Source organism: Pteronotus mesoamericanus, unplaced genomic scaffold (assembly GCF_021234165.1).
Source record: "Pteronotus mesoamericanus isolate MK-2021 breed Mesoamerican mustached bat unplaced genomic scaffold, CSHL_Meso_final contig_116, whole genome shotgun sequence".
Taxonomy (NCBI): domain Eukaryota; kingdom Metazoa; phylum Chordata; class Mammalia; order Chiroptera; family Mormoopidae; genus Pteronotus; species Pteronotus mesoamericanus.
This window is the reverse complement of record NW_026555027.1, coordinates 1,857,508-1,996,687: the sequence shown is the minus strand read 5'-3', so window position 1 is coordinate 1,996,687 and position 139,180 is coordinate 1,857,508. Positions and strand designations below refer to the sequence as shown.

Genomic DNA, 139,180 nt, shown 5'->3' with positions numbered 1-139,180 from the left:
GACAGTGAATGGGAGAACAGGAGAGGCGGCGGGGAACCAGGAGGAGCAGCCGCCGGTGGGGCAGGCCAGCCAGGAGCGCCTGGTGCCTCCGAAGGCAGGAGGCCTCTGCTCAGTAACGAGGGACAGGTCAAGGGGAGGCAGACCCGGAAATCAGCCGCCCCCCGATTGGCATGGCGGGGGGGTGGGCGTGGCTGGGAACCCCGGGAGGTGTTTCCAGGGAGCTGGTGGCAACAGCAGCCGCCTGCAGCGGCTTAAACCCATCACAGGCGGGCGCTGGGCCCCCACGTGGCGCAGGCGGCTTAGGAGAGCTCACTTCTATGGCGGCTCACGTGGCCCTGTGGAAAAACCGTTTGTAGTGGCAGGAACTATCATCGGCCCTGGCCAGTGTGGCTCAATGGGTGAGGCGTTGCCCCTTAACCAAAGGGCTGTGGGTTTGATCCCTGGTCCCGGCGCATCCGAGCTGGGAGACAACTGATGGGTGTTTCTCTCTCTCTCCCCCTTCCTCTCTCTCTAAAAGCAATGGCAAAAATGTCCTTGGGTGAGGATAAAAAAAAATTTTAAAGAACTGTTATCCGTGCCCCTAGTCTAGTAAAGTTCTATGAAAGATGTGGGATTTGAAGACTGTTTAAGACATGAAGCTGGTTTTTCAGACGATGAGAAATAAAAAACACTCTTAGACGCAGGGGGCGCCATAGACAGCATGAGGGAGGCATCGCCCACCCAGCACACAACACACAATGCAACACGCAGAAGACCGCACATGACACATGGGAGACCACACATGCACATGCCTCCAAAACGTGCTCCCACGCCACCCCCGAGCCTCTCCTTCACAGTCCTGATGCCGTTTCCGCACGCAGCTCTGAGCACCTGGTCTCCAAGGTCACTAGACGAGGAAGCCAGACTCCTCTCTGTGGCCACAGGTGTGAAGGCTCACGGGGAGCCAAGCGGGGACAGCGTTTTGCGTGTGGTCAGTCGGCCCAGACTGTGATGCCCGGCTTCCCGCTGGACCTCTGCTGCACCCACTGAAGTCGTGGGCAGGGAGGCATTGGCGAGGGCAGAGGAAGGTCGGCACGTCGGCTTCCCGCTCCAGGGAGCTCCAGCCTTACAGGGAGACCGGGGCGCCAGCCCGCGCTCCGCGCGCCCTGTTGGAGACGTCTCCCTCACACGCGTGCGGCGCTTCGCCCCCACAGCGAACCCGCCTGGATGTGTTACCATTACCTAAAGCCCACGCTTTATTCAGAGCCCCTTAGGTTTTACCTGCTGCCTGCTTTAGTCCCAGGGCCCCACGCGGCCCCTCACACTGCCTGCCATTGTGGGGCACCTCGTTCTCCGGGGGCATTTAAAAATCTGTCAAGAACACGATTCAAATTCCCTTTGGTTGTGATGCCTGTAACGGAAACCACTGAAGAGCAATTTAAGTCTTGCTTTTCTAAAGTCTAATCATGGGGAGAGGTGAATGCAGATGAAAGGAGAAACCATAAGGCTCCCATCTTGAGAAAATAGTCCAGGGTCCTTTATGGGCTGTAACAGCGTACAACTGCAAGTAATAATCTGAACCGCTGTTATTGTTCTGGAAGCAAGTAATTAAGCGAGGAAAGGCCTGCCAGCCTTTCTGTTTGTTTTGTTTTGCCTCTCATCTCCTAGCAAAGGGACTTCTCTGACTCACTGTCCTTGGCAACCTCCCGCTCAGAGCACTGGCCCAGCCCCGAGCCCAGCTCCCGAGCTCGGCTGGCCTGGCGGGACCGTGTGCATCGGTGCTGGGCGCGGGCAAGCCCACAGCAGGGCCCTGCCGCCGCCCGCGGGAGCGATGCAGGCGACGCTTGTGACCCTCACGCACGCCTGTGAGGCCCGTTCACACTGGCTCCGCTTGCACGTCCCTTAGGCCCCAGGAGGGTGTGCAGAGAGAGGAAGGGCAGCTACCAGGGCTCCCATTGGAGGCTCTCGGTCCCCATTCCGGTGATGGTGTTTTGCGTGTGCCTGTGACGGTCCCAGGGACGCTCCGAGTCAACGGCAAACGTAGGCTAGGTTCCGCAGGGGGGAGGGGGTCCCGGGAGCCGACGATGCCTCCTGGGGCTTCTGCCAGGGGCCATCCAGTGGCTTTCAAGGAGACTCCTGGGCAAGGCCCGGGATGCTGGTCACAAACTGCCTCCGCCCTCACCCACACACGAAACCTCGCTACGCCTCCTCTGTCGTGGGCGGGCCCCGTGCGAGGATCCTGCTGACAGAGAGAGTGAATTTTGCCTGCTTGTTCGACAGTGTGATCTACTCCGCAGTTCTAGGAGGGGGAATATGAAAGAAGGAGCAAAGGATCGGTGATGTGCATCTCTGGCTTAGCTAAGGTCGGGATTCGTTTGGGTAGCGGAAATACTTAGGGAGTGTCCCCACAGCACAGGCGTGCACTGGGGACTAGGGATGCCACGGTCGACAGCAAGGCCAGGGCGTGGCCGCCTCGGACTCACGCGGAACCCTGCCCGTGCGGGGCCAGAGCCCAATAAGCACGTTAGGGGGGCAATCAACCCCCCGTCGAGGTCAGTGCTTATAAACACAGTGTGTCCGCTCTTCAGCTGGTTCTTAGCCTACACGCGTCTGACCACTTTAGTCCATTTCTATTATTAATCCCAAAGTGACGATCCAACTGACCTGTAAAAGGTGAAGGGACTGAGAAGCACACATCGGTCGTCACGGAACAGTCGCGACGATGTGCGGCGGACAGTGGTCAGCAGCATTGGAGTAACTGCGTACGGTGCCGGGGGGGTACTGGACTTACCGTGGAGGTTATCTGAGTGTCTAGCTACTATGCCGTGTCCCTGGAACTAATGTGATATTCAGTGTCCGCTGTTATTTTATTGCAGAAGAGATTCTGGTTTCATCAACCCGCAGGCACACACAAGGTGAATGTCGCCCTTCCGGCTGCCTCTTGCCGGTTCCCGCTCCCGCCACCCCGCGCAGCCTCGTCTCCTCCCCGCCTCCGTGCCCGCGCCATGCCCGCCCCCAGCCGCGGGGTGCCTCGCAGCCAGGGGGGCCTCGCGCGTGGTCCGTCTATCCGCCTGCTCCTGTCTCCCTCATGAGCCCCAGACGGCCCAGCGACATATAGCGGGTGCGACTTGAGCAGCCACAAAAAGCACTTTAAAGTGTGTCCCGTGAAAGTGTGTCCCGAGTTGCCTGCTTGAGGCAAGTTTTGCCTAAATTCCAACCCATGGGAACATGGACTTTCACATCCTCTTTTTCTAGTTGAGGAAATAGACCAGATGAGAACAAATAGCGTAGTTGCAACGGTCCCAGTCGAATGGGACACTGGTCACGTCGGAATCACCGGGGACTCAGCCTTCCTGCGTCTCACGGGAAGCACGGGGGCTGCCACGGAGGAGCCGCGGCCCCTCTGTCCACAGACGCTGCGCAGTGCTTGGCTGCAGAACAGACGCCTGCAGGGAGGGGCGCGTGGAAACTCGGCGGCCCGTCCCAGGACAGAGCAGTGCCGGAGTGGGGTGCGAAGGGGAAAGGAAAGTCACCCCTTACCCCAGTAACAAAACATGGGGGGACCCCAATGAGCTTAGCTCTCAACAGCATAAGCTTTGAAACACGAGACAACAAGGATATCGCTCCTCTTTCCCGTCTCACCTGGCGCCGTGCCTGCCTCTCGCCGACCTGCAGCGGGCTCGCGGGGCGGAGCCGCGGGAACGAGCGCCCCGGAGCTCCCCGGGCCCCTCAGAGGGCTCCCCAAGGCCCTGCAGCTTCAGCCTTCCAGCGTCTCTTTGGGTGTCATACCCATGGGCTACAGGGCCACTGGCACCGCCTCCTGGGCCCAGGCCGAACGGGACAGGCGGCGCACAGCCGAGGGCGTGTGGCACCTGGGCCTGAGACCAGGGGGCCGCTCGATTCTGGGCCCTTCCCAACGCCCCCCTACACTCTCCCTGATGTTCCTTTTAATCCTTGCGGTCCCTCTAACAAGGGACAAGGTAGAGGGAGGGCTGAAGGCACAGTACCCTTGGCGGAGAACGTGTTTCTTTCAATCTGTACGGAGGTTTGATCAGGTGATATTAGACTCCTAACGAGAGTAGGCTTATAGCCCCAGGCATCTGGAAAGAGGGGCCCAGGGGCTGACCAGGGAATTAAGGGGAAGGCCCAGCACGGGGACCCTGTGGATGGGAAGACGCCGCCCCAGCCTCAGGGCTGCACCCGTCACCAGTCTCGTGAGCAGCCGGTTTTGCTGCCAGCGTCGGGAAACCGCCGTGAGGCCCTCGCCTCTGAGCACAGGGCCCGCGCCATCCTCGAGGCTGGGCCAGAGCGGAGGCCCCCGGGAGAGGAGGCCCGGGCGCTGCGCTAAGGACGGAGTCCCTCCCGGCCCACCGCCCCTCCCGGGGTCCAGGCGGGCGTCCGGCTGCGTGCCCACAGCAGGGCGGCCGGCCCGTCCTCAGCCCGCCTCCGAAATGCCGCCCCACCCCGTCGTCTCCGCGAAACGGGTGTATCCGCAGAGCCTGGAATTAGAAGGAGTCGGCAAACGGAGGCAGGACGCGCTGTCCCCTCTCGACCCTGCTGCTCCAAGTCAGCCTCTGCCCGGCGCCCGAACGGCTGTCCTCAAGTGCAGACCCGGAGGCCTGGCTGCCGACCCACCTGGGCGCGGCGTCCGTCTCCTTCCGGGGACTCGGGGGGCGGGTTCCCGTCGGAGGTCGGGGGGCGGGGGGAGGCCGGCGTGGAGCCGAGGACTCTGAAATGTTCTAGTTTTTCACCTCATATCTTAAAATTCTACTGTTTGTGTATTGTTTACAGTGTAAGTGATATGTATGTATGGTATATATAGGAATATCATTATCAATAACAAATACATCTATTGGGGAGGGTTTTTTAAATTTTTATTTATTGATTTATTTTAGAGAAAGAAAGGGAGAAATGTTGGTTTGTTGTTCCACTTATTGATGCGCTCATTGGTTGATTCTTGTACATGCCCTGACCGAGGATTAGAACCCACAACCTTGGTGTATCAGGACGATGCTCTAACCAACTGAACTACCTGGCCAGGGCTTTTTAAAACGTTTTGATTGACGAGGTGAAGATCAGAAGAGTTTGGAGATCAAACCCCTTAGCTTGGGAGCAAGGGCCCGACCAACACCCCCCCGCCCCCCGCCCCACGTTCCTGCGCCTGGGCTCACGAGGCCCAAGTACTCTGGCGTCTGAGGCTGGGCTCAAGTGACCTCTGTCTGCAGCCTCGCCTGTCCTCACCTGTCCTCGCCCCAGCGTCTTCGCTGCCAAACAGCACCCCTGCTGCCTGCCCTGCGCCTGGCGCTCGCCAGTCACGCTGTCGCAGGATGAAGGAGTGGCCCGGCTGCTCCTCCGCAGAGCGTGTGCTGGGCTCCTTGGGGCAGCGACATGCACTTCCTTCTGGATTTCCTGCTCCTTGAGCCATGTCCTGGCACCACGTAAGTGTTCCCTAAATGTTTACTTCTCATTTTCTTTTGAGAGGAGAGGATGTGAAAGTCACAAAGTGCGAAAGATAGTAACACCTGCTGTAGGGGGCTAACTGCTATGGCAAAGCTCAAAACATCAGTGACTTAGAATCCCGAAGTCTACCCCCCTTACCTTACAGTCTAATGTCGTTAAGGGGCGTGGGGAGGGACATGCTCTGCTCCTCACTGTCATTTTGGGGGTCAAGCTTTTGTCTAGGGCCCTGGGGTCCGGCACAGGACTTCCTGCCCGCTTTTCATTGGCCAGAGCTCAGCCGCATGGCACCCGCCACCTCACTGCAAGGCGCCTGGGAGCGCAGTGCGGCACCGGGCGGGGGAGGAGCGGCGGCCTGGGGGGCCCCAGAGGCTCTGACACCCCCTAGTGATGGGAGTCACCAGGCTGTGAGGCACCACGAACGGTTTTGTGCAACCAGCTAAAGCTCAGGCAAGGGCCTACCTGAAATTTTCGGGCAAGACACTGGAAGTTGTGTACGATTGTTAAATCTTTGAGCCTCTAAATCCCCAAACATGTTTTAAAGCCAGAGCTACTACCGAGAATCAGTTCCAGTGTTATTTTGGTGTTGCAGCTGAAGAAATCTCAATAGTAATTAATACCAGCAACTAGCTCCGTGAAAGTGAAGACATCCATGACTTCCAAACAAATCTGCACAGATTCCCTCTCAGTCTAGAGTTACACCCAGCATTTGGATAATGTTCCTGCTTGGCTCCAGAGGGAGTGTTCCAGGCCAAAGTAGCTCTGTTTATGAGAGGATATTACTGGGATGGGGACATCGTGTTAGGGGAGGGCAGCATGCGGACCGTGGGCCCCAAACAGACGGGAGCCATCCTGAGTAACGGTGTTTTCAACTCTACAGCCTTAACACAAAAGACAAGACGTCAGCTGTGGAATAATGTAGTGCTCGTCTCTGAATGTTTGCAGCAATTGCAAATCAAAAGTGATTTAGAACTTTAATTCAGAAGTGAGTTTAATGTGAAATTAGAAGCAGTTTTTATTTGAAAAGGGGAAAGGCTTTGAGGGAGAAGACTCCAGGGAAGAGACTGGGAACAAGAGGACCAGAGACCGAGGAGATGCTCCCGCGAGGAGCAGATGGTCCGAAAGCCCGGCCCGCGCTGCGGCCATGGCGGAGGCGGCCGGGGAGAGCAGAGCCTGGGTGCCCACGCGGCGCCCGGGGAGTGAGACTCCAGGACCTAGGGAGCCAGGCCAGGATGCCTCTCGCAAACGCAGCCCCCAAAGTGTGTCCCTGCTAAAGTCCTTGAAGACTCAGAGGAGGAGGAGAAGAAAGGAGTCCCAGGGAAGGAAGCGGCGCAGACCAGCTGTATCCTACAACGTGGGCTGTGTGCTTGTGCTCAAAGAGGGTGCCCGGCGTGGGCTCTCCCTGCGAGCGGGAAGCCGGCTGCATCTGCCCGCGGCACGATGGGCTCCGTTGGAACCACTACCCACCTTGCCTGTCCCAGGTGATGCTCCGACTGCCCTTGGCACAGCCGGGCGTCGGCCCTCTCGGTCCATGGAGTCCGGGGCAGCGGGTCCGGGAGACCTGTGCCATTCTGTTTGGCACTGTTGGGAAAGAATGTCTTTTTCTCTGGGGGTTGCTCAGTGTGCAGAAGAGAAACCTGAAGCTAGTGGTGACCGTTCAGTCTCCAGGAGGGGTGACCTCGTCTGAGGAGGAAGCCAACGCAGAATGAAGTCCAGAGAAACAGAAGTGGACAGACATTCCTAACAACCTGGGTGAAGTCACACCTGATGTCCTTTCTTGATTTGATTTTTTAAAATAGGTGAACCAAGTGTTGTTTGTTTGTTTTACTCAAGAGAGACTGCATTAGATTTCTGTAACAAGCAGTTAGAAGAGCGTTAGTACATTAATATTTGATCAACTCTTTTTTTTTCCATTCATTCAATAAACACTGGTGGGGTCCTTGCTGTGTGCTCAGCACCGTGCTGGACACCGAGGACATAAAGCCAGTGAGGGCTCCCTCCCGGGTTCGCCCCGGTGGGAGAGACGCGTGAAGCCGTAACCGCAGTGCCATGTGGCCGTCACTGTGACGGCATTTGTACGGGGCATTAAGCCACACCTAACGCTGCCTGAGAGTGGAAGGTGTATGATAAACTTCACAGAGGAGGGGATGGCTGAGTGGGGGAGTATTTCTTGCGTGGGAAACAGAAAAGGAAAACTACCTATGCCGTGAAGCTAGGGAGGGCAGAATTTGGAAAGTCCAAAAGTGGACAGAGGTTGGCAGCCTGTGGCTGTGGGAGAGAGGGGTCATTGGGACCTGCCTCCTCTGTCTCTTCCCCACACCCAGACAGGGACCCAGCAGGGGGCAGGGGTGAAAGTGGGGTGTCCGCAGTCCACAGTCAACAAGCCCCCCAACAGAAATTCCCAGGGACGCTGAAGGAGGGAGACGTCCAGCAGAGCGGTTACCGGGGCCGTCTGCCCCGCCCTGGACCCTGCGTGAGGCTTTCGGGCTCCGGCCTTGGGGCCCCCGATGTCCGGAAGCAGGGCCACCTGCGGTCCAGCCAGGGACCTGGGCTGTTGGGAATCCACTCACAAATCCCTTGAGGGGCTTTCAGCCCCAGTCCCCGCAGGAAATCAATGTCCTTTCCCCTTCCTTGCCCTCGTGTGCCCCCGAACGGTGTCAGCCCCTGCAAGAACGGGGCTCCGGGCTGGCAGGCCAATCCCAGCCCCTCCCTTCCCTTCAAGGTCATTGCCGCTGACAGCAGCGCTCCCAGTCCTGGATGACGGGGCTACTGGGACGCGCAGTCCTAGAAACCCCCAGTGGAATCGGGGACAAGCTAAAATTGTCTTGTAATTAACAAACCATCCACCGTGCCTTTGCGAGCGGGACAGCCGCCACCACATTCTGGAAGTGTTTAGCACTGTGCAGCCTGTCGTTCAGGGGCAACTCTGGCTCCACGCGTTTCTCAAAGCCTCTCATTACAACGTGAACAACGAATCGATCCTTTAAGAACATCTTGTGCCAGCTTCAAAATATACACAAAACACTAGGAAGTGTCTTATTCAGTCTTCCAAGTGGACTTCATCTCTTCGCCGTGTTCCCATGACCATGTACACATTCAGCAGGGCCCTTCTCCGTTTGGCTTCGCCTTCAGCACGGGAGCCACTGCGGGCTGGGTCCAGGTCTTGTTCCGCTTTGCTCCTTCTGCTGGGCCTCGGCCCAGGGCCCGCACCAAGCCCCGCTGGCTGCTGCCTCCGCCTCCGTGTGCGGCAGCCCGGTCCTCAGGGGCCGGCCCTGGGCTCTGCAGGTGGAGTCACGCCCTTCAGAACACCCTCCTCTGGGCTGCACCCCCGGGGCCCGCAAAGTGCCGGCCGCCTAGTGAACACCAGCCAGCAGCTGCCGGATGACGGGGCCAACAGCGTTACGATCGCTGTGAGAGCCGCGGTCTCGCCTCCTGTCCCAGTTTTCTGGGCCAAGGTTATTTTTAACCCCCTCCCCCGGGTTTCTCGCTGCCTTGCCACCTGCTGGCTGCCTCTTGCCCCCTCCGTGTGGCCTGTCTGCCAGGCCCCCTTCCTCCTCGCAGACACGGGTTTAACTCCCCAGACTGACCCTTCCACGCCGCACCCCCACTCCCTGCAGGCCCAGTCCCTCGCCCTGGACTCTCCTGCTCAGCGGTTTCAGCCCCTGTTGTCCGCCGCAGCCACGGGGCTCTGTGACCCAGACGAACACAGAGCCCCGTGGGCTGGTGGGTCTCCCTCTTCCATCAGCGGCTGACTTGGGGGAAATGTGATCATTTTTGCAAAATGGAAACCAGGTGCCCTACTTCATACTGTGTCTCTCAGTCCGGTCACACCGTGGAAGGGACTCCAGGTCCAGGACACACCGGGCGCTGCGGGGCGTCCGGCCCGAGGTGGGGGCTGGGGTTGCTCCCTGCGGGGTGGGGCGTTCCCACCTCCTCTCGGCCGCGCAGCGGCGCTTCCAGGGCCCCGCGGTACAGGAGGCGGTAAAGGCAATTCCTACAACTCGCTCCAGGAAGGAGCTGAGGAACCGAGATCCTGGCAGTGAATTGGCGGGGATCTGGTCTTTTCATTGTCTGTATCAACCAAGTAAAATGGACTCCAGTCCTTGCCTTTCCAGGAAGCCAGGAAAGTACAGACAGACCGATGGACAGATCCATGGGACGGGGGGGGCACGTTTGCCTGGTTAGAAAGCAAGGTTCACCGTTGACTAACGTTCCGCTGGCGCTCACGCTGAGTTAGCAGGTAGCCCTTGGGCAGCTGCATCCCATAGGAGCTGCTCGGCCCTGGAATCCCAGGAAGGCAGGAGCTGAGGGTGGGGAGGGAGCGTGCGTGTTTGGGGCGGACAGGTCCCCAGCACCAGGAACTGGATGTTTGGGGGGCGAGTGCACAGAAGTCACCCACATCCCTCCCCCTCCGACGGGAGGTGCCAGGTCTCCCCCCACCCCAGCAGCCCCCTCCCTCCCTCGTTGGTGGGTCAGCCTGGCTGTCAGCAGACGGGGTCGTGGGGAGTTGGATGATGAGCAGAGTTTGGGGGTTGGCTGCTGCCCATTGGAAGGCACCCAGAAAAGGGCACCCCAGGGCCGAGCACCTGCCTCTGTTCGAGTGGCCCCGAAGATGAGTCGACAGCGGGGGGTTCGGGCCCCTCTCCCACGCGCAGCACCTTCCTAACCAGCGGTGACAAATGTGCACGTTCTCTTTCAGGCGCGTTCCCATGAACTGGCCGACGCGGGAGCCGCGCGCACGCTGGCCCCGCCGGGACAAGAATGGCCCCCGCTTCCGGGCACAGCCTCCTCCTCCTGATCAGCATGCTGGGCGTCCTTGCGCTGGACCGCTGGGCCCGAGGCCAGCGGAACAGCACGCTGATCTTCACCAGGGAGAACAGCATTCGCAAGTGCAGCTGCCCCGCGGACATCCGGGACTGCGACTACAGCCTGGCCAGCCTCCTGTGCCGCTGCAGGACCGCCCTGCCCGCGGCCGAGGAGCCCGCCAGCTCCGGTGGCCCCCTGACCGTCTGGTTCACCGACTCCTCGGCACTGGGCCTCCTGCTGAACTTCACGCTGGTCCGGGACCTGAAGCTGTCCCTGTGCGGCGTGAACACCCTCCCCGCGGAATACCTGGCTGTCTGTGGCCTGGAGAGACTGCGCGTCAGTGCAGAGGCCAAGCGCCCCGCGCCGGGGCGGAGCTTGCTTATCCACCACGAGGTGCGGGAGCAGCCCGCGGCGCACTCGTGCGCGTATGTCTCCTTCTTAGACATGGCCCTTTTCAACAGGGAGTCGTCCCTGAAGTCCTACAGCATCGAGAACGTTGCCAGCATCTCCAGCAACTTTCCCCGCTTTTCCGACTTTAAAGCTTTCCCCATTCTAAGCAACAAAAGCTACGTTGTCACCTTCATTTACTAACCCTGTCACTGAGTCCGACCCCCGGGGCTCTGGCCCTCTCGGATAATTTGAAGACGGGCCCTGGGACTGAGTTCACGGGTGCCCACAGCACCCCCTCGCCGAGACCCCTCCCAGCAGAGCCGCACAGACACGTGACCAGCCAGCCCTCTCTGCCCCGCTCCCTGCCCAACCGTGGGAGCTGTTTTGAAAAACAAAATAAAAGGAAACCCAAGCCCAGCGTGGCTCCGTCCAGATCCCTGCCCCGGGGGCGAGCGAGAGGCCAGGTCCTGGCTACCCCTGGGGGTCTGCGGGTCAGGCGAGGCCAGAAGTGGACAAGCAGCGCTGCCGGGGGCTCCTAGAGGAGCCGGGCGCAGGGCGACCCCCGGCAAAGGCGCCCCCATCAGACGCTGCCTCCGGGGTGCTCTGCCGCGTCCTGTGGCAGGCCTGGAACTTTCTCCGAAGCAAGGAGTGGTAGGTTTCCGAGGTTCCAGGACTGGGAGCCGCACAAAACCACAAGGCTCCCTTAGATGCCTATTTTCCAAATACCTTGTTAGGAGCAGACGCATCGAGAAAAGGGAGTTTGGCGAGCATGTTGGGGGAGGGGGGCGCTGGGCAGGGTGGGAACTTAGGACCAAATGAGGGTACCAGGGGTCAAGGAAGGGGTCAGAGTGGAAACTGGGGGACACAAAACCAATTTTTTTTTTGTTTTGCCTGGGCCCTGGGGAAGTTCTCCTCGTCGAGCCCTTCTCTGTCGTTTCCTTCTCTTTCTTTGCCTCCTTCTGTCTTTGGCCGCATAGTCAGCTCCCGCTTCTCAGATCGCCTTCCGTCCCTCCCCTCCTGCCCCAGAGCCAGAATTAGGTGAGCGCCAGCAGGGCCACGGTTGGCCACTAGGGGCGAGCCTGGGAGTCTGGCCGTCTCCGCCGACTCCGCTGCGGCAGCTGAAATGCTCGCCTGACCCATAGCTGCCCCCAGGGACTGGGAGGGCTCAGTCCGCTTGGAAGTTTAAGAGTGGGAAGGCGGGACGTGTCCCGTGGCACGGTTAGCACAAAATGGTTTTGTGAGTGTGGCCACAAGGAAGCAAGGCAACATTTAAAAACATATTTTTTATTTTAGAGAGAGAGGAAGGGAGAGAGAAAGAGACAGTGAGGCATATTGATGTGAGATGTGGGAGAGAAACATCGCTCGGTTGCCTCTTGCGCACCCCCTACCGGGGACCAAACCTGCCATCCACCCTGTGTCCTGACTGGGAATCGAACCTGCAACCTTTTGGTTCACAGAACGATGCCCCACCACTGAGCCCCACTGGCTTGGGGACCAGGCAATATTTTTTAAATTAAATGGACTCCTCATTGTACAAAGAGACGCTTTCCTGACAGAGGCCCAGTTTACCATGAGAACATAAGGAATCCACGGCCATCGTGGTAGGAAAGCCCAGGCTCGGTGAGCAAAGACGTTAAACAATGTTGCATTCATGGTGCCATCGCTGAAGTAATAGTTTTATGATGAGAAAGGAGGACGTCTCGGGGTTGCTGCCTTCAGGTCACATTCCTCTTGGTGTAACTGAAATGAGCTGAAATGTCCACATTCGCTTCAACGGCGGGGGTTTGGCCCTCCAGGCTACTTAGCACGAGTCCATACATCAGTGTTTAAACGAGGCCACAACGAAGACCAAAGTATGAATTTTAATAGAAAAACATAATGACCTCATTACCGACATTATACTGAGAGGATTAAAGTCCCAGAAAAAAGACAGAGACCGTAACAGCAAAGAAAGTCAAGAGAGACGTCACTGAAAAGATTAATAATAAACACATGTACTGTCATTAGTGACTGAAAGTGTGAAAAATTAAACTTTAATGGGTTTTTCTTAAGAAAGTATAAAATAAAATGATGTTAGAAATTCTGAACATTTTCACGTGCATATCTTCCTTTTGGTGGCTTTTAATAGTTTCGAAGTCCTTTCACATAGGTTTTAAGCGATTCCTGTACGAAATAATTGAGGGTCACTGGGACTTAAGTCCACAGAAAAGGGGAGTTAATTAGTTCGGAATCGAGCTTGGGGTTGCCAGCTCTCTGGGCTGAAAATGCGGTTCAGGCTGCCCCGACAAAGGATGAAAGAAGAACGAGAAAATCCCCAACACGTGTGTGGGGGGAGGGGGTAGCATTTGGTGCTCGGCCGCGGGTCTGGGGAGACACCAGGGAGTGTGGGGGTGGTGGCAAAAGGGAAGGGCCGCAGACGCGCAGCTCCGGATGAGCGTCTCCGCAGGAGAACACAGTGGGGCCACATCCCATCCTGCAAGGGAATCTGCAATTCCAGGTTTTTCCGTGAAATCTCACAATTTGCAAATGTGGGCAGGCTATTCTGCCCGTGTTTGTTTCTTGCTCTCAGTAACAGTGTGGGTGAAACCACGGCCGTCAGAGCTCCCCAGGAGGCCTGGGGCGAGCCGTGTTCGCTCTGATTAGTGCTGTGTTGGTGAACGTCTAACCACCAGCTCTCCAAAGGAAACAGGCGCGCGCACGTTTCTGTAACTTTACTGATAGAAAGGATGGCTGGCACACCATTTGCAAGTGATAATAAAATATTTGATCCTCTTCATTATACCCTGTGCCTACACCATCGATGCTCAAGAATGCTTCAGCTGATATTTGCCAAACTCTTGTGTCCAGAGCCACCCCAGGGGGAGACCGAGGACCCCGTGCAGTTCCAGCGCTCGCGCTCGCTGGCGTGTTCGCTTACGTGAGGAGTCAGAGGAAACCAAACAGCGAAGACGAGTGTGGGAGCGTCACTTGTTAGTCGGTGATGTGAGCAACTTGGTTGCTGAGCCACACCCTAGTTTTCCCATCTGACTCCTCCCGGGTCCCCGGCCCTTCGCTGAGCCTCTCTCGCTCTGGCTCTGCAGCAGAATGAAGCCGTACAGCAGTGATCCGAGTGGCTATTTCCTCAGTTCACCCAAGACGCAACCTGCCTGGAAGTGTGGAAGGTAATTGGGATGCATGAAAGCGCACGCCTTCCACACCGCAGCCCCCGAAAGGCTGCGGGCCCGGCCTGGGATGCGGCGGCCCAGCCCGCGCTTGGGTGACCGACTGCTCACGGTCAGACCGGCTCTGCCCGCCCAGCCTGCGGGGAGGGCGTCCCTGCCCTTCTGGCGCCTCCTGCGGCCTGGGGCGGGCCGGCCGCAGGGCCCACTTCCAGGTGTGGCCTGCGCATCAGGAGGAGCCGCGTGCGAACTAGACGTGGATTCTCGTCCTTCCCTAATCCATTGGTCTAGGGAATTCTTCAAGGGCCGTAGCTGCGGCTCGAGGGGCAGGTAGAGGAATAGGGACAGCAAGAGGAAGCGTGAGGAAGCCCGGAGAGGCGGCGCTTGCTGGCATCGAACCCCGTCTGTACTGCTCCCACTCGCTTACGGAGGCCTGTTTTGCACGCCCCGCTTTATGTTTTAGTGGATCAGATAACTTCCATTCTTTTGCGGCAGCTGAGGTCCCGCGGGCACTTGGGGTCTGTCCCGTGGCTGGGCAGTCAGTCTCTTTCAGGGCTTAGCGTGCGCCAGGGGCAGTTGCACAGAGGGAAACGTATTTGCCACTTGATTGAATTCAATCTTCTACTTAATTGAATTCAGCTTCAGATTGCTACCTGATCCCTACTGGTCACAGACCAAAGATCATTCTTCTGAGAGTCTTTAAAGCTCTAGGAACACCTGGAGGTGACACCAAACACCCGACAGTGAAAAGGGAGCCCAGGGTGAAACAAGGAGGCACTTGAACACACAGGGTCCATTTAGAAGAGACCCCAAAAGGGCCGTCACGGTCAGGAAGGAGGGAGATGCCGTGAGCCTGGTGTTTGGGGGCAGCGGTGTTCTGGTAAATAACCAGCTCTCTGGGAAAAAGAGACCTGATCGGAGGTGTTCGCCCTTTCCCAAGACGCCAGTGCTCCTGCCGGGGTCAACCGCAGGTTACAATGTGACATCGCTGACCTGGGGGGTGAGAAGCAGCGTGTCAGGAGCCCCAGGAAGCCCGAGGGAGGCAGCCTCCGCACACCAAGGAGGGGGCAGTGTTTCAGGCTGGGTCGGAGTCAAAGCAGAGCAGCGTAGAAGTGCCCTCTGGGTTTGCGGCAGGTAAGTCACGGCGACCTTGAGAAGAAGAGGGTCAATAACGTGGCGAGGACGGAAGCGAGGCCTCAGGAGCGGCTTCAGGAAGGAACGGGAGACGGGGACTCGCCGGCCGTGAGTGGAGACGAGTGCGCGGAGAAGCTCGGCTGTGAAGGGGACGGAGGGCTCCGTGGCTGGGAGACACGCCAGCCGGGGGCCCGGACGGAAGCGCGGCGCGCGCGCCCCGAGGCCAACGGCGCCGCGGGAAGAGCTGGCGAAGCAGGAGGGCGCGGCCGCGAGAGGAAGGCCCTCGGGGGAGCAGAGCACTGAGCACAAGGGGACGGATCCATCCTTGACCGGAAGGCTGCCGTTTCCATTTCAGGAATGGAGGCCGGGAGGAGACGTTCCGAGGCAGACAGGCTGGTAGGTGTGGTTCCCTCGATAGTTAATAAGGGTTATTAGCTGGTAGAGCAGCAACGGTTTTGAGAAGAGGTGACTGTGGCGAGCAGGACCGAGAAAATGGGGTTGGTCCGTCAAGACAGCATAAAGGGTACAGAGCACAGCGGAGTCACTCACGTCACCCAGGAGGGCTGCCACTCAGCCGTGACACTTCGGTTCAAGAGGAAAATTACCTCAGTCAGAGCAGACACAGCTGGCAAGGAGGCATATCTGCCCACATGGCCGGACAGACACGTCTGGCAAGGAGACGCGCTTAAGGTATCTGCACACGTGGGCAGAGCAGCCGTGTCCGCGCAGCGGGACCTCCCACAGACAGGCTCCTGGGGGAAAGTGCCCACTTGGCATCGGGGGGCCAGGACATTTATTAAGAAGACCCAGCGGGTGGAGCACACCACTTTCCAGGTACAACCAGGCTCCAGGCCGCCGCTGGGACAGCCGAGCTCCGCGCCACGCCGATCTCCCTGGGCCTCGGCCGCCGGAGGCGCTGCCCTGCTGGACGAGGACTTCGCCTGCCCTGCTGCCCCCCCGGCCCCGGAGACCCTTCCGCGCAGGATGCGGACGACTCCCTTGCCCACCGTGCTGACTCCCGGACCTGCAGACCGAGACCCTGGGACTCGGCTTCGCTATCCCCCATCGATTGCTGTGTATGTGTTACATTTCTCTTAGATTGTTGGAGTGTGAGTAGGATATTAATGTACGTTGATGTTCTGCTTTGAGTGAACCTGCATTCAGTGAAGGCCGAGTGCATAGCGTAGCGGCTGTGAGTGACTCCCGTCCGTTCCCCGGTGCCGGGCCGCTCCGCAGGCAGCGAGCCGAGCGGTGGCCCTGCTGACTCACAGGGAAGACTCACGAACACACACTTTTGACAGTGACATAATAACCCATAGCAGGGAAAATCCGCTTACCAAGGAGACATTAAAAATAGGGGGTAGATAAATTTGTTGAAAGTTACTAACAGAGACATTCGGAGCTCTTCATTGTAGTCATCTTGAAGGAAAATGTTTTGCCTCAATCCCAGAAATCTTGACACATTTACTAATGATAAAAGCATTTAAGTGACCAATGGCAGAGAGGAAAAAATGAATCAGATTGAAATGCCTATCATTTTATACCTGTGGTTCATAAGATGTAGCATCCAATTGATTTTGACATAATAGTAACGGCTGTTTATTTGTGTATTCACTTGTTTCTTTTGTCTCCAGCCCCTGACTACAGATTTAGGAGAAAGAACCCACCTGTTCATGATGGTATTTCTGTTACCTTGAACATACCAGATGTTCAATAAATTTTGTTGAATGAATGGGTAACAGAACTGCCTCGTCTAAACATCAGGTGTATTTCAAAATTATGGAATAAGCTCAATATTTCCATGCAAGGAAACAAAACATTGTTTACTTTTATTATTACACTCTAATTCCAAAAGAAGAGAAAAAAAAATCCCTTTCTTTTTGAAGAAACTGTCATTTCAGAAAAGGAAGGAATGGTTATTACAGTCAAATTGCCAATACATTCATAAAAGGTAAATGGCTCTCCACTGGGAGTACTAATGTAACAAAAAAATAGACTTTTAAGAGCCTGAATCTTTTAAATCTGGATTCCATTACTAACAACAGAAAAGATAATCTCACTGAATTAGGTACAGTGGTTCAATTTCAAGAGTTTGAAAGAATTTAGAAACTTTCTAACATGTGTAATGAGATCATTCACATGCTGTGAATGAAGGTATTAGCTCTCATTACTTGAAATGACTACATACTTTCAAAAAAAAAAAAGAGCTTTCCTCGTTTCTATCCAATGCTTTAAATGCTGGTGAGCATATCTGTATGGATATATTTTAAAAAGAAAAACAAATAAAGAAAAGCTCCTCTCTCAACAAAAGCCATAGCTGAAGAGATATTAACTAGTAATCTTAAAAGTACAATTTACAGAGATAAAATTAACACTATTACAAAATTAAAATAACTCTTGGTTATTCTGATAGAATTCTTTGGTCCTGGTGTTCTTCGGTTCCAACTAGTGTAAACAAACTGAACTACTTTGAACAATAAAGCATTATCAACAACAGCACAACGAAGAAGAAAGGGACTCTAAGGAACCTGCCCCCCCGACCCCCGCCCAGCCGAGGGCCGCGGCCCTGCTTGGAGGAAGCTTGTGAGTAAGACCCGGGCAGGTGAGAGGATCCCATACACTAGCTGTTCTCTCCTCTCCTGCTCCATCCTTCTCTCCTGCCGCACAGACTGGTTTTCTGAGCTCCAGAATTGACATGGTAATTTGTGGCTTTCCTTCTGCTTCTGAGTTCATTGCAATTCCGGCCCCCAGCGGGACTCCTTGTGTCTGTTCCGAGGGGAAAGGCTTGGGAGGCGTGATTGGCCCACCTCGGGTCAGGTGCGCCCGCCTTGCCAGGTCTGCGCAGCGCGCTAGGCCTCCAGCCGCCCCTCACTCCAGGAGGCCCTTCCCCAAGGGGAGGGGAGGGGACCTATGACCCTGAGAAAAACTAATCTACCGCGTAATTTATAATGAATGTATCGTGATCTTGTTTTGGAAATAAAGCGATGTGAGCTGTAGAAAAATGTTAACTTATATCAACATAGAATAAAACATCTATCACTAATTAAACAAATATACTGTGCAGCATCCTTCAGTCAACAAATATTTATTGCCTAGTGTGGGCCAGGCCCTATCGGAAGTACTGGGAAAACTGCAGTGAACAAAACATAAAATCTTTTCCCCCGTGAAGCTTATATTTTACCGTAAGTTAATCAGAACCCCCTTCAGTTAGGCAAGGTTTAAAATTTTTAACTAAACTAAATTTATTCAGTTTTTTTCTCAGATTGGAATTGAGTTACAGTTTTAGAAAGAAAAGGAAAATTCCTAGGTCAGGGATTCCTAGACTATCAGCTTCTGCCTGCCAAATAAAAATTTTAGCTCAAATAAAAAACTGGGGAAGACTTATAGCTTTCACTGCTTTTTAATTTGCTAAGTAAGGGTGTAAAAACAAACACACTAACATCAATATTTTATAGAAGGAAAGAGATTTTATTATCTTAACATGGAAAGAGAAAGACAACCTCAGAATAAAGGACCAGTTTTTCCCCAAGTAAGGGCATCTGGCTGCTCTACCCGGACAGTCTGTCCTTACACTTCTCACTTGGCAGCTGACTCGGGAGAAGTTGTCACAGGTGGAGAGACCTGAATTGGTAACCACAGACCCAGACTGCAGAGTTGAACACCGAATCTGCAGGCAAACACAGCTCAGTTGTCTATTTTGTGTGAATTTATGGGTCAGTTGTTCCATGTAAAGTCCCAATTTTGTGAGGGGGAAAAAAACCCCACAGAATTATTGCTTGGAAAGATGACTTTTAAAAAGTAATTGAACTTACTGATTCAAACAAAATGGTTGATGTGACAGTTCTATGAAGCAGCCTCTGTCTTCCCAGGACACTAACGAGACTCCAATATTAAACGGCGGTGACACACTACCTTCAATGAACAAATCAGTCAGTTCAATACTTAAAGCAAAGGGCATTCTATAAAATAATTAAATTCCGATAATACACTGCTGACAGGCAATTAAAGCAGCTATTCAGTTTCAGGAATTTAATTTCCACAAGGTCTATAACCTCTAGAAGGACCTGACTTGCTTGGGCAGCAAGATAACTTTCAAGCGTTTAACTTTACCCTTCAACTATTGAGTAGGTAGGCTGTCAAAGTTATAAATACATTTGTTGTCTTTTAATATCGTGGCTCACTGTAAAATGCAACTGTTCTCTGCTGTATCCATATTTCACAGAGGAAGATCTTTTTGAAGTTTTAGGCCAAGATAGTAACGTACCCTGCCCTGGACCCTATCTTTGTTACCTCTACCGAGATCATGTTACTGCTCCTCTGTCTCTTGGCTCAGGTGCCTGGAGGCTGACCAGGCACAATTTGAATCTTTCGTGGTGGGAACTGGAGTTCAATTTCACCGAGGAAACATTGTTGGCATCTGAACTTAAATCAGTGCTGAACAGCCAGAACATAAGGACTCAGAGCCATTTGAACAGAATGGAAGCCAGGTGTTGCTAACTTGCCCTGCGAGTCGGAAGAGAATGTCAGAGGACGCTCAGGCTAGAGCAGCAATTTTTCAACCCTTTTCATCTCAGGGTGCACATAAACTAATTACGGAAATCCTGCGGCACACGAAAGATATATATACCTTTTGCCATTCTGACAAAAAAAAAGTATCATTTTGATTCACTCACACCAGATGGCTATTGTTATGTTGGCTGTTATCATTTTTTATTTGACAATATAAGGGAAGAGAGGTCAGTGCCCCTGACTGAATAGTCAGGTGTTGCACTCTAAAAAAATTCTTGCCTTGGCTGGTGTGGCTCAGTGGACTTAGCATCGGCCTACAAACTGAAGGGTCGCTCGTTCAATTCCCAGTCAGGGCATGTGCCTAGATTGCAGGCCAGGTCTCTGGTTGGGGAAATGCAAGAGGCAACCCCTTGATGTTTCTCTCCCTCTTTTTCTCTCTCCTTTCCCATTTCTCTAAACAAAACATACATAAAAAAATTATATATAAAATCTTAAAGAATAAATAACTCTTGTGGCACACCGGATTGAAAATCGCCGGCCCAGATTGCCTTGCCAATTTCCAAAGGTGAGTTCCGTTGGGTAGATCTCAAATCCAATCAAAGAAAACCAGTGAAAGGAGGCAGGTGTGTATGACATAGAAATCCTTATGGGCTTCGGACCCTCTGCTTCACTTGGAACTTACATCTGAAGTGAAGTTTTGACAGGACGGCATAGGCCAATGGGCACTCTCATGTTTGCTGGCAGCGGCACAAACTGGCACCGTTTCCATAAAGAGCAGCGGAGAATTAGCGAAGTTACAAATACACCCACTTGGATCCAGCAGTTCCAATTCTAGTTCACCCTGCACGTGGCCATTTTTTGAAGCTTTCATTGCAGCATTGATTACGATACTAACACTGTACATAAACTTTCTATCAATTGTTATGGGACGGTTACATAACTTACTGTACATTCCCACAATGGATCGCTAGTTAGCTGGTAAGAGAATGCTTTTTGTCTGCAGATATGAACCGATTTGCCATCTATGTCAGACAAAACGTGCACTGTGTATACATTGTGTACAAAAGGCAACTCAGAAATGTATACACCGTGTAATAAAGGCAACTCAGAAGTGTATACACTGTGTAAAAAAGGCAACTCAAAAACGTACACACTTGCTTTTGGGTTCATAGAGCATGTCTGGAGGACCATGGGGCACTCTTAACATTGCAATGAATGGGGCGACTTCCAGAGCCGGATGGGCTTTTTCCACTGTACGGATACCCTCTGAGAAGGAAAAGACCCCGCGTTTGGTGACACAACAGGGAAGCCTGCGAGGTCAGCCTCAGGGGCCAGTCCCTGCTCCGGCCTCGCCAGTTAGGACCGTCGCCTCTGTGACGCAAGTCCGAGTGGTGACAAAACCACCCCCACCGCAAGTCCATTTCCCTTCCGTTTGCTTCCGAAAGTGGCCGGTTCAGAACTGCGGGCAAACCTGACAGTCTTTCGAAAAGAGTAACACTTTTTGCTTTCCTCGTAATGGAAAGAAGGGGGCTACACTATCAGGCCAGGGAGCATCTGTCACAAATGAAATTCAATGGTTTCGAACGCGCTATGTCGCAACAGTTGGTGAGAACATATTAGCTAGTGATGATCACCATTTCACACCGGCTGCACAGTCCCTGGAACAGCGTACCACGCGCCCTTCCCGCGCCGGGCTCCGCCTGCGGCTCTTCCCTGGCCCCGCCCCTTTCCCCAGTGGCCCCAGCGCTCGGCCGCAGGATTCTTCGCAGGACTGCTACGCGTAGGAGCGGAGACGCACTGCAGCATCGTGCACACAGCTCACTCTTAACTCTGGTCTCTATGATCCTCTTTGTGACCCGTGGAATAGCACCCGAGTCCCAGAGTTCTATGCCAACAGTCCGCCAATCCGACAGAGGGCAGTGCAGGAAGCCGACGTTCTCGCGAGAGGCGCGGAGTTCGCTCGGAGCAGTGCGAGCGCGAGCGCATGCGCGCTTGGTGTTGCGCGGTACCGCGAGGGAGACAGCTCTAGGCTGGGGTTTGGGCGCGCGCGCGTGCGCCGTGGCGAGCTCGGCAGTGCCGGGGTCGCCGTGCGGGAGCGGGTGTGGGACAGCCGTGCGGGCCGCGAGAATGTTCCGAAAGGCCCGGCGAGTGAACGTGCGCAAGCGGAATGACTCGGAGGAAGAGGAACGAGAGCGCGATGAGGAGCAGGAGCCGCCGCCGTTGCTGCCGCCGCCGGGCACTGGCGAAGAGCCGGGCCCCGGCGGCGGCGGCGGCGGCGACAGGGCCCCCGGGGGGGAGGGGCTGCTGGGCCCGGGGCTGCCGCCGCCGTCGGCGCTGACCCCTGGCCCCGGCGCCGAGGCTGGGGGCTGCTTCCCGGGCGGCGCGGAGCCCGGCAACGGGCTGAAGCCGCGCAAGAGGCCGCGCGAGAACAAAGAGGTGCCCCGGGCCAGCCTGCTGAGCTTCCAGGACGAGGAAGAAGGTAACTGCCGCGCGTGGGGCCCCGCACCGCGGCGCCCCCGCCCTGCCCCCGCGGCCCCGCACCCAGGACGGAGCCCGCTCCCTCCGGCCCTCTGCACACCCTCCCCGCCTCTGGCCCTACGCTCTGGCCGGGAACGCGTTCCCGCGCCGCATCTAGCCTACGCTCGGCGACGCCGCCTCCTCCCCGGCCGCCCGTGCGGTTTCCCCTCCGGGGGCCGGAGCTCGATCAGCCGCGCGGAGGTTTTCCGGGGGAAACCCGGGGTCCCTGGCCTGCGTCTTCCCGGCCGTGTGTTTCAGGGGCAACTGGCGCGCCATCCCCTGGCTGCGCGGGGCTCGTTCCCCGAGCACTGGGCGGTCACCGCGCCTCGGGGGTGCTCCGTCCCGGCAGCCTGGACCCGGAGGCCGGGGCTGCGAACAGCGGGCGTTCTGGGTCTGGGACCAGAAGCCCGGAGTGGATGTTTTGGTTCCGAGTGACCTTGGGCCAGACGGTTGCAATATCCGAGCCTGTGTTTCCCCAAGGCTGCAGTGCGTTTTGATGCCTGATCATAAAGGAGCCTTAAATAGTAATACCTTGTGTGTTTATGTGATCCTTTAAGTCTGTGTTGTAAAATAAGAAGTTCAGATTTTTGGCAACCTCACTTGCATCCTGATGTGAGGTGCTTGCGTGTTTTCCAGTGAGGCAGCACGTTTCTCTCTGGCCTTTCTGTTATTGTTTTGTTTTGTTTAAAAGGAGGGCAGATTTTTGTTTTTTCCAGGGCTGTTTGGTAATGTTTGTGTTTGACTTTAAAGTTTTCAAATCAGAGCCGATGGACACGTCCTCAGAAGTACTTTTGAAGAGTATTTTGCCCTCAGTTTAGTCTGGGAAGAACGGAGTGTCAGTTGGCCAGGGACTCGGAGTCCCTTGGACCTGACAGCCCTGGTAGCCGTTGCTTCTGATTCTGGGTGTTTTGTTTCAGACCCCGTAGTAGTTTGTGATTAAGTGCTTCCTCGGTGATTTTTGTTCCTCCTGAAATGGATATCTGAGGAAGACAGCAGGACACTGGGAAATTTTGGGCAGTTTACATGTTTTCTGCTTTTTTAAAAGTCGCAATTTCACATTATTCTAGATTAGTTTATGAAGCTGACTCCAGTTTTTGAGAGCCTGTGACATTTGAAATAACTTCAAATTATGTAATCATTTGGGGGTGTACGAGTACATACTTGAAAGAATTTGAAAAACATGTAAGGTCATGTAAAACTAGAAGGGGAGAGGGTATCTGGAAATGGTTGCTACAGACTTCCTTTAATTTCTCTTTTAAGAAAATGAAGAAGTTTTCAAAGTGAAGAAATCAAGTTATAGCAAAAAGATAGTGAAATTACTAAAGAAAGAATATAAAGAAGATCTTGAAAAGTCGAAGATTAAGACGGAACTCAACTCATCAGCCGACAGTAAGTACCAGATGAATGGGATTCTTTCGAAATGTCAAACTGAAGGCTCTTTCTCATGCGGATAGAATGGATTTGCTGTCTGTACGGGGAACTCCTTCGGCTGATCCTGTCCTGGTCAAGGGTCCGCACGGAGTGGCCCTCCTGCTCTGTTATGTCTCACTCCGTTGCATTGTACATGCATTTTTTTAAAAAGACAAAACCGTGGTCCCCGGAACGTTTCTACTGCACCAGCTGACCCCTCTCCCGGTTCTCCAGCAGCGCTCAGACTGCTGTTGAACAGAGAAAGTTTCCCGCTTAACCCTGAGACACACGCTTACTCTCCTTTGAGGGAGTACCTTGCAAATGTCCATGTTTGTATTTTACAGAGGCAGGTTTTCTATTTCTCGGTGGTATTTCTGCAGTGGGTTTGATTCTTAGAGGACTTTCAAGAACGCCCTGAGGCTCACGTTGCTGCCACTCCGCAGCTCTCTGCGTTCGCGCCCGTGACTCCGCACTGTGAGGCCCGGCCTGCCCTGCTCAGGCGTCTCAGGCTCACTCTCAGCCGCAGTTAAACATTTAAGCAGTTGTTTGTCTTTAGGAAAGTGGATCCATTCAAGGGTGTTATCACAGACTGGAGTGACCGAGACTGTTTTGCAGAAGAGCAAGCACTCCTCACAGGCCAGCACAGATGATTTATGGAGGGAGCGGAGGTTTGGGGTGAAAGGCATGCTGTTGACAGATCATGAAGGATGTTGAGTGCCCAGTACGGGACTTAGCGTTGCTGTGTCTGCTGGTTTGCTAAGATGGGGATGTGACAGATGCCTTTGGAACCTCCTCCTGGCATGAGCGTGCAGCGTGGGCGGGCACCAGTGGAGACCGGCGGCCCGGAGCACTTGAGATGCAAGGGTCAGTGAGCTTTGATCCGGGACGGGGACCCGGACATCCCAGCTGAGCAGGACTGAGGCTCTTCCTGTCTCTCTGGGAAACTGGGGATGAGCTAAAAATGTTTGCTGTGGGTGTAGGAGGAGAAATGGAAAGAAGGGACTATCTGAGAAATGTTCCAGTGGAAGAACTGGCAGGCTTGGTGGGTGCTTTCGCTATTGGGTTTAAAGGAAAGAGTCAAATTTGAGCTGCTGTGCCAGGGTGACCGAGAGGGCGACCGCGGATTTCATACAGAAATAGGGGCGGCAGTGGGAGGAGGGGTATTTTGAGGAGCCAGTTGTCTTGGAGTCGAGGGAACGGCTTCACTTTTTGTCACTCTCCTGAGAATCAGTGGTGATGAAATGACACCGGAAAAGTCAGGGAAAGGGAGACCTGAGAAACGGCTCACGAAGCCCTCGTCTGTGGCAGCCTCTGTCTCTCCGCTGGCACGGAACGCTCACCAATGACTGGGTGCGCGGCCTCCCCGAGGGCAGGTGCTGCTGTGCCCAACCCTGCCCTCGCGTCCCCGAAGGCACCCCTGAAGCAGCGGCGCGCCGGGCCCTTCCGACAGCCGGCTCGCCCCGGGCGCCTGCCGCGCCGGCCCTCCTCGGGCGGCAGAGGCGCAGCCCCTTTGGAACAAAGGCCGTAGCGACCTGGAAACCTCTGTGGTGGTCCTAAAATGATGAAGTCACTTTTTTTCTTAAGATTTTATTTATTTATTTTCAGGGGGAGGGGAAAAGGGGAGAAATAGAGAGGGAAGCACCGATGTGTCGCGAGAGAAGAGAGAAGTCAGAAGTCCGCTGCCTCTTGGTTGCCTCTTGTTAGCACCCCAGGGGACCGAACCTGCAAACCAGGCTTGTGCCCTGGCTGGGAAGCGGCACTTCGCCTGGTGGGACGACGCTCCACGGGCTGAGCCACGCCGGTCGGGTGTGAGTCCACTGTTAAGCTGAATTTCAGCGCCATGGCCAGTGAACAGCTGGAGATGTAGGGCCAGGTGCAGTGCTTACCGAGGTGACGAAGGGATTTACTGAAGAGACACAAAAGGCTGAGGGAGGAGGTGGCAGGTTTCGAGGTGATGGGGGTCGGTTGTAGGAAGTGGCACCAGAAAGGAAAGGTCAAAAGAAGGGAGGGCCGGGGAAGGGCTGCTGGCAGGGTCCCCGTGGTGGCCTTGGGCAGGGGAGGGTCTGCCGGCTGCAGTCTGTGCCTGCGGGGGCCGGGGTGGGGGGAGCATCGCGCAGCAGCCCCGTGTAGAGCGGCTGTGGCTGCCGCCGGCCGCTGGCGGGTAAACTGGGTTGGGAAGGCAGGACACGGAGGCCGTCTGCCAGGGGTGGGCGCACGGGTGAGCGAGGAAGTGACGGGGGCGGCCACAGGACCCCCCGCTGCTTCAGGGAGTTCGGGGGAGGGCCCAGAGGACAACAGTGGCAGAGACTGGTGCGGGGGGCCTGTACCTGCGTGCGGGCTGAGGGCAGGCGGGGCACAGTAGTGAGAGCGCCTGCGGGCAGGTTCCCTGGGGGAGCGCTGGGGGTGGGGGGCGTGAGAAGGGCCCAGGGAGGGCTGTTGAGCTTCTCTCGTTATAAAGCTGTCTGAGCGTAGCACCCGCGCGCGGGGAGGAACTCGGCTCTCAGCTGTGGTCTGGGCCACCGGGCGCGGAACCTGCGAACTCAGGGAGAGGGCGAGTCTTCCGCAGCCTGTGGAGGGCGCCCTCTGCGCACGTCTGATCTGGAAGGCCTTTCCTAGGTCTCGCTTGTCTGTTAAAAGCTGTTGATGGGTGTAGGGTGAGAGCAGAAGGAAATGCGTATGTTTTGACTCGTAACCATATATAAGTGCATCTAATAAAATGAGTTTGAAAGTCTTGTAGCCTCAGAAAGCACCTCAGAAGCAGGTCTATGGCTAATGAGGTAGGATGGTAGCTGGGAAAACAGAGCCTAAAATAGAATGATCTAACAGATCAAAACTTGGGAACTTGGAGCCGTGGCTGGTGTGGCTCAGTGGATTGAGTACCAGCCTGTGGACCGAAAGGTCGCCGGTTCGATTCCCAGTCAGGGCACAGGCCTGGGCTGCAGGCCAGACCCCCGTTTGGGGTCTATGCAGGAGGCAGTCGGTTGCTGTTTCTCTCACATATCGATGCTTCTCTCCTTCCCTTCTCCCTCTCTAAAAATATATAAATAAAATACATTTAAGAAACCAAAAAGCTTGGAAACAGTGTGTAGCTGGAGAGGAACGGCTTAGTAAAATTAAGGTACATTTACGAGAAGGGATGGTACACGGCTATTAAAATAACAATATGAGGAATTAAATTCTAACTCTTCTCAGTGAAGCCAAGGGCGGGGAGGAAGTCTTATCCCTGGACTCTTGTCTGGGGGGGACTACGCTTCGAGAAGGACACGGAATGTTTGAAGCAGTTTCAGGGAGGGGAACGTGCTAGGGAAACAACAAAGGGTGTTTTTCACATTTAGAATAAACATTTGTTTTACTCTCTCATTGTGTCCATTGTGCCTGTTGTGTGCAAGGCCAAGGCCCAATGCTTCAAGGTGGAAACATTTTGATTTTCTTGATTTTTGCCTGGGACAGAGGATGTGATAAAGCTGTTTAGTTACAAGTAAAGCGAACAACTCTAGGCTTTGAGAACCCAAGGGCAGGAGAGCAGTCTGGAAACCTGCCCGAGGGGCGGCCTGAGGCCCAGAAGCGACCGCGGGAGGGTTGTCGCCCTGCACTTGGCGCAGGCGGCGCCTCCCCGCCCCTCCTCGACCTGCGCGGTGGGCCTTAGCGCCGCCTGGCCGCCGCTTGTCTCCATCCCGGGCCTGGGTCCCCGGAAGAGAACCAGCTTGTCTCTGCGCCACTCGCGAAGTCACTCCGACACATCCAGTCGTGGCAGTGCGGCCGGGGCCGCGCGGTGTACATGTCACTGTTGCGTCTGAGCCCTGCAGGTGACGGTGAGAAAGGGTTACGAACCGAGATGGTACCCCCAGCACCATTCGCCACAGTTCAGGGCTCTGTCTGGTCCCTGGACTCCGTTCTTGATAAAAAGCTTCCTGGAATGGGTTTAGAGCTTAATGAAATACGGACATAAAATGAAATAATTCTTCAAAGAGGGACAGACAGTTACCTAGGGAGTTTAGGGGAAGAAACAGTTCATTTCAATAAACTGGTAGCACTTGATAAAAGTCACCGATGGTGGGATGGCGCAGGGCCGCCCGTGCGCCCCTCTGTCCCCTGAATTGTCTTTATCTCCTCGTTACGTCTATTGGTGGCATTTCGTTTTCATACATTAACGGTTGGAGATTTTTATCAACAATTAAAATAGGTCAAGCTTTAATGAATCGAGCCCATAATCAAATAAGAAGTCCCATCTTAATTTATGGATTTCGTTTTATAATCCTTTCAATTTTTTCAAAACTAGATGAGCCCCCTTTGGACAAAACAGGACACGCCAAGGACACGGGCCCAGAGGACGGGGGGGCCCTCGGTGAGCGCGGCGAGGACGAGATGGACGTGGAGAGCGAGAAGGAGGAGGCCAAGGCCAAGGCCGGCGGCGCCTTCGCGGACGCCCTGTCGTCTCTGAACGTCCTCCGGCCAGGTGTGCGCCCGCGCCGACCGTGGGCCGTGGGCCCCGGCCGCGGGGAGGACGCGGGGGGCTCGGCGGTGGCCCCGGACGCCCCTGGCGTGGGGTGTTGCCTCTGGCGAAAGGGCAGGAAGGGGGAGACGCAGAAGCGCCCGCGGCACAGGTGCCTCCACACAGGCCGCGTGCGTCGGAGCAGATGTGGGGCCTCAGGCTCCCGGCAAACGGCCCTGCGGCGGCTTGGTCTGTTCTGTAGGTCGGGTGAAGGGCTCTTTTAAAACCGCTGCTAAAAGCAAAGCTAACTGCTCTTAGTTTCCTCTCCACACTTCCTTCATTTTTTACATTTCTGTACGAAATAGTTTGCAGATCTCATCACTGGTTAATGAGCTTTTGAATAATTAATCATTTTGTAGCCAAATTTAAATTATGAAAAGGTATCATTTAACTCATTAACATTTATAAAATTTTAAAATGCTCACTCTGGCCTGGTAAAGTTGTGAAAAATTATGTATGTAGATTAGGAGCATTCTAACTGGTACAGTCCTTAAGCTATTTGGCAGTGATTTCAAATGTTCTTGACCCTATAATTTTGTATGTAGAAATTTATCCCAAGGAAATAATGTTTTCTTACATTATTTGCATCGAGTAAAACTTTGACACAACGTCTGGCTGGAGAGGAACAGCTTAGTAAATTAAGGCACATTTACATGAAAGCATAGTGCATAGCTATTAAAATAACAAGTAGCAAGGCATTTTTACTGTAGATAAAAAGTCAGTTATGTAGTAGATAATGCTTTATGTGTCAAGTTGTTACGCCATTAAAAGTATATTTATGCAAAACAGCAACATGGAGAAAAGCTTGTTACGCTTTAACATGAAGAAAAATGAGGTACAGAATTATGTAGCCAATATGCTGACAGGTGAACTAAAAGCTTCGCAAGAGAAATGGAATGTACATCTAATGGTGTGTGTTGGGGTCATGGGGTGTGGGCACCTTTTTAACTTTTATCTGTTTTCCAATTTAGTAATATGATTTTATTATTTTTGTTTTACTTAAAGGTGAAAAAGTACAGTTAAATAAAACTGCCTTTGGTGGAGTCCCCCCCTCCCCGCACACTCTTTCCCATTGTGTTACTATGGGTTCGTTTAGGTTTCCTTGTGGCTTTCAGTTTCCTTTAAACTGATTAGAGAGAGAGCGGTTGGTGGCGGGCCCCACAGCCAGCAGAACGCGCCACTGTGACAGGGCTCTCCTGGTGAGGGTTTCGCCCTGTGTGGTTTCGAGGAAGCAGAGCCCGCACACCCTGACGCGGCTCTGGTCCTTGCCGTTGGCCCCAGGGGAAATCCCGGACGCAGCCTTCATACATGCCGCCAGGAAGAAGCGCCAGATGGCCCGGGAGCTGGGGGACTTCACTCCTCACGAGAGCGAGCCCGGCAAAGGCCGCCTTGTTCGAGAGGATGAGAACGATGCCAGCGATGACGAAGATGATGATGAGAAACGCCGGATAGTGTTCTCCGTGAAGGAGAAGTCACAGAGACAAAAAATTGCCGAGGAAATAGGTAACTTGATTGAATAGGATAGTAAGTCTGTTCATTACATTGCTATTAAAACCCATAGATACTAAATGTGATTTGATAGTAAAAATAGTCAAAGAGTAGGACCTATGTCGTTTTAACGACGTTTAATGTTAGAGGACGGTTTCCCGCTCGGGTGCAGGTGTCTCGCTGGAATCTTTTGAAACCTCGAGCGTGGTTAACTGAGCCTTTCCTCAGCGGGGCCGGTAGAGGCCTGAACACCTCACACGCAGACATTGGGATCGTGGGCTCGGCACCCGTATGAGGCTCTAGGCTTTGTCCTGCGGTTGTTGAGTTGATGTCACGCACACAGAGATGAGGAAACCCGCCCCAGGTTTTAATGGCTACGTTAGTGCCGCCTTTTGCTTCCGGGGAGGCTGCACATCCATAAGACAGGCGAAGCCAGGGACGCGGAAGCGAAGCAGAGTGGAGCTCCTGGCAGGTGGTCTCACAAGGCTCAGGCGGTTTTTGTGACAGCGCAGGGCAGCGTCTGGTTCCCCCGCCCGCTCCCCGCCCCCACAGTGGTCCTCACTTGTCTCCGCTGCTCGTGGCTACAGGTATCGAGGGGAGTGACGACGACGCTTTAGTGACCGGAGAGCAAGACGAAGAGCTCAGCCGTTGGGAGCAGGAGCAGATAAGGAAAGGAATCAATATCCCGCAGGTGAGTGCCAGAGAGCTGGACCTCAGGAGTTACAGAGCGTATTTCAGACTGAATGTGAAGCCTTTTTCTGCCTATTTCGTTAAAGCAAAAGCTAAAGTGTATTGCATAGTGAATTGAATCTTTGTCATTGGCTCAAGTCCCATAGTTAAGAAAATCACATAAAGTTAGGTATCCAATAAGCTTTTCGAAGAAACTCTATTTTATTCTTTACAGTCAAGTGATGGAAGCATTTCTGGTTTCTTAGATCAGTATATCTCAGAGTAGTTCTTTAACCAGCAGCATCAAGTATCATCTGGGAGCTTGTGAGAGATGCACACTCAATGCACACTCTCACCGCCCTGGGCCTAGACAGTGAGAAGCTCCGGGGGCAGGGTCCAGCCCGGGTTCTATAAGCCCAGGGTGGGTAGGAGGCCGGCCAAAGCCTGAGAAACACTGTATCAGAGAAGTGTTTCTTCCCTGTGTGGCATATGTTTTCTGACTTTAGGAGTTACTTTGTAGCAGTTGGTGTCTATTACTGAGGTGAAAGATACCTTCCTAAATAGTTACATTTGTTTTATGGAAGGAGGTAGTACCAGGAAGTGTTGCATAAAATGTAACCCTTTTGTTACTAGTGTGTATATAGAATGGTCTCAGATGCTCACTCTGCCTGTTTCTCCTCTGACCATGGCATGTAATGTATCTTTCATTGGTGAAATGGTAGCCTTGAATTATTTTTAATGCCCCTTCCAACTCTTAACTTCCTCTGAAAATTATTGGCAATGAAACCTATAATCTCATAAGAGAACAAGAACATTCATCTACCTCTGCTTTTATTTGATTTTGAAGAATTCTAAGTATTTATTTTCATTGCATACTGTTTAGAAAATGGGTTTGATTTTTGCTGTTAGGTTTTTTAACTTTAAAGGTGTAACACTATTCTTGGCGTGGTTTTAGCTACCACCGTTCACATGCAGCCCCCTTCTTTTCTAGGTCCAGGCGAGCCAGCCCGCCGAGGTGAACGTGTACTACCAGAACGCCTACTCGGCCATGCCCTACGGCGCCTCCTACGGCATCCCTTACAGCTACGCCGCCTACGGCTCGGCTGAGGGCAAGGCTCAGAAAACAGATAACTCAGCCCCTTTCAAAACTCCCAGTAACGAGATGACTCCCGTTACTATTGATCTGGTCAAGAAACAGCTTAAAGACAGGTAGGGCAGACTGGCTTCTTAGAGACCTGTCCTCGCGTTGTGTCCCCGGTGCCCTGTGGCCGCAGACTCTGGGTGTCGGCAGAGGTGCCCCGCCGCCCCCGAGCTGAGCAGCAGACCCTCCTCCTCCGCTCTGCGCCCTCCTTGGATGGCTTCTGTGGAAGCCTCACGAGGTCTTAAAAATGCCGGTCTGTGACCTTGTTGAAGGCAGCTCCGAGCTGGCACCTCTCGGACTCTGAAAAAGCGCGGCCAAGCTGCGGCGGGGTGGGGGGGGGGGGCGGCAGTGCAGGTGCGGGCAGCCGCCGGCCGACTTCCTCTGGAGGGCGCACACTGCTCCCTCCCTCCCTTCCTTGTTTTTTTTTGAGAGAAAAGCAGTCCAGATGGAAAGATGGCACTGTGCGTACTTTAACCGTGGGGCTGGATGCAGTGTAACGTTGCGAGAGTCCTGACGGCAGAGACCCTGGGGAGTAAATGTGTTCCCTTCGGCCGCTTGTGTTGCCCAGGTTGGACGCCATGAAGGAAGTGCACAAAGCAAACCAGCAGCAGCGTGAGAAGCACCTGCAGAGCCGCGTGGACTCTACCAGGGCGATTGAAAGGCTGGAAGGGTCTGCGGGGGGCACTGGCGAACGGTATAAGTTTCTGCAAGAAATGCGAGGGTATGTCCAAGACTTGCTTGAGTGTTTCAGTGAAAAGGTAAGAATGCACAGATACTACTCCCTTTGATAAGGCAGAACTGGGGAGGCCTAGCTGGCCTTGTGTAGATGTTTCTGTATTCCTCCGAGAATGTCCGCTGCATTTGACCTTAGAGGTGATAAAAAGTTACGCTTCGTTTTTTCCCTTGTTAGTGGCTCTGTGGTCTTGGGGCGCGTGCGCTGCCCTTACTGACGGTGAGGACAGACAGCCCGGCCCTCACGCGGCGGCGGGTGGCCAGCAGGCCCGCCCGGGCTGGCAGGCTGCAGGGGCGCCCCTGGCAGAGTTTTCTGGCTCATGGCTCATGTCCAAATGTGTCTTTAAACTGTACAAGTAATTCCAAATGTGCATGAAGTTGCACAGTTGTATGAGTTTTTAGTTTCTTCCCTAGATGAAATTGGTCCCCATGGCCACTAATAGCTGCCATCCAAGTAAGCCTGCACCCCATCCGTGCCAGAGACCATCCATTGGCCGTCACTTCTTTTAAGGTCTCATTTTTCCCCTGTTCTCTCTCTTTAGTATGAGCGTCAGATTTTTAGCATGAAGTTTAATGTTTTTAGTGTGAATTACATTGCCATGTTAGCTGCATAGAGAAACCCCTTTTCTCTCAAACAACCTCTGAATTGGTTTTTCTTCTTTAAGATAAGGGTTATTGTTGATGAGCCTTTGTGGCTTTTGCAGCCTTATCTTTAAAAAATGCAAAACTGCTGGTGCTTTGGGCGTCCTAACTGTTCAGGTGGTACAGGGTCAGAGGTCATGTTTTCCCTCACTCTCGGCTCTGTGGGTTCGCACAGAACCTGTCAGCACCTGACATGTGTACAGGAGGATGTGCCTTGTTATCATCTCTGTTGATAACTTCAATGCTCTGAAGCCCAAGTGGCGCAAGAGCCCGCCAGCCTGGGTCTTCCTCAGGGGCGGGAGCAGGTCCCGCCTGGGGCAGCTCGCAGCAGGTCCTCTGTCGGGTGGGTCGCGTTCTCCTCCCGACCGCCTAACCTCTGGAGCAGCAGCTACAGCTGCGCTCTGATGTATCGTTGGAGGCAGATCCGTGGCTCAGGGTGGCCAGGCCCAGGGGCCGGAGAGAGACCCGGGCCGCCCTCCGTGCAAGGGCTGGGCGACAGGGTCAGCTGGCGGTTGTGCCTGCCCGCGAATGCTGCTGCCCCTGGGCCGTGGCGGGCCAAGCAGGAGCCGCCTCACCTCGTGGGGCCGGAGAAGGGGCCTGGGTCTCCAACCGCACGTGCGGGTGGGGCTCGTCCCCCGGCCTTGGGCCTTGGCTCTGCAGCCTCCCCACTAAGCTGTCCCCTTGCCCCTGCTGCCGACTGCGCTGTCGCAGAACGTCGGCAGTGGCAGGGCCATCTAGAGGGCCGTCCTTGTGCTCAAGAGGCGGCTGAGCCGTCTGCGGCTTCTGCGGCCTTTAACTGGAGCCCGCTCTGGGCTGTGTCCGGTGTGCCGGCTCCGGGCTCCGGGCTGAGACAGCACAGCAACGGCGCTGGAATTGAAAGAGGGAGACAAATCCCTCTTTCAAGAATGGGTATTTTATTTCCTTTTAGCATTTTCATATACATCCCATTTTAAGAGACTCGTTGAGTGAACAATGTCATAAATTGTCATCTTGGAAATGAGAACAATTGGACAGATTTGAGTATTCATTTTATTTCTATAAAAATAATATTTCAGGGTAAGATCATAAAAAAGTAAACATTTCTTTGGTTTTTCTTCTTTTATTATAGAAGCTTATGTGGTTTTGAACTAGGTTTGGGATTGTTTGCGGACCACCCTGGCCTCCCTCGCTTTGCTTTCCCAAAGCCATCTTCTTGCTTGTGGTGTTCGCCTTGTTACTTGGTCTTGAAATAATAACAGTAATAACAGTTTTGAGGTCGGAGAGGGTAAAGAAATTGTTCATGATGCATATACTCTTGAGGTGAATTGACATTGTTAAGAAACATGAGTGAGGGCTAAAAAGGTGTTTTAGGGCCCTTATTCTCAGAATTTTCTCTGGATTTTATTAAAGGCATTCCAATTTCCTAAGCAGGAAAATCACGTTATCAAAATTCTAACCAAATTGAAGGAGTGAACCCTGTTCGCTGGGAGCGGCCTGGGGGGTCGGGGGGCGTCCACAGCCTCCAGGCCGGAGGCGTCCCCTGCGCCTGTCCTTTGCTCAAGGGCGGGGCGGCGGCCAGGCCAGGGTGGCTCTGCAGAGCCTGCTAAACTGCCGCCTGTCGTGCATTTTAAAGACAGTCCCTGGGCTCAGCTGTCAGAGGTGTTCAGTGCAGACGGGCAGACGCGGGGACAGTGCTGCCCACAGTGCAGCCTCTTACAAATAAAATAACTTCATTACCCGGACCTTCCTGTGGACACTGCTGCCCTTGCAGTGGAACCCTGCGAGCGGCCCAGCTGCTCCGGCTGCAGGCACCGTGGCGCTCTGCCCGCCGCTTGCAGGGTCCGTCGGCAGCCTGCTCAGGACGCTGCCGGGGCCCTGGGGCCGGCGCTCCCGGGCTCAGAGCGATGGGTTCTCTGTTGGCACTGAGCCCGGGAAGCAGGCTTCCCGGTTTCCTCAGGTGTGTGCCGCGGCGGCTAGTGCCTGCGACAGTGTCCTCGCGTTGCCTTGTGACGTAAGGTTATCAATAGCGCTTCCTGCTTTTTCTCTTTAGGTTAGGCCCCGCTCTATAAGCTTTCGTGTTCCACGTGAACCCCGTGAATGCTGAGTCATGGGTAGTGACGTGGAAAACTGACCGACTTCGTAAAATGACAATTGATGTGAGGAGTTTTATTTTACTACAAAGTAGGGAAACACGTAAATGATGAGAAGAGCTTCCTGAGTTTGATTTCAGACAAGTTAGCTGTAGCTAGAGACTGTGTTTGCTTCAGTGACGTGAACGGATGCAGTTCACACTTAAAACGTGTGAGGCTGCGGCGCGGGAGGTGGCCGCAGGGCGCGGGGCCGCCGAGTGTCTGCCCCTGGGCGGCCGGCGGCCGCCGTCCTGCCGACTCCCAGAGCCACCGCGCTGGCTGGGTGTCCCCGGTGCTGACGGTCTGCTTGAAGCTACAACAGTCGCCCGGCAGGTCATGCTGCCGGAAAATAAAAAACGGACTTTAAACGGACTGCCACGTACTTTATTCTAAAAAAAGCAGTACAACTTTTGAAATTTCTTTGCTGATACTGATGTGTTAAGTTTCCTAACTAAACTTTTGCTCCAGTAACTAGGCACCAGACATGATAGCTCCCTTCGTGGATCAAAAGACGTGATGTTTCTGAAACATCAGGAAACTGACTTGCCATTTGTGTCCCATTGGGAGTTTATGGTCATTCTGTCCGTAGAGGGTGCTGTCTCAGAATCCGGAAGTAGTGCGGACCCCTCGAATACGGGGGCAGCCGAGGAGTTTGGTGTTACGGAGTGTGTTGTATTTTCACAGGTGCCACTGATTAACGAACTTGAATCAGCAATACATCAGCTGTACAAACAGCGAGCCTCCCGCCTTGTCCAAAGACGACAAGATGATATTAAAGATGAATCTTCGGAGTTTTCAAGCCATTCAAGTCAGTCCATCTTGAAGGTTTTTATTATTCATTAAACAACCTTGTTTACTTAGTGCAGCCTAATTGAAAGTTAGAGATCTCAGAGCATCTTTTTTTTAAAATAATAATTCCCTTGCTCTTGTGTTAAGTAGATCTAAAACTTATAACGGCATGTACCTGAGTTGTATTTAAGAAAATAGAGCTTCTCAAAGGAGCTCAAAACTATGTACTAATATGCTCTCAGTCCTATTCTTCTTTGGGCTTTTTTTTATTCTTTAGAGTTAGAAAAGTCGTCGTAGTATTTTACCTTAAGGCCACTGTCCGTTTGGCTCTGACTGATTTTTGCCCCGTTTTCACCCTGTTGATAACACCGACGCAAGGGCTGCGGTCGCTCGCGGGGACGGGGGAGTTCGGGGGCAGAGCGGTTTCACCGCGTGTCACAGATGGGATGTGAGCCTCACCTTTTGGATAAAGCAAAATTGTTTGTATTTTGCAGTTTGTCTTACAAACGATATTAGGTTTTCTAGTAAGTCAGTTCATGCCTACATTTCTTGAAATACCAGTGTAAAAATTTAGAAATTGAATTTATACTCCTTTCATGATGGTGCACGCTATAGAAAACGAAAAGTAATTGGAAACCTTTTAGTAAACAGTTTAGCTGAGATTGTTTCCCCAGATGTTTTAAACCTTTCCATCCTGTTTTTTCTGCTCCCTCCCATGCCGTGGGGTGCCTGTGGCTCTGTGCTGAGTGCCGGCAAGGCGCGGTGGCCCTCGGGGGCGCGCTTCAGAGTCGCCCCCGGCAGGAAGCCCCCCGGCAGGAAGCCCCCGGGGCAGGCTTCCTGGGCCTTTCCCCGAGAGTCTGGCTAGGTCTCGGGTGGTGGCAAGTCACTTGCGTATTAGACAGCCACCCCAGGTCGTCCAAGTGCAAGGGCCTGGTGTTACGCGTTCTGAAAACCGCGCTATGTCAGAGGGTCCCCCCGAGAGCACCCCCTTGTGCCTGGCGGTCAAAGTGGCACGGAGAGCCGTGCCGTACTCGGGGGAGCCGTGCTGCGGCCGGGCCCCTCGGTGCTGCCACCCGAGTTTACGTGGGAGGGTCGCTGTGTGTGCACCGGGTGGCGAATGCGTCCCTCCAGGGTCGCGCTTGATCCAGACAGAACCAGGTCTCTGGGGCAGAGAGGTACCGTCACAGCGGTGAAGGGAGGGGATCTCCTTCTCGGTCGGACGGTTAGCGTGAGCTGTGCCCTTCATCAGATGCCTCTTCCTGCCTGCAGTCTGTTGTTCATAATTTGGAGTTACGTACTTGCATGGAATTAGAAGTAAGGGTTGAAGGGGATGCATGCTAATTAGGTTGATCTTTTCACAAAGAAACAAAAAAGCCAGGAATTCGCCTCTAGATTTGTAAACACTAATCGCAGATGCTGCGTTCAGTTCTCACAGGAATGAAGGCGCTATCCTCTCTGCAATCTCCCTCAGTATCAATTTTTAAAAATCCATGAACATGGCAACGTTTTAAGTATTTATTATAGTAATGCATGTTCTTTAAAATATTTCTCTAACCCAGGGTACCTCTTAAAGAGGCAGGAGTTGTTTCTGTAGTTTGAGACTTTTTAACGAATTCACCATGACGTGCCATAAACGCACACTTGAGGTAAAGCCGGGCATCTTATGTACGAATCTTTCTTGGTGATTTGTGAGTGCTTGAACATCCTTCCTAATATTTGAGCTGTTTTGATATATGAGTGAAAAACTCAGTAAGAAAGTCGCCTTTAAAAACAATAGGGTCCAGGGGAGGTAGACCTTGCAGTGCAGAGAGCTGCTCTTCGTTCCTTCCTGCCACCGCTGGTGGTGACACACCCAGGGGAAACGTTTGCCAAAGCTTTTCCTTCATTTTGTCTGAGTTTCCCCACCGCCCCTTGGGCTGTTTACTTCCGTTGCTGTCCATACGCAGCAGCAGGTCCATGTATAACTAGCCTGCAGTGAAATGGGTTTTGTCACGCCTTGTTTCACGCCGAGTCACAGAGCCAGGTGCCAGTGAGGACCTAGTGTGCTCCAGAGTGTATTCATGGTGTGGCACCACCACGGAGCAAGGAGGGACAAAGGAGGGACGGCTGGCGGACAGACGCCCCCCTCGCTCCTCCTGCCGCCCTGGGCGAGAGATGGGCGGGCTCTTCCTTGGAGGAGAGTGGCTTCGGGGAGAAGACCCTTAGACACCAACAGTCTTGGGACCCCCAACAGAAGAGGTGACTGTCGGCCCAGGGAGCTGACCGAGAGGGCTGCGCTGGACGGCCCCCCGCCCCCGGGGGCGGCCGGGCGCTCGGCCGCGTGGAGAGCGCCAGCGCAAGTGGTAGGGCCGCCAGGCGGGGGCCACGGAGACGGTGCAGGCGGCAGGTCCGACCACTAGAGGGTGCTGTCAGGAAGCGGTGTCCTAAGAACAAGAACTGCTTCTTGGAAACTAAAACTATGGTAACTGAAATGTAAATTTAAATAGGTAGTTTAGAAGCTAAAGCTAAAAAATTGCCCTAGGAAGTTAAAAAAGAGAGATGGAAAATAGGTAGAAAAGAAATAGGGAATTGTGTTTTAAAAGAGTACTCGTGTTTGAGAAAGCATGAGCCGGTCCTACTCAAGTACAGTTTTCAGGTTACATGTAGAGGCCGCCCTTGACCTAGTAAAACAGTGATAGGAATTAAGTTTCTACAAAGCAGAATTAGAATAAAAGAATAAGTTACGCAGCGCTTGCAACAAAGCTGTTTTCGCATCCTACCTAGGTTTCCTTCCTGTCATTTCATATCGTTCAACGTGTGATGCTTCAGTTCTTTCTAAGAAGTAATCTATTATCTTCCCTTTGCACAGGGAGTGTAGCTTTTTAGCTTCCTTGGTGGTCACGATAGCATCAACCTCTGCTCCTCAGACATAAAGACGGGGGTTCTGTCCAGCTGCGCTGCTAGAGGGCTCGAGCTCGCTTTCTCCTGCTCCGGGGGGAGCACAGGGCGACCCTGGGAGTCGCTCGGACTGGGACGCGGTCGGGCTGCCAGCCATGGCAGCGTCCTGCTGTTGGGGTTAGCGAGCCGCCTGTCATTGTGGCTTATTCTGTGCAAACTCTTTCCCCGAGACTGTTGCAGACGGCTTGTAATTGTAGCCATTGCTGTTTTACAGACAAAGCCCTGATGGCACCAAATCTCGATTCCTTCGGGCGAGACCGGGCCCTGTATCAGGAGCACGCGAAGCGCCGGATCGCGGAGCGGGAGGCCAGGAGGTGGGTACCATGCGCGTGCAGGTGGGGCCCCCCCGCGGTGGTGTCTCTCAGGCCTGGATTGGGAACTCGCCATGTGTCATTTAGGACCCGTCGGCGACAAGCCAGAGAGCAGACCGGTAAGATGGCAGACCACCTCGAAGGCCTTTCCAGCGACGATGAAGAAACATCTACAGACATTACCAATTTCAATCTGGAAAAAGGTGAGCCGTGCATTTGGGCATGAGAGCAATGCCGTTTGGCTTCTGCGGGGGCGGTGGGGTTTCGCCTGCACCGGCGGTTCGTGGTGGCGGCCCCTGCATAAGACCTGGGCACCCCCCTCCCCCGCCCCGCTTCAAAAGCTCGCAGCCGTTCGCTGCGGCGCATCAGGAGTGCTCTCGTGGAGCGTTAACCCCTTGCCACGCGGCTTTCGGCACTTGCATCGTATGAGATACTGCTCTTCAGAACTGAAGAATTTTAAGTGACCAAAAAGCCTGTCAGGTCCCAAGGGCAGCCGTCTGGTCCCGAAAGACACAGCCGGTGGGGGCGCGTGGCCCTGAGGGAGACTCCTGATTCGGGCCCTGAGTAACATCGGCCAGGAGGACAGTTAGTGCTGGTTTGAGCTGGGCGTCTCGGAGGAGTCCCCGAAGCGCAGCCCTCGTCTCTCGCCGCGGGCTGCCGGCCTCCTGGACCCCAGCGGGAGAAGCTTGCTTCTCTTCCCCTGACTCACTGCGAGCACCCCTGAACGTGCAGGCGCTTTGAAAGAGCGGTGCAGCGCTCGCCCTGCGCCTGTCACCCGGGTTCGGTTCTTACCGGCGTCCAACCGGGGTGGCCCTCGCTCTTCGCGTGCGGGTGCGTGTTTGCCGGACCATGGGCAGGAACTTGCACACAAGTCGACACTTGCCTCTCAAAACTTGAGTGTGTTTCCTTTCTACCTGATCACAATACCATTGTTGCACCTAAGGAAAGTAACTAAAATTTTTTTTTAATTAAAAAATTTTTTAATTCATTGATTTTGGAGAGGAAGGGGGGGGAGAGAGAGAGAGAGACCCCGATCTGCTGTTCCACTTACTGATGGACTCATTGGTTGCCTCTTGTATGTGCCCTGACCAGGGATGGAACCCGCAACCTTGGCGGGTCGGGACTCGCTCTAACCAACTGAGCTACGCAGCCAGGGCCTAACTGTAATTTCTTAATGTCGTGTCTGTATTCAGTGGTCCTCAGCTGCAGCCTCCCCAAAACATTTTAATACCCTTTTTGTGGGCTTTTCCGTTTTCCAAACCAGGATCCACACAAGGTTCCTGCCCTATATTTGGTTGTTACATCTTTTTATCTAGAATTAACAAGTGTTCACGAGCACCTTATACAAGCACCCCTCTTACTTATTTAAGATACTAACTTTTTGAAGAGACTAGGCCACTTGTCTTGCAGAATGTCGTGCATGCTAGGCTTGTCTGTTTCCTCATGGTGTTCGCTTGTGCTTCCATTCTCTGTATTTCCCGTGGACTGGAATTTAGGGTTAGATTGAGGTTAACTTCTTTTGGCCAGAATACTTTATGCACGATGCTCTTCATGACTGTATAACCACAGGACAGGTGTTGGTTCCTCTGTTACCGATGGTTGGGTTGGTTTTGAGAAGACTGGTTTTTGAGAAGTGTGTCGCCACAACTGGGTCTCTGCAGGTGCAAAGGTCACCCTCTCTCGAGTCGCCGGGGCCACCAGACCCCTTTCAGTCGGGACACTGCCGGTGTTGATGGCTGACTCGTCAGTGTCGGTTACTGCGGCCAGCAGCTGAGTGCGGGGGGAGAGGTGGGGCTCGTCGCCGGGTCTGGTGCACACGTGTACCTGACACAGCCATTAGTGGACAGAGGAGCCGGCTGCAGAGCTGGCGCTTTCTGTTGCCGCCCATACGCCGCCGTGACTGAAATTTGAGCTGGGTTGCCGGAGAACAGGCGTGCTGTCACCAAACCGCAACAGAAGGTGGCACATACGGGGCCTGTTCAAAAGCAAGAGCACTGCCCTTTGGATTGAAACCTAAACTTAACTGTGTATCCTTTTAAATTGTAATTAACAGTTATTTGTTAATGAGTCTATCTTATAGTGATACTCAACCTACAAAGGAAATGCTGAAAATCCTGCACTGTGTTTTTTCTAGTACACGCTAAATTATGGTTCTCTGTGGGGTTTTGTTGTTTTTAGATCGCATTTCAAAAGAGTCCAGCAAGGTGTTTGAAGATGTTTTGGAGAGTTTCTATTCGATCGACTGTATTAAATCGCAGTTTGAAGCATGGCGTTCAAAATACTACCTGTCTTACAAGGATGCCTACATCGGCCTCTGTTTGCCAAAGCTGTTCAACCCCCTCATAAGGCTGCAGCTTCTCACCTGGACGCCTCTTGAGGTGGGTGGCTTCTGTCACCGTGGGAAAGCCACGTGACACAATGCCGGGTAGTTTTATCTCCAAGCTAGAGATGTGAGCTTAAGCACAGCCTGTTTCAGGAGTGTGGGGTGCCAGGGTTTAATGGATGCTGGTGGTGGCTGCTGTGATCCCGGGGTCTTTGTATTGGCAGAGCTCAAGGGAGCTCTCTGGTGCTTTTCAGTTTCTATAAAATGCCCTTCTCAGTCACCAGAATTATTTATGGTGACACTGGGCTGTGACCATGAGTGAACAGGAAGAACTTGGTCCTTTGATCCTGGAACGCAGAGCCATAGGAAAGGAGGACCTGAACTATTCCAAGGCTGGGCAGCTCCCGTGCCCGCTCACCTCACTGCAGCCCCTTCTTTCTGGGGTCACGGTCCTGCGCCACGGTGTCTGAACGCAGGGGTCCCCGTGTTTTGCCCACTTCTGCCTTGCCTGTGCGCACGGCGAGGCCCAGGGCTTGCCCTCCCCCGCGGCAGGGAGCAGCGGCCGCCGCTGTGTGATGTGTGGGTGGGCCGCTTCGTCTGCCGCAGGCGGGGTGCCGGGACTTTGAGACCATGCTGTGGTTCGAGTCCCTGCTGTTCTACGGCTGCGAGGAGCGCGAGCAGGAGCGCGACGACGTGGACCTGGCGCTGCTGCCCACCGTCGTGGAGAAGGTGCTGCTTCCCAAGCTGACAGGTGGGCTCCGAGCCGGCCCCCTGCGGGTGCGCGGGTGGCCTGGGTCTGCGCTCAGGGCCTTGAGCCAAAGCCTCTTTTCCCAGAGGCGTGTCCTTACAGATGGTCAAGTTGCCGCCGGGCCCCGAGGTGGCTGATGGGTAGATACGTGTCCCTTCGCCCGTGGATCACCTTGGGGTGGGCCTGGAGGGGCAGCACTTGACCTGCTGTCCAGTGGCGGAGCCCGCAAGACGGCCCGGAGCAAAACGCAGAGCTGGGGGCGCGTGCGCTTCCCTGGGAGCCGCCTCCGTGCTTTCCTCGGCTTCTCACAGAGTAGAGATCAGTGATATAGGAGCCGATTTAAAGTATTACAATAAGCTTTCGGGTTCAGTTAGAAAGTCCTGCTGCTGAGACAGTATTTCTTAGGATAGCGAGCTCTCCCCCCGCCCGCATCTGTATTCTTACCGATCAGTAGAGAGCAGAGGACTCTTCCCCTCTGCGTTGCCTAACCCGCACTTTCCCGTGGCTATTTGGACAAAGGCTTATGGTCTTGCAAGGGCCGGGCGGGGGGGATGCCTAACATCAGACTTAAGTCAGCTGCCAAATAACTGTATTTCCGCACATTTTACCTTTTTCTTAATAGTGATAGCTGAAAACATGTGGGACCCTTTTTCTACAACACAGACTTCAAGAATGGTTGGAATCACATTGAAATTAATAGATGGATATCCTTCAGTAGTGAATGCAGAAAACAAAAATACACAGGTAATTCAGTTATTACCTACGAAAGGCTTTTGGTTTTTATTCCCTGTCCTTTTGAAAGTGAGCAGGAGCTGAGTGAATGAGTGGTTAGGTTCCAAGTCACCCCGAAAATCTGACCCTCCCACTTGGGCCGTCTGTTCCTTTATAGAGCCTGAAATACAGTTTCAGATCGTAGTGTTCAGTTTTAAAGTGTCCCCATGGAAGGGCGCCTCTCAGTTTTACTGTTCTCACCCTTTCTACCACTCCGTGCTGACTCCCACTCCAACTAATTATCTCTATACAAATTGTATGTTTTAGGGGGAAAAACTGAAACTACTAGAATGGGTAATAATTGATGATTTAAGTGCTAAAACATTTAAATAGCATGTAAAATCCCTAAGTATTTTTTTTATCACTAGTTTCCAAACTTCAAATTGATGTTGTCCCTCATTGGACATTCTTACGAGCTATTCAGCCATAGAAAAGGTGCTCTTTATCACTGTTATATTTTCAGTGACATACTTTTGAGAAGAACCAGATTACATGTCTGATTTTAAATCTTTATATATAGTAGGTTGAGGAGCTGAAAGATTTCTCAGCGGCTTTAGTGCTTGGCGATTGCTGAGGGGGAAACTAAGGGAACAGCAGTTGGAGACCGCAGGGCTCTCAGCGAGGAAAGTGAGAAACGTGCTAAGAGCGCTCACTCCCAGCTGAACACTGAGTTCTGCGACTGGGCGCGCGGCCTGTCTGTGGCCCTCACACAGCCCATGTCACAGCGCTCCGTCTGTGTTTGTGTGTCCAGGTGTACCTGAAAGCGCTCTTACTGAGAATGAGAAGAACTTTGGATGATGATGTGTTCATGCCCTTGTACCCCAAAAAGTAAGTGACTCCTGAGAATGAAAGATGATTATCATCTCCCGCATCCTCTGGGAGGCTGCTGGTTTCTGGAAAAACCAATGGCAGCTTGACCCATGAATTTTACCTCTGTAGTGCGAACCAGTGGCCCGAAGGGACTAGTGGAATAAAGCAAATAATGCTCTTTGTTCTCCCTTGGTGTCTCAGAATAAATGTCCAATTTTTAAGCTTACGATCTTCTGGATTGTAGTTTAAAAATTTTTAAATTCTTTTGTTACCCATTTTACTCATAGAAATATTCTGTTCTAGGAATCACGTGGTACTTATAAAACATGTGAACATGGTGTGTTTCTCTTCTAGTGTTTTAGAAAATAAAAACTCTGGGCCTTACTTGTTCTTTCAACGGCAGTTTTGGTCGTCAGTTAAGGTATGTATCTATAGGGTATCTAACACACTTGACATTTGCTTGACTTTGTATGTTATGTTTTAGAAAGTATTTTTGTATTTCATTAACTTCATAGGCTTAGATATATGTACATATACAAAGTCTCCATTCTGCAAAATATTTTTTTCCAAGTTTACTCAGGTGTGGTGTTTCCATAGAATAAAATGAATTCTGAGTTCCAAAGTGAGGTCCAGGCCTGTCAGCAAAATGCCTTGCTAGCCCACAGTGTGTTAAAAAAGAAGAGCGCCGTACTCTTCTCAGCTTCGGGGTGAAGCGCCGCACGAGAGGGGAGTCGGGCCTCTGCGGACCTGGCCGTCCAGCTGCGCTGGCGGGCGGGCGGGGTCCAAGGCCATAGGGCGCAGTTGACCAGGGCCACAGAGACCCCGACCGGCGCGCCACCGAAGACGACCTTCCTCCCTGAGGAAGCGGCACCGGAGAGGCCGAGGAACGGTGGGGGTGGGGGGGCTCGGTGCAGCCGGACGGGGCCAGCGCTGCGGGTCCTGGCGCCCACCCTTGGCCTCTTTTTTCCAGCTCTTAGGCAATTTCCTTCAGTGGAACGGCATCTTCTCGAATAAGACCCTTCAAGAGTTGGCCATAGACGGCCTGTTAAACAGGTACATCCTCATGGCTTTCCAGAACTCCGAGTGCGGCGACGACAGCATCAGGAAAGCCCAAAACGTGAGTCGGGTGGCGCGCGTGGCCATTCCCGCGGCACAGGAGTTAAAGTGGGTTGTGTTCTTTGTTTGAAGGGAATTTTGAGACTTCGCTGAAACCCCTTGGATTACCGGGCTTAGGGTGAGGTTGACGGTCACTGTGACCGCCCAGCTAGTTCCAACCGCCACGGCCTCTTTCACATGAAAACTTGGACAGTTGTGTGTGTGTATCTCTACCCATCCATCTGCTTGTGTCAGTATTTTTGCAGCTATAAAATAAAAGTTTTAATTTCAGGATAATTTTTTAACAGTTGAATAAATTCCTTTTTTTTTTGAGCTCTACTAGGAAGTAGTTTCTTTTCTCATTTAAGAAATGATTAAAAATTTTATTTTTCCTGTATTGATTCCAGACAGATGGGGAATGAGGGAGAAAGAGGGAGAGAATTGTTGCTGTGACTGAAACGTGGATTAGCTTCCTCCTGCACGCACCCCAGCCGGGGGTCGAACCCACAACCCGGGCACGTGCCCTGACAGGGAACTGAACCTGCCACCTTTTGGTTTACAGGACGACACCCGGCCCCTGCAGCCACACCGGCTGGGGCAAGAAATGATTTTTTTAGTCCTGTTTTTTCTGCTTTATATGAGTTCCATAATTTGATATTTTTAAAAAATATTTTTTGAAACAATTGCGTAATTAAAGCATATCTGCAAGCGCAGCGCAGTTTTTCCTGAACAGCGTCAGGGTCTCTCTGAGGATACCCTCCGGCCCTCGGGTGCTTGTGTGTGTTTCCTGCGAACGTGGCCGCCCCTCTCTGTGACTCCAGCACAGCCGTCGCGCCAGGCCACTGACGCTCCTGTGGTGCTGCAGCCTCGAGCTCTGTCATGGTCACCAGTAATCCTGGTGCGAAAGCCAAGATTGGCAGCAAGCTCCCGGATGGTCCCTCGCATTTAACTGTCCTGTCTCAGTCTCTTAAAGATGAAAGACCAGTTATTTTGTAGAACGCCCTGCAGTTTGGGTTCATCTGATAGTCTCACTAGATTCAGGTTCTGCATCTTTGGCGGATTTCATTGGTGGCAGTCCCTTCCCACTGACTTCTGTGAGGCTGTGACACACCCTCTCGTTTGGGGCGGTGCCAGCCTGCTTTCTGGCTCCCCTCGCGTGGTGCTCAGGCTCGCCTGGCCCGTGCTCCGCCCCAGGCCTGCCCTCCGCAGGGCTCCCGCCTGCCACCTGCCGGGGGTCTGCACAGGCGCCGGCAGCCTCTCGTGGCCTCTCGTGGCCTCGCCGCCTCTTTGGGGGAAGCTCCCCCGCCCAGCCCCACCCCCGCCACACTCTGGCCACTCGGACTCCGCCCTCCGCCCGGGGTGCTGCTGGTGGTGCCTCGCTGCTTGGGTTCTAAATCGGCGCTGCGGGCGAAGGCGGGCCGGCGCTTTTGGGGCTCTCTGGGAGACCGAAGAGTGAAGAATTGGTTATCAGTATCATGTCCCTAGTATGTTTATAGATTGGACAAATTATTCGTCTTTTGCTTTGAGTATCTGATTCATGTGTTGAAGTAAAAATTCAGATATATAAAGGAAAATTACATAGTTAACTTAGGTTGAAAGGAATATCCCTTCCAAATGATTCGCATAAGGCCCAGGAGAGAGTCTCCTAGTTAAACACAGGATGCCTGTTATCTAGACTCAGCTTTCAGACACTGCCTCTTACTCTGTTTCAACTCTTTATTTTCCATTTTCTCCGCAGGTAATCAATTGTTTCCCCAAGCAGTGGTTCATGAATCTGAAAGGAGAAAGAACTATTTCTCAGTTAGAAAACTTCTGTCGATACCTCGTACACTTAGCAGATACGATTTATAGAAATAGCATCGGGTGCTCTGATGTGGAAAAAAGAAATGCAAGGTAACCGTTTGTGATTCCTTAATGGAATGGTGCTCCGGCCCTCACTTTGTTGTTAGACTCAGTGTCATAAAAGGGTTTTAAGTTGAGACACGTTTATATTTTAGCTTAAACTGTACTTTGACTTAGTGTTGGCAAACGTGCCAAAAATACACAATATTTTCTATTTTTGTGGTTTTGCCTAATCTTTTCCAATAGGATATTCAGGAGGGTGGTAAGAAAAGGCTGCTGGTGAGGCCCGGGCCTCAGGCAGTGAATGAGTCACGGCCTCCTGTCTCCTCCTTCGAAGAGCTGGACCATTTCAGGCTCTTGGCGGGCTGGGGGTCTTGGTCTTTGGAGACGCAGGCAGGCATAGACCCCGGAGATGGCAGGCGGGGGCCCCGGAGAGCACTGCGGGCTCCCCCCGGCGGAGGCGCTGGCAGGAGGGGCGCTGCTCCCCGTTGGAGGCTGCGGGGCGCCCCTCAGCGCTTTTGGGAAGCTGCTTATGTGTGATTTTTATCAGAGGTTACAAGGAAAGAACAAATAAATTGTGATTTCCTTTTGTAGACGCTGTCTTGGATGTTATGTACGTTTTGGATAAATCTCTAGCATAAAAAGTAAATAATAATTAGTACAATGTGAAATAATTTTTTCACACTGCATTTCATGTAGTCTTTATAATACAGTTGCATTTTCATTTAGATCACACCATTAATCTTACCCTCTTCCATGTAAAGCGACCTTATTTTTTAAAGAGGAGATTTGTTTTATGATAAAAATTAAAGGCAAAGTAGGTAGTAAAAATTTTATGGTAAAGTTCTTCGGCAGGTAACTTTGCTTTATATTTTAATTTCATTTTTGGTGTTGGTTGTTACTTATTTTCACTAAGGGAATTAATGAAATGCTGCTGCATTTTTTTTTTCTCTTTCAGGGAAAACATAAAACAGATAGTAAAGCTCCTTGCAAGTGTCCGAGCTCTGGATCATGCCCTGTCTGTTGCAAGTGACCATAATGTGAAAGAGTTTAAGTCTTTGATTGAAGGAAAATAGGTCTATGAGACTGAAAAGCTTATTTGCTTTAATACCATTCCTAATGTATAAATTTTGTATATATGTAAAGTTTCTTAAACTGTAAAATACTGATTCTTGTTTTAATACAAAGAACATTAATATTCAATACTGTGTCCTTAAATGCGATTTCTTCGGAATGAAAGGCATTCAGATTATTTCTAGGAAGCTGGTGAGTGTCTTCCTTATCGCCAGCCAGACCTGGGCTGCAGCAGCCTTGTTCTGCGTGCGGGCCCGGGCCGGCCGCCCCACCAGGTCGCTGTGGCCGCGGGCGCCGCGGGGGCCGTGTCTTGGCGCCTCTCTGTCCACGCTGCCCTGGGGTTCCTTTTGCCCTGGATGTTCCTGGCGCTTTTCGACAGAGCCGTTTGACAGCGGAGACTTGCTCAGCAGCAAACTGTCATGGGAAACTGCATCCTCCACCCCCATTGGACAGAGGGCTGACGAGTGGCCTGGCGCCCCTTCTCGGGCGGTAGTCACGGTCGCTGTGCTGCCTTAAACCTGCGGCGGAGGGGGGCGTCCCCGCTGGGCGAGCCTGCGCCGCCTCCCCCGGATCAGCGTGGCCGTCCCCTGGCGGTTTCCTGTGGACTCTGATGTGTGCAACACAGGTTTTTAGAAGAATGTGGAAGTTTAATTTTTGGAAATAATAGGCCCACAACCTAACCGAGGGGTCTGGGCTGACTGACCTCATTCATGATTTCACTCCCTGGCCAGCTTACAACACCTGCATTTGAAGTTAGTAACCTGTCCCACTTGAAAGCCCACATGTGTGCATTACATATGCAATAAGGACTACGCCTTGCTGATTCGCCACACACCCAGGCAGTTTAATATCTGTGGTCTTCTATAATGTTTGTACCACACTGTAAATATTCAGAGAACTTGTTTTAAAGTTTATGCCTTCTGAGTCTGTGATTTTCAAAAGAGGAACTTTTTGAAAATTAAGGACTATTGTTTGATAATTATATGTAATTAAGCTTTAGCCAAGCATTAAATTAATTTTCAGTTCTGTCCTTTGTTGTATTTGCTGGCGACTAATTCTGGCGACAGCATTTCAGGTGAGCCTAACCCAGTGAGACTTTGGCCTGCAGGCGGACCCTCGGCCAGCGCACAGGCTCTTAGAACCGTGCCACGCGCCCCGACTGGGCGCTCAGCTCCCTGCCTGTCGTAGGGGCACGGCACGTACCTGCATGTGTTCGTTCCAGGTGGACTGTGCATCACTCCTTTGTGGCTGCCCGAAAGAACTAAACCAAGAACACTGGTTCTCAACTTGAGTGGAATAAAACATAGAAACATGTATATAGATGGCATGCACATCATTTGTGCCTTAAATTTGTGTTTCTAAACCCATAGACTGATTACTTGTCCTCTCTGCATTCGAGGAATCTTGCAGGAAACTTGGGAACTTTTTATCCTGTATGCATGAGTCTCTCTCAGTTTCAAGACTGGGTTTGAATGTAACACTAGGACCTCCTTGGTTCCTTGTTGGGAAGTGACTTTAGTGTAGAACAAGTGGTTCTCACGTCTCAACCAGAAAATTTCTGTTTCTGAAGTAGCCATTGGACATCGTTACTTAGGAGGGGATTGTCAAAAGATAAATTCAGAGAGTGACATTTTAATAAAGCTGAAGTTTTTCTCTTGGAGCAGTCTTCTGGGCTGACCTCAAAATAGGTAAAGGAGGTTTTTGGAAAAGGAAGTTACTGAGAATACAAAGCAGTCAGACCGGCTACTGCCGTTGTGTGAAGTCAGGGTGCCCCACCCACGTCCCCGATGAACCCATGGCCCCAGCGGCCAGTGCAGGCAGCTCTGCCCGAGGGCGTGGCTCGGCCTGGGTGCCCGGCCGGGGTGTGCGGGCTAACCTGGGCACAGCCCTTGGCCAGGGGAAGACAGGAGGGGCAGGGTAAGTAGCCCAGGGTGTCTGGCCCTCTGGGTAGTGGTCCCAGATGGCGTCAGGTGTACAAGAGGTTTATGGGGGGAAGTCCTACTGGGGGAAAGGAGAGGGAGCAGGAGGGGGCTGGTCCAGCCTGAGGCGTGGGGTAGGAAGTAACCCGTCGGAGGGAGGAGGAGGGAATCCCATTGGTCTCAGATGTGGGTGCAGGCTGAAGAGAGTCTCCACGTGGCTGACGGAGCCCGCCACCCAAAGGCCCGCTCCCGAGGGGCCCAGGTGGCCAGAGCAGGCTGCCTGGCGTGCCGGCCGGCCGGCCAGCCACCGGCGGGCCCCAGCCTCCGGGGCGCAGCGCCTGGTGCAGGCCGGGCCTCGCGGCAGACCGGGGCCGCAGGACTGCGAGTGGCCACACCGCCCCCTGCTCTCGAAACGGACCTGCAGGCTGCCTCCCGGCGGCATCAGTCCCTGGGAGGAGCGCCCTGCAGCGGTCACCGTGTCCACACCTGGCATGCATTAAGCTGGGCACCAGATCAACAGGTGGACTTTCCTAATGTTTTCAGAGCCAGGTTTAGTGAAGTGTAACTTACAAACTAACGTTTAAGTTACGTATCGGTTCAATGAGTTTTGACAAACACCTAATATTCTTTTAAATGCTAATTTCCCTTGAAATCATGAAACCCTTCTAAAAATAGTCAAATGTCAGAGAGTTGTAAAATTCAGTATGGAAATATAAGTTGTGCCCTGGCTGGAGTGGCTCAGTGGATGGAGCACCAGCCTGTGAACCAAGGGGCCGCTGGTTCGATTCCCAGGGCACGTGCCTGGGTTGTGGGCCAGGTCCCCAGTGGGGGCAGTGTGAGAGGCAACTACACACTGACATTTCTCTCCCTCTCTCTAAAAGTTAAACCTTTTTTTTTTTTTTTAAATGTCAGTTGCTACACAGTAGTGGTTCTCTGTGGTTACAAGAACGCATGTCTAACTGGGATTATCCATACAGTCAAGGGGGTGTTGCCATTCACTGATGACAGCGAAGACTGTTGTGGTCTTGATTCACATAATGAAAATGAGGACACGTAGACTCTCTCCGTGTCGTGAGAACCATGAATCACGTCTGAAAGGAGAGGCCTCACATGCCAAGGAGGCCAGCAGTTTCGGAGGGCACCCCCAGGACTGGAATGGCCTATGGGGACTAGGCACACAGCTCCCGAGCGTGGCCTCGGCTGCCCAGCAAGGACAGATGGGCAGGAGGGGACGCTGCAGCTTGGCACGGGTGGGCACCGCCTGGCCCGCTCAGACCCTGGGCCCAGCGGTCTGCCTCCCAGCCCCACCGGCCCCCCCAGCCCTGACTCCAGCAGGGCTCGGAGGCTCGCTCATCCCGCACAATGACCAGGACTAGCATGGTGTTTCTCAGAATACACACTGTGGTCCAGTTAAAACGATATGCAGGAAAATACACCTTATATCCTGTACTTGAGGATTCAAAGCACATGGTACACATAAAAGATTTAACAAGCCCTTCAGAAGCCTTTTTAAGCTACTTTACAAGAGCACTTTGACCACAAAAGCTTCCCTTTTACATTTAAGCCAAGATGAAATTCCAGAGACACCTGCTGCTTAGGGACCGAGCACCTGGTTGAAGAGTGAACATCCCACAGCTCTAACAAGGGGCTGTCCCTTTCCATCCACTGACAGGTCCCTGCAGCTCTTGATACAAAAGTCAGCTCTAGCCCGTGTGACCTGAAAAAAGCTGTGCGTGATAATTGGGTCAGACTGTTAAGAGTCTCCAATTCCCCCAACATTTTCTAGCATTTTACAATAGATAAGAAAATGCAGGCTGTAAGGAAAAGGTAGGCATGGCAAACATCTGTTGAGATCCAGTCCTGTAATGTGGCATAGTGTATTTATGTCATTGTTTGGGATAATCATTAATCATTTCTAAATTAGTAAATTCTAGCTGTAGTTTCCTGGGGACATACTATTAGATTGGGTTATTTCTAACAGATAGAAATGGCAATTTCATGTTTCGACCTGATAGAATTTGCCTTTAGGAGAGAAATAATTTGATTAAACATCAACATATGTAGATCAGGGTGTTGGCTTTCAATTCTTTGAAGCTATGGGAGCTGCTATCTGGAACTCGCACCTGGGGCTGTTTCAAGGGACAGAAGCGTCGGCCCATCTTTGGAGGCCCACAGAGCTCATGTAGAAGCTTGTGTGAGCCATTGAACCTGAACTGAAAGACATTCTTCAAATGTGGCGAAAATTTGTCTAGCTATTTTCCAGTGTAATGAACAGGAAGTATAAATAGGGAACAAGGACCAAAAAAAAAAAAAAAAAAAAAAAAAAAGAATAACATCTTTTAAAAGTCAGTAGTAAAACTGGGCCTTATGTTTTCAAACCTTGGGCTTGTGCTTATTTCATGAGAGAATGACCAATTTTGAAAATTTGGAAAAGCGGTGGCCTTCTGACAACTCTAGGAATGAGTCCTGCTTACTCTCCCCCCCTTTCCGTTTAATTTGAAAACGTAAGAAAATTCCATTCTCACCCACCCCCATGTAGTTTTCTCTGCCCAGTGCAATCTCCAATGGAAATGGATTCTTCTGGGAATAAAAATAAGCGATCATAGGCCAGAGGATTATCTTAATGCGAGTCTAATCCTGAAGCTGCTGTCAGTAACCACTACCAAGAGCAGTTTTTCTCGGGAGATAGGACCAAGTGTGAGCAACGCCCTTCAGTTCTTAGAACGGAATCTGCGAGTCTCCGTGTATCCTGGCCAAGAAGTGGCCTCCTTTCTAGTGAATGACGGCCTCTTTAGAATCCTGGAACCTGGGTGGGCCCAGCTTCTCTAAAATGGACGAGGAACGATTATTAATCAAGCCACGTGACAGGGCCTGCAGGGGGAAATGATTTTGTGCACGACGCCAAATCTAAATACTGCTTCTGCTGTTACCACAAAAGCACTAAGAGGAAGAAGCAGCGAAGGCAGGAGTAAACGGTTCCCCGGAGTGTTGGTTCTTGAGGTTTTCGATTCCTGCTGCGTCTGCGGGTTTTGACTTCCTGTCCGTGCTTAGAGCTATTAACCGAGTGAGAAGTCCGCGGGGCTGCGCTACAGCCAGGGAGCAGGAGATGTTGGGAAATGGGGACAGGATGAAAGGGCTGGGTGCCCTCAGTCACTGGACGCCACAGCTGGCAGAAGCTGAGGCCGTTCAGTGACAGCGACGGGCGCTGGCCCTCGGACAGATCCGGGTTGGTGGCTGCGCAGTTATCACCCCGCGTGCCGGTGAGCACCCTTTTCAAGAGCGCTCCCGAGAGCCCCGGGACGCCGCAGAAGGCTCTCGTAGAGATGTTCCAAAGCGGGGTCTGATTTTTCTTCCGGCCACCCGCCCGGACGCTCAGAATGTTACCATGGACAGCTCTCCAGGCACCGCCCCGAGGGCCCGGCGCGCAACCGCCCCACCCCGCCCCTCGCCCACCCGGCCGCGGGGGCGCCAGGGGTGGTCCTGACCTCCCGTCCCCGGCGCACGGATCCGTCCCCGGCCCGGCAGGCTCTCCCCCAGAGTCGCGCTTTTAGCTCTGAGCAGGCCACGCGCGGGGCCAGGGAGGACGCTCCTCCGCCTGCTGCACCCCCAGCGGCGGGACCTGCCGCGGCGCCCTGGGGAAACACCGCCCGCCGCGCGCGGAGCGGCAGGCACTTAATCCGCGCCCGGCCCAAGGGGCGCTCTTGAGGGGGCGCGGCCTCTCCCTGACACCCCGCCCCTTCCCCGCGAGGGGCGGGCCTTCCGCCCCGGGCGGCGGCGCAATGCGGAAGAGAAGGGTCTCCTGGAGCGGAAGTGACGCTTCCGGTGGCAGAGGCAGCCGCGGCTGCGGGAGGAGGAGGAGCCGGAGGGAAAGGTGAGCGAGCCGGCGGGGGGCGGGCGCGGCCGCGGCCAGACCCTCGGACCGCCGAGTGCGCGGGTGGCCGCTTCCAGAGCAGTGTCCGCGGTCGCAGCCGGGCGGAGGGGTGAGGGCACCGCTGGCAGCCGGGAACGCGGGCGGGCGGGCGGGCGGTCTGTCGGAGACCGCGGGTTGCGCGGCGCCGCCGGGCGGGGGCTGTGGTGACAGCGGCTGACAGCCGCCCGCGGGACTGGACCCCGAGCGGTTCGGGCGCCGTGGATGCGCTGGGCTGCTCGGCGCCTCCGTCCGTCCGTCCCCCTGAGGGGAGCCGTCTTCCCGGGAGCCCCGGGGACCCCCGGCCGGGACGGTGTCCTGGGTCGTGACCGGGGTCGGGGCGGCGGCGGATCCTCTCCCTCCTCCCCCTGCTCCCCGGCCTTTGCCCCCGAGGACCGGCTTCGGGTTCCCGAATGGGTTCCCTTTCCACCTAGCGGCGCCCCAAAGAGGGAAGCGGATAGATGCCTCCCCGCGAGATGCGCTCAGAGGTTCCGTGTGTAAACACGCCGCGCCCGGGACGCGGAGCGATCGATGAAGCCCTGTCTCGCTCGCCGGGGAGCCGGTAGCTCCTCCTGTCGCTCTTTGGGGAAACGAGGGGGCGACGTGCCTCCGGGAACAAGCCGTTCGGCCGACGGGCACGGCTCCCCGCCCCCTCCCAGCCGCGGGGAGGCCCCGGGCGCCGTGCAGCCCGGCGGCGGGGACCGGTGGCCGCATCTGCTCTGCTCTGCTCGCTCCCGCAGGGCCGCCCCCGCGCGCCAGGATGGCGTTCAGCAAGGGGTTCCGCGTCTACCACAAGCTGGACCCCCCGCCCTTCAGCATCCTCGTGGAGACCCGGCACAAGGAGGAGTGCCTGCTGTTCGAGTCCGGGGCCGTGGCCGTGCTGTGTAAGTCCCCGCGGCCCAGCCGGGCCGTCGGAACGCGGCGCGGAGAGACCCTGCCCCCCGCCCTTGGGGTCGCGCTTTTATTTTCTTTCCATCTGCGCTTGTTTTGTCTTCAACTTGCACCTTCTTTTCTTCCCCACTGCAGGGGATTTTTGGGGGTCGGGGTGGGCTGGGCACAGGTGTTGGTGGCCGGTTTCTGCTTTAGTTAGTGGGCTCTGCTTTTGCTTCTAAAAGAAAAGTATTATTTCCAAGAAATATTGCTGCAGTTTGTATCACGTCCCATCGACCCGTCGAAGGGCCGGCGTCACGTTTTCCTGTCACGAGCAGAATTCCTCCTGGGTCAGTTGTAACGAACTGTAAGATTATTTACTTAATCTTTTAGGAGTGTCTTAGGGTGAGGGCCTCATGTTTTCATTAAGGGAATTGCAAACCCTTGTTAAAATTTCACGTGGAACATGTGATCGGTTTCATAGCCTTTAAAAATTATTTTGATAATCTGTTTTGGAGAAAAGCACTACTGCATCACACACACCCCGTAGGTGAGTGTGGTTTGGGTTATTTTTGTGGGCAAATGCATGAAATTAAAAATGGATTAGTTGGAAGATTACATTTCTTTTGTAATATAAGGTTTTGGCAGAGAAGTCCAATTTGGGGTTATTGAGAATGTGACTGTGTTCTTAACACTGTCCCAGTGCCACCGCTTGTCCTCCTGTGCTTTCGGGCGGTGGGGCCCGCGGAGCAGAGGGCTCCCTGTGTCCAGAGAGACAAGCGTTAACCGAGTGGGTTTTTCCCAGTCAGTATGGCCTTGACTTACTGAAATCACTTTATGCACTTAAACCACAACATAACGTGCTATCATAGGAATTTGCATACCATATTTTTTTTATATGACAAGCGTCATTCTTATACTGATGAATTCTTAATTAAAAATATCTGGGGAAAATGGTTTAGCATGTGAAATATTTTTCAGCTGCTTTGTGTTTCTGGTAACATTACCTGCTCTTCTAATTTGTCTGAATTCTAAATGTTTCTTTAATTGAGGTTACTGGTAATGACAGGAATCCAGATTTTCAGCTACCAGGTGTGCACTGTCTTTAGTTCTTAGGGTTTTGCTATACTGTACTCCAAGGTCAGGAACCCTAAAGATAATCACACTTCCAAATCTCCAGCAGCCTTCTTTTATGCCAAAAAATGATTTAAAAAAATCCCTAAACCATGCATTTTGGCATTAACATACAGCTTAGGGAAAAAGAACATCAAAAACACTTCCTTAACTGTTTATTAATTCTATTTCTTTTCATTAGATTTACACTAGGTAAGTAATTCTTTCAGGAGAAAAAACGTTTGATTATTGCCTTTCCCGGTAAAGCTAGCATAAAAGGATGTGTAATCTCTTGGGTGTGCTATTAGCTTTCCTGTTATAAACTTTACAGCAATACTTAAAATATTAATGTTTAAGAGCTAACAGACCTTTTAATAAATCATATGAATTACAAAGTTAAGTTGACATTCAGTCTGGAGTCAAGCCGTGCATGTATTGTGCTATAGAGTTTGTGTTTAAAGCCTTCACCTTTTTAAAGTGCCTGCTGTTTGCAGGGCCCTGTGCTCGGAAGATGTTGTTTTCTGTGTCTCCAGCAGCCCCAGCCCCAGGGATTTCGGTGCCTCGGGCACAGTTTTGATACTAAACAGAAGTATAATCCATTTTTCAATAAGATTAAGTGCAGATTTCTCAACCTGTTCCTCAGGCTTTCCATAGCTTGGCCCGGCACTGTTTGCCGGTGTTGATCCCCTTTAAGGAAACCGATGCTTCCTCAGGGCTTCCCCAGAGCAGTGTGCCCTTCCAGCCTTCGTCATGCTGTTCCTTGTGATGCCCCCTTCCCCCAGGAGCACCACGATGCCCCTCTCTGCCTCCCCAGCACCAGCTAGTCCTTCCTTCCTCCGGGAGAGCCTGCCTGCCCACTCCCAGCCCACACTTGGGTCTTACTTCCCTTTGTGTGCAGCTGCGCGTCCCGAGCCCTGTGCTTTCTATGGGTGGGTCTCGTTGGCCTCTGCATGCTCGTGTGCAGGTGCTCTTCTTGAAAGTCGATGGCGAAAGTGACCCCTCGGGCTCTAGCTGCCCAGCTTTAAAATGTCAAAGTTGAAAAAAGTAGACATCTCGGGCCATACCTGTTGTTGAGGATTGGCAGTCACTGAATTATTCTTGCTTATGTCCGTAAGATACCCAACATGAGATCTTATCTTTCGTATTATTAGCACATATCAAAAAATGGGGTGTAAGGGGAAACACAGTGAAAATAATCTCAGATCATGGATCCCTTTAGGTCCAGGCATCTGCTCAGCAGCCTCAGGACTCTGTCTTTGGATGGGCAGGGCCCTAGGCTCCAGGCGGCCTTAGCGCCCTGACTCAGTCATTGCGGTCGCCCGGGGAGGTTTGTGCGCATGCCGGCGCCTGGGCCCCAGCCCCCGCGAGACTCCCATAGAATGAGGTTGGGACGACCATTCCTGAGCAGGGTGTACACAGGCCGCTCTGGGGTAGATAACGAGGCAGCCCTAGCTGGAAGATTTTATTGAAAATAACCATGTTTCCAGAATTACAAGGCTGTCATCGTTACTATGGGGCGAGCAGTGCGTTGCCTTGGACCCACCGCCGGACTGGGCGCGGACGCCCCGCAGCACTCCCGCGTGTGCGGCCACGTCGGGGGCTGTGTGCTGGTGTCCGCCTGGGCGCCCGCTCCTGGAGCCGGGGCCGCCTGCCTCCGCTCTGGTCCCTCGTGTCAGTGCAGGTCTTGCCCGCACTCGTGTGCTATGTGGTTACTGCGCAGGCGGCACGGGGGACAGGCTCACCTGAGCTAGACGCCAGAGTTGACAGCAGTGCACTGTCCTGCATTTGAAAGTAGGTGCCTTCTTCTACAAAATTCATTTTCTGTCTTTTAAAGAATTGCTGTTTGACTGAGCTGCTGATGTAGAAGACATACATTGTCTGGGCTTGTCTATGAAAACACTAACGGAAGTAGCTCTAACCATGTCATCGGGTCCTTTCTGAAATGCCAATGAAAACTGATGGCTGTTGCTTGTGACTTCTATAAATACTACCAACAATTTGTTCTAAAATTACATTTCTTTTAGTGGAAAATAATTTTATCATTGATTTCTTTTAGTGCAATTACTTTAAAACCCTTCTGTTTTCATACTGTGTCCTTTTTTAGTGTTACTCATTTAAAAAAAAAAGAATTAGTCTGGGAAGTTGTTCTTTTAAACTGCAAACTTGATATCTCTGGAGCAGTGGCCCGGCGTCACAGTGGGTCCCCTGCACTGCGTCTGGCCCTGAGTGGCAGCAAGTTGATGGCCAGCGAGTCACGCTGGGCCTGCAGAAGGCGGCACCCATTAGCTTTCCAGAGGGTTCCGCATCCCTGTTCCCCTACAGCTGCAGACCCAAAAAGGCCATCACGGGGGAAGGAGAGGTTGCAAGTCAGACACATACGTGCATTGCATTCACCAGCTGTCTCATTTTTCACCCCCTTTCCTGCTTTTTAATTATTAAATAATGAATGAAAGAGAAAGTCAGTGCACGGGAAATGGAAGAGGATTCTGAAAACCAAACTTACGGATCACCTTTTTAAAAGACGAGGGGCATACAGTGTGTAAATTCCTCTTAAAATGAGAGCTTTTGCTCTTTTGGTATCACGTAAGGAGGGTTGCTTGCTTGTCGGCGTCAGGCGGTAAGATGATTTTCAGGTACCGTGAGTTCAGCACCCAGATGTGCCCTTGAAAGCCATATCCCTTAACTCTAGACCGGGTTGTTCATCTGAGTTTGTTTACCTATTTATTGTGAAAATATGAGCCATAAAACTGTGGGACAGGATTCCGGAGACCTTCGTCACAGAGTCAGAAGTATCCCACTTTGTCTATGAAACCACGGCACCATAGAGGAGAAGTAATAGCGAAGCGCTAGTGCCGTTTGCTGGAAGCCTCCTCTGCGGTCACAGCCTTAAGCCCGAGGCTCCTAAACTCGCTGGCCGCACGGTGTCTTTGGGGCCTCAGGAAGTCTCTCACGGCAGCCCTAGGCCACAGCTCTGTGTATTAACTAGGCCCAAACAAGAGATGTTTCTGTCCTCACAACTTTAGTATCTGTTTGAAAAATATCATGCAAATATGGTAAGTTGAACATAACTTGTCTCCTTTGTAAACAAGCACAGTTACTTACTTAATGGGATCTGTGTGCCTGTTGAGCCTGGGACCGCTTTTCATACCCTGGATTCAGAGTGCACAGCGCCCCCTCACTTCCGGTTCTGTGCTGACGTGTCCCAGCAGCCACTGAAACCCAGCCTCAGAAAGACAGGGTGTCACTCAGGGGCTGTACTGCACGCTAACGTAGAGACCCTGAGCGCATCGGTGCCTGGTCGGGGCAGCGTCCGACGTGTGCCGAGCATCTGCATGGTCCTCCCGTTTAAAATGCCCCGCGGCTCCCCCGGGACTTCGTTGTCGTGTCCTGGAGCACCTCGGCGGACCGCGCAGGAGACGTGGCCTTAGACCTGCTTTATTCCGTTCAGTTCTGTGGTCACACGTGTGGAGACTGAGGCTTGGGGAGATGGAGTAATGGCTCCAACGGCATAGCCTTGCCGCCCGCCTTTCCTCGGTGCGGTGGCTGCGTGCGCTGCTGTGAGGGCGGCAGTGGTTGGCGGCGGCTCGCGGGACGGGCGGTGGAAGAAGGGGATGCCGGTGGGAGACGGGAGGAGAGTGGACCTGAGAGCTCGTGCTGACGAGGGAGCTGGCACGCTTGCTGCGCTCGTGCCACAGACTAGTGACGTGGCAGGGGGAGCCACAGGTCGGTGTGGGGGGGGCCAAGGGAAATGCCAGCCTCTAGAGTTTTGGAGGAGAGGCGCCATAGGCGGAGGTGACGAGCAGCGTGCACAGCTGTTCCTTTTTATTTAGCGGCCAAGTGCTGCCCGTCAACTGACGGCCTTTAGATGAGGTGCAGTGTCCTGTCTCTTTTTAACAAAAGTTTTCAAGTTGACAGAAGTGCCTTTATATAGTTGGCTTTTTCTGCACAGAAATGATGTCATGCAGACTTGCTGCATGTGGCTCTATGTAAGGGTCGCAAAAATTCATCTTTGTTTTGTAACTGCATTTTGGAATGTTCATATTTAATAGACATACCTTAAATGTCAACTTAAATATCAACACTTAAGAAAGTAACTGGCCTCCCCCTCCCTTTCTGCTCCGGGTGGCGGGACCGGCCTGTGAAAGCCGGGCTGACGGGTGGCTCCTCCGTGCTTTCCGTTCTACCGTGGGCCTTGGACGACAGAAACGCCGAAGGCGAAATTTCTCTCACTGGACAGTGAGACCCCCATTATGAGACTTTTTATTACGTGACTTAAGGTCTATCCGATGTTCTAAATTGTCCTATAAAGTATAACTAGCCCAGGACTGTAACAGGGTGTTTGCTTCTGACCACGGTGGATAACAGCAACTGAATTTACCTTCCCCCCTTAAGTGACGACAAACAAAATGTAAGAAACAGTTTTCAGACGGAACAGGAGGCAGCACTGGACCCTGCTCCAGTGAGGTGGCCTTATGCTTGCCGCCTTGAGAGCTCCCAGGGCGCCATGGCCCCAGGGTGAACCCAGACGAAGCTGGGCAGCCTCCCAGCGTTGCGGAGACGTCGGGACCCTGGGGAAGCTAAGGCAGCTGGAATGCTCAAGGCTGAGCACCAGAGAGGAGACAATGCAGTGAGAACCGCAGGGAGGTGTAGCGGGCTTTCCTGGAGACCTGGGCGCCCGGTCAGTCCGCTCGGGCAGGGAAGCTGCGGGGCGGGGGGACCACCAAAAAGGAGCTGGCGGGACAGGAGCTCACAGGGAGCAGGGAATAGTTTGTGTTCCAACAGCCAGGAGGGAGCAGTCTTACAATACTTGGGGGGCTGGACTGAATACTCAGGGGGTGTAATTGCTTCCCTAATGGGGCAGAGCAGCCCCAAGTGGACGCTGCCCTGGTCCTGCCTGATGTTTTAAAAGCAAGACCCAAAGGAGTCAAACTGTTTCCAAATACCTATCCCAGAACAGAGTTTAAGAATATAAGAATAAGAAAAATATATATACATGTGAGGTCTGTCCAGAAGGTGTCCAGCCATGTACTATGAAAAATAGAGACATTTACTGAAGAAGATACAAGTAACATTACACAGAGGACAATGGTCCCTCAGTCCCCTTCATAGTATGAACCTTGGGACCTCACACAGGTCTCTCAATCGCCATCAGCTGCCCTCTTGTACTTTTCTGAATTTCATCGATGGTCTGAAATCTCTTCCCTTTCAAAGGTGATTTTAGTTTTGAGAAAACCCAGAAGTCTCAAGGTGCCAAACCTGGCCTACAGCGGGGCTAAGTCACCTGGGTGGTTTAATGTTTTGCCAGAAATTCTGCACGAGACATGATGCATGAGCCAGCACTTTGTCGTGATGAAGCTCCCAATCACCAGGTGCCCATAGCTGCTGCCTTCTGAATCATCTGAATAGTTTCCATGGAGGAATGTTTTAAGCTTAACATAAAATCTGATGCAGATTCGTTGCTGTACTCGCTCAGTCATTTTGAATATGACAGCCATGTAGGACACATGCTCATTCATGGCATCTACTGCTCTCACTGATTAGTACAACGAAGTCATCATTGTTCATACATGCGCATTCCAGTCTACCCTCCTGGGCTGCTAGGTTATATTGATGTCGTGCAAAACTGTTCTCCTTATATTAACAACAGTTGGACTTTTTCCAGACAGAACTCATGTATATCTAGCATTAAACTCTGTAACGTTCACAGTGTCTGGCACTCAATGAAAAGTTACCGTGCATGCCCTAATCCGGTAGCTCAGTTGGTTAGAGCAGGGGTCCCCAACCCCCAGGCCACGGTTTGTGGCCTGCCAGAAACAGCGTGCACAGGGGCAGGTGAGTGGCAGGTGAGCCAGGGAAGCTTCGCTTGCATTACCACGTGAGAGCTCACCCTGTCTCCTATCTCCACCCCACCCACACCTCCCCTGGGCAAATTGTCTTCCAGGAAACTGGTCCCTGTGCAAAAAGGTTGGAGACCTTGGTAGACACTGGTCGGACACTGGTAGAGTATCACCCTGATACACCAGGGTTGCGGGTTCCATCCCCAGTAAGGGCACGTACAAGAATCAACATGAATGCATAACTAAGTGGAACAAGATATCTGTGGTTCTCTCTCTCTCTCTAAAATCAATAAATGAAAAGATAAATTACCACGCATGCAAAGCAGCAGGAAAATATGGACACCGGCTGGGAAGAGGAGTTTGCTTTCCCGTCAAACTAGGAGCCCCCTTCCTTTGCCGTGGGGGCGCGGGGACAGCCCTCTACTTCAGGCTGCTACCCACCCAAGCCTGGCGGCGCGCCAGCAGGTGTGAGCTGGATCCAGGTCTGGGGAGGGCTGTCCTGCGTTGCTGAGGCTGATGACGAGACCCAGCTCATGCACGCGCTGTCTCAGTCAGACTCCAGGCACTTCCTTTGAACCACCACTTGACCTTTAAAACGGGTTTTAACTCTGACTAGAATTTAAAGTCTTTATATCAGCACAGCGTAATTTCTGCTGCCCCTCCCCTCACTCCTCTTTTTTTCTGTTTTAAATCAGAAAATAAAGTTAGCTTAAGTACTGAGATAGGATTTGTCATGACTTCACTGAGGAAAAATCAGTACATCAGATTCTTTCCTCTTCTCTGCACAAAGTGCAGAGGTAAGGAGCCCTTTGCCACGAGGGCAAAGCCTTGTGAACTGCAGAGCGAGAGGAAGACTGTGCGGACTGATGGGCACCCGGCATAGCCGCTGGCCAGCTGTGGGCCGAGCTGCCGCGAATGCCCGTTCTTCCCTGTCAGAGCCGCCGCCGACAGGAGCACCACGCGCCGGCCTCTGAGCCCTCCGGCTGCAGTGAGCACGTTGGTCCCAGCCACCCAAGGTTGCCATGCACGCAGAGAAGCAGGAAGACACGCCTTGTAATGAGGGGAAATTTAGTAGAAACAGATGCTAAAATTGATACAAAGGGACATTAAAACAGCTGTTATTAAGTCTGCTCCATATGTTCAAGAAGAAAGAATAAGCATTTTAAGGAGAGACATGAAAAAACATGAAAGACCCAAATTAAACTTGTACACATGATGGGAGCAATATCTGTAATGGAAAAAAAAAAAACACTGATAGGGATCAATAGAATAGACACTGAAGAATAAATGGTGAGTTCGGAGACGTACAATGGAAACACACAAAACCCTGAAGTGTGAGCACCCCTGGGCGGGGAACAAGTTTGTGTGGCCCCATACATACGTATCTTTGGAATCCTCGAAGGGAAGCAATGGCGCAGAGAGATATTTGAAGTAGTAACAGCTGTCAGTTTTCCAAATTTGATGAAAACTAGAAACCCACAGATCCAAGAAGCTAAATGAGGCCAAGCAGAAGAAATGTGAACTACAAATACCCAAATACATAGCCAAGTTGCTTAAAACCAGTGATACAGAAAAAGTCTTAAAAAATAGCCCAAGAAGTAAAAGACATACGTAGAGAAGAAAGAACATACAAATGAGGTAGACTTTTCTTCAGAAACAGTCCACGCCAGGGGACATAGAACAACATCCTTAAATACTGAAAGGAAGGGAAAAAAACTGTCCATGTAGGATTCTATACCTAGGCACAAACGTGCTGTAAAGACTTTTTCAGAATTCAAAAGCTACAAAAAATAAGCCAATTATAATGGTTAGCAATTAAATAGTATTGCTTTTCTTTGTATCTAGTGCCAACATTTTCGAAAATTCTATGCTGGTAAATCTGAATCAGTGAAATGTTAATTTGCATAGAGCGGAATGGACTAGTATAATTGGGGTTAGCCTTGCAACTGGAGTGCCAAAAGGAGTTAGAACTTTAAAAACTGCATGTTACACTTTTACTGGTGACAAGCAAATTTAAATTTGCCTGAGTTTTCAAATAAGAATTTGCAGCCTATCCTTTTCTATTAAAATAGATTTTGCAAGTGTAAGCCATTGTTTCTCCTCTGTAATGTTATATAATACAAGCAAGTGTCCCCCTTGGAGTGCATTTCACAGCTATAGCCAAATTTCTGGGAGTAAATTGGGCAGTTGGAGAACATTAACTGTTTTTGGTCAGTTGGACACTTTTTAATTACTCCTTCAATTCTGGTTGAAAGAATTTATGTGCCCTTTAATTCCTGGATGATTTTGAGATAATAGAGTCAGAGAAAAGAAGAAATAGAAAACAAAATAGCCCTTATTAAGTCATTGGCTTAACCATTATCTTTATATAATATTTTTATACTTATTAAAATACCTTCTTCCATTTTATTATCGTTTTCATAATAAAACTTTTCATATATAAAGTGTATTCACTTATATAAACTAGCTCTTAGCAATAAACACTTATTATGGGTTGTGTTTCATTCTCCTCACTGGTAGACCATAACCTTGCTGTAGCCTGTGGAGTGGCTCACTGAAGCGCAGTTAAACAAAGTCTGTCACCGCCCCGCAGACCACGTGCGGGGCGCAGGCAGGATGCACCTCATACCTGAGTCAGTGCTTGGAGGCCGTGCCCTAGTGCTTGTTAGCGGCCTGTCCTTGGTCAGCATCGGTCATGTCCTTGGCCTATAGTTAAACAGTTTCATCATTTTCTTGAAGAGCTGGGTAGAAAGTGTAATTATCAGATTGGTAAATGTTGCAGAGTTGTGTGGATTGATACAAAGCTGGGTAGAATAGCTATTTATTTTGGATGATGCAGTCGAAATCCAGCTTTTTTTCATACTGAGATACGGGGTTAGAACCTACCAAATGTACAACTGGATGGACTGTTACAGTGAACATAGCCACGCTCCAGCACCAGGTTGAGAGATAGGACATCACTGCTAGCTACCCAGAAGATTCCCTCGTGGCCCTTCTCAGCTGTCTCCACTGTGACCCACAAAGATAGTCACTGCCCTGACTTTTTACCTTGCAAATTAGTTCTACCTGGGTTTGAACTTGGCAGAAGTGGGGTCATTGCGTCTGTGCTCGCTGAGTCCGGCGCAGTCTCGCAGCGTCCACACGGAGGCTGCCCGTGGTGCGGCACGTGGCAGTGGCCAACCCCGGGGGGGGGGGGCTGGGGCTGGGCGGCGTGCCGTCATGGAGAGCTTCCGGTGGCTGCTCCGTGGACGTTCGCTTTGTTTCCCGCGTTTCCCACTGTGAGCGACCTACTGTGAACACCCTCGGACACGTCTGTCGGTGCTCGTAGTACACAGTCCTACTGGGTGCATTTATGAGTCTGTTCCCTGGAACTCTTTCACCTCCATTTTTCATTCGGCTAACTTCCTGTCAGTTCTTCAGGTTTCAGCTGAAAGGTCACTTCTGCAGAATTTTAAATTAGGTTGTTGCTGTCTCTGGGAACGCCGTCATAACACCTGCCATAATTTACACTTTTGCATTTGTATGATTATAGAATGCCTGTCTTCCTAACAGGAGGTATTGGGCACTGACGTCTTGTTGCTGGGCCCAGGTACATGTTGGCATTCAGCAAATACTTGTTGCATGAACGAGTGAAAGGTCGTTTTTGTTTTGACTTGTCACCAAGATTGAAATGTGTAGTTTAAGTGGAACATTAATTTGAATGCTTCATTTCTTTTGGCTGGAATTTTAATTACTTAATTATACAAAGAAAACCTTTTCCTTGTAAAATAATTCTTCCCTCTGTTTACGAGGAGACGGAAAACGGCTTTCCTCCTTGCCCTCTGAGGACGAGCGGCTTGCCCTGCCGGCTCTCGGCCGCCGCCCGGGGCCCCCCTGGGCGTGCACTGAGTGCTGCTGCATGCAAAGCAGCTGACCGCAGGCTGCAACCACAGGCAAATCGCTATTCTAGGAGGCTGCGCGCTCCTCAGCGATCTCGTTTCCACATTCTCGTTAACTTTCTCTTCCGCGTCAGCTGGAGGAAGGCGGCCAGTTCCACATCTGGAGGGTCTGAGCCACGGCAGGATGTGGACACTGGTTGGCCAGCGGGCTCTCCATTGCGTAGCTTCTTATTTAGTTTGAGTTGTAATTCGTCAGAAGCTTGAGAAATTCACATTTGAATTTCATCCTCAGAATACCGTTTAAGTTAAATGACAAATAGCTTTTAGATGATCTGACGGTCTCAGCAGGCAGTTAGGTTTGCTTCCTGCCGTTCAGATGGCGCGGGTGACGCAGGTGTGGCCGCCACCTGACAGCTACTGTTTCCTAAGCCTCCACAGTAGAGACAAGTCAGGAAAATCAGGAAGTAGGGGTGTGATTCTGTTTTCACCTGCATTTCCGTGGTCTGATCTTAGGCTTCCCTGTTGGCCCTGAGTGCTCATCTGAGAGGGGAGGGGAAGCGCCAGCAGCGCTGAGTCGCGGCCATGTCTTAGGACAGAGCTGGAACAATGAGCCGCGGCAGCCAAGATGGGTGTCTGCCGCCACGGGAGACGACAGTCAGTCTGTTGGGCTTCGGTCGAGGACAGTGGATATGTTCATACTCTGGAGTGTTCTCTATCATCTATAAATAGGCCATCTCTATAGCTTCTATTTTCATTAAACTCCTGCAGCTGAAATAGGAAACGTAGGTTAGTCTGCCTTCAGTCGTGAAGAAACATGAAGAAATGGGATGTGGTTTCCGGGGCCATGAGCACGCCAGGGCCTGTGGCACAGACCGGACCGGAGAGCGAGCTGCAGCTCCAGCCGGGTGCCCGGCAGCGGCTGGAGGGAAGCGGCACTGGAGCTGGGCGTTGAAGGGAGGGTAGCTGTGGGGAGACGGCCAGGGGGTCCTCCAGAGGGGACACGGGAGGGGGGAGCCGCGGGGAGGTGTGGGGCGGCCCGAGTGAGCTCTTCGCAAACCTGCATCTGATCTGAAGGTGTTTAGGTAAAGTTCGTGGCCTCTCTAAGTTTAGCTTCCTCACATGCCAAGTGGGAGTAGTCATTTTGCTCATGGGGTTGTTGTGAAAATGGAGTGATGGCGTGAAAAACACCAAACCCGGCGCCGGTGAGTGCCACCCTCACCCCAGAAACAACCCGGACACGCGCCTCGGCCGAAGCATCGTCGCCCACTCTAAAAACGGCGCGCTGTTTGGAGGGGAAAAGCCCTGGCTGGGAAGATGGCGCCCCGGGGACAGGTCAGCTCCTTGCCCTTCCATCAGCGGGCTCGATCTGAGAGTGTGCGCCCTGCGACCTTCCTGTGCCTGAGCCTCAGGGTGGCGCAGCGGATGGAGGCCCCCAGGCAGCCTGGCATATGTGTGCCTGTTTCACTCTGGCGACAGCCTGACAGGCAGGTCTTCCTCGGGCCGGCAAGACATGACCTAGTCATACATTTGGAGCGCAGCCAGTAAAAAGGCAACTGCTATGCCGTATTGGAAGAGAGAACATTTTGTTGCACGGTAATTTAAGTTATAAAGTAATTTTTTTGTTTTCTAAGGGAAGGTGACAATTTAATATTAAAAATATATTTCCTTTCTAACTAGTAGTACCAGCTGCTGGTATTTGAACCCAAATGTTGATCGCTGCTGAAACTGACTCATCTAGTAACGTCTAGATTACTGCATTAGCGATGGCATTTAAATACACATTACATGAAACCTGTCAAACTCTGGAATGATATTTGCCCTGGGAGGCATGTTTTCAATCATCAGAGATGTAACAAGTCTCCTAACATTTTAGGGGTAGACAATCCTTTATAAAATATAATTAACATTTATGTTGTGACGTTTTATATTCTTGTGGCTTGTCACTGAACCTTAGCAGTAACTGTTCTATAAACATACGGTGTCGTAGTAATCATAATAAAGGAACTACGGGAACGCAGAAGGAAACAGATGCCCGTAAGGAACGGCCGGGTGAAACAGCCCCACTCCGTACGCCCACACGGCGTGAGAAAGCTGAAGGCCTGCCTTCACGATGAACAGGCCGGGAAGTTGTGGAAGTATCAGCTAATGGAGAGAGGAGTTGTGTCACTTAGTCTCAGCCCATGCCACCAAACAGCAGAGCACAACCCGTTGGGACACGGGAGCAGGACAGCTGGGCAGGGGGCTTCCGGGTGGGTGGGCTGAGAGAGGTGCCGCAGGCAGGGAAAGGGATGAGCTGGAGACTCCGGAGCAGAGCCTCGGGGCAAAGGGACTGCTCTCCACGCGGAGGACTGAGGAGCGGCGGGCGAGCAGAGGGTGCTTCTGTGGGCCGTTGAGTGGCCAGGCAGTGGCCGGCCGCACGCTCTGTGCTGCTGGGCTGCGGGCAGCCGCCCGCTGCAGCCTCTTCTGTGCCCAGAGGGATGAGGGCGGTGGGGGGGCGGGGGGGCCCGGTCGGCGGGGTTGGGGGTGCGTGGGGGGTGGGGAAGGGAAGAACTTGGACGGAGGGGGCAGAGCGAGCAGGGGTCCCTGCCTTTGTGGGTGTGTAAACTCTAGCAGGTGCGACTTACCGTTGTCCGCTGAGACGCTAGCCGTGGTTTGTATTTCTTTGGTTCTTTGTCAAATTTTTGGTAAGTGTATTTGTAAGAACTAGGAAGATTTTTCCTTTTGTGTTTCAGAATTTGTGTTGGTTTTTTTTTCTTACTAGAACAACCACAATAGTGTGCCCTAGGGAAATTACTCTATCGGTTATATTCATCAGCAAGATAACATTAATTTTACTGCAGAAGAAATAAATCAAGGCTTCCTGTTCCTGTGCTAAAATGTGTATTCATTAGCTTTCATTGTTTAAATGTTTGGTCAGTCTTCTGCGTGTCAAGCCTCAGCCTAGGCATCGAGAATGAAAGCGAGATGAGGAGGTCGGGGTTTCCTACCTGTAGGGACAGGCTGGCTGCTGGGAAGGGCAGGCGATGAGGATGCAGAAAGCGCTTCGCTGACGTGAAGAGGGAGCTCTGCGAAAGAGCCGAGCTGGGGAAGTAAAGAAAGTCTTCTAGAAATAACGTTCTGCCTGAGTCTTTATCTGGTGAATAGAATTGTGCCCAGAAGCAGAGACCGGGCCGCGCCTTGCAGGCAGGAGGCTAGATCGCTGCACAAGGGCGCAGAAACGTACAAGTGCGTCTTCGGGCAATAGCGAGTGTTGTGTGGCTGCGCCCAGGGTACAAGGGGGTGGGGGCCTGTGATGGAAAACGAAATAGAAAGAGTGTGTTGAGGCCAGATTCTAAAAGGTCCCTCGTTAAGGAGCTGGTGTTATCCTGTGAGGGATATCAGAGCAGTGAGTTCCTAGCAGTAAGAACGGTCAAACAGGTCAGTGGGGGAGGAAAGGAAATCCAAACACAACCCCAAAGCATCAGTATTATTAAAGGTAATAGCACTTCAGACCAGTGGGAAAGGCTGGATTAGTAGACCGTGCTAGAACATTGGTTAACTCTTTGGGAAGAACAATTAAATTACTAGCTTGAGAAAATATGCATTATATTTGTTAATAATATCAGATTTAGATTTAGAAATTTTTGGTTAAAACTCTGACTTTATAGCTAAATAGAATCTGATTCTTCAGGTCATATTTCTTACCCTAAAACTTTTTTTGTAGCTTCTGCAGAAAAAGAGGCAATCAAGGGTACATACTCCAAAGTGCTGGACGCGTATGGGCTCCTCGGTGTTCTACGGTTAAATCTTGGTGAGTTTATTACTCAACATGATTAATTTATTTTTTATTTCTGTTTTGTAATTCTAAGGATTTGCAAGAGAAAATAATTTAACGCTCCTTATGTGACCTGTAAGTGTGGTGACATCTTTTAAACCTCGATTAAGCTAATCTTGGGATAACGCTTGTTGACCAAAAGGGCAGGGTGACAGCCGGCCCGTGGCCCTGAGCCCCGGAGGCGGTGCCGCGTGGGGTCGGGGGCGCAGGTCGCCCACCTAGCCTGTTGCCTCGGTGCATCCGGGAAAAGACGTCTCAGTGGGAGCCACGCTGGTTTCCCTGGCGTGTCGTGGGGAAGACACCTCGTTTGTGTTCAGAAGGCCTCAGTTTGAGTCTGCCTTTGCCACTTACTGTCACGGTGGGTGGCAGAGGAGCTTCTGGATCACCAGTGGGACCGTCTGTGGCGGTGTGGCGAGTGTGGCCCAACTGCCGGTGCTGCTCGGCGAGCTGCCTCCTTAGAGGCCTGTGAGGAGCCGGGGAGCCCGCGCTGCGGGGCCGGCCCGCAGTGGCCTCCGTCGCTGACGGCGTCGTGCTCTGGGAAACAGCTCAGCCGCACGACGCGGCGGCTTTCCGCTCTGGAACACGCGCCTGTTCTCCCTGTGAGCCCGTGGCAGTCGGGGGACCCTCCTCGGAGGAGCGCCAGCCTGTGAAGTGGGGGTTTGCCGTTTGCCGCGAGGCTGTCACGTGCCCGGGTGTGGAACTAGCGTTGTGTAGGTGGCCCTCCGGGCCGGGGACTCCTTGTGCTCCAGGGCACAGGAGCGCCTCGCCGTGGCTGTGTCACCAGGGCCGCGCCTCAGGTGGCGTCCGCCTCGGCGAGGCCCGCGCTCACAGCACCGCCTTCCGCCGCCTTGCTGACCTCACAGGATTCTGGGCAAAAGTCTCTCTGAAATTTTTTGTAAATGAAATTTCTTTAAAAGTTGTTACCGTGTATTCTTTGCCCCCATAGCAGCAGCAGCAGCCCACGTTTAACCCTGCTTTTTCTGTGTGACTGGTTACCAAGAACTCTCACATTCATGGTCTTTCCTGAACTTCCCAACAGTCACGGAGCAAAGGCAGGGATGGCAGCGCATTTTTAAAATGTGATAAACTTTGTACACCCTCAGATTAAGTAGAGGCACAATTTCATAAATATGAGATTGTTCTGTTAGTGTTTAAATGCTTTGTTACTCTAAATGTATTTAAACAAGGATTTCTTCAACTTTTGCCAAAATCTAGTTGTGAACATAAACACGTCCATGGTGAGTAAAATACCCACGACATCAGATTTAAAAACCTGGAGACAAGAGAAGTCAGCTGGAAGAAATTTTGAATAGCTTGAGAAATATTGGAACTTTTCATCCACTTAGATACATCTTTGACTTTTGCAGGTGACACCATGTTACATTATCTGGTCCTAGTCACTGGATGCATGTCTGTTGGAAAAATTCAAGAGTCTGAAGTTTTCCGAGTTACCGCCACTGAATTTATATCGCTACGAATGGACTCTTCAGATGAGGATCGCATTTCAGAAGTGCGGAAAGTTTTGAATTCAGGAAACTTTTATTTTGCATGGTCTGCATCTGGGGTCAGTTTAGATCTGAGTCTCAATGCACATCGCAGCATGCAAGAGCAGACGACTGACAACAGGTTTTTCTGGTGAGTCCGTGTGGCCTTTTCCCCGTTGTTGCCACAGCCTGGTGAAGTGGGACATGGCGGGCTCAGCAGTTCTGTCCCGAGACAGCACGGCCTTGCTGGTTGAGCACAGCTGCATGCTCTGTGCTGCGCCAGGCCCTCCGCAGGGCAGGCGTCCGCCGGTCACGTGGTGGAGGTTGTCAGTGACGAGAAACCCGTTTGCTTTCCTTGATCTCAACGACGTTTCATGTCAGAAATGTATTTCAAAATCTCCATTTTGAAATCAGCAGTGCATTAGTTGTAACAGAATTGCGTTATTCCTATTTTCTCTTAGTTTTGAGATCTTGTCCCCGACCATATCGCCTTTCTAAGCCAACATTCCCCGGTTATGTTTAACTTTAGTTGCCCTCAGTAGATGGCCTTGACTCAGCAGGCTGTGAGGGGACAGCCTGCTGGGGTGAAGTTTGCGCTGCCATAAATAAGGCTCGAGTCGGCAAAACCACGACTCGCTCGCGATCATCGCGCACAGGGGCTGCGGGCGCGCGGCTGGGAGCACATGCGCGCCCCTCGTCTGACCACGGCACCGGAGCGGAGCCGGGTTTGCGTGCTTTTCTCTCGCCAGCAGCCGGCGTCAGTGCCGCCTTCCTTCTCTCAACGGCACACACGGATTACGTGACTGTGTGGTTACATCTGTTACAAGGCCACAGTCCAGGGCTCTGCTCTGGGCCTCCCTCAGCAGTTCAGTCCAGGGTCCCCTCCTGCACCCTTCCCCTCCCTTGCCTGCCCTGCGGCCCATCTGGTCCCCGACGGCACACTCAGGCTGGACCCACTTGCCTTGGGTGTCTGAGGCTCAAGGTCAGCCACCACCCTGGGAGAGAGGCTGACTTCAGAGCGAGAGCTGTGCCACCTTGTCGCCCACATGGAAGTTCCCTGGCGCAGAGCAGTGCCCTGGGGGAGCGGGGAGGGCGGAGCGGAGGCCTAGACTCGGAGCCCACCCAGCAGAGAGGGAGGAAAGGGGAGATGGGGGGCGGGGGGGCGGGGGGCGGAACCTGGGTGCTCACGTCAGCCTGTGTTTTTCTGATGGAGAAGACATCGGAGCCCCGGGAAAGGTAAAGAACGGAGTTGCAGCTGGGCCTAGGGCAGCTGTCCTTACTTTCTCCTGTTCATTCTATCTCAGGCTCCTTCGATGAAGAGAGAAAACTTTTTTTATCCTCCAATAAGGACATGCTTATTGACTTTAGACAGAGGGGAAGGGAGAACAATAGAGAGGGAAAGAAACATTGATACGAGAGAAACATCAGTTGGTTGCCTCTTGTGCACGCCCCAACCGGGGACCGAACCACAACCCAGGCATGTTCCCTGACTGGAGATCGAACCCAAGACCTTTCACTTTGTGGAACAACGCCCAACCCACTGAGCTGCACAGGCCTGGGCTGAGACAGAAAACTTTTCCTTCCATATTAGAAGTCCAAGCAGGTGCAGATGCATTGATCAGCAATCAAGCACATTTGCTAAATTTAATCAGCAACAATTCATTTATCTTTTTATTCAGTGAAAGGTTACTTTAGATCACAGATTGAAGGGTTTGCCCAGCAGGAGACAGCTTGAGCAAAGGGAAGCTCAAACAGCAAAGGCGAGTTTGACACTTTTTACAGTTTGGGTAAGGACTGGCATTCTTGAGCCATAGACAAATGAAAGCTTTAAGAATTCATGTTCATCACACATTCCCTGCAGCTCAGTAGCAATATTTTCCAGGATGCAGCCAAGTCAGTTTTGTAGCCGGAGGATGGCATGTACCTATCAAGATCCTGGTCGTTTTACTCCACTGGAGAGTGGAAGCTGCTGCCATTGCAGTTGTTTCTAAGTTTAAATAGAATTAAAACAGCGGTACATTCACAGCAAAGAGAACTGGAAACTGACTGTGGAGGGAGAATCCGCCTGAAAGAACGCGTAGGGTCCCACACCCTGTCTCAGCGGGGCCAGCAGGTCCCCCACTCCTCTGCTGGCACACGGGCCTCCCCGGGCTCTCTGGATGCACGGAGTCTCTCTCGCCCTCAGCTCTGCCTCAGTCACTGTAGACGACAGCGAAGCAAGGAACCCGGCGTCACGTTTTTAACACAGGTGACGGCCATCGGAGTCACTGCTGCTCTGGCAGTGGAGCCCACGCTGACGGACTCCCTGGAGCGTTCTTGGCGACGAGAAGGGCAGCGGAGCGGGTCTGCCAGAGCTGCCCACGGCCAGCCTCTGCCTCGTTTGCCTGCCGCCCGGGTCCCGGAGGGGCGTGGGCCCTGCTGCCTTAGCAGTCCTGCGGGGCGTCACGGACAGCAGTGACTCTGAGCTTCAGGCGATGCCCTTGCTTTTGATATCCCTTTCAGACAGCGAGACGGTGCGGAGCACTGAGGGGAGACTTCTACCTAGTACAGTGGGAGGGTTATAAACCACAGGGCCACGCTTCCGTCACGGGGGAGCCACTTTTGTGAGCGAGGCCCCTTGTTATCGGAAAATACCAGGGAGGACGTTTCCCTGCACAGCAGTCTGTTTTCCTCGGTGGCACGTGGGTTAGGAGCTTCCACGGGCTCCTTGGGGGTCTCCAAGGAGGGGTCAGCGGGACAAGAAGGTGGCCAGCCTGGCAGGGCTCCAACCCCTGGCCCTGCGTCAGCAACTGGGACTCCGTTTTTGCGCGTGTGCTGCCTTTCACATCAGCATGTTTGTGTGAATGAAACTTCCTGCTCTGAACAAGTGTGGAAACCAGGCCCCATCTTTTCCCCAGGATGCTGGGAAACAGGCGTGCATTAGAACAGAGGGCACGCCCTCGCCAGCGTGGCTCTGTTGGCTGGAGCGTCGTCCCATTACGAAAGGGTTGTGGGTTCAGTTCCCAGTCAGGGCACAAACCCAGGTTGCAGGTTGATCCCTGGTCCAGGTGTGTATGATCCCAGGTTTGGGCATGTATGGGAGGCAACCAAATGATGCTTCTCTCCCTCTCTCTCTAAGAGCAATGGGGAAAAAAGTCCCCAGGTGAGGATAAATTTAAAGAAAAAAACAAAAACAGTAGTCACTAGCCTGCCTAGCTGTTTAAATTTAAATGAATTAAAATAGAGCCTTATAAAAGTCAGGCCTTGAAAGTAGAGCTTTATAAAGTGGGGTGGGGATGGGGACATGTGTATGAAATTCTTTTTGGAAAAGCCGGTTATAAATACATTGTTTAAAAAGACGAGAGAAACGGGGCATGGATACAGCATGAAGGATGTGCTGCTTTCCCGTGGCCCGCAGGCCCCTGCCCAGGGACCTCGGTCCACAGCCCGGCCCTGCGCTGCCTAGCACAGCATGTATCAGTGAGTGGGCCTGACGTTGGTGCCCTTGAATAAAGTGGCATGAGCTTGGGGTTCTAGGGGCCCCGCCTCGGAACTTGCGCGGGGCTCTCTGGGCGCCGTGGGCTAACGCAGCGTGCGCTTCTGCCGTTAGGAATCAGTCCCTGCACCTGCACCTCAAGCACTACGGGGTGCGCTGCGAGGACTGGCTGCTGCGCCTCATGTGCGGCGGAGTGGAGATCAGGACCATCTACGCCGCCCACAAGCAGGCGAAGGCCTGCCTCATCTCCCGGCTGAGCTGCGAGCGGGCCGGGACCCGGTTCAACGTCCGCGGGACCAACGACGACGGGCACGTCGCCAACTTTGTGGAAACAGAGCAGGTGCGCAGCGCGTTGCGTCGCCGAGGCCACGCGTGGGGTGAGAGGCGCAGAGAGTGATGGAGTAACAGGCTGTAATTGGTTCAGAGCCCATTTTTGACACCTGCGATGTTGGCTTATGGTTGCCCCCGGCCGCGTGCTGGTGTTCAGAAAGGCCACCGTAAGCGCCCTCGCTGGGTGCGGCTCCCGCTGAGCGCGGGCGCCCGTCCATCGGCCTGGCGGGCCAGTGCCCACGCTGCGGCGTTGAGTCCAAAATCCTCGTGTATGGAGCAGACAACGTGAGAAAAGCGGTTTTCTGTGAAATTAAGCCAATCCTAACTCTTCCATGTAGATATGTGTACCATCTAAAATTAAAAGTTAGGATATTTTTGGCTATGAAACTATGTAACTGTAAATTTAACCCATGCCTTCAGCCCAACTCAGATCTTCAAGTTAATTTTAAAAATATAAAATGCTAAACAAAAAATTTAGGTGAAAATGGGGAGGTATGTGTATAAAATGTTGAAATTTAAAAGGAATTCTTTTTAAAAGTTGTGAATCTTATACTTTTTAATGTTTTCCTGGTTAGTACAGGGTTGGGTAAAAGTAGGTTTATAGTTGTGAGTTTGCAAAACACAGAGTTTATACTTGTATTATTATTTATCAATTACTGTATTATTTTCCATATGAACAACTATAAACCTACTTTTACCCCACCTTGTATGCATAGGAGTTTCACTGGTTGGAAAAATCAAACTTACCCAGTAGCCTGTTTTGGACTTTTTTTTAGGATGGCGTTTATATGAGAGATGGATCAGAAGATGTAACTAGCGTGCAGTAGATGTTAGTCAGTTTGTGTGTTGATGTAGAGAGAACAGCTTTGTCTGTGGACATATTTTATACACTGTTTTTCTCTGTAGGTTGTGTACTTAGATGACTCTGTTTCTTCCTTCATACAAATCCGGGGATCTGTTCCATTGTTCTGGGAGCAACCAGGGTTGCAGGTAGGTGTGTGACATTGTTTTTGTTTCCCTCTTGAAAATTTCCATATTTTTTAAGTTTTCAGGATTGTTATTAGTTCACTGGATAGTTCTGTTACTCAATCTGATATTAGCTAGAATCATAAAAGAGGAGTAAGTACAGAGTCCTTACAATTTATCTTAGATATATTTTCCTGTAACATTATTTCAAATATCTATAGAAATTCAGCTGCTGTGTTTAATATTAAAAATTTGATGTTTTCATACTGCATTGCTTTTCAGAGTGTTTCCATGTGTGCTCGCTCAGTATCTAACAACTTCATCTCCATAGGTGGGAAAATCTAGTAGTTACAACAAAGACTTCTCAGCGTGGATTTTCCCTCTACTACCACTGCTGTGTGACGTCGGGCAAGAGATTTAATGCTTCAGGGCCTCAGCCTTCTTGCCTGTGACGGGGATGCTCTGTCTTGGCGCCTCTGTCTTAGGGTTCCTGTACGGGCGGAACAGGGAGTGCTCAGGCCGGAGCCCGGCCCACGGGCGCCGCGCTGTGTGAGAGGTCACTGCCGCCGTCGTCAATAATGTGTCTGCTGCTGCTGAAGTTTCACTTTGTGTTTGCAGTGGCCTCCCATCTTTAATGTGTTCTCTGGCTTTCTTCGTGATCTTTTTAAACTTCCTTTGTTGATGTAAGTGTCTAAATATAAGGGGCTTTTTTATATCCTCATCTGAGGGCCCTTTTTCATTGCTTTTAGAGAGAGAGGAAGACAGAGAGAGAAAGAAACATCGATGTGAGGGAGAAACTGGTTGCCTTCTCGTATGCACCCCGATGGGGGAGCGAGTCCATAACCTGGGCGTGCGCCCTGACCGGACCCGCGACCTTTCGGTCTGTGGGACCCCGCTCCAACTGACTGAGCCACTCCAGCCAGGGCATAAGATTTCTAATGTAAGGTCGTAATATTGGATTGCCCATAATAGTATGATTTTGCATTTTATTTTTATAAAAAATCCGTTGGTCCCTCAAGTGTCAGTTACGTTCATTTTAGGCATCTAATAAATACTGCCTAGTAACTTCTGTGCTTCAGTCTGTAGTACTGAGAAAATGGACAGGCAGCAGCCTGGCCTGGATCTCCCTTCCATCGTAGGGTGGTTGCTGTGGGGGCCGCTGCGGAGCGCTCGCCCCTTTTCGGTAATGCCGCTTATTGCAGACAGCCCAGCGAACAAGCGTGAACCCCTGTGTCGCGGGGCCGGCACTCTGGAGTCCTGCCAGGCCTGCTCTGGCGTGGGTGGGCTCTGTCTTTGGCAGATGGTGGCAGCCTCGTAGCTGGGTCTCTCCCAGGCCTCTCGTGGAGAGAATCCCATGCCTGCACCCCTTCCTTCCGTGCTTCCATGGTCAGAGAAGGACGGCTGTTGGGATGTCTGTTTTAGGGCTCGCTGGGGCTTTGGAGGCAGGCTGGGGACGAGAGCCTGACGCCCGGCCCGCTTGGAGGCCCCTGTTCGGCTGCCCTTGGTCGCCCGTCAGGAAGCTCGGGGCCACCGTGGCCCTCTCAGTAAGGCTGGACCCTCCCTGGGCGGGGCTCCCTCCTGCTTCCTCTGGGCTCTGCCGCCTGCCCTGCCGCGCAGCCAGAGCCTGCTTGCCTCCTGCCAGGTGATTAGGGGCTGGAAACTTCAGATTTTAAATTGTGCCTTTCTTGATAGAGAAAGTAATTTTTGAGACATCAAGACAGTGCGGCAAATCTGCTTCACGGCCGCTGGGCCGGCCTGTTGCCGTGGAGCGGGCAGGGGTTGGGTCAGGGCTGGATCAGTGATTCCCAGTGAGGCAGCTCCGCGGTTTTGCAGGTCGGCCTCTCTTTAAACAGGAATGGGTTAGTTTCATGAGCATCTTTGTCATTTCCCCCACTACTCTAAAAGAGGAGGTAAGAGAGGGATGAAAATATATCATGGATGTTAAAACCTGAAAAACAGATACTGATTTTTAAAAATAAAAATACCTAAGTTTAAAAAATTAACTTTCTCTTAGAAGACAGTCAAGAACTCTTGACTCAGAGTGGCCGTAAGCGGTTATTAGGTGCCCTGTGGCTTCTGGGGCCTGGAATTAAGTATGTCAGGGGACCCTTCAGGTCAGGTTGCCAGGGAGGAGCCCCCGTCCGCAGCCAGGCACAGGGGCTCCTGGGCGTGTCCCTCGTCTTGCCTCTCAGCCTCCGTGATTAATTCCTATGCGTTTTTTTAATTAAAAGATAATAAAAGAATCATCTTAACATGATTTAAAAATGCTGATTTATGACTCTGCCTTCCCATGGCTGAAACAGGACCTCTTAGATGGGGTCAGCAATCTGCATTTTGAACCACGTTGCCTTCCAGCCACGTGGAGAACTTCCGCCACACAGGCTGCCGCTCCCACGGCCTGGAAGCAGCCGCCCTGAGCGGGCGAGGCAGCCCCGGGACACCCAGCCCCCCCCCCCCCGGCTTTCTCCCGCTCGTTCTGCCGCTCTGACCCCCGGGGGGCCCCGTGCCTGCCTGCCCTGAAGACCCTCCCCGGCGTTCTCCCCCTGGCTCACCGCAGTTCTTCTCTGCGTTCTCTTCTCCCCATCAGACCGGGCAGCCACTGCTTTCTTGTATGGCTTCCTCTGCCTGGCCAACCCCACGCCTTGCTCTTCCCTAGCAGGGACCCTCCGCGCCCCAGGGTCAGGTCCGCTGCCCTTCGGGAGCCCCCTCAGGCTGCATTGAGAGAGTTCCAGTCTCCACTCCGCACTGAGCTCGTCGTTAAATCCTTGAAACCTTCCAGTGCGCGTTATTCTGGAGGAGGCGTGCGGCCTGGGCTGCGAGAACGCCAAGACGGGCGGTGCCCCGGGAAGGGCCGTGCCGTCTGAGCGGCCAGGCCCTGGCGTGGGCGGGCGGGGGGGGGGCGCCGCGTCCGTGCGCCTTAGCCTGAGGTGCTGTGCCATTTGTCCTGAGTGGCAACTCACTCGTTTTACTTACAAGTTTTTTCTCTGAAGTTGTTTAGCATTTATAATGTATATAGTATTGCTCTGACATACTGTTTGTTACATTGTATTATAACTTGTATTAACCTTAAAACAGGGTAAATCATGAGCTCTGTGCTCGGTGTAGTGTTGCACACTGAATTTTTGGTCAAATTTCAGAGGTATGTGAGCATGAAACAATAATGGTGGAAAATGATGTTTCATATCACCCAAATAAATGGTTTCCTAAAAATATTGTTGATGCAACTTTTTTTCAATTGGGTAAATTTATGGTTATTTAAAGCCTTACAACTTTATGGAGTGCTACTTTTATCACAATTGACATAACAATTTTTTATTGTGGAATTGGTTTCTTTAACCCTGAATAATGAAACACAGCCTGGCCCACCAATGCATCGCTGTAAGAGCAACGGAACGAGTGGTGTGTGGGGGTGGGGGTGGGGCAGAGTGGCGGGAACACCCCCAGCCGTACCTGCACAACTAGGAGCTCCTATTTTATCACCTCTTGACAGCTGGGAGGACTGTGCAAAATAAATACTAATAAATAAAATGCTGAATCTTGGATTTTTATAGAATTCTAGGCAATTGCCTGAGCTCACACCGAAGAAAAGTATTGGCTTCTGCTGAACTGTGCTGGATGCTTAATGCTCTAGGGCACATGCCTCTCAAAGTTTGAAATTGTATACAGACTGTTAAGCAGTATAAAATGAAATTGAATATAGGTGTGACATGAGTCTAATCAATTTCTTATTTGGAAAGTACTAAAGAGAGAAGGTGCCGTTTGATCAAGACAGAGTCATTAGCTTGTCCCCCTTAGCAGCGCAGAAGGGAGAACGCGAATGGAGGGTAGCACAGTTGTTCACCGCTGGGTTTGGATGAGTGTGTTAGGGCGCATTGTCTGGCTTTATTTGTCAGACTGCACAGCCGACTTGGCTCCTCTCCTCCCATGCCCCCTTGAAAGTCACCTTGTTGACAGGTTAGCAAGGGTAGATCCTGGGGGACCAGAGTCGCAGAGGGAAGCGTTTAAAAGTGAAGGTCGGAGAAATGGTCTGGTCCCCTTTTCTGTTTCTTTGTAGCATCTCTCTCAGTGCCGCCTCATCTCTGCCACTCGAACTATTAAACGGAAGAAACACAGTAGTTAGGTATTTTCCGTCTTGTTTCACTCTCTTCGCCCGAATTTCTGATTCTGCGAACTCTGCTCTTGCCCTGGCTGTGCGGCCGTGAGACGGACATGGGGAAGTCTCTCTTCCCAGAGACGACACTTGGGCTTGTCACGCCTTTGGGTCAGGGAGAGAATGGGGCATTTAGCAGAGCAGAGGAAAAGACGACGTAGACACTGCGCCTGCAGACAGCTTGGAGGAGGAGGGCTTTGGGGATCCTTTTTGGAATTAGGGGTGTTGACCTAAGAGGACAAGTTATTTCACTTGGCTGTATTTGTCTTTTTATTTCACAAATGGCAGTAGTATCTGTTGACTTACACAGGGCATGTAGTTTGAGTTTAAACAAGGTATCATATATGAAAGCACTTTTAAAAATATCTTTTAATGAATAAAACTTTCTGTTTACAAGTATTTCATAATGGTCTAACTGCTAGCTCTTTTTATGAGGTTGCATTTTAAAAAGTAAAAGGGAAAAGAAATTCCTAGAACTTGTTTTTTTAAGAGGATGTTTCATAAATGATAATTATATGACTACTGTGTGTTCAGCTCAGCAAATGGGTTATCGTGTGTTGTAAATAATGATTTATCTTTCACCCGCATGTTGGCCTTTGGTGTGACTAAGCATACTGTTCTTGTCCTAGGTGGGGTCTCACCGCGTCCGTATGTCGAGGGGATTTGAAGCCAATGCACCTGCTTTTGACAGGTAAGACTATTATTTTTACATAGTGCTCTAAGTTTTGACATTGCTAAGCAGTGAGACTAGTTTAATTGTATTTACCTATTCACTTTACCTCTTTTGGCTCTAAGTGACATTTCTGAGTCCTAGTCTGATTGGAACACAGGGGCCCCTAGTGTTAGGACTTCCAGCGGGGGCAGCCTAGGCATGTGGGTCTCGGGCCCAGCCTTCAGTCTGCCTCCACGGGTGGCGCCCAGCACTGCAGCCGCCAGCCACGTGGAGCTGCTGAGTGCTGGAAGCTACCTGGTCCAATGCGAGATGTGCTCTAAGGGTAAAATGTACACTGGATTTCAAACATCAGCACCAAAAAGAGCAGGAAAATTGACACCGCCTTATCAGTATCCCCTTTGTATGTTGGTTGCCCGTCTAAGTGATATTTCAGCTGTACTGTGTTCAGCACCCACAGGGGTGCGGCGCCCTCGCGTGTGGGCCACGGCCCCGCCCTCGGCCCCGGCCGCCTGCCCAGCCAGGCGGGCGGCTTGTGCTCTGCGCCCCCAGAGAGGGGAGGGGCTGGCGGACCCCACAGCTTTGGCACAGCGGGGCCTCAGCGTTGACAGGCAGAGAGGAGCTTGCATTCACTGAACTCCCATAAATTCAGAGTTTTTGAAACCACATGGAATGAATTTGTATTCAGTTTTGCCAGTTCTATGTGTTTAAAGTACTGCAATGTAAATTCTGAATAATAATGGATTCTTGTTTATTGGGAAAAAAGTTAGCTCATCACTTGACATTTGCTTATTTTCTTTCTTTCTTTAATAGGCATTTTAGGACACTTAAGAATTTATATGGTAAACAAATAATAATAAATTTGCTTGGATCTAAGGAAGGTGAACATATGCTAAGTAAGGCCTTCCAGGTAAGAATGGTATTTAAAAAATAATATAGTAGAGCGATCACACTCTCCCAGGGGCTGGATCACTGCCTAGAGAGAGGTTGGGTGCTCGCCGGAGCCGTGAGCTCTTGGGGCTCTTGTGAAACACTTTAGGGCGATGCTGCTGAAATTGGGATTCTGGGAAGCTTTCGAGGCGATATACACTTTTTTCTAAAATGAGCTTATTTATGTTGTGGAGAGTGGGGATACCTCCCCCCACCAAAAAAAAGGTTCCCGGTCACTGGTGGACTGACCACAGGCAGCCTCCTCCCGCTTCCATGCACCCGGTGCCGCTGCCCGGCGGCCCGCGCTGCCTCAGACCCGGGAGACGCGAGGGCGCCTTGCTGCCGGCGGGAGGGGGCCTTCTCGTCGTGGTGAGAGGCGGATCGGAGAGTTTCAAGTGAAAAGGAGCCCAAACAAACCTCTGACCTCTCAAGAAAAAATATTCTTCATGAACACTTATTGAATCAATAATTGATATAAATCTGATGTTGCATAGAATTAGAAGCATAAACAAAATGGTTAGGAAACATCTTAAATTCAATCTAATGAACTTCAGAATTAATTATTTGGCCATTTTGTTTTAACCTTGTGCGATAAACATTTTTAATAGATTATACTTTACAGAGTGACTTTACGGTAAATTTTTAAAACATTTGGTGTGTTTTGAACTAAGATATAAAAAATGAACTTCGTATCTTTTATAGGCTTTGTCTTAAGTCACTTCATTTTGAGATTCTATGATAGATATAAACAGATACTAAATTTGAATTGTGAAAAATGAAGTGCTAGTGGTTGTAAATACTTTCATTTTCTAAATCAGATGAGGATATTCTGTAGGTTCCCTGGTAGGACACCACCGACTCTCCTCGGAGAGAGGAGGCGCGGTGAGGAAAAGCGCGCCCTTAGACGTTCCGAGGGCTTCCTGCTCGCTGCCGGCATCGGTGAGAGCTTCGCGACATCAGTGGGCTCGCGGGGAGCCCTGCCGGGGCCCCAGTTTAGAGTGTCAGGTTCCCCTTGTGACCCGCAGCGCCGGGACCATGTTCAGGTAACATACGATGAGTGTTTGCCTTTTCACTTCAGAGTCATTTGAAAGCTTCTGAACATGCCGCTGATGTCCAGATGGTGAATTTCGACTATCATCAGATGGTTAAAGGAGGAAAGGCAGAAAAGTTACATAGTGTTCTGAAACCTCAAGTCCAGAAGTTTCTAGATTATGGATTTTTTCATTTCGACGGAAGTGAAGTTCAAAGGTTTGACAGCTCTTTCTCATTTCTTTAAATTGGAACTTTGCTGTAATTTAAAAACTATTCTTAACGTGGAACTCTTAAATTTCCTTTTTTAAAGTCAAAGTTTATAATGACAGTATCTTTCTGTATCGTGCTCGATTTTAGGCTTATTTTTCTTCCTATAAAATTCAAGAAGTCATAGTAATATGTTACTGGGCACCTGCTGTGGGCCGGGCAGTGTCCTCAGTCCCCCACGTCTCAGTGACAGCACCTGCAGGGCCAGGCTCTGTTCCCACCCCCGGGCTCCGCTGAGGCAGGTGCCTGGGAACTGTCTGGGCTGGGTCCTTGTGGGGTCCGCGTGGCCGTGGCCGCCGAGGGGCCTGCCCCGCTGCTCCCTCAGCACGGAGGTTCTCACGTTTCCTGACCTCCGTAAGGACGGATGGCCAAATGCCAATAGAAATAAAGGATGTTGCCTGCTGTCTGCTTTTGTATAATTTAAAGCTGCAGTTTTTGCATATCAAGTCGAGGAGAAAAGTATTGAAAGACTGAAATTAAGAACATAGATTGAGGTAAACTTCAATAAACAAAGCTCACATTTTTTTGTTTTTTCAGTGTACAGTGTTTAGTATCGATGCTATAGAAATTTTCTAGGACAATCAGTAGAAATAACATCTTAGATTTTTAAAATTCATTCCTTAAAAATTTGGTATCTTTTATGTGCAAAGAACTATGGTGTTTTGAGTCTGGATGTGTGTTTAGCTCCTAACTGCTGGCCTAATTTTAAAAAGTGGGCGTGTATGCGTAGGTAGTAGATGCATAATAAAGAAGATAGTATAAAATATTAGCAGTTGTAGGATCTGGTTGGTGTATGGATATTCACTGTAACATTCTTGCATCTTTTCTTGTATGTTTGAAAACTGTAATAGTAGAAAGTTGAGGGAAGAATGTGGGTGCTAACTTTTAATCACCTTAATTTTTCTCAGTTTGTTTTACTTCAGTTGTTTTTGATTCAAACGAACTGTTTGACTTGGTGACTCTGTTGCAGGGGCCAGAGTGGCACCGTGCGCACAAACTGCCTGGACTGTCTGGACAGAACCAACAGCGTGCAGGCCTTCCTGGGCCTGGAGGTGGGGCCAGGGGGGTGGGGCGCAGGCGCGGTGCCTCAGTGCCTCTGGGGTGGCTTCTCAGGACTGTTTACAAAACAGGGTCAGGTTTCATTGAAGGCATTCTTTTCTGGTTTTCTTTTTTCTTTTTTTTTTTTTCCTCCAAAATCCCTTGTCATTTAAATGTTTCCTCTTACCTGCTCTCAATACTCTCCTGTGTCACTATTTCCCTCTATTATTTCTTAACTTTCCCTTTTAAAACAACCCCTGCAGTTCATGCTATTCCAATAGTAGCCTCTTTTGCTTGTCTTTTAGAAGTGTTGGGGGGGGGGGTTTGGCCAAAAAGTCCTTTCGGTTTCCCCCATAAGCTGGCTCCAGTAGTGCTCAGCTGTCTTTAACTTCATTCAGAACAATTTCATTAGGTTGTATTGTACCAGCTGTCATATCAGCATGCGTTTAAAAAAAAGCTATCAAAATTGGTGAATGTTTGTGTAGCCATTTTAATATTGAAGATGGGAGAAAATATGCAACATTTTCAGCATATTATGCTTTATTATTTTAAGAAAGATAAAAACGCAACTGTAATGCAAAAAAGATTTATATGGAGAAGGTGCGGTGACTGAACATGTCAAAAGTGGTCTGTACAGTTACATGCTAGAGATTTCTCACTGGATGATGCTCCACGGTTGGGTAGACCAGTTGATGTTGATAGCGATCAAATCGAGGCATTGATTGAGGAGGATCAGCATTATACAATGCCGGAGACAGCTGACATACTCCAAAGATCCAAATCAATAAAATTACTGGTGAAAATGAAAAATGTGTCTTTTACGGAAAAAAACTAAATGGACTTTATGGCCAACCCAATAGCATGTTCTTATTTCCTCCAGTTAATGATCTTACATTTGACCAGAATATTGGTTAATTAGTTATTCTGCAGCTGGGGGTTCTTCTCTCTCAAAAATGAAGCTACAATGTATAGAGTTCTCTACTGAAGAAATGTCTTTTTCAAGTAACTGAATATATCTTACTGTTTTGCCTCTTTTGAACTCTGTCATTGAGATCTATTACTATAATTTATTTATAAAATATGACAGAGAAAAGGAAAGTGAAAGCAGGCTTTGGCCATTTGGATGGAGTTTATCACGTGGCTTGGGTGTTTCCAGTTCTCTTTAACTGGTCGAGTGCATTTGCTTAGATTTCTGAGAGTGAACTTGCTAGAAGACATGAAAGTCTTCATTAAAAGTATGATGAACAGGTCCTGGTTTTCAGAATCCGACTTAGCTGGTCATCCACTGTTGGGAGTTACCAAACGGAGAGAACCAAACCCAAAAATTAAAGACACTTAGCTCTTCTACACATCCCTCATATAGAAATTGGTTAAATGGTTACCAAAATTACTGGTAAAGTAGGCAAAACACACTTGTAGTGACAACCAGTTTTGCCCAATATCTTTTTTTTTTAATTATTTATTTTTAGAGAGGGGAAGGGAAGGAGAAAGGGGGAGAGAAACATCCGTGTATGGTTGCTTCTTGCACACCCCCTGCTGGGGACCTGGCCCGCACCCCAGGCCTGTGCCCTAGAATAGGAATTGAACCGGCGACCCTTTGGTTCGTAGGCTGGCGCTCAGCCCACGGAGCCGCACCAGCTGGGGCGTTTTTGCCCCGCTTCTTGAAGACAGAGACACATCTCAGCGGGGAGGGGGTTCTGGAGGCTTATTTCGCTACCCCCCCCAACGCCTCAGAGACGGCTCTGTCACCCGTCCCCGGGCAGCCGGACCCGGCTTAGGGGTTTACAGGATCCGAGTTTCTGATCCCTCAGCAATGAAGGGCAGTCTCCACACTTACAGATGAGGTAAAAGAAAACCCAAATAGGAAGGAGGGAAGTAAAATTCGAGGCTCACAGTATGACTGGATTCCACGCAGGAGAGCAGGCTGGATAAGGTCGCACGTTGCTCTGGCCCTGCCCAGTCCCAAAGCTCATTCCAAGCCCAGAGCCGCCGCGGGCCTGCGCGCTGGCCCCGCTGTCCGTGACGGGGGCGTGCAGGCTGCCTGCCGTGCTCCGTGCGCCCCCTTTCGCACTCGCCACCGGTGGTGGTTTGTGTGGCCGTGACAGTTCAGGGCAGCCCTGGTTCCCCGTAACCTCCTGACCTTACCACCCAAACGGAGAGAACCAAACCCAGAAATTAAAGACACTTGGCTCTTCTACACATGCACGCATATATTTAGATAAACTAGGTAAATATTTTCCCTCTGCTCTTGTGCATGCTGTTGAGTAATTCATTCTTTCAGGTGAATAACGTAATGTACTATGATTTATAGGGATATTTTAATAAGATTAATTTTATCACGTAACCAGAAAGATGTTCGTATTACTACATGGAATATCGATATGGTGTTTACTTTCAAAATGAAATAGTGGGAAACGACACAATGAGCCCAGTGAACTGTTATGTCAGAGCCCAGCCCCACGTAGTCCTGGAAGTACAGGTTTTCAGTTTACCTCGCGTGGTCCTCAAAAAGTCACGGCGCGTGGACGGCCGTGCAGTGATCGCAGGGCGGGGCGGAGGGGAAAGAGGGCGTAGGGGAGACAAATGGCAATAAACAAAAACAGAAATGAAAAGAAGTCACGTCACAATGAGGGTGTTCCTACAGTTATAAAAGTTTCTCTTCTGTTGTTTTAGATGCTAGCTAAACAGCTGGAAGCTCTGGGCTTAGCTGAGAAGCCTCAGCTGGTGACTCGCTTCCAAGAAGTGTTCCGGTCTATGTGGTCTGTGAACGGAGACTCGATCAGTAAGATCTACGCTGGAACCGGGGCTCTGGAAGGGAAGGCCAAGGTGAGCGCTGCCCGTCATGTAGAGAGGCCCGCCCTCCTCACCCCGTGAAGCCTGCGAAGGGCCTTTTTTTTTTTTTTTTTTTAAATTAACAGAAATTCTGTCTCACCATATTTTATTCCTCTTTAACTCTTCCTTCTGTCCTGGTGCGCATGAGTCAACAGAAGGCAGGTTTCCCCTAGGTTTGGGGAGGGGGATTGGTTAATGATACATAATCACTTAGTGATAATCCACTAGGCCTACATATGTATTGCTTACCTTTTTTCCTGATTTTTCCCTTGTATATTTGTTTTACTTTTTATACTGTTTATTTGATTATAAACATGATTTTTCAAAATGATAGTCTTTTTAGTAAAGGGTTCTATCTTATTTGGCTGGGTCCCCAGCACTTGGCATAGTGCCTACTATTTAATAGACATGTGACAAACGCTGGACGGACGAGTCCATAGTGGACAGTTCATGCAACACCGACTATGAACCCAACATTGTTAGGGCCTGATTAATAAGTTTTTATTCTTTTACTTACCTCACCTTGAAAAGGAGACTATCAAAATGTGAGATGCGGACTTAATTACAACCCTGTGCCTCATCACTACCTTTTAATGGCTGGTATTATCGGAAGACGCTCTCCCATGCGGGAGTCCGGCCCCGCGCTGGGGGGCTTTGGAAGCATAAAAACACTTGGGGTGTTTTTATTATGTCAGACAATAGCCTTGACTCGCGAAGGCTCCTGGCCCCAGCTGTCTCTGCAGCTCCTCAATTACTCCAGAACAGGAACAGGGACATTTACCGCTTCCGTATTCTCATTCGGCTTCTCCCCTGTAACAAGCGAGAAACTCTGTGGAGACCATTCACCCCCTGTCCGGCCCCAGGCCCCGCCTCTCCTGTGTTTGATGGAAGGCGTGCCCATGCCCTGAGGTGCCCGCTCGCTTGCGGAAGCTTCTTTTGTTTGACCTGTGGAAATAACATGTATTAACATCGACAACATTTTCTTCTTAAATGGTCCCTGTTTTTAAAAACCTGAAATTGTTAAACTTTCACTTATTTCTTTTACATAAAGAACATAATTCTTGCTCTTAAAACCTGATTCCCTACAACTGTTGTTTAAAATCTTCTTTTATGTTCTCTTCCCTTTTTGTTTCTGCAGCAGCTAAGGCAATAGGGAGGTTACATAGGTTGGGAGTGGTCTTTCATCTCTAGCCTGGTAGCTGAGAAATTTCATATGTTAATATTCTGGTCTGCATTGAACTAAAGTCTAACATCTGAACTGTTCTTTCTTTTCCTTTCTCTGGGTTCCTTTTGATTAATTGCCCGATAATGTGAATGGTGAGTGTCTTTTCAAGTAATGTCCTTTGTTTATGGAATCATATGGAAGAGTATAACATTTTAAGCCTCAGAACTGTTATCTCTTTAAGGAATGTACTGAAAACTAAAGTATTTTCCTAAAACGTAAAAGTTGATTTTTTAAAAACAACTATCAGAATATGTAAGATCAGAATAAAGCCTTACGGTAACTACTGTGCCTGAGCAAAATATATGTTCAATAAAAGTTATGTAAACTCTGTTACTGTAAGAATTAGCATAAATTTATTATTTTTATTGTTTATATGTATCTAGGCAATAAAATGCCCTAAAATATACAGACTATAGTTTACATGTAATATATAGTTATGAACTCTAATTACAAATTTCTTTTTAGACTAGACCTTCCTTATGTTCAGTTATAGCTGTGACTAATGAAGTAATTTGGGAACAATTTCAATTTTATTTCCTGCCACTAAAGCCCTTAGCAGTTCCTCTGAGAGCGTGGGAGTGCAGTGTGGTGGCCTTGATCGCCCTGCCCTGCCCTGCCCTGCCCGTGTCTGAAAGTGACGGGGCAGGGAGGGATCTTGTTTCACGGCCAGTCAGTGTGCTTTCCCCAGAGCCCGTGCCCTGCACGGTGTGCGCAGTCGCGGAGGTGACGCTGAGCTTTCTCCCTCCGTGCAGAGCGGCCATCCAGACGGGGAGGGGCACAGCCACACCTGGGTCCTCTACTGTGATGATTTGACACTCAGAATAGAACAATTAGACCCTTTATCACAGGGGAATGGTGTAAAACTTAAGAGTTCAAAATACCTGCCGAGGGAAAAGAACAGTGCTTAGAATGAAAGTCCGTGCTCCTTTTTCCCCAACAGGCTGGAAAGTTAAAAGATGGTGCTCGTTCTGTTACTAGAACGATTCAAAATAACTTCTTTGACAGCTCCAAGCAAGAGGCCATTGATGTTTTGCTCCTGGGAAATACTCTAAATAGTGATTTAGCTGACAAAGCTCGAGCACTTTTAACTACTGGAAGTTTGCGTGGTATGCGTACTTTTATTTTCCTTTATGTTATTTGTATATTTCTTCTAAAAGCCCAAGAGGTAAATGTAAACTTATTGACATAAATAACTTTTAGGTTGAGTTGATTAAAATAGGTTTGGAAGGATACTGAGTTCTTTCTAAATAATTTTTAAAAATTGCATTCTCCATAGGAAGTTTATCTCTTACAAAACATTTATATGCTCCGTGGTGTTGGTCAGCTATAGACTGAGGGGGAAGGTGGAGGATGAACTATTGCTAACTTCATATAAGGCAGGATTTCACAGACGGCTCAGCCAGTAGAGCAGTCAGTAGCTTAAGTATGTAGTGAACAAATGTTTTATTGAAAAACCAATGCCTATATTGGTTATTTTGCTACTCATTACCCCAAAAGTTTCTATAAGTTGTTATTACCTTTCATTGCTATTGCTTGAATAAATATCAAGTTATTCTAATAATGTAAAATGTTGCTTATCACCGGATACAACTTCCCAATTTTAACATTGGACATAACTGTGAGTTTCAGGGTAGCTTTCATCTCCTACTGTGTCTTTTATTAAAAGCAAAAGAATTTGCGTTCATATCAGTGAACACATATTAAGTAGAATCATGGGAAAACTCAACATTCATGGTAAAACTTAATAAATTAGACTTCCTTACCCCATATTTTTTTCTATTTAACTTTTCAGCACTCTGAACATTTTTATCTCTTCTGTTATCTCCACATAGACCTTTATGTTTTCCCAGTTCAAGTAGGAGAAGTTGTCCCCTCAGGCAGCGAGCTTTCCGACGATCTCCTGGGCAGGCGGGTGCGCGCGGACCCCTCAGAGCCGCCCCCCGGCCGCCGGCCGCAGCTGCTCCCGGGCCCTGCACGCGGGGACTGCGCCGCCCTGCGGCTCCGCGGGGAGAGTCCCGACCTGCGCGTATCACCTCTTTGCACCTGTCCCTGCTCTGGCCGGGAGGCATCACTCAGAGGCAGGGGCAGTAAGCCCCCGAAGGAAAGAAAAGGAAAAGCGAGGACCTAGAACATCCCCAAACTGGGTCATCAGCGTTTTAGTTCCCGGCATCGTTTCCTAGACAGACAACGCGCCCTGAACACCACAGCCAGTCCTGACCTAACACTCACTCTGAGCGTGGGCGCTGTCCCGGTGTGGGGGGGTCTTAGGGGACACTCTGAGTGTGTGTACTGCCACATCGCTGCGGCGACACCGGCAAACACGGACCGCCGGCCTCGCGGAACGGAGCGGGGCAGACGCGCACGCCACGTGCACTCACACCTCGGCATGGCCTCTGCCTCGGGTCCCGGCCGTGCTGGGTCCGGCCGCGCTCCCGGCTCCGCACGGCCGCAGCACCGGCCGTTCCTGCAGGCACACCCGGGGTGCGTTCGCGCGCCCCTCAACCAGGCGACGCGTGCAGCTGGGCCGGCACTGTGTTAAGGTCTGTGTTTTCTGGCACGTCACCGCCGGTGCGGTTGTTCGGCCCCACCCCGGTTCTCCCACGAGCCCTGCGGCTGCGGGGCTTGGCGCGCTGTCCTGGCACGGCGGGGTTTGGAATGCACACGGTTTGTTCTCGCTGCCTTGCCTGTACTCACCGACGCGGGTCCCAGAAAGGATCCGAAAAGGCGTGAGTCAGGGCAGCGACCCCGCTGTGGCCGGCATCCTCCGGCCTCTCAGGCGTTCAGCAGCCTAGTCTCCTTCACACGTGTGCGCTCACGCGCCCACTCCCACACACGCACGGGGCCAGCCCGAGGGCAGGCCTGGGGCCTCCGCGCACCCCAGCTGCCGCAGGGGTTTTCTCAGGTGCAGGAAGTTTGCGTCAGCTGTTTCCCTTTATTTTTAATTTTTGGTGTCCTATAGCCATCAGAAAAAATAAAGTCATCAAATGGACTTAGAGAAAGAAATGAAGCCATCGTAGAATGCTTTGTCTTCACACTGGGTTTAACTGTGACTTGCTGTTTTACTAATGCCTCTCTGTTTTCTTCTTAACGCATCCGTAGTTTCTGAGCAGACATTGCAGTCAGGTACAGTATAGAGAACCAGTCTGTACATACAAGCAGCATTTTTTTATTTTTCTAAAATTGATATTGTGAACAAATAAAACCATACAAATGGAAACTTTCTCTTATTTTTCCCTCAGATCCTAACAGCACAAATGGATACCTTGTTTCAACATGAGAAAAAAAGTTTTAGGTTTGAGAAAACTACTTAGAAGGAAATATGCAATGCTTTTTGTCACCCTATAGCAAATGTTAAATTCCAATTAAATATCGCTCACCTAGACTTACTCTCACTTGTATAATGTATTGAACAAACATGAGTGGTATACCTTAGTCCTAATATGCTGGTGGAAAGGCCCAGATGTGACGATTTTGGGTTAATTGCAGAGCACACCGGTGATATTTATGATCACTCAGCGGCGTTTCTCACATAGCATTGGGAAGGTGCTGACTCATTTTCCCTCCTGTGGGTGAAACCGTCTCTGTCACTGTTCTAAGACCCACACTGATACATGATCTGAAAGCTTTTAAAAAGCCTCAAGTTGTTAACACAGTTAGAAGAGCTAAGCATGTAAGACTGAAAGGTGATTCTTCTCTTACCTTTCCTATTCATAGGAATTTCATGCTTTTATTTTCTGGACAAAGTTTGTGATCTTGTCTTTAAACATGAATTTGTGGCGAAGGGAACAAAATCTAAACTCTTACCAGAAATTTAGTGGAAAAAGACATCTTTGTTTCCCTTCGCTTCAGATCTGTTTTGCTAAGTTGTTGCTCTGAACGTTTTCAGAAACTGGTTAACTTTTTGAGGAGGGTGGAGGAAGAGAGTGCTTCCTGTGCCTCTGAGCTGCGTAGTGAGATCCACGGCCTGAAACGGTGGCACGGTGTCCGGGAGGCCTCCGTGTGAACGGAGCCTGGCTTCCTTCTGCGCATTAAGGTGCCATGCAGTTGAGAAAAAGACAGGATTTTTTAAAACTTTCTATTCCATTTATAAACTGACTTTGTTCATACCATTCATTATTTGTCTTGGTGTGATTATTTTAAGCTGTTAGATCATTCTAGAACTTGTGTTTTGATTTAGAAAGGACTGCAGGAGGTGTTTCCATAGTAGTGATAGTGACTTCAGTGACAAAGACCAGTGGCGATCTAGGTACAGCCAGCTTCCAGTCAGCCATGGCGGCCGGCCAGAGCAGGCCATCTGCGTTCGTCCCCGGCACCGCCGTCCGAGAAGTGGCGTCAGGCAGCGAGCGGGCGAGCACTGCTCGTCGGCCCGGGTCGGAGGCGGTGCCGACACGGCAGGCCCCTCTCGCTCCCCTTCTCTCACCAGGCTGCTGAGTCTTGGTATCGTCAAATAAATAAGAGAGTGAAATAACATCATGTGGTAAAAGGTGAGAATCATTTTGATTCTCTTTTCCTTTGACCAGTTCCGGGCCAGTTAAGTGCATAGTCTCTTGTCAGGCGAAGGTTCTCTTAAGGTTCTCCCCACTGCAGTGCCAGGACTTCAACGTAACCCGAATGAAGCGCGGTGCAGAGGGAGGAGAAACAGGCGGCAGCCAGAAGACATGCAGGGGAAGAGGGTGAAGGTGTCAAGTGTGCTGAAGATTCATTCATTGAACAGTTATTTATCTAGCACTCACTATGTACCAGCTACTCGTTACTAAGGTGGAGCAGGAAACAAAGGCCAGTATCTCTGCCCTCACGCAGACTTCATCCTCGTGAAGGGGGAGGACAGCTATGCGATAAAGACAGAAACGGCACAGTTTGTGGAGAGCGATCAATGATAAAGGGGAAAGTGAAGCGGGGAGGAGAGGTGGGTTGCTGGGGAGGGGGCAGGTTGTACTGAGGCGGTTGAGGCAAGCGTCCCGGGAGGAAAGGCCTGCGGGCGTGGGGGGCCTCTGTGGCCGGTGGGAGAGCCGGTGTGAAGGCCTGGGCCCGGGGTGGGGGCGGCGGGGAGCGTGGGCCTGGCTTCATTTTGAAACAGCCCAGCTGGGCGGTGCAGGGAGTGGCCAGGGACCGGGTCGCAGGGGAGCGCAGGAAGGCAGGGCAAAGCGCGGAGGGCGCCCAGACCGCAGCCGAGAAGCCGGCTTCTGCTCCGAGTGAGCTGGGAAGCAGGTAGCAGCACCTTCATTCTGCAGCATCTCATTAACACCACGATTTGTATTTTTGTCAGGGAACTGTAATTCACCGGCCCACTGTCCTTAGCTAGAATCTTAAATGTACATGTTCTTCAGTGTTTTTGTTCGGGGAGAAGTAAAATTTATATTTTTACCAGCCTTTGAATGAAAGTTACATGAAAGTTGATTGCTATATTTCTAAAACCTACTCTCTCTCATTTTGTGCCTTATGAAACAACGTAGCAGTTCACTGAAACAGAACTGTTTGTTCTGCATGCTTTGTGTTGCTACAATAGCTTTTCTTACTTTGGTGATTGTATTTATGTGACTTTTTAAAACTGTGTTTAGCCCGCCGCATGGTGCCGGGCCCTGCGTCCGGGCCGATCCCCTCGTGCCTGTGCATGCGCCTGGCAGTTGTCTGTGCGCCATGGCGGCGGTGCCTTCCAGACTCTGCTTCTCGGTTACGAAAGTCAGTCTTAACAGTTGTAATGCCGTTAACATTCTATTGTGTTTTGTTTTTATTAGCCTCTTCTAAAGTCCTAAAGAGCATGTGTGAGAATTTCTACAAGTATTCCAAGCCCAAGAAAATACGCGTGTGTGTTGGAACGTGGAATGTGAACGGCGGGAAGCAGTTCCGCAGCATAGCTTTTAAGAACCAGACACTCACTGACTGGCTCCTTGACGCACCCAAGTTGGCCGGTGTCCAGGAGTTCCAAGGTTGGCTTTTTATAGTATGGATTCAATGAATAAATCCTGACTTCTTCTTCATCTAGAAAACAATGTAGTTCTTCATAATATATGTTACTTTTTAAAAGGAGCTTGGATTTATCAGTCTGAAGGCCAACATTTTTATAGATCAAATCTGTCAAAAGCTTACATTCTTCTTAGATTTTTATTTTCTACTTCATAAGAAAGTAATGGTGAAATATCTTTTCCTTTGATATTTGGTTTTCAGGAAATAGGGTCCCTTCATACATAGGTATCTTTAAAGGAGACCACGAATTTTACCTTCTTTAGTCATCTTTACTCATCACATCTTAAATCCTGGGGATTCCCCCACCTTTAGTAAACTGCCCCTTTTCACATTTGACCTCGAACCCAACTTGCAGCAGTGGTGGCAGCTCCAACAGTAGTAAAGGAACGGCTCACACCGCCGCTCCTAGCGCTTCACACCCGCTCGTCTGGCCCTTCTCACAGGCCTCCTGCGGGCACGGGCAGTGCGGCCCAGGCCCGCAGGGGCCGGGCCGGGGCCCCCGGAGCCCGGGCAGCCTGGGTCCCGGTCCTGGTGCCACGTGCGTTCATTGTGGAGCCTGGGGCCAGTGCCGCCTTCTCTAGAGCCCTGTGTCCTGTCTGAAAATGAAAGGCATCATTAATCCCACTCTAAAGTACTTGTGTGATAATGAAATTCAGTGACAGGTAATGAGCCTTGTGTAGAACAGCAGTCAATACATATTTTTATTTTTTACTTCTCAGTATTAGTTCATCATATCTCTGGGCTCTTCCTGGCTATTTATGCTCATTTCGGAACTAGTGCTCGGGCCGCCCCGAGTGCCCCTGGGCTGTTTGTCTCGCGTATCCCTTCTCCCTCTCAGCTCCAGTCCGCTCCGAGAGAGCCGACGCTAAGCCAAGGGCTGCGCCCCGACCGCGGAGCGCCACCTGGTTTTCCAGGGCGTCTCTCGCCCCGGAAGTGCGGGCGAGAGCGCGCCTGTGGTTTCCGAGTGTGAACCTGAAACCTCCCTCCCAGCAGCTTTCTCTCACTTGAGTTGGTTGCTCAGCCACTTTACTGTCTGAGCCTTTTCTGAAAATGCTCTTTACTCTCCAGTGCTGATTCACTTTAGCCCTGTAGAAGTAGCTTCCTTTGCCCGCGGTACAAACTTCACCAAGGATCCTTTCCAGATGATTTCTGAAAGGACTTAAGGGTCTTCTAGACGCACAATCTTATAGAAGCAAACTTAGGATGCCTGAATAGAAAGTAAATTTAAAATCATTTTATCCTGCTCATCGGTTTTTGCCTTCAATTTCAATTTGGTTAAACTTAAAACACAAAAATGAATTTTCACGAGAGCCGGTGTCGACCTTTGCCGCGGTGTGTGGGGGGGCGGGGGCGCCGTCTGACTGAGGCTGTATTTTAAGAGTCTGTCTTGGATGCCTAATTGTAGACAAAAGAAGTAAGCCAACTGACATATTTGCAATCGGCTTTGAAGAAATGGTAGAGCTGAACGCCGGGAACATTGTGAACGCGAGGTAAGCCAGCAAGGTGACAGGGAGAGTCTTCTAGCTGATGGACGTGGGGGGCAGGTAACCAAGTCGTCGCTGTGAGGAGAGACTGAGATGGCATATGGAAGGGTCCTCTTAACACTGTAACGTAGCGCTTCTCAAACTTGGGTAGCCACATCTTTTCTGCACTCTTAAAAATACTGAAAATCTTAAAGAACTTTGGTTTTATGGGTTATATCTCTTGATATTTATCACATTAGAAATTAAAAACGCAAAATTTAAAACACTAAATTCATTAAAAAATAACAATAAGAAACCCATTATGTGTTCACATAAAGGACACATTTTTTTTCCTAAACAAAAGTTTACGAGACGGACAGTGTTGTTTCGTGGTTTACAAGTCTCTCCACCATCTAGCCCAAGACAGCTGGCGTCGCACACTGACGTCCGTCTCAGGCTGTTATGACGTTGTTCTGGTTCAAGTGTATGAAGAGAATTATATAAATATGTAGTTGGAAAGGGGGCTATTTTAACAGGCTTTTCCGGCAGCCTCTTCTCTGAGACCACAGCAAACCTCTGCAAACGGGGCAGCTGCTCAGAGTGCGGTGGCCGGGCAGGCTCTACAGCCACCGGCGCCAGCGTCCGCGCAGATACTAGCGTTTACTGACCTGTGTGAGACAGCACCTGCTGTTGGTCTGGAAACCGTCAGTTCGCTGGGCTGCACGGACCTTCCGCGTAGCGGCACATCTCGTTGTGCAGTGTCAGAGCAGCCGACTGGTTGCTGTCATCGCCGATCTTGTTAGCAAACTCTTTTAAGTATTTGGAAGCTGTCATGAGCATCGTAGCACATGCAGGTTTTCCAAAATTCTCAGTTTTGCTTAAAAACTCAAAATGTTTTACCGTTGGAAATAAATACCATCAGGTGTTCCCCTTGAAAAGATAACATTGGTCAAAAAAAGTGTTTGCTGAATAACGTAAGTCTGAATACTAATTCTGACTGTGATTAGTTCTTTCAGATAAAAATTGTTCTCCATGAAAAAGATGGCCATTCACCTCCCAACTCTAACTATCAAGTGCTTTTCCAAGAAACACGTGTCACACGTGGGGGCCAGCTGCGGGCTGTGTGCCATTCCCCATCCACCACGCAGGGCTAGAGAGAGGCGGCTCATGGTTGGGCTCTTGACAGCTGCTGCTTGCTGCTCTGTCGGGACTGTCCCGGCGAGATGGCGAGCTTCGGGGGCGGGGGCGTGGCAGCGAGGACTGCGGTGGGCCCTGGGCAGTCTGGTGCCGCCTCCTTGTCGCTTTCGCACAGCGACGCAGCTGTCAGTTCACACGGCGGGACGGACGGACGCTGCCTTAGTAGGTTTGTGAGGGTGGTTTGGAGCTCCTGGGTCCCGGGGACCCCAGGGTATTCCCAGACCACACTTTGAGAGCTGCTGGTGTGAAGCCCTATGACAAATGCCAATTACCTGAGTGAAACCCAACGCTGAAGTGCCTCACATTAACCAAGTGTGCCCACTTTCCAAGTTGAGCGGTCGCCCTTCTTTTATGGCATTTTAAAAGGTTTTCAGAATAAAATTATGGGCTAAAATAGTATACTATCAGTCTCACAAATGCTAATTTCTTTCTCAGCCAAAGTAAATACCAGCTCATACCAGGAAGTAGAAAAGAAATCCAACTCCATTTTGCTGTTTGAAAAAAATACATTGATTGCACAGTGGACACTCGCGTGTGCTTTACAGCCGCCGTGGCTATGGCTCTGGGCGGAGCGCTGTCTCTTCTCCGCACGGAAAGGCTGCGCACCCTTCAAATGTGCGCAGAAAGCGCGTTTTAACAGAGAACAAACCCTGCGGTCTTAGGACACGCTTTTAGGTTCCTACTACCAAATTGCGTAATTGTTTTCTAAACACAGTTGAGTCAAATTACTCTTTAATGAAGTGATTTTTCATTCATTTAACCCAGGGGTCCCCAATCCCCAGGCCTCAGACCAGTACCAGTCCATGGCCTGTTAGAGACTGGACCGTGGAAAAATTGTCTTCCATGAAACTGATCCCTGGTACCAAAAAGGCTGGGGACCACTGATAGAACCAATATCTACTGAGTACCTACTCAAGGTGCTAAAGATACATATATCAATGAGTAAAACCGACAAAAACCTTTCCCTCGGTGGACCTTCTGTTCTTGTGGGAAGAGACGGACCAACAGTAACTGCAGTGGGTGAGCTCTGTGGCTTGTCAGGAGGCGGGCAGCGCTGTCCACGGAAAGCAGACAGGTGGACACAGCGCAGGCGCGTGCAGTTCTCAGTGGGGCCCGCGGAGGGCCTGCTTGACAGGAGGGCTCGACGGGGGGCGCTGGCCAAGGAGCCGGAAACCGCCATCCCGGGGCCTGAGGCCTGGGGCCTGTGGCGGGCAGAGCCCCCGTCTTCCAGACTGTGTCTGGGGGGCAGGGTGTGACGTGGTAGGCGGGCAGGTGAGACAGATGGAACTGAGGCCATCCGTCGGGCACGCCACTTGTCATTTCTGTGATCTGGAACAAGGAGAAAAGGCTTTTTGTTTTGTTTTGCTCTCCATTGGAGGTTCATGGACATAAGCTTATCACCCTGAAAATTTGTAGATAAAAACTTAAGCATTCATCCTGCCTTCTTCGTGTGAGCTGTTTCAAAGTAATTGTAAAGTGAAGAGAAACGTTCTTTATAGAAGAATTCCAGCTTGTTACAAATGCCTGTGGAACGCCGAAATTGCAAAATCGACATTTTGCGGCCCTCAGTGGAATAATGATCTAGGCAGTGATCGTCAGAGGTTGCTCAAACCTTAGGAGAAGGATTAAAAGGGGGACTTGCTGTTGCAAAGAGTTCAGGTTGCCACCCTCTGAGCAGCCCGTTGTGTCGCAGAGATTATGGACTTCCTGCTGTCAGGCAGGCGTGACTGTCCCACCCGTGACGGCTGGTTGGTTGGTTGGTTGGTTGGTTGGTTTTTGACAAAACAAATAATATTGAATGTTTCCTAAGCTTCTATGTAGACCAGTTTAAAACAAATGTGAGAGAGAGAAGGACAAGCTAAGATTCCATGAGGACATATCAGCCAAACCCAGATTGTTAAATATTTTACAGAGAAATAACCCAGCTTCTTAAAGTTAAGTAGGGGCAGGGGAGGCTGAAAGACAAAGATGAAGAGAAGTTCGAGGGACACACAACAGGCAAACACGGTGTGTGGGCCTGGCTGGGCCCTGTCTTAGAGACACCAACTGGAAGAAAACATTTTAGGAAATCTGAAAACTTAAATACGAGCTGAGTATGAGCTCCCATGCAGGTGTCGTTAGTGAGTGTGACAATGGCATTGTGACTGTGTGAAAACAAGCCTGTCCCCCTACATCAGAGGCGCACACTGAGGCGCACACAGGTTAGATGGCGTGTGTCTCGGAGGTGGTTGTAAGTGCCCCAGGGTAACCTCCGGCCCCAGAGAAAAGACAGGGCGGAGATGACAAGATCGGCAAATGTTGGTCATTGTCAAAGCTCCGTAAGAGATGCGAATGGTGATTTAGCTTGTAATTGTCTCTTTTGTGTATATTTACATATTGCTATAGTAAGTTTTTTAAAGTGTTAATTATAATCCAGAAAAATGGAGGCGGGGGAGTGTATCTGGACGCCCGTACTTCCCTATTACCCTCGCGAACGCTGAAGGCAAACGCAGGGCGCACAGGCTTGAGATCACTTGCATGGTGAGCACTCGAAAAATAAGTGAGCTTAAATTTCTTGGTAAAGGAGTAGTCAGTAAGATTCTGAAATGTGTGTTCTCCTGGCTAAATTTTGGGTTTTCCTTCTTAAAGGAAACAAAAGACCAGCCTGTGTAAAGATTTCGTTGTTGGTGTAGATTTCTTGACTGTCGGCAGCCTTGTTAAATTGGAGAATATGGCGCTGTGGACAGTTGTCTTATGAGATAGGCCTCCCGTCAGTGTCTTTGTACTCCGCCCTGGCAGCACAACGAACCAGAAGCTGTGGGCCGTGGAGCTGCAGAAGACCATCTCCCGAGACAACAAGTACGTGCTGCTGGCCTCGGAGCAGCTGGTGGGCGTCTGCCTGTTCGTGTTCATCCGGCCGCAGCACGCTCCCTTCATCAGGTCAGTGCCGCGCCCGCCCGCCGGGCCCGGTGGCCGCTTCGCGGGCGCCCGTACTCCTCGTTCTTGTTTTCCAATGTGCTTTTGATTGAAGAGTCACTGATAGAAACTGTGAGAACAGTGCCATTTCACAACTTGCCCCGCAGTTGCCGCCTCACGCATAGTTCTAGAATTACGTAATACGCACTCTTAATTTCTTGTGCCCCGGGACCCAGTGAGATCTCGGTCTTCGTGTTCCAGGGACGTGGCAGTGGACACCGTGAAGACGGGCATGGGGGGCGCCACCGGGAACAAGGGCGCAGTGGCCGTCCGCATGCTCTTCCACACGACCAGCCTGTGCTTCGTCTGCAGCCACTTCGCTGCGGGCCAGTCGCAGGTCAAAGAGAGGAACGAGGACTTCGCAGAAATAGTCCGGAAGTTGAGCTTTCCCATGGTGAGTGCCCGCTGTGGTCTCTTTGAGCCGGAGCTTTGGAACTGTTTTCGTGCTCCCCGAATTCGCTACCAGTGCCTGCAGGCACTTCTAGAAATGCCAACAGCAGTCACCTAACCAGAGCCTTCGTGCGCTGGCACTAGAGGGTCACGTGAACAGAGCGTGGGCATGGGGAGGCAGGCACACCCGGGGCAAGGAAGCAGTTGCAAACATTTTTAAAATGGGCCGACTTGAATTTACAGTTCCATGTCCTTGCTTCTAGGGCAGGATGCTGTTCTCCCACGATTACGTGTTTTGGTGCGGTGACTTCAACTACCGCATCGACCTCCCCAATGAGGAAGTCAAAGAGCTGGTCAGGCAGCAGAACTGGGACTCGCTCACAGCGGGGGACCAGCTCATCAACCAGAAGAACGCTGGGCAGGTACGCGCGCCCTCGGGGCGCTTGGGCCATGCAGCACGCTTTTTAAAGTCGTGGTGTTGCTCTTGTTTCAGTCTCTTGGAGTCACTTCATACTTAATAAATATGTATCTACAGTTTAACAGATGTAGAATTACTTTGCTTTTAAAAAAAAAAAAAAGAAAGGAAAACCCACATTAATTCCCAGGTGGAAAAATGTATTATGTCCTCATAAGATAAACTTTCAGGTAGAAGAATAAACTTTTTTTCCAGTAATAGTGAATTTAGAATCTTTGTCTTCATGGCTACTGATTTTTGGCTTTAAGGTTCTGTGTAATAAGCTTTATTTTTTTTCTTCGCTCATTTCTCATCTCATCTGCCTTTTTGAAACTTATTTCTTAAAACTTAAGGCCACAAACTTTTGGAAGAATCCATTTAAATGTTTTCAGAGTAGCGGAGATTGTGGCCGCTCGATAGGGCGGGTCCAGCCCGGCATCGCAGCCCTCGGGCGCCACTGGGCCTGTGCGGGGGGCGGCGGGGGGGGGGGGGAGCCCAGGTCCCTTGTGAGGACAGGGCGTCAGACAAAGTGCTTCCCAGAGCCCCTTCCAGGGCCGTCTCTCCCAGTGCCAAGGTCGGACGCTCTCGAACTTTGTTTGATCAAAGGTCAAACAAGGGGCGTGGGAAGGACCGCGTTTCTGGTTATTTTTCTTGGGCTCTGTTCCATTCAGTCAGAAGTGTGTGTTGGCTGTGCACAAATCCTGTGGGAGAGTCTTCAGCCTGTTAAGACATTGCAGGAATGGCTGCCTCAATGAAAACAGCTTTCGCTTTTAATTCTTTGTACAGAAATAATGTGTTTTGTTTATGTTTGTTGTAGATTTTTAGAGGATTTTTAGAAGGAAAAGTGACCTTTGCTCCAACGTATAAATATGACCTGTTTTCTGAAGACTACGACACCAGTGAGAAGTGCCGCACACCTGCGTGGACAGACCGCATCCTGTGGAGGAGGAGGAAGTGGCCCTTTGACAGATCAGGTTGGGGAGGGGCTTCCTCATTCCAGTGGGTCAGTGTGAGCTCTGGGCGGCCGAGGGGCGATGTGGGTGCCAGTCACTTTTACAGCTCTCATCCCGTTGTACTTGTTGTGTTTGTTTAATTAAGTTTATTGGGGTGACAGTGATTAATAAGATCGCATAGGAGAGATCACGCTGGCCGGGTGGCTCGGTTGGCTGGAGCACCATCCCATGCACCAGAGGGCTGCGGGTTCCATCCTCGGTCAGGGCACGTGCAGGAGGCAGCCAGTCGGTGTTTCTCTCTCACGTTGAGGTCGCTCTCTGCCTTCCTCTCTCTCTAAAATCACCACTAAGCAAAACAGAGACAGACTTACAGAGAGAGAGCAGGCGGAGAGTTTGGGCGGTGGGGGGTGGAGGGGTCAAGCCAGAAAGAAAGGGGCTGCCGACCGGACTGCGGGGCGGGGCGGGGCGCGGCTGGGGGTGGGAGAGGGTCTTGGGGACAGCTGGTAATCGAAGAAATGCAATAGAAAATAAACCCTGAAAATAAAATAAGTTAAAGATTAAAAAACAAAAATAAAATAAAAAAACTACCTCCAGGTTAGGATTTTTAAAGAGATCATACAGGTTTCAAGTGGGCCGTTCTGTGACACATCATCTGTACGTCGCCCTGCGTGCCCGCCACCCAAAGTCCCAGCTCCTTCCGGCACCCTATGTTTGACCCCCTTTACCCTTTGTTTTTTCTAACTAAGGTTACCTAGGCTAGAATAAATAAAATTTACATATAAAACAGATTTTTAACAATATTCTCTGACTTTTAATTATTTAATTTTTCAGTCTGTTTTCTTTCAGTGATATTATTTCACATAAAGAGAACAAGAAAACATTTCATGGAATTTTCAGTTGACTACTAGTTAAGATTTTAACATGAATCAAGTGGTTTGCAACTATTAGGAGATGCTACTTCTTTGTTGAATTATTTACCAAACCCTATTTGGTCATCAGCCTTTAAGTATCAGAAGTAAAGCCTCATTTTAATTGTTATTAAGTAAAACATAAAACAATAACTTCACCAGAACACCTCGCGTAAAGGCGTGCGGCCCTCCTGCCTGCTGACGCGTGCCCGTGGCCCCCCAGCCTTGGGCCGAAGGCGGGGCTGGCCAGGCCTGCTCTGCGCCCCGGGCCTGTCCTGCTCACGCGGCCCCTCCATGTGTTCTCGTGTCCCCACACAGCTGAAGACCTGGATCTCCTCAACGCCAGTTTTCAGGATGGAAGCAAGATCCTCTACACGTGGACTCCTGGCACCTTGCTGCACTACGGGAGAGCGGAGCTGAAGACGTCCGACCACAGGTTTCGAGTCTCAGTGTGCCTCATGGGGCTTGACATTTCCAAATGCATCTTTTCTGAAGCATTTCTAACGTGCCTGTCTTCCTTTATGCCCTAAGGCCTGTCGTCGCGCTGATAGATATAGATATATTTGAAGTTGAAGCTGAAGAGAGGCAAAGCATTTATAAAGAAGTCATTGCAGTCCAGGGTCCGCCGGATGGTACCGTGTTGGTCTCAATCAAAAGTTCCGTGCCAGAAAATAGTTTTTTCGATGACAATTTGATTGATGAGCTTCTGCAGCAGTTTACAAATTTCGGTGAAGTAATACTCATAAGGTAAGTACAATATTTATTATTCAAAAGCAGCTCATGACTCACAAATCATATTTTCTGTTAGAAGTTACCTTATTTAGTGTTTGAATAGTATATGAAGATTTTCCTTTCCAAACTATAGGAAAATTATACTGTAGAAACGTTATTCAAAGAGCTCATAGGTTCTAAAACCAAATTCTCTACTTAGAAAAGGTAAAGGCGAGTAGTAAACTTTATATGGACAGCTGGTCACCAGAATGTGCACGTGTGACGTGCGCCCTCCCCAGGCTGCTGTGCAATGTAACATGTGAGCCAGGACAGGGTGAAGATGTGATTGCTGTTTTATTTTTTAAAGGAGACTAGGGGTAAAGTGGAGGGGATTTTTCCTGTCCTCAGTCTAAGAAAGGTTATATTTTACGAAAGTTAACTCATTTAATTGCTACCTAACATCATCGGCCGAAGAACTCTCAGGGGTCATCCATTTCCTACTTGGTTTCCATTATTGCCCTAACCCCCTGCTGTTTACAGAACAGGTGCCTCTTCTGTTGTTTAGAAAGATGTTCTGTTCCGAGTGGACGGCAGTTCTGAGAGACTGAGTGGCAGGCGTGTGTTCGAGCTCCATGGGGAGGGTGCATGGCCCGGCCCCGCTCTGGGCTGCTCATCTGCGCGCGGGGCTGGTGCTCTGTCAGTGCCTGGTGGCCAGCGCCCTGTGCCGGGCACTGGAAGGGCAGCGGGAAGCGGGGCTCGACTCCTGGCCGACCTCGTCAGGGAGATGGGTGCATGTGTGGCGAGGCCTGTCCTGGACCTGCACGCACCCGTTCCCAGGATTGGGGTGGGGGTGGGGGTGGGGGGGGGGGGTCTTGCAGGGTGACGAACAGGCCTGGGAAACCTGGAGCCTTCCAGGGCATGAGCGAGCAAATTGAAGGGAGATTGTATTTAGACTCTCCTCAGATCTTTTGACAAAGATCTTTACCTAAAGCTTTAAAATGAAACAAAAAATTTCTAAAAATCCTAAGGCTTCAGGAAGTACACAGTGAAATCTCCCAGTTTGCAGATGACAGCAGGCTTTGCCAAGCACAGAAATGCCAGCCACCAGGAGCATTGCGCGGCCTGTGTGCGTGGGCAGCAAAGTACAGACAAGTGTCCTTATGAGCAAATGTAACATATTGCACTGAGCTAGAAGAATCCGGAGCGGGGAGAGGGGGGCTGGTATGGCAGAAGGACCCGGCTGTCCCTAAAGAACGTGGCTCTGAATTGGAGCCAGAAACTTGCCCCCCAGTGCTTGTCACCCTCATGAGAAGTATTGGTAACCAACAAGGCATCTTGGTAACGTGCAACCACGGTGGGCCGCCTCACCTCCAGGCACAGAGAAGCAGCTTAGAGGAGAAAAAGCAGACGGTGACAGTGAGCACGGAAAGGACTCCTGTCCCCGTAAGGCTAAACCGATTATCACCTTTGGTCTAGAATGAGACTGCCACCGAGGGGTGGCTGAAGTTACCTGTAAGCGAGAAGCTCCCTGGGAACGTGGGTGGGACGGAGTCAGTGCTCAGCGATGCTTATCTTCATGGGGTGGGCGGGGGCGGACCTAGACGCTTTTACACCAGTGAGTGAAAAGGGGATGCAGACACAGCTTCTCAAAGGACCTGCAAAAGTCCGTGGATATTAAAACCGGACTTAGTGACAGGACCGAGAAGTAGCCCTGCCCTGTGTCCACACTGCTTTGGGACCGCCTCAGAGGACACATAAGGGGGGTGGGGATGCAGTGCCGCTTCCCGGTCACAGAGGGAACCCTCCGCCGCCCGCAGGTCAGAGAGGGCCCCTTCGTGGCGTTGAGGCGGCCCGATTCCTGCCACCGCTGCGGTGACGGTGTCCTGCGGCTTCGTGGCCTTGGGCCAAGGAGGTCGGCCATGTTTGAGCAGCTGTGGAAGTCAGTTCCAGGCCTTTGATGTGAACTGGACAAGTATTTGTGCACACTTTTGTTTTTAGCCTTTTCCTCTTACTACAGTCATACTTTTGGAGCCTAGGCAAAGAGTGCGTGTGTGCGCACACACCTGTACTTGTGTGTGCGTTCTCATCTCTGACCGATCAGCAGAGATTTCTGCGCTTGGTTTATGCAGTCGGGAGCATTTCAACTGCTAAAACGGTTTCTGTAGGTAGGACGGATAATGCTGCTGTTTTTGCCTTTTTGTGTGTGGTAACCTCAGTGCATGTTGGTGACCACCTTCTTTGGAATTCATCCTAATGTCCTTGTTATTTTCTGTGCTTGGGATTTCTCATTTCAAAATTACCAGTTGAGTCACAGCGAAGGCCATTGCAGTCCCAAGACAGGAAGTGGCAGCTGTGACTCACGACAAGGATCCTGAGCCAGCAGGACCTTGGGGGAGCTCTGGATCGGCGGGCATGATGGCCCCCCATCTTCTTTCTTGGTCAGAGGCAGGGACGTGGCCGGGACACAAAAACATGCCATGTTGGACAGTGGGTTCAGGAGGCTTGGATTCAGTCCTGTGTCTCGTTTGCCCTGTGAGGTCACTTGAAACAAGCCATTTAAGCTGTAGCCTTTTTTGCCCCACCTCAGTGCCGTGGAGGGCTGGGCGTGCAGGGATCGTAAGCGGAGCTCCGCCCCGGGCTCCCCTCTCCTCAGAAGGACCTCTGAGTTGGATGCCTCAGGGAAGGGCGCCCCCTCCAGGCCACCGCCCGCTCTGCTGCTCTCAAGTTTTTTACCCCCAGCCTCCATGGGCCCGTGTTAATCAAAACCATTAGACTGGTGACTGGGCTGGTGACGTCTATGGTGTTAATTATGTTCCATGATTATTTGTGTTTCTCTTTCTTGAAGGTTTGTAGAAGATAAAATGTGGGTTACATTTTTGGAGGGAAGTTCTGCCTTGAGTGTTCTAAGCCTGAATGGTAAAGAGGTAAGGCAGCATTTGTGATTCTCAATTCTTCTGTAATAAGTATCTGAGGGTTATATTTTTATAAACACACAGCAAGACTATCTAAATGTATTTCCAGTTCTGGAGGATGAGAGACCTCATGGAGTACTGTGATATTTATTATTTAGACCAGGGTTCTGACTATTTCAGGATTATTTTGGTCCCTCCCTATAGACGTTAACCATGGATATAGGTTAAGAAGAAAACATGTTTACCATATAATTTGATTTTAATTAGTTTTTATATAAAAAAATGTGAAATTCACAATCGGTGTAGATATTCTGGCTCATCTATATAGTAGATGAGTTCTATCAAATGAAGAAAATGCTTTATTTACAAAAAACAAGGAAGGAAGGTAGTCATCACTCCTAGGAACGTGTTTTATTGGCTTGGATAGCGGTGCCCAGGCACCTTTTTCAAGCGGAGGTGAAGCAACCCCCATAGAGAACGCAGTCGGTGACGCTGTAAGAAGTGTGCGCGGTGTCGGGTGGGTGCCGCGCTTACCAGGGGAGCCGCCTCACAAGGTGCGCGAACGTCTGACCGCTGTGCGGTGCACCTGGGACTACGTAATATGCTGTTTAATGTCAACTGTAATCGAAAAATTAAAAATCAACACTAATAATTCCCATAGTTAATACACCCATTCCATTGGGGATGGGATTCTAGAAATCATTGACTAGTAGAGCTATTCCTGACCTGTGATGGGAAATGTCATGGGTGGGAGACATTTATGTCAGCGGCCTGGGATCGTTTTACTTCCATGAAGTACTGTGTCTCCACTTTTTCTGAGTGCTGCAGGACGAACCCTAAATGTCTCAGCACATGGCCGCCCGACAGGGCGGGCGGAACCCAAGCCTGGCCTTCCCGGCAGCGGCCGCTCCGTGAGAGCCCCCGGGGCGCCCTTCCATGCCGTCCTTCCACTTCCCGGAGGAAAAATGTCCGCACATGTTTTGCTTTTGAAATAGGTTTTGTAGTGTCTTACTGGTTTTTCCTGAATGTAATCATGATATACTCATGCAAAAATAATCAGGAAACAGAAAAGTATAGAGAAAGAAATAATAAGGACCACTTGTGAACCTACCATTACGAACTAATTTTTCTCAACCTTCATGTATGCACTATATATTTATAGTAGAACAAACAGTATTACATATACATATGTTAACACAAATGAGAGAAACACACGCACACGCACACACAGGAGCCCGTTACACGTGCTGTTTTCTCGCTGCCTCGTTTACGTGGGGCTGTGTGTGGCATGCCCTCTTTCTGGATGAACCCACACATGCCACTGTTGATGGCTGCTCCCGTTTTGTTATGTGGATAAACATACAAGTTCAGTTAACCAAACCCATGCTCATAGCTCGTTCCCAACCCTGGTCAGGAGAGCGCGCGGGCTGGGGACCGCGGCGTGTGCGGCACTGTGGCGCGGTCCTGCTGTCCCTGGGGGCCAGCGCCACCCCGTGAACGCGCCATGTCAGGGAGCGAGCGCGTTCGGCACATGCTGGTGACTCTTCCTGAGAAAGAGTCTCTGGTTGTGCTGTGCCTCAGGCCACCTAGTGCCCAACGTCCTGATCAGTACTGGGTGTTATTTAACTTGGACGCAGGTGGAAATCCCAGAGGCGGCCCGCCATTTCCGTGTGAAGAGTGTGCGTGCCGTTTTCCCTCTTCCATTTCTGGCACCGCCCCCGCTGGCGAGCTGTCGGTCTCATCAGCTGCTGCCCCACGGGCGGCCGTCACTGGGAACCCGCTTGGCGCCAGGGGTGCGCGTCCTTTTCCGTGTGCTGCAGGGACGTTTCCCGTGTGTCTTGTGACTGTTGTGCTGTCACCGTTCGTAAATTACGGGTTTTTAAATATTCCAGTTTCATCTCTTAAATGGCCTTTCTCAGCCCGTGATGATGTTTAAGTGTAGCTCCTAAGTGGCATTCCTGGTCTGCTCTTCTTCCCTTTCTTTCTCTTGTCTTTCCTGCTAATTTAACTTTCCTTTGGTCCACATTGTTTTTATTGTATTTTCTTCGTTAGCGTTCCCCCAGCCCCCACCGCCACCCCGCTCCCTCCCAGTCACCAGGCTGTTGTCGTGCCCATGTTCTTCCTCTTCTTCTCCTTTTTTCTTGGTCCCTCCAGCCCGAAGCCCCCAGCCCCCTCCAAGCTACCAGTCTGCTCTCTAATTTTCCATGGTTTTTTCCAGCTCTGTCCCTCACCCTCAAGTCTAGTCATCAATGTCATGCTCTTAGACAGTATCTGCATTTAGCTCCCTTCAAAGATTTCCAAAATTCTGTAAAATTATGTTTATGGAAAGGGTACACAGCATAATTCATCCTTTTGTGGTAGTCACGTTGACTTGAGTCTCACTGAATGAAGCCTGCACAACTGAGGCAGTCACTTTATTGCAAGAGAGTTCATTTTCATACCGATGTGTCTTCACCTTCTCTTTTACTCACCTAGTTACTGGGCCGGACTGTAAGTATTACTTTAAAAAGTCCCGACTGGATCAAGACTTTGGAGGAGGAGATGAGCCTGGAGAAGATCAGCGTGTCCTTGCCCTCGTCAGCCAGCTCCACCCTGCTCGGGGAGGACGCGGAGGTGGCAGCCGACTTCGACATGGAAGGTGCGCTGGCGGGGCGCGCTCGCTCGTGCGCCTCTGGACGCGCGGTTCCCTTCCCTCGTCCTGCTCGGCGCGCACAGGGCAGCGGCGGGTTTGGTTTGCACTGTGCTGTGCTTGTTTTGCTTGTACCTGGACTTCACATGCATCAGCCACTCTGCCATCCAAAGGTTAAGATCCTTGCAAGTGTTAGTTTACGTTCCTGTGTGATAGGAACACAAACTGGTATTGGTGGTCATTGGTTGGGCCCCACTAATAGCAGTAAAAGTAGAAAAGTAGAAGGTCAGAGTGGGTATTCGAAGAGCAGAAATGAGCTCAAAATAATTACTACAAAAGGGGATAATTTCAAAGTAATTGTAAGAGATTCTGAAACTAGCTAGGAACACATGCGTTCGAAAGCGAACCCACCCAAATAAATGTAGCCATTTCAAGCTTAGATATGGGACAGGTTATCTGGATGTAATAAGTTTCTTAAGCACGATTAAGAAATGATTTGTTTTCTGGCTCTACATGCGTAGTATTCTAGCCCATTTTCCATGAAAATGCATGCCTTCGTCTATGACATGACACGACACGTCACATTGTGACACGCGTGCATCTAGACGCTGCTTGTAAGATCCGAGCCCCTTCCGGGTCCCCCGTGTGTCACATCCCTCTGCTCACGGGGGGCGCGGCCCGCCCTTCCGCAGCGAGCCCCGCGTGCCGGTGCGTGCTGGGTTCTGGGCAGTCAGCGGCCGTTGCCCGTGGGTGTTCAAACCGCATGGCGTCAGGGCCGTGAGGGGCGCGCTGCGGCGCTCCTGGGAGAGGCACCCCCTCAGATCTGGGACGCTGGGGGAGGTGTCCCGGAGGGGCTCCTGTGCAGCTGAGACTGAAGACTGAGTGAGAATTGGATTGAAGAGGGCTGTGCGGCGTGAAGGGTGGAGGACCCATCCGGTGGCGCCGGCGTGCTCGTGAGGGGCGGGGGCGGCAGGGCCGCGGGGCTGAATCCGGCTCTGGCGGTGTTGAACTGAGGGGCGCCTGGGGGCTGTGGGGCGGCCCGCGGGGAGCCCTGGTGGCGGTCAGAGCCGTGGGTGTGTACGAGCTCAGCCAGGGGACAAGGTAGTGGCGGAGAGAAGGCCCTGGGGTGGAGGGCCAAGAAACAGGCTTTAAGTCGAGGCGGAGAGGGCACCGGGAAGGGAAACGAGAAGAGGGGGCTGCGCGGTGTCAGGGAGCCTGGACAGCACAGCGGCTTACGGACCAAGGGAAGGGAGGGCCCGCGGGGCAGGCCCTGCGACCTGGGTCACAGAGACAGGAGGGAGGAGGGTGCCGCTGCCCCCTGAATTAAAGAGCGCAGGAGGGGGCGGCCGGTGACATTCGCAGGAGCCGCTCGGCGGAGCGAGGGCCCCAGACGGTGGTGAGTCACGGTGTGGAAGTGCGGGGAGCCCGGGGACGGTCCCCTGAGAAGGTTGGCTCAGAAGCAGGGAGCGAGAGACGGCTGTCGCTCCGGGAGCCTGGGGGTCCAGGAATGTGGTTTGGAAATGGGAGGTGCTTGAGGGACAGGACGCAGGCTACTGGGGGGTGGGGGGCGCAGAAGGAGGCACCAGGCCAGCCACCGAGGACGGGGCGGGCAGAGCCACTTGTTCCGCTCCTGTGGGCAGGTCCCAGCCGTGGGGCAGCCCGTGGCCGGGCAGGCTGCGGCAGGGGCGCACTGCGCGCTCCTCCGGGAAGGCTGCGGTGGGGCAGCTGCGGGAGAGGGCAGCCCGCAGCCTGCAGGGGGCGGGGGGTTCGAGGGCGCGCTCCTGGGCAGGGGCGGCCCGGCCGAGGCTGGGACTGCACGCCGTCAGCGGGCCTGTGGCTTCTCTAGTGGTGCCTCCCCACAGCCCGGGTGTGGTTGTTACAGCCGGGGTGCCAGCCTCGACATGGGGTCACAGGAGAGAAGCTGGGGGGGCGGGGTGGGACCGGGGCTCTGAGGACAAACGGGATTGGGCCGGACGGAGACACAGGCCTGGATCCTGGCGAAGTCAGGAGAGGAGAGCGAGCCTGGGAGGCCGAAGCCGGAGGTGGGGTCGGAAGGAGTGTCAGGTTTACCCCTTCAGAAGGGTGCGGGCAGCGTGGAGGCCCAGCTAAGGCCAAGGTGTTTGGGTTGTTGGAGAGCGTGTGTGTGGACTCCAGTGTCTTCCGGAAAGATGCCACCTGCTGCCTCGCTCTCCAGCTCGTCCGAGTGGGCGGGCGCAGTTCGCAGCAAGGACGGAGGCTGGAGGCTGTGACTGCAGGGGAGGTGGAGGGTGTTGAGCGAATTCCCGACAGCTCTGCCCTCAAGAAATAGGCCTTTTGCCGGTGAGGATCACGTTCTGGAATTCGAATTAGGTTGCGCTGGGTCGGGCACCCCAGCCCACCTTCCAGCCCTGAGGTCGGAGAGGTGAGGAGACCTCGGGGAGAAGGAACCAGCATTGGAGCAGAGACAGGCAGTGTGGGGCCGGCGGGGGGCCTGGGGAGGGGTGCTGAGGAGGCTTCGGGAGGGCGTGTGGCTCTCCCAGAGCCCATGGGCCATGAGGGCGGAGCAGGGCGGGGACCGCGCCCCAGAGCAGCAGGAAGCAGTCGGCTGCCCAGCGGCGTGCAGAGTGTCCTGTGTGCCCTGTGCGCGCTGTCACCGTGGCCTCCTGCGGCCCTGGGAAGAGAGAGGGCCTTTCGTCATGTTCCCGGTGAGAGCGTGGGTTCTGATCCTCCATGCGTGCATCTCTCTACACCTGCTTGCTCACCCTGTGCATGTTTTCAGAGCCGTAGTGCAAGCGTCTTTATTTTGTGTTTAACCCCTTAAAGCTGGGTTGATGGGAACCCCCCTGAGAAAGTTAAGAAAACAGTAACTCCGGTTGCCTCGCTTCTCCCCAGGTGACGTCGACGACTACAGCGCTGAAGTGGAGGAGCTTCTCCCCCAGCACCTGCAGCCATCCGCGGCTTCCGGCCTCGGCACGTCCCCCAGCTCCTCGCCCCGCACCAGCCCCTGCCAGTCGCCCACGGCCCCGGAGGGCCCCTCCCTGCCCATGCGGCCGAGCCGGGCGCCATCCAGAGCTCCCGGACACCCACCTTCTCAGAGTGCGTATTGCATTCAGGGTTCAGTGTGACCGTCCCTGTGGGTGATGGCAGATGGTCAGGCCTCCGGTGCCTTGAGCGCACCCGTGCAGAGCTCTCTTAGTCTGACTTCTGGCCCCGCGTGCCAGGCGGGCTTCAGGCTTGTGCATGCAGAACAGGAAGCTTCACGGGCGGTAAGCCCTCGACAGAGACAAACTCGGCCCCCTCCCCCCTGAGCCTTTCCCGTCATCCTCTCCTGCATGGCCGGGTCTGTCCCTGTCTCATAGTCAGCGGTTTTCTGCTGTTAAAGCACGAAGCCGCACCATTTGGGCTTAGCTATACATCTATGCATTGCCTTTGTTATCGTATGAAGCAAGAGACAAAACAGATTGTTTTAATTGAAATCATAAGTCATTATTCCCCCCCCCAGCTTGGGAGGTTTGTCTTTAGAAGCTGTTTCTGTCACATGCGTAAGTCACCGTTTCATGCTAACCAACATCTTCAGAAAATACCTTCCATTTCATAAACGTCGCCAGTGTGCCCGTCCCCCTCTTAGTAGGTGGGTTCACTAAATGAATTCAAGATGAGCTGAGACATAGAGACAAGCAGAGACCCCTTCCTCTTCTCTTCCTCTCTGCGGGTCAGCAGGCTGCACGCACATAACTAACTCAGCGCCTCGTGCCCCCTTGGTAGGGACACGCAGGGAGTCACCTTCCTTCGGCGCTGGGCCGAGGGAGCAAGTCCACACACAGCCAGCACTGCTGGCAGCAGGGACAGAAGGGCATGTACTGGCAGAACCGCTTCTGTCATTGATCCTAAAAATGCGTAGCGTTCTGCTGCAGTACAAACCGAGAAAACAGCAGAACAGAGACTCGCGGCACACACACAGAAAGCACCACCCCGCTGCACTCACACCGCGTGGGAGCCGATCTCACCCCGAGTATTTTCCAGGTTCTCCCAGTGACACTCAGCCAGCCGCGCAGTCGCAGCAGAAGGACGTTCCGCAGGTCCTGGAGCCCAAGCGGCCGCCTCCGCCCCGCCCGACGGCGCCTCCCGCGCGGCCCGTGCCCCCGCAGAGGCCACCCCCGCCCTCAGGTAGCGGCTGTCCTGTCCCTCCACAGGCCCGCAGAGGGCCCTCTTCCGCGCAGCGGCCAGTGCTTGGCAGGCCCCTCACCCCTGGCTTCTAGGCCGCGTTGCCTTCCTATTGCTGCCACGTCCTCAGCTTTTCTCCGCAGAACGCGGTGGGCGTGGCTGCAGGTAGAACGTGTCCTGCCAGCTTCCCGCGCCTTGTTTCCAGAGCTGCCTCCTACAGGCGTGCGAGAAGTGTGGTGTCGCTTCTGCGTGGGCGCTGTTGTGCCGACTTCTCTTAAATGTGTACTGAGACGTAAAGAACACGCATACACTTATTTAATCTGAAGTTTTACCTATTTGTGTAGATGGTCTTTTTAAGTCAGTATGTGTTGTTAAACGATCAGAAGCATGCAGTTAAATAATAGCTTTTCTGTAATGCCAAGACCCTGCTGCACAGTTCCTACATGCCGCTTGACACCGTGATGGCTATGACAAATCTTCGGCTTTTCAATCCCTTTGTGTCCTTTCCTTTCTGCTGCGTGCGCTCTTACGGACTCTAAGGGGCTAGGAGCCCCGCACCTGCTAGAAAAGAATTCGGAGGTAATCGTTTGTGATTGTTATAGCATGTGCATCTGGTCTGTTGATGTTTTGGAGTTTGATCCCTAGAACTGAAAGACACTTGAGGTTTGTGTGATAAAAGTCAAAGTGAATGACGTTTGTGTTTTTAATAGCTCCAAACCTCCGCTCTGTGCCTGCTGAGGGAGGGCCTAGAGCGCGGTTTTGTTAGCGAGTGGAACCAGCAGAGGCTCCCGCTTCCCGCGCGGACACAGTCGGGCCGCTCATCCAGGCTGGCGCCCGTCCCTCCCTGGCAGCGCCAGCCGGGTCGCAGAGCTTTCACGCCTGAAGCGCGCTAATGTCGGAGGGGTCCTGAGGGCTCCCGCCGGGGGCTCCGTGCAGCCCAGGGCTGCGGGCTCGCCTGGGGGCCGCTCGCAGTGACCGTGGCGGGCGGGGGGGGGCGCTCTCGGACTGGTCACGGAGCTCATGCCTCCTTTTTTGAAACACGAGAACAATTTTATTTTTTAATGGGGAAATACTTTTTTTAACAAACGAATCACTTTTAAGTTTAAAGTGTAATTTATTCGATTTGTATGAAAACTCAGAGAGCTCAGTCGGAGATACGTGTTTGATAGCTAAATTATTACAGCATTGCAGCTTCTGCAAAACACTGCTAGATGAAAATTTTTCCATTGCCCTACAGAAAACATCACTTTTTCCTGTTTTAAACTCATGCTTTTATTTGTATTTCCTTGGTAATTCTCTTTCTCTTGTCCTTTCATTAAGAAAACAACTAGTAGAAAATAAATTTTTTAATGAATTTGTGAAAAGTTATATCTCTTTAGCAACTCAGGGACTTACTTAGAAATCTGATTTAATTTTTAAAAATTGCCTGCCTCCATAGTTCTTCCATTTTTTTTTTTAACCCTGTAAACCAATAACTCCTTTAAGGCAGTAAGGTCGGAGAACCTAATTGCAGTGCTTTTTGAGTTTTTGAAAAATAATGCAGCAAAACTAACTTCTGAGAGACTAATGTAGTCTCATAGAAATTTAAAGTGAAATTCCAAGTATGACTTTTTTCTCTTTTCGGCTCACGCGTCGGAGCTCTTCCTGGCGATTTAACTCTGCACGTAAGGCGTGCGCAGCCCCTGAGGCGAGGTCATCCTTAGATGGGTTTTCACGTCCGTCCCCCCCCCGCCCCCCGTGGCCACCTCTGCCTGCACCTCCCTTTGAGGAGAGGGAGGTGCAGGCCAGGCCTCTTGAGTCATGTGGGTTTGTCCTGATATATTTGAAGAAACTTAAAGTAGACAAAGGGCCTTTTGGCAAAAGTGAGTTTAATGCAGAATTTGTCTCGTGTGCCTGCCTGGCGCTCCGTGCGGCAGGCCGTGCACACTGTACGGCTTCTGTTCTTTCTCCGAAAGGTGCCGGCGCCCCCCCCAGCCCCAGGGCGGCCAGGCGAGAGCTGGAAGGTAACCGCCCTGCGCGCCCTCGCCCTGCGCGTGCAGTCACTGACCCTCGCCCGGGCCACTGCACGCCGCCCTCCCTTCTGTGTGCACCCTGCAGCCTTGTCTTTTTTTCTTTTTTCATTCTGCCTTGTGGGTTTCCATTCAATTCCCCTGCAAGTCTTACGTTGTCTATCCTGCTTTGTGTGTATTTCATATGTATTTAGGATGTGAAATAACTGTACAATGTTATTTTAAGAAAAATACCTTCAAAATCCTTTTCAGAATAAGTCAAATACTTAGAAATGTACTATACTAACTTGTGAAGTTTTAATAATTATAAATAAGCCCTATTAATTCAGGTCCAAGAATTATTTGTGAAAGATTTCAGATACCATGAACACTTTTATATGTAATGATGCTGAACTAAGTTTACTTTAAAGACCATTAAGACTAGAAGCCATTCATTAAGATGACAGTTGTTAAAGGCCGATGTGTTCCCCACAACAGCCGCACTTGCATTTCCTTTCACAAGAGAAATCAGCGGCGCTGTCCTTGCCAGTCCCACACGCCCTTCGTCCGTCCCTCGCCCACCTTTCTGAGCGTGGCCGCATTTTAACGCCGTCTTCCTTCAGGTGGAGACGGAGCGATCGGCCACGCCTGTCCTCCGCCTGGGCCCCGGGACTCTGTGACAGGAGTCCCGAAGAGCTCATCCCGGGGTCCCTTCGCCCCGGCGGCGGGCGCAGCTGATGTCCTGGAGCTGCGTGGCCGGGAGCCCTGTCTGTGCCACCTGGAGGCTCCGCTCGCTGCTCAGGCGCAGCCGGTTGGCCGGGCCCTGGGGGCGGCGGGCCGCGTCCGTGACTGTCCCCGTGAGCTGGCCGCCTGTCTTCCAGGCTTGCAGGGGAGAGCTCTGTTGGAAAGGTCAGCTTAAAAGTGACCTGTGAGGGACACATCAGAGCGAGGGCCAGCCTGCCTCCCGCCCATGTCGATCTGAGTTCCCTGCGTTCCCTCTCCTTGGGGATGGTTCATTCAGGCCTGACGAGGCCCTGCACCATCACCCAAAGCGGTCCTGTGCCGCCGTCTTGGGCCCCGCTGCTGCTGCTCATGAGACGGGGCAGCCACCCGACCTTGTGCAGTGTTGCTGTAGTGTTTACTTATGACTAACTCTGTTTTTCCTTCCTGTTTCAAAGCACCCAAAAGTCCTGGGATGACACGGAAAGATAATATAGGTAAAAACATTTGGATCGAGCCCAGCACCTTCACACTGGGCCATGGCCAGCCAGACCCTTGGGAGAGGAGCGCGTGGCCTCTTGTTTAAAACCCTAACTGCCGGCTGTGGCCTCTTTGTTCCAGGACACAGCCAGCCGTCGCCTCCCGCGGGACTCACAGGCCCAGCGCCTGCTGCACTCGGAGCGGCCAGACCGGTAGGTAGCGCTGGCCCGGGGCGGCAGCTCGGGGCCCAGGGCCCATCCTGCTCCGGTCAGTGAGAGGCCTCGGTGGGAGCACGGGCCCGTCGGGCCTCTCGGTCTGTGAGGGGGTGGGTCAGGGCAGCCTTTTCATCCTGTTTTCTGCGTAGCTAATGAGGACGGGAAGTCATCCTTCAGTAAGACTGTGAAAGTAGGTTTCAGGAGGTAGAGGCGTGATAGCGTGGTCCCTAGAACTGGTTGCACAGCGCTGGACGTCGGGCAGCAGAGGGTGCGGGGCATGTCCCTGCGCGTCATCCCGTGTGCTCTCACGCGCTGTGACCCGGGGTCCCCCCGGGGAGAATGATCTCAGGCTGTAAGTCACTTAGAAAGAAGCAGGGGTCTGGGATCAGTGCCCTGGGCTGTCTGGTGGTCCTGCTGGAGGGCAGGGCCCGGCCCGTCACCGTCGCTAGAAATGAGCAAACTGCGTCTCCTGAAACTGCTGCTGATGTCCAAAAAGTCATTCTCATAAAATTGCCGAGGGAGAAATGTTTTGTCTTCTCTCTCATAGTTCTATTTAGCGTCCACCTAAAGGGTCTTCTCGATACGTAGTATCACACGAACACCTGTGGGGCATCCCTAAGGCTTCCTGTTCCCCACTCCTGTTTCCAGGAGAATGGAGGTCGCCCTTCACTGACTCCACCTCACCTCCCACAGCGCTTTTTAAAACTGTCGATCACTCCGAGGCCAGGGAAGGCAGGCCAGGCTCTTGTGTGACGGCCTTCCTAATGCCCACTTGTGGGGCACTGGGGCTTAGAGCCTTCAGCAAACGTGTAAAACAGTGTGGTTGTCCCGGGTGTCTTCCAGCACCTTTAATTTCCCAGGCTGAGTTAGTCATTCGAGAGTCTGCTTCCGTGTTGAGGACACGGCTCGGCGAGGATGCTGGGAGCCTCTTAGTCGCTCGGTGTCCGAGCCTGGCGGCCGCTGTGAGCAGGGCCGTCCAGCCCCGGGCGGCAGGCGGGGCCCTGTAGCCCATCGCACCGCGCCGGGGCCCTGGCTGTGTGGCCGTGAGAAGCTGCAGCCATGCCTTGTCTTCATCGCCAATAGAGCTGGTAAAATAATTGCTGCCCCCGTGGGACCGTGAGGGGACGAAAGGCCAGGGCCAGCTCCGTGGACATGGCGCCTGGCACACAGCGCACAGGGAAAAGCCGAAGGGCAGATTCTAAACCTCACTTGTGGCTGCGACTAGAAAACGGTCACCCTCGCGAGGTGGGAAGGTGCCAGGGCAGAGGGGGATGAGACGCAGGAGCGACCTTCGTCGCCCAATCTTCCCTGCTGAAAGCACGCGGACGTCTGAGCTGGCGTGCTTCCTCCCCGTGCAGATGGTCCCGCCCCGCGCCGGAGTGATCAGCGCCCCACAGAGCCACGCCCGGGCCGCGGCCGGGAGGCCAGCTCCCGAGAGCCAGAGCAGACCCTCGGAAGGCCTGAGAGGTAGACCCCATGCGGGCAACGCCGCGCGAGCCCCGAGCCTCCCGGCAGCCTTGTGAAGGGAGGGCCAAACACCGTTCCAGAAACCTCCTAACATCTGAAAATGGCTTTTCAGGTCCTGCTCTTCTTCCTGAGCCTCTGCGGCCGCAGGCCGCCCCGCCTGTGCAGCCCTCCCTGCCCCCGCCTGTTCCAAAGATGCAGGAGCCTCTGGTCCCCACAGCTGCACCTCTGCCTCAGGCTTCCCCCCAGCCCAACCTGGACACACCGCCCCAGCCGCCGCCGCGGAGCAGGTCCTCCCACGGCCTGCCTTCAGACCCCCCGGCGCAGCCGCAGGCAAGTCCCCTGGCGTGGTCTTTGAACAGACTCATTTTAATCATTAGCTTTTATAAGACATAAACAAATCTCAACTTAATTTTCTTTTTGTTTTTGCTTTTGGGTAGTAACAGCATCGTAAGATGTGACTTCAACAGATGAGCGTTATTTGACATCTCAGATCCGTCACATAACAAATGTATGTTTGAGAGTTGGCTCTTTTTAACCTGTTGCTTAGAGCAAGGATCCTCAGAGAGTCAGCCGACAGGAGGGCTCTTCTGGGAATTCCTGAGTGGCTTGTTAACTTTCAAAGCGTTCATTTGGATAGTCGATACATCAGGATGCACGGCAATGGTTTCTTTTTCCTGTTGCTCTTGCTCATGACTGACAACTTAGTCAGGCCTTTCACTTCCTGGAGAGAGAGAGGCAGCCCGGTCACCCCGACCGCTGGCCATGCGGTCGTTGCCAGCAAACAGAGCGGCCCTCTCTGCCCTCTCGTGAGGGTGCAGTTCTTCCCGGCGGCGGAGCGCGCCAGCTCTCCCCGGGGACCTCAGACAGCCTGGCTTGTGGGGTCAGTGTCGGTGGCTTGGATGTGTAGCAGCAGGTTAGTCACCACAGTGAAAACCCTCAGGACACTGTCAGCTCCTAGTGTCGTGCAGAACGCAGCACCAGGGCACAGTGGGCAGGAAGCGCCGGGCGCTGGGCCGCTGCTGTGCCAGAGCCTCTCGCGTGGGAGGGACCCGCTGCGGGGTGCAGAACTGTGCCAACGCAGAAATGACCGTGCAAGCTACGTGGTTTTAGTTTGACGTTTTTGTCATAGCCTTTACAGTATAATTATTAAAATAAACTTTTTATTTAGCAAGTACATGTTTTGTTGTCAAGGCTTGCTTTTTATTTTATCCTAAAATTTTAACTTGAAAATACCATTAAAGTCAAAGAAGTGTGTGAAGCCTTAAGTCTGCTTTTAAACTTGGGGACATCTAAAATGCAGATATACTACATACTGGTGGTGTCCCTTAAACACATCTATAAACTATAGTTAGCCTTTATTTTACAGATATCTGAGCGTGTCTAGCTCGTTGGCAGAAATTAAGTTTATGCTTCTACATAGTGAAAAAATGTTCAAGTAAATATGACTCTTAACACAGCATGAATATTGTTGGCATTAGCATTTACTCAGACTATGGGTACATTTTAAAAAGCTGAAGGAGGATATATAATTGGGAAAAAATAGGTTCTCATCAGTTGATGCGAACCACAAAGTAGCCTACATTTTTAGTTCAGAAAATTGAGGATCCTAAAGATTTGTATTTGTCTACTGTTCTTTCTTTCTGGGGCTTTTCCTGAGTCGTGGATTTTTTTCTCATTTTCTTCTAAAGTATACTGTTATATTTTCTTAAATGTAATTGGAAGGCAAAACACTTTCCCATGAGCCAGCCGTTCCAGAGCTTTCTGTCGCTGTTTCAGGCAGAAAGGAGCGTCCACATCACAGTGACGGTGGGCCCAGTCCCTAAAGCCCCGCCCTGCGGAGGCGGACACAGGATGGCGGGGCCCAGACCAGCGGGGTGTGCGCTCACGCTGGTGGCCCCAAGGCACCGGCTCCTGCTGGTACCAGTCGCTGCGGTAAAAGTGACTGCGTCACACCACACAGCGTGGCTCCAAGTCACAGACCCTCCCCGCGATGGTGGGCGGCTGCCGCCTTCTGTAGAAAGTCGTCTTAGGACGCCAAAGTACAGAGGCTGCGCACAGCGGGGACTGCCACACGTGGTTTTCTTGGGTCATCGCCGTTGCTTTGATTTCTGAATTTCAGTGGGACGGGCGTGGTGACCTGGCGGCAGACAGCACAGGCTTCGTGGGCGGCCTGGCGGGCCGCGCTCTCAAGTTCCGTAGTCAGCCCGTCTGGGCCGCCGGGGGCGCTCGCTGTAGGTTCCGAGCTCTTTCTGCCTCCGCCTCCGCCTCCGCTGCCTTGTTCCCCAGGACGCCGCGCGCGCACACACGTGCTCTGTTGGCGGGGTTAGGGTCTTGTTCCTGCGCTGGCGCGAGGCTCGCGGAGCAGTCAGGTCTCTTCCTGGTGGGCGTGGGGACGGGGCGCGTTTTATCTTTTCGTACCTTTTGAATTTTGAACCGTAACAATACTACCTACTCCAAAAATAAATAAATAAACAATTAAAATTTAAAAAATCATCTGTGGTGGCTGTACGTTTAAAAGGGTAAGATTTTAAAATACGACATATTTGATATTTTGGTAATAACATGAAATAGTCTTAGAACTGAACGCTTAGTAATTTTTACATGTCTTTTTAAATTCTCCCCAAAATCTAAGGTATTTGAAACATAACATGTATGAACCTGCTTTCCATTTTATTACTGTTTAAATGTTTTTGACTATAATTCTATATAGAAAAGATACTTCCAATTCAAATGATTATATAACATGTCTTGTATCTTTTATAAACTGTAAACGTGCCTCCCTTGTCTGTCTGCCTCAGTCAGACATTTGGTCGCCCGATCATCAGCTAAGAACTGGGAGTCAGGCCTCCGAACAGAGGGGTGCAGTAGCCGCGCTACTGCCGCGTGGCCCGCGTGAGAGCTGGCAGCGGGTGGCGTGCGCACTCTGCCACGAGGGGGTGCCGCCTCGGCCTCTGAGCGCAGCCCAGTCCCACTGGGGTCCGGTGCCCGGGCGGAGCCGTGGGGCCCCGAGGCCATCAGGAGAGCGATGGCCTGCGTCCAGGACTCTCGTGTTCAGTGGGCAGGGAAGTCTAATAACACTTCACATATCTTAGGCTGGTATCTCCCTAAGTTGTCGGAATGAGTTTTGGCATTTTAAAACAAGGTAAGTGTTACATAATGGGAAAGATTTGCTCAAAACTGTTTCTTAAAAATACTGCTTTATTGTAGAAAGAGTATGATGTCATTTGTTGCTTAAAACAACAAAAATAGGATCCAGTTTTACACCATGTTGTACCTTCCCGCTAGTGTATTGGGAAGTGAATTAGTGACAGTATCATCCTTCAGAAAACTGTTGAGTAGCAGAGAACAAGTAGTAACAACATGGTAACTGCCCGTTTTGATAAAACAAATGCTCATTTCCAGTTTGTTTGGCACTCTGTGCATTTTCTCCAGTGCGGATAAGCGCCTAGGCCACCTCAAGGCCGAGCCCTCCTGTTGGCGCCACCGGAGGGAGTGGTTCTGCGGCGGTTCGGGGCGACAGGCCCCAGAGAGGGGACCCACAGGGCCGGGCTCCCGCGAGGCCCCGCTCCTGGCCCACAGGCGGCCCTCGCGCCGGTGCTCACCGGGCCTGGGGCCTGTCCTCGGCGCAGCAGGGCCAGCAAGCCCTCCAGGGTGTGGCCGCCCTCAGGGCCTCATTCAACCCCAGTGACAAACAGCTGACAAACAGCTCCTCCGTAACAGGCTGCTTCCGGTATTTTAGAACCTCGAACACCTACTTAGATGATTATTTTTTGAATAACAAAACTTTGAACCCGTTGGCTAGTAACCAACCTCAGACAAAATTCACGTTTGAGTGCTAATTCAGCAACACACTTTCTGTCGAAATTACAAAAGAGCCTGGAATCGCTGCTTGAGCTGGTGCGGGACCTGCACAGGCGCTGTGCTTGGCTGCGTGTGTGGGGCCCAGAAGGAAGAGCTCGGGGGGCCTGGGGCGGGGCTGCCGGCTGGTCTCAGGCCGTCCTCTAACGCTTTCCTCTGATGTCTGTGTCCTTTTCTCGAAGCAGGAGCAGCCGCCAGGTAACAGGTACTGATTGTTTCTCTGTCTTCTCTGTGCTTCTCGCCCGCCGCAGCCCGGGAGATGCATGAGCCTCTCGCCTCATCCATCTCACGCCGCGCCCATCTCTAAACTGCCTGTCCACGCTGATAGACTCTGTCGTCATACCATGCACCGCTTTTTCTTTTCCTTAGTATTTTGAATTTTTAGGAACCATTTTAGTTCTTGCTAATGCTTTCCCATATTTTGCTTTGTTTTTTTATGAAAATTAACAAAACTAAAAATTGTAACTTTAGTAAGGTAAGCTTCACGTATATGAAAATCTGTTTGCAAAACTTATTCTTGGCACAATTTTTTTCATACGTTTCTTTTAGAAAAAAAAAATTCAAACAGTTTTAGTTGCAAGATTCTTTTTTGACAAGGAAGAATTGATTTAGAAAGATCGTTAATATTATAACAGGGTTATTTAAAGTTTCTTCCAACATCTTTCCCTGTAAAAATACCACCGTTTTTATTGTCACCCCAAATCCTCCCTAGGTCACAAATTAACCCCCGTACAATGAATGGGGTGTGGCTGCCATAGTCTCCAGTCTGGGCAAAATGACCCTGCTCCTACCAAATTATCTGTAACTTACTTTGAAAACAGATTTTTTTATTATATGGAAATAAAAACATTGAAGTGTATGGCACTTATGTGGCAATGGCCTAGTGTCCTAGGCCGTGCGAAGCGGGACCTCCTTTCCCTTGACGTCGGTGGGGCGGCCTGGGCACGCGCTGCGCGGGGGCGGGGGCGGGGGCGGGGGCGCTGCCCGGGGAGTGCGCCCCCGAGGACACGCCGGCCCCCCTTCACCTCCTCGAATCATGTGCAGCGTCCAGGACTTGTTTACTCTTTAATTTTGAACCAATTTATTGTCCTATTAAGTTCGTTTGAAAAACAGTACACCTCTTCATTAAGCACAGGATAGGCCAACCAAGTAAACGCTCCCCTACCTGAGGGTGCTTCCCGCGCCGAGCGAGCCACGCGGTGAGGCCGTTACCTTCCCCGGAAAGGGCCGCTGCTCCTTTTCCCAGTGTGTTTCATGGATGTTTAGTTATTTGCTCTACAGCTAAATTCACTTGGGGTAGTGCTCCATTTTGTCACATTGCAAGTCTTGAGCTAAAATTCTCCGTTTCCTGTTCTTTAAATCCCAGCGGTTGGCTCTTTTATTTTTAACTTCGTCATTAATATTTGAGCCATCCACCTAGTTTTAATAATTAAAGTGCCATGTCTGTGAGCTGCTTTGCTCCCCAGGCCGAGATCACAGTTGGTGTCCCCGCAGAAAAGGGGGCGCTCGGTCCCCTGGCCGCGCTCCACTCCGCCTGCGTCCCTGGGACCAAAGCGCAGAGCACGGGGTCTGGGGCTGTGGAGCGACTCGGCGCCGGTCCCCCAGCAGCGTCCTCGGGAAGCTCGGCCACGCGCCAGCGCTGGGCGCCGCCGCGTTTTGGTTTTAGGATTAATGTACCAAGTAGAAAATGTGATTTTTTAAGTAATGGGTTTTAAATAACCATTGAGCACTTCTAGATGTTTGAGAAGATTTTTACAAGACGAGGCAGGTCCATTCAGAAACATTGTCACATTATCCACAGACTTTATTCTACAAAGGAGAACATATTTTAAAAGGCAAAGAATGCTTTGAACATTCATTTTTCCAAGTAGAAAAGGAAAAGATGTGTCACCTTCAGCTTACAGATGTACTAATAAAATTAATTTTCATCCATAAAGTGGAATTTCCCTAGTAACATGAACTTTAAATGAAAGTGTATTTAAAAGAATAACGAAACTCCATCATCACAGATGGGTGTTGGAATTTTATATAGATTTAGCGTAAGTTCTGAATATGGGCTTCTCAAGTTGGCTGACGTCTTAGTTTCCTGGATGTGCACAGAAGCTGTCTGCTGCTTCTGTACAAGTCCATCTTACCACAGCAGTACTTGCATGAACAAAATAAGCTGTAGTTACTAAGTGGACTTATTTAGCAGGGAGTTTTTCCAGCGTAAGACTTCAGTTGATTTCTCTTAGTCCACTAGAGTGACAAGCTCCTCTTTCTTTTCTAAATTTGTGTACTTGCCCCTCAAATCAAGAATAACTGAGACAGAAAGCAAGCTTAGGGAGTATTAAAAGTGTAATAAATACATTACTTTAGTGTATTTTTTGATTATTCAGTGCCCTCTTTGTTTTCCAGGTAAAAACCAATGGCATCTCTGCAGTCAGACTGGACTCGGCGTTCCGGAGTGACCCGTTTGAAGACCTGTCGTTGAATCTGCTCCCCGTCTCGAAGGCTCAGTCCTCTGTTCACGCGTCGCCTGCTTTCATCCCCGGCCCCTGGGGCCGGGCCCCGTCGCCTTCTGCAACCCAAGGGAGCACCGGCGCTTTGAGCCCCGTAAGCTGCATGCCGACGCTGCCTCCAGTCCCAGCCCGGAGTAAGTCCCAGGAAGACCTGCGATGCTCTCCGAACCCGTTTGCTGCGAGCGCGGCCAGCGCCAACCCTTTCACCGACAGGACTGCCGCTCCCAGGGACCCATGTAGGGCCAAGTCTCAAGAACCCGGCTCAGCTTCGTGGTTCTCCAAGGAAGAGCCTGCTGCCAGCCGCCCCTTCCCTCCCCTGCAGCCTTCATCCCTGCCTGATGGCTTGGAGGACAGTTCCGATCCGCCGGGCCAGTCCACAGGAAAAACAAGCCACCCAAAAGGATGGGTGACCTTCGAAGACGACGAGGGCTTTGCCGTGAAAGGGGCGTCGTGGCCGCCTTGTCCGGATGTCCTGGGCGGTCAGCCAGGCCCCTCTTCCGGCTCCAGCGCGGCCTTCGACGGCGACTGGGGTAAAGGCGCGAATGTTTCCTCCTGTGTGGTGCCCTCCCGGAGGCCGCCCCCACCTCCTGTCCCTGGGCTCCCGGCTGGCCCCACCCCTGCAGGGGCCCCTCCCACGGCCCGGGCACCGCTGGTAGCACCCGTGCTGGACTTCACAGAAAGATGAGGCCCTTGGGCGGGAAGCTGCTGCCCCGGCCGCGGTGGGGGAGGGCCGGCAGATGGGCACGAGGCGCTCGCTGTGTGCCATTCCTCGCCGGGCGCGCCGAGGCCGTCAAGAAACACCGCCATTTAACGTGTACAGAGTGGAACGTGTGTCTGTGGGAACTAAGGAAACAGTCCTTCTCAACATCAGCTGGGGTTTCCGTGTGTTTCTGTTTGGATAACTGAGAGAGCAGTAGCCATAGAAAGTGCTCAAAACTACTTTAGAAAATAGTCCTTATTCAGAAATTCTTTGTTAGTCCTTGTGAAAGAATCTCAAAAAGCCCAAACGGTTTCCAGCTGGCACAACAGAAAGCCAGCGCTTTTGTCCTCATTCACAATTGGTATTTATAAGTATTTACCAAAGAGCTGGTCAAAGTGATACTGAAGCAGAACTCTTAGAGGCATTGCTTTAAAAAAAAAGCACACACATGCCTACATGTGCATACATGTCCATGCTTACATGTTTGTAAAGCTCATCACTTAAATTCTAGGCTATACTCAGATTTTTACCTAAAAGTTCTAACAGAGTTCTTTTTTCATTTCATTATCAAAGAGATGAGCATGAATGAAATTTGACCTTTCTTTAATTTACTTTCCAAAACTCGAATAGTCCTTGCTCTGGCATCAGAATTTTCTCCCCTTACGTGCACACACGACACGTCCTTGTCACTCTCCATGCCAGCACTCCACGTGCACCCCTCTGGGAGGAGCTGCTTGCAGCTGGACGCAGGGTCACTCGAGGCCACTGGTCCTGCAGGTGGGCACCCCTACCCTTTCCAAAGGGCACAGGCCTTTGTTCGGAAGGCACACACCACCGGCTCACGGGCAGCAGTATCGCTCCACACGCCCTCCTCTGTCCCGGAGGTGCGTGCTGCCCGCCCCGCCCACACGCTTCCCTCTGCTGCTCTGGCGCAGCCGGGCACGCTCTGCCCTGGGGGTCCGCCCGGCGGACGCTCTCCCCCAGGAGGCGGCAGAGCACGCCTGTGCCGCTGCTCTGGGTTCCTCGAGGCCGCCCTCCAGGTACCTGTGGATTTTGCCTCCCGCACTGCCAATAGACAACTGATCCTGCTTTTAAGTTAATGAGGGAGTACACCGAATTTTTACAGAATGTAGTATTTTGATATGATTAAGTAATCCTGATCAGAAAACTCCTTGAGCAGTTGTTTTGTTGTAAGTTTATGCTAAAATCTTTATCCCCCGAGACGTGCACTAACATTCCTTTCCCAAAGAGTGAGACCTGTCCGCTGGGATCCCGCCGTCCATATTTAACCCCCACAGGGCGCACCGGGGGGCCCACAGAAACCAGAGGCCCGTGGCCAGGGACACATCCACTGGGAGAAGCACAGCGAGCTGCGTTGCACTTAACCACGTAAAGCAGGTCTGTGAGGAAAAAACACTTTTCTAAATCCTCAGATGTTACCAAAATACTCTATTTATAAAAGCGATCCTCTCTCTGTTAGCAGCCAGGATTTGCTGTTAGAAATAACTCTTGTGAGTTTTTTATTGTGCTTTTTGGGGTTCTAATCATTTCAGTGGTATATTTTAAACAGCAGTATTACTGTAAGCGCTGTGCTTCAAAATGTGAATTAACTTGTTGGAACTGTGGCTTTAACATCTATGTGATTAGTGTGTCTGGTATTTGCTCTCCATTGGCAAAATAATTCATTATAAATGTCACTAGTGCAATTGCAGTTCTGTGCGCAATGTTTCCTATTAAATATAAACTACTGTCTAAATATACATATCAGGCAGCAGCTCAGCCTTTATCAGGAAAATTATGTTTGACAAGTTGCTGAAAGTGCACAAAGTTATGAAGGTTAAAGGTATGCTGCAAATAACTAGCCATTCTATGTATTAAGAAAATATTTACCAGTTCTGTTCAAAGCAGAGCAAAAATTAGACACTAAGGATTTCTTTGTGAATCATTTGTTCTCTATAGTAGATTGCTGTTTATATGTAAGAATTTTATTGCTTATATGGCATACAATATTTATAACTATATACTTTATAGAATATGTTAAAGTCAAGGTATACAAACATTCTGTACATATCCTGTGAAATGTGCTGTCATATGAAATAAATAGATCTGTCTTTACCATATTGACTACTTTGCTCAAAAGAGAAGGACTTTTCTCAGCGCTCGCCCTTGAACTTTACATATACAAGTTAGAGACATTGGGTGATGAACTCATTGTTGGATCAGATATTTCAATTCAAGATCTTATTTTCATCCATTTTACTTCTCCATATAATAATACTCTAAAAGTAAAAAATATATATATATATTTATATATATATATATATAAAGATTAGTAAGCATCATTAAAAGGCCCTAACTCAAAATCTTGTTGGCTTGAAGATAACACATGAATGATCATTTTCTAACAACAGCAAAGGGACAGGGGGGCGGGGGGGGGGCGGGCACAGAGTGAAACCGCACACAACCCGACAAACGGGACCGGCGACAGAGACACACAGAGGCCGAAGCTAGTGGTTTCTGTGAGTATTGACTCTTTTTGTCTTACGTGATTGCTATTCCAAACAACCACCTTGACTCATGAATTAAGTTGAATTATGTTCATTAACTTCTGATGGAGAAGTTACAGGTAGAAAATAATAATAAACTTTAATGTTTAAAATTTTCAGATGATTTTAGATTGATGTGCCGTTTTCAGAAAGAGCAGAGACACCGTGCACCCGTTGCCCGGCTGCCCCCCGGGGCAGCATGTTGCGGAACGAATCCAGTACCGCAGCGGGGCACTGACGCGGCCGCAGGACGTGCGCCCCTGCAAGCTCCCCGCTCCTGTTCCCGCTGCCCACTGCCCGCCCGCCCCACCCCCCTTCCCTTGTCCTTCACTTCTGGTGACCACCGATCTATTCTCCGTCCCTATCATTTTGCCATTTCAAGAACGTTATAGAAATGGAACCATGTAGTATATAACCTTCTGGAGACGGCTTTTTTGCGCATCATTCCCCGGATATTCATCCAGACTGTGTATCCAGTTCATTTCTTTTTATTGCTAAGTAGTATCCCTGCTATGGATGTACCACGGTTGGTTTAACTGTCGCCCCCGTCGGAGGACAGCTGGGCTGTTCCCAGTTGGAAGGGAGACGCCTGCCAATGTGAGCAGTGGTGCTGCACGTGCCGGGGCCGGGTGACCCTGCCCTGGCCGTCCCCTCCCTGGGCTCCACCCCCTGGGAGCCAGGGTCAGTCACCGGCCTTCCCGGAGGCCCTGGACTGGCCTGGGGCAGTCCCAGGCTTACGGTCACCCCTCTCCACTCAGCCCCTGGAAGCAACCCCAGGAACAGGAACAGAGCGAAGCGGGCGCCTTTAACATCCCCATCAGTTCCGGGCCGTGGCCCTTCCAAAGAGGTAACCGGGGCAGAGGCTTGGTGTCAAGGACTCTGTAAACGTCGCCCACCCTTCCGGCGCTCCTCGACAGTCCCATCTAAAAAGCCAGAGCCCTGTTTTCTGTGCACATCTACTTGAATTTGCCTTCTCCGTTCATTTTTGTGCTCTCTTTGTCACTAATGGGACAAAAGCTTCACGGCAGCAGTGACCCAGGATCTGCCCGGGTCACCAGCGCCTGCCGCGATCGCCGTTCAATGAGACTTTGTTGGCTGGCGGCCGGCTCGGCAGTTCGGGGAGGGCGCTCGGCAGCAGCCGCGTGAGCTCCCGACACCTGCGGTGCAGACACGTCCCTTGGCCCCAGGTGAGGGGTGGAAGGCCCGCGCAACCCCAGTGCGGGGAAACCACGACCTGAGCGGGCCGCCCAAACATCCACACCGGAAGCAGCGGGGCTTTTCCGGAAGTGGGCGTTGCTGGAGGCGGAAACCCCTCTAAGACGGAGGGGCGGAGCCGGCGCCCGGGGGTACTCAGCGCCCCGCCCACTCCAACCAGTCCTGCCGGCGGACTGTAGGGTCCCGGCGAGTGGACTGGGTGGTCCCAGCCGCCGGCGGCTCAGTCTGTTTGGAGGGTTGCCCGGACAACAGCTACTTCCGGGGGGCGGGGCGACCCCTTCAGGCAGGTGCTGTGCAGGGCGGCACCTGCTCCCGGAGCGGATTGCCGGCTCTCCACGCTCGCGGCTTCCCCACCCCAGGATTGGGACCTTGAGTAAGAGGCCCCCAGACTATTTTCTTTGTCTCTCCTGGCAACAGCCACTTCCGGGGCCGCGGAGGACGAACCCAGCGGGCAGTTACGGACCGGACCAACAGTCCCTTGGACTGTGCGGGCCGTTGCGAGGCGGCATCTGCTCCAGGAGTGGCTTGCCGGCTCTCCGCGCACCGCAGCTTTTCCACCCCAGGATTTGGACTTTGAGCAGTTGGCCCCCAGCCTCTGTTTCCTTTGTTGCTCCTGGCAACAGCCACTTCCGGGAGCGCCTGCCCATTCCCCCCCACACCTCGGGCCCGCGAGCCGTGGGTTCCGGCCCTGAGCGGCGGTTAGTAGGGGCCCGCTGTGCCCTCGAACTACCGCGGGCCGCGCACCTGGGCCGTCTCGCCGGTTCGGCGGGGCCTGCGGAGCCGTCATGGTTCTGCTGCACGTGAAGCGGGGCGACGAGAGCCAGTTCCTGCTGGAGGCGTCGGGGAGCACGGAGCTGGAGGAGCTCACCGTGCGGGTGACCCGGGTCTACAACGCGCGCCTCAAAGTGCAGCGCATCTGCTCAGGTGGGCCGGCGGCGGGTCCGGGGCCGTCGGGGACTGAGGAGGTTGCGCGGGGCCCACTCGGCTCTCTCAGGCAGGCCAGGGGCGAGGGTCCACTTTAGGGCCACCAGCGATGCCCGGCGGACCGCGTGGAGGCGGCCGTGTGTCCTGGAGCCAGGAGTGGTGCGCCGGCGGGACGCCCTGGAGCAAACGGGTAGAGAGGGAAGAGCCCCAGGAGGGACCCCAGAGGCCGGGCCGAGGAGCGGGTGTGAGACGGGGGACGAGCACTGGGCACTTGAAAAAAGCGAATTCAGGGCTTTGAGACGCCCTGAGGTGGAGCAGGTTTTGGCGTGAACCACCTGCCCTCCAGGGGGAGAAGCCAGAGCGAGCCCCAGGTGTCCTTCCCCTTCTCAGGACACGGCCTGTCCCTCCGGGCAGCGTGGAGTCGCCCCCTCTCCACACTCAGGCAGCGCTGCCCAAGGGAGATGCTCCCCACCTCCGCTGTCCCAGCAGGTGTCCCCCAGCCACAGGGGGCCGCTGAGCCCTGGGCCTGCAGCTAGTGCAACACTGGAACAGCGCTTACAGTTTTTATTTCATTTTACTCACATCTAAATCGTCAAGTGCAGTGGGTGGCTACCTCCTCAGAGCCCAGGGAGATACACCTCCAGGTGTGGTCCAGGATGTGGAGGGTTTTTATAACAAGGACACGTGATGTCACGCCGGGGAGAACTCCTCACGGGTCCTGGTGTCTGCCTTTGTGAGCGTACATAGAGTTTATTTGTTCATAAATTGACGATTCCAAAACAAGCTCAGTGGTCAATGTTATTTTAAAACTAAAGCATTTGAGGAAAAAAAGGGACTCAGCTAATATAAAATTACCCATCGAAAATGTGGTGCTGAATGTTAAGTCATGTTAGTGCACTTGGAAGCCCTGCGTTGACTCCACAGTCCCCGCTGTGAGCCGGGATTGGGAGAGGCCCCGGCTGTGCCAAAGAAAACCAGCCGAGGGAGGCCAGCGGCTGGGCCCCAGGGGCTCAGCGTCTGGCGGGGGGAGAGACAAGGAACGCCCTTCCAGGCACCCCACTGTTCTCCAGTCTTGCAGTTCCAGGCCACATGCTGTCTTCGCAGTGTTATGTGACGACCCAGGCCCCTGTGACCCTTTCCAGTTAAGGAAGACGGGGAGGAAAGGAGAGAGAGAGAGGGAGGAAGGAAGGGAATCTTATAAGGTTGAAATGTGGGCTCGTTTGGGGGTGGAAATATCTGGCACAGGAAATTACAAAGCCATCCTTCACACAGTGAACGCGATCTCAGAAAACAAGGCCTTGCCCCGTCTCTGCCACTCCTGAGGGGTGTGGGCTGCCTGCAGTCCTCCCCACTGGCTGGATTTACAGAAATTATTCACGGAGCACTTACCTAAAGTTTTGTATAAAGTAGTAGCTGTCTGACCTGTGCCAGCCTCCAATGATACAGCTGTGAGCTGGGGAAGGGGGTGCGGGGACCAGCCTTGCGTGCCTCACAAGGTTTAGCGACCCGAGGCGCTTTGCGTGAGCACATCTGGAAATGCGGAGAGTGCCCGTGGCTGTGTGTGCAGACTGTCGGCGAACCCAACCCGCCTCCCAGTGCCAGGAGGAGGCGACACGACGCGGGAGGGCGCGGGATCTGCAGCCGCTCTGTGCCCGTGGCGAGCTCCTGAGGTCTGCTGCTCCCACGGGCCTGCAACGGGCGAGGCCAAGCACAGGCCTGGCGCGCCTCCGGGGTGGCTGTGTGTTAAAAAGATTGTGAACCGAAGGTCAAGACCCCTGATCTCTAAGGAACGTGCGTTCCAACGAGGTATAAGGTGACGACTGAAGCATGTTGTCTGTCTCTTATTTTTAAGAAATGGAAGAATTAGCAGAACACGGCGTGTTCCTCCCTCCGAACATGCAAGGACTGACTGATGACCAGATCGAAGAGCTGAAGTTGAGGGACGAGTGGGGCGAGAAGTGTGTCCCCAGTGGTGGAGCCGTGTTCAAGAAGGACGACGTCGGACGCAGGAATGGGCACGGTAACCCAGCGCTTCCCGGCCGGCGGGGGGGCCGTGCCGCGCGCCCTCCTGGTCCAGCGCCCGTCCGGGGTGAGGCAGGCGGATGAGGGAGAGGCTGTCTCCTTGTCCCAGCGGCAGCCAGCTGTTAAATACTTCAGATGAGCCATATGAAGTTACCATTTTTGTGGGTCACAGAGGGTTGAAGATTGGCACCTTCATGTGGCGCAACCTAACAGTTTTCAGGGGATAGTCACTGAGAATGTATGGCATTTTGTTAGGATTTGCAGAAACTGGCGTTTGGAGATTCTTTGGGACAGAAGGAAGCACACGTCAGCGCCAGGAAGTGACCTGCCCCCGTGACTGCCGGTGGCCAGGCGGCTCTGAAGGGGAGAAGGGTGGTAGCTCCTGGGGTCGCCGCCCCTTTTAACCTGCACGAGGAGCTGCATTTCAGAGACGACAGTCGGCCACTCAGCCACCGCCTGCGGCTCTGCCATGTGCCCCCAAAACGCTGTCAGGAGTGAAAGGAAATAGAGCGGCCTCCTGCAAGGCCTTTCCATGCGCGCGCATGTGTGCATGTGTGTGCGTGTGCAGTTCCAGGACTATTTCCTGTGACTTCCTACCTGGAAAGTGCTTGGTTGTCTTCCACGTCTCATTCTTGATTTGGAGAGAGTCTTTGCTTCATAGAAGGATTTGCAGCCACGAAAAAGTCTTAAAAGTTAGGGTTTTATATTTCTAAGTAGTTTCATGGTCTAATTAATATTCTTAAGAACGTGAGGTTTGAACTCACCCATCCCCCTTAGATCTGGTCGCTTCCACATTTTCGGGTCACAGCTTCTTCCCTCGCTGGGGGGTGGGCACCTCTGGCCCCCGGGGCCAGTCCCGCCGGCGTCCGTTTTGTGAACCGGGTTGTATCGGAGTGCGGCCACCCTGTCCATTTAAGTGGAATTGGTGGCTGCTTTCCTGCTGCTGTGATGCTGAGCAGCTGCAAGAGAGCCTGTGTCACCTGCCTGCCTGGAACGTTGGCCCCCGGCCCTGCCCTTCCCAGGAGACAGGTGGCGCCCCGCCCCCCGCCCTGTGCCGCCACGTCCATCCTGCCCTCCGGACCGTTGCCACCTGGCAGAGAGCACCCACCACGCGTCTGCCTGCGGGAGCCCTTCACCCAGGCTCCTCGTGTCCTCGCCGAGTCCCATCCTTTGTCTCGTCTCGCTGACCCCCGACCCTGACGGAAGGGCGTGGGATATTTGAGAATTTTAAAGATGGCTGTCTCCCTCCCTCTTCTCTTTTATTTTCATAGCTCCAAATGAAAAAATGAAGCAAGTTTTAAAGAAGACCGTGGAAGAAGCCAAAGCAATCATATCTAAGGTTAGCTTTTAGTGATGCTCTAAAGCTTGTCTCTGGAAAAAGGAGCTCCCAGAGCCGCCGGGCGACCGGCCTTTCCTTTCTCGTCCCTCGCCCCGCCTCCTGGAGACACGGAGCCGACCGTGGGGCGGGCCCTGGCTCTCCCTCCTCACCCTGGCGCTGGCGCCCTGTGGGCCAGCCGGAGGGGCCTGGGGGGCCCACGTGGGTGGGCCCTGTGGGCCCGGTAGGGCCTGAGCCCTGAGCACACGTGGTTTCGCTTCCTTGGCCTTTTTTAAGAACTTAAGAAGTGAAAGGCCCCGAGGCAGGTGGTGGGCGCTGGGGCGCCGGAGCTCCGTGGCGGGGTGAGCCTGGCGGCTGCCCGGTAACCAGCCTGTCGGCCGCAGAAACACGTGGAGGCCGGCGTCTGCGTCACCATGGAGATGGTGAAGGACGCCCTGGACCAGCTCCGCGGGGCGACGATGATCGTGTACCCGATGGGCCTGCCGCCCTACGACCCCATCCGGATGGAGCTTGAGAATAAGGAGGACTTGTCGGGGACTCAGGTACCGGCCCGCGGCATTCTGCAAGGTGGGCTCGGCCCGCCAAAGAGGGAAAGCCCCGCACCTTGGGCCCCCCCTTCCAGGGGTAGTTTCTGTTTCGGACGCAGGTTTCCGTCTCCCTGCGCTGAGCGTCAGCGTGGAGCCCTGAGCTGCGAGTGGGGCCACAGCGGCTGAGGGAAAGGGGGCTGCCTGGCTCGGCGGGGGCTGCCAGCGCTGCCATGTGGGGGCCCCGGGAAGCCGGAACCCCGGTCTGGGCCTGTGTCTGCCCGGATGGACTGGTCCCCTTGCCCGGGATCTTGTGTTCTGGCCTCACCTCTTGCTTCCCGTCACCTGCTGCCGTCCCGCCCTGCCCACCCTCCCCCCCGCCCCCCGTGGGTCTTGCTTCTGTCCAGGCGGCACAGCGCCTGCGTCTCCGCGCCCCCTCTGACGGAGGCAAGCAGACCGCCCCGCTCCGCCTGCGTTACACTCCGGGGGTCCCGGTGTCTCCCTGGCAGCGCCCTCACCTCCACCTCACGGGGACCTTCTGCTGTGCAGGGGGCGGCGGCGGATAGGACGCTTCCCGGAGCAGGCAGTTCTCTGAGTGGGGCGGAGCCGAGGCCCAGGAGAGGGGGCGGGGACGCTCTGGGGGCGGGGCCAGTGGCGCCCGTGGGGGCGGGGCGGGGAGGGCCGGCCGGGCGGAAGCGGGTCCCCCCAGTGCCAGCTGTTCGGCGTCCCCAGGCGGCACTGAGTGTCATCGCGGAGTCGGAGGCGCAGCTGTGGTGGGCCGCCAAGGAGTTAAGGAGAACGAAGAAGCTTTCAGACTATGTGGGCAGAAATGAAAAGACCAAAATAATCGTCAAGATCCAGCAAGTAAGTACTTTAACATGCCACTATTTTCTGTTTACCTTCACAGATAAAAAAAAATTTACAGTAAATCTGAAAGGTTTAAACTCCTGTACAAACACTTTAAAATGCTATTGGTCTGGACTTAAAGGAAAACTTTCCTCTTATGTCCAACTCAGATTGGAAGAAAATGGGGAACAATTGACAATACAGGGGATTTGTTTTAATGGGGTGGGGCCATGTTAATTATAACATTAAAAAGTGGGGCTGCATGCGAATAAAAATGTGTCTTGAAATGGATCACCCAGCCCCCAGCACCGACCTCGGGTTTTCCCGAGGCCGACCGTCCGCAGGTGGGTCCGGCGGCCTGCGCGGCCGGGTCCGCAAGACTGCTCTGGCTGTGAGCTCTCCGGGACCGCCCGCTCTGGTTTGGGGAGGGGGTCTCCACAGTGACCCGTCCCTTCCCTCAGACCCGCGGTGGCCGACGTGGACGCAGCCTCTAGCCTCCGGCTACCACGAGGGCCAGAGACGGGGCTGCCGAGGGCCCTGGCCGGCGACCCGCTTGGACGGGTGGCGGCGGGCAGCCTGTTCATCGCAGCAGCTGGCAGAGGGCGGTGCTGTGCCACCACCACCGCCACGGCCACCTGCGGGGCTGTCCCGAGAGAATGCGCCGTCCACAGCGTGCCCCCTACCTCTGCAGAGGGGACAGGGAGCCCCAGCCCGGGAGCCCATCATTAGCAGCGAGGAGCAGAAGCAGCTGATGCTGCACTACCACAGGCGGCAGGAGGAGCTCAAGGTAGGGGGGCCGCCGGGCCATCTGGGGCAGTTCCGCGGGACCGAGGGGCTTTCCAGGGCGTCAGCGTCGGAGGGGTCCTGGTTCGGGGCGGCGCGGGTGTCACAGGCTCATTCTTCAGCCTCTCTATGTTGCAAAGCGGTTCCCGGAAATGCTTTCTTGAACAAAACACGTATTTCCAGAGGCTGGAAGAAGAGGACGACGATTCCTGTTTGAACTCTCCGTGGGCAGATAGCACTGCTCTGAAAAGACACTTCCACGGCGTGAAGGACATAAAGTGGAGGCCGCGGTGAGGGCGCGGCCAGCGCACCTCTCCGCAGCGGACGCCAACAGGAGTAACCGGCACTGAGAAGGCGCTCACAGCCCTCTGTGAAAGGACGTTTCCAGTTTTCCTGGTGTTTCTCTGAGTTTGAATCTTTACAATAAAAGTTACAAAGTTTGTAGAACTTAAAAGATATTTCCTCAAATCCACGTACGTTTTTATTTCAGGACTATGTGTACTTGAGGTTCTTCTTTGACAAGATACTAAGGACGTTCTTACTTTCGAACTTGTTTTCCTTCCTGCTTGCTTGCTTTTGTGTGTCCTCACACAGCGGCTGTATCGGAGGAAACCGAAAGTTGTTCCCTCTCTGTAGCCAAGTGTCTGGCCACTGGAGGCCGCCCGCCCCTCGTCCCCACTTCCCTTGGGCCTCTCGTGGCTCTGGCGTCCCCCGGCGGGGCGGCCGAGGTGAAGCCCGCCTGCTGCCTGGTGCCTGGCTGGCCCTGTCCCCCGGGGGCGATGGCCCCGCCTGGGTGCAGGTCTCCCCTGGACACTGGGCAAGTTCTCAGGTGGCACCTGGGCTCCCACCGAGGCTGATTCCGTCGGTCAGGGACCTGTTGTCCTGGGCCACCTTTGAGTTAAATACCCTGCCACCCCCCCGACCCCAACACCCAGCAGCTCTGGTCCAGCCCCAGCTGCCTGCAGCCGGCAGTGGCCCAGCGTGGTACGTGGGCCGTGGCCGAGCTGGAGGAAACGGCACGCCCGCCCCGAGGTGCGGTGACAGGACCGTCCCCATGCTGGCCTCCTGGGCCCCTGCCCCTGCCCTTTCCGACAGTCAGACGTGCCGCTGTGGGGCCTGTGGAGGCTGCAGGGCTGTGTGTTCACCGGCTGACAGCCTCTCTTGGGGGCTGGGGGCGCGACAGCCGCTGGGGCCCCCCAAGAGCCCAATGAGGCAGAAGCTGGTGCTGCTCCGCGGAGGAGAGCAGAGCCCGGGAAGGCCGCTTCTCCCAAGGCGGGGCCCCTCCGCGCCCGCCTGCCGCCCCAGCCCGTCCTGCCTGGGGAGCGAGCTTTGGTCTGCGGCTGCCGCGGGGCCCACGCTGTGCGGGATGACGGAGCGCTGTCACGGAGCTCGCGCCTGCCAGGTCCCCCCGAGCGCACCCGCAGTGGGCAGGCGCCGATGACCACCACAGTGTCGCCCGCAGAGCTGGCCGGGGGCCCACGGAGGCTTTGCTCAATGCCAACCCCTGAGAGGGGAGAGGACGCCTGAGCCCACCCTTGAGCTGCTTCACGTGGACACGTGGCTCAACTGAGAGCGAGTGTCCCAAGCGATAAAAGGCTGGGGAGTGTCCTGGCCGAGGGGAGATCCACCGGCGCACGCAGGTCGGGGGCGGATGAGGGGCGTGCGTGGACTGACAGCTGCCCGCCGGCTGAGCCCCGGCCTCGTTACTCCGAGTGGGTTGAGCCCGGCGCCGGCGGACCAAGCGCGCTGCCGCCACGGCGGTGGCGGGCGCTGTTGCCACGATGAGCGGGCATTGCCCCGCGGTGCAGGCCGCAGAGCCCCAACCCTCTGCGCCTCCTCCCCAGTCCCACACCCACCCAGCGGCCACAGGGCCGCGGCCGGTCCCCGCCTCCCGGACCCTCTCCTGTGCCCGCCTGGCACACCCGCCAAGGCCCCTGCCGACGTGTCATGGTCGTTCCCTGGCCCCTGAGAGGCCACCGGGCTCCAGGCCGGCCAGGCCCGGCCTGCGAGTGCGCAGACCGCCCGAGCGCCCATCGGGCTCCTTCATCGGTCAGCATCTCCAAACGAGACGCAGGCCTGAGTCGGTGACGTCACCGTGGTGGGATGAAGGTCCCCGGCCCCCTTCCCACTCCCTGCCCCGACCAGAGCAGGCAGCACAACGGCAGCTTCGTGCTGGGACCTCTCTCTCTCGTGTCGCGTTCCCCCAGACGCAGAAGAGCCGTGGTCACTGGTGACCTGAACAAAATCCCAGCGCACGCACAGACCTGCCTCCGGAATCTCTGTTAGGACTAAATCACTGCGGATTGTAAAACAAAGGAGTGGAAACAGGACAATCAACCGCAATGATATGCAAATCAAAACCCACACACTGACAGCTGCTCTGAGATTAACTCTGACACCTCCCTCGGCGCCCGGCCCTCAACGCACCTGCCCTCGGCACACCTGCCCATAGCGCCCGGCCCTCGGCGCCCGGCCCTCAGTGCACCTGAACAGATGTCCACCTTTCCACGCTACTGTTTCCAAACCCAGAAACACTGGGCATTTCAAGGTAGTTTATGTTGAACTGGTGAGTTTCTGATGGTACAGCTCTTGATTTTCCCTCCAGAAGTAAATATGATTTAAGTTATTGAGATATAAGATCTGGTAATTTTATGCTAAGGAACTCAAAAATCTGTCAATGTGTCTAGATAACAACGTCCCCCGCGGACTGTTAACGCACATGAATCGATCTGCTACAGCCTGACTGGCGCAGCCTCTCGAGGGGAAGGTGTCCCCAGCGCGGAGCCCCGGGCGAGCCTCCTGCCTCCGCCAGCGTGAAGGGGACGCTTCTGCCACGGAGGCCGCACGTGCCGGGCGCCCAGCGCCTGCCGCTGCCCCCCCCCCTGCCGTTCCCGCCGAGCTGCCCGCCCATCCGGTCACACTGGCCCAAGGCCGGGGCGCAGTGACCGGTCGCCCTCAGGCTCTGGGTCAGAGCCCATATTTGGGGAACAGGGAGACTCTAAGTTTAGAATCTAGGAAAAGGCACCCAGCCTGTGGCCCCAATGCTCCTGGGCTGTGTCAGGACAGGAAGTTTACACAAGGCTGTGGGAAATGGAGCACTTCCTCGGATCCCAGCACAGCCGGCGGCACCTCAGCGCGAGGTGCCGCCCGCCCTTGTGAGAAAGTCTGGGGGCGGGAGGCGCGGGTGAGATCGGGGGCGGGGCAGGGTGAGGGGCTGCCTGAGGTTAGGGCAGGGCTGCTGCTGCCTTTTTTTTTTTTTTTTTAATATTTTATTCATTCTTAGAGAGGGGGGAGGGAGGAGGAGAGGGAGAGAAACATCCGTGCGCGGCTGCCTCTCGCGCGCCCCCTGCTGGGGACCTGGCCCGCAGCCCGGGCCTGTGCCCTGCCTGGGAGTTGAACCGCCGACCCTCTGGTTCGCAGGCCGGCGCTCGGTCCACGGAGCCCCACCGGCCGGGGCTCGACAGGGCTGCCTGCTGTTCCTGGATCCCAGCCCCTGGAAAACTCCCCTCAGACACGCGTAAGCCCCTCGGGTCCTCGTGCAGCTCTTTCCGATGCCCCCTCACTGCCCCAATGTCGGGGCGCCCTTGCGGACCTCGGGCACCGGGAGACCGCCCCCCGGTGCCAGCCGGCCCCCACGCTCCTCCCTGAGGCCGATCCGCCTGGCAGGGCCCCGGATGGCGTGGCGGAGGGAACCCCGCCGTCGCGGTCACAGGGAGGGAGGCTCGACACCCCGGGGCTTTGGGCTCCCCCTCAACGCCGCCTGCGCGTCTGTCTTCTCTCTCCAGCTCGCCATGCCCTGCTGCTCCCTAACTCACCGCGGGGACAGGAGCCCCGTCAGAGAGACGGTCCCCGTCCTCCCCACTTGAACCCCCCACCCCAGCATTTGCCCCCCGTCTCAGTGGACGAGCCATCCAGGCCCCTGCCGAGGCCCCCTCGGGCCTTGTTCCTGGCATTCCATCCCCTCCACGGACACGGCTCGGGGGTCCTCCCTGCCTCCTCCACCTCATCGCTGTCCTACGGCGTCACCCTTTGATCGGTAAACGCGCGGCGAGGACGGCCGCCCGCCTCGGAACAAACTCTTTCTGTTCATGTGACGAACCTGGTTGTCAGAGCGTCTCTCCCATTTTGGGGGCTGCCGTTGAATTTTAACATTAACAAGTCGTGTTTAAAGAATTCCCCCGTCGGGCAATCATGCGGGCTGGACAGGCTGTGGACAGGAGGGGCCCCCGTTCACTGCCGGCGGGACTGCAGGCCGGCGCGGCCAGGGCGGAAACCGGAGTGGAGGCCCTTTGGGAAAGGCAGACTCGGGCTGCCATGTGCCCCGCATCCCCCCTCCTGGGTAGCTACCTGGAAAACGCGAACGCATTTATTTGCCAAGATATACCAGGGTGGACCCAAAGAAACCCCAGAATTTCCTCCTGGAGGGCGGGCCCCTTGGAGTCCAGGCTCCCCCGCCTCGGTGAGGGTTCTAGGAGCCCATCTGGGTCCGCACGCCCGCTGGTGGTGGTGTGAGAGGCTGCGTTCGGCCTCAGTGAATTCTTTTTTAGAGACTACACGTTTGCCCATTGCATGACGGCCGATTGACGAGCGCAGCTGCCCAGGCGGCGCTGCGTGTTCAGCGGTCCCTCCCTCTTCACCGGATCTCACCCCAAGCGACTTTTCTTTCGTTTGTTTCCTGGGTGAAAAACATCCTCAGAGGGAAACATTTTGCTGACGTGGAGGAGGTGAAACGAAAAAGGGCAGAAGCACGAGAAGGCATCGACACTGACGAGTTCAAACACTGTTTTGAGCCAGGGAGGGGGGGGGAGGCCTCGATTGGTGTATTGCATCCAATGGAGAGGACTTTGAAGGTGACTGAAGTTTAAACATGTAAGAGTAAATACGCAGTTTTTATAAATAAATTCTGGTTTGGGGGGCCCCGCCCCCTTGTATGCACCCTTGTGTTCATTGCAGCATTATTCACGGTGGCCAAGACATGGAGACAACCAAACTGTCCCTCAGTAGAGGATGGAATAAGGAGAACGTGGTGCATATATACAATAGGATCCTACTCGGCCATAAGAAGAAGTGAAACACTGCCACTTGTGACAATAGGCGTGGACGCTGAGAATATCAACTCAGTGAAATGTCAGAAAAAGCCAAGAACCACATGATTTCACGCCTGTGTGGGATGTAAAACCTAAAATCCTGGACATAGACAATAAGGCGGATGCCAGAGGAAGGAGGGGTAATGAAGGGTAAAAGGTCAAATACATGGTCGCAGGAGACGCTGTGGCTTTGGGTGGAGGGCACACAGCCCAATATACA

The 139,180-nt window shown here is 52.3% G+C and overlaps 4 protein-coding genes across 5 annotated transcripts; all 4 read left to right on the top strand.

Annotated features, from left to right (window-relative positions):
• The first annotated feature begins 10,141 nt into the window (after positions 1-10,141).
• EPCIP (exosomal polycystin 1 interacting protein) lies at positions 10,142-11,392 on the top strand. The gene has a single exon (XM_054575962.1). The coding sequence runs from the start codon at positions 10,198-10,200 to the stop codon at positions 10,831-10,833; it is 636 nt and encodes a 211-aa protein (XP_054431937.1). The 5' UTR covers positions 10,142-10,197; the 3' UTR covers positions 10,834-11,392.
• A 10,049-nt stretch (positions 11,393-21,441) lies between these two features.
• PAXBP1 (PAX3 and PAX7 binding protein 1) lies at positions 21,442-48,406 on the top strand. The gene is made up of 18 exons (XM_054577889.1): positions 21,442-21,912; positions 23,211-23,339; positions 27,640-27,816; positions 29,134-29,355; positions 29,928-30,031; positions 31,001-31,218; positions 31,719-31,908; positions 35,317-35,440; positions 38,573-38,672; positions 38,757-38,872; positions 40,848-41,047; positions 41,599-41,743; positions 42,363-42,484; positions 43,263-43,339; positions 43,676-43,742; positions 44,292-44,438; positions 46,155-46,309; positions 47,217-48,406. Exons 1-18 carry the CDS (start codon positions 21,561-21,563, stop codon positions 47,332-47,334), a joined length of 2,763 nt encoding a protein of 920 aa, XP_054433864.1. The 5' UTR covers positions 21,442-21,560; the 3' UTR covers positions 47,335-48,406.
• A 4,770-nt stretch (positions 48,407-53,176) lies between these two features.
• SYNJ1 (synaptojanin 1) lies at positions 53,177-125,758 on the top strand. Its single transcript, XM_054577875.1, has 32 exons — positions 53,177-53,231; positions 53,899-54,042; positions 68,560-68,646; positions 70,038-70,305; positions 73,744-73,969; positions 74,866-74,949; positions 79,705-79,766; positions 80,559-80,655; positions 81,754-81,923; positions 82,945-83,026; positions 85,686-85,838; positions 88,019-88,175; positions 90,169-90,192; positions 92,805-92,996; positions 94,439-94,523; positions 98,472-98,612; positions 98,850-99,042; positions 99,302-99,460; positions 100,310-100,466; positions 101,672-101,789; positions 101,885-102,100; positions 104,910-104,988; positions 107,452-107,614; positions 110,477-110,680; positions 111,608-111,751; positions 112,289-112,327; positions 113,704-113,751; positions 114,915-114,953; positions 115,078-115,148; positions 116,510-116,618; positions 116,731-116,948; positions 122,874-125,758. The coding sequence occupies exons 2-32, from the start codon at positions 53,919-53,921 to the stop codon at positions 123,660-123,662; spliced, it is 4,698 nt and encodes a 1,565-aa protein (XP_054433850.1). The 5' UTR covers positions 53,177-53,231; positions 53,899-53,918; the 3' UTR covers positions 123,663-125,758.
• A 2,028-nt stretch (positions 125,759-127,786) lies between these two features.
• Positions 127,787-134,308, top strand: CFAP298 (cilia and flagella associated protein 298). Of its 2 annotated transcripts, XM_054575946.1 has the most exons (7): positions 127,787-128,362; positions 130,215-130,382; positions 131,656-131,723; positions 132,104-132,262; positions 132,977-133,108; positions 133,782-133,877; positions 134,057-134,308. In XM_054575946.1, the coding sequence occupies exons 1-7, from the start codon at positions 128,224-128,226 to the stop codon at positions 134,165-134,167; spliced, it is 873 nt and encodes a 290-aa protein (XP_054431921.1). In that variant the 5' UTR covers positions 127,787-128,223; the 3' UTR covers positions 134,168-134,308. The 2 variants fall into 2 exon arrangements, with proteins under 2 accessions (XP_054431921.1, XP_054431928.1); XM_054575953.1 differs by lacking the exons at positions 133,782-133,877; positions 134,057-134,308 and adding an exon at positions 133,552-133,611 and having other exon boundaries at positions 127,862-128,362.
• Positions 134,309-139,180: the final 4,872 nt, after the last annotated feature.

Bases quoted from the DNA above. Each gene is read 5' to 3' on its own strand.
- EPCIP (XM_054575962.1), top strand. From the start codon at position 10,198: ATGGCCCCCGCTTCCGGGCACAGCCTCCTCCTCCTGATCAGCATGCTG.
- PAXBP1 (XM_054577889.1), top strand. From the start codon at position 21,561: ATGTTCCGAAAGGCCCGGCGAGTGAACGTGCGCAAGCGGAATGACTCG. The intron at 43,340-43,675 runs GTAAGTGACTCC...TTTCTCTTCTAG, and splicing joins ATGCCCTTGTACCCCAAAAA to TGTTTTAGAAAATAAAAACT. The intron at 46,310-47,216 runs GTAACCGTTTGT...TTTCTCTTTCAG, and splicing joins GTGGAAAAAAGAAATGCAAG to GGAAAACATAAAACAGATAG.
- SYNJ1 (XM_054577875.1), top strand. From the start codon at position 53,919: ATGGCGTTCAGCAAGGGGTTCCGCGTCTACCACAAGCTGGACCCCCCG. The intron at 79,767-80,558 runs GTAAGACTATTA...TTTCTTTAATAG, and splicing joins AATGCACCTGCTTTTGACAG to GCATTTTAGGACACTTAAGA. The intron at 85,839-88,018 runs GTGAGCGCTGCC...CAGGCTGGAAAG, and splicing joins CTCTGGAAGGGAAGGCCAAG to TTAAAAGATGGTGCTCGTTC.
- CFAP298 (XM_054575946.1), top strand. From the start codon at position 128,224: ATGGTTCTGCTGCACGTGAAGCGGGGCGACGAGAGCCAGTTCCTGCTG. The intron at 132,263-132,976 runs GTACCGGCCCGC...CGGCGTCCCCAG, and splicing joins AGGACTTGTCGGGGACTCAG to GCGGCACTGAGTGTCATCGC. The intron at 133,878-134,056 runs GTAGGGGGGCCG...ACGTATTTCCAG, and splicing joins GGCGGCAGGAGGAGCTCAAG to AGGCTGGAAGAAGAGGACGA.